Consider the following 144179-nt stretch of genomic DNA (forward strand, 5'->3'; position numbering starts at 1 on the left):
TTTCTAACTACTACTCTTTTATGTACTATCATATATATTGTGTCAAATATCAAAGTTTCATGTAAATGGGAGCCAATTTTGTGGCTCATTTTGTTATAATGGTCAATTTTTTTATTCCTGAAATAACAAATACTTTGTACCGTAATTACTAAAACTTGATGCAAAGTCTTGGTATCTATAAAGCAATTTCTTTGCCCTTATTTTCCTGTAATATTGGAATATCTTCAGTATTCTTGGATCTTTGCCTTCCATACACATCATTTCAATAGTCCGTGAATAATTTTTAGAATCGCATTGACACTGTAGGTCATTTGGTAGAACTGATATGTTTGCAATATTGTATTTATATGCATGAACATGGGATATTTCACAATTATTTAGTGTTTATTTACTGTCTTTCAATGTTATGTAGTTTTTTCCATATACACATTTAAAAGGTAAATTCCTAGGTATTGCATGATATAGTTGCAATTGTAAATAGCGTCTTTTAGAAAAATTATGTTGTCTGTTGATCCTCTCATTTCTTGCCCTTTCCCTTAATGTTCCTCATTGTTTATTCTTTTGCATGAAATTTAACATCATCTGCCATTTAAAAAAGTTAGGGAGGTTTTAATTGAAAGTGAGTTTAATCTATTTGTGTGGAACTAGCGTGTTTATAATGTTGAACAAAACACTGTATGGAAACTGAACTTTCAGTGGAGACTACTAGATACAGTGTATGAACCACTCCAAGAGCAAATCAACAAATCTAGATGTTACAAAGGTGTATCCAAAAACCAGTTCCATGATTATGAAATGACCCAGCCACCTCAAGGCTGTAAAATGTAGAGGGATGATTTTTGTGTGTGTGTGTGTGCATGCTCACCTGTGTGTAAGCATGTGCTTGTATGTGAGAACAATGTTATTTGTGGACTGGGGTTTTCTTCAGGGGAGGGGTGAAGCATGCTGAAGAGCATTATTCATAATATCCCCAAACTGGAAACAATCTATTTGTCCATCAATTGTAGAGTGGATAACTAAGTTAATGTTAATGTTAAAAAGCACAAACTGCCACTGCACATAACAATGTGGATGACTTTCCCAGACAATATTTAGTGAAGGGAGCCAGATGTCAAAGAGTACATAGTGTATGGAGTCTCTTCACATAAAATTCAAAACCTGGTAGAACTGATTTATGGTGCTAGAATTCAGAATGGTAGTTACCCTTGGGGAGTTAGTGACTGAGAGATGACACAAGGGAACCTGCTGGCATTCTGGATTGTACTATATGTTGATCTAGATGGTGGTTACATGTATCTGCAACACATTCAACACACATACATGCACACATGTATATGTGTGTGTGTGTATTTGTATAACCAAGGGAGAAGAGAATTTCAGGAAGAGAGCCTTCTTCCTCCCTCCCTCCCTCTTTCTTCTCCTTCCTTCCTTCTTTCTCACCCCCCCTTCCTTCCTTCCTTCCTTCCTCCCCCTCCTTTCCCCCCTTCCTTCTTTTCCTTCCTTCCTTCCTTCTTCCCTTGTAGGAGTTCAATCAACCAATACATCATCATTACTATAGTTTTCTTATGTTTTCAACAGAAATACAGCAATACCAAGTGCATGAGCTAAAAGCATGGCCATTATTCTGTCTTACTCAACAATACTTTATCCTTTTTTCTGAATCCATATTTACTGGGGCTTTAATCCTAAGGTCTACATCTTCAAAATAATGAAATATTTAAAAAGCTAACAGAAAACTCATGGATGACTATTCGATTTAAAATGATAGCAGAGGTTGGTGGTTTTGAAATCAGTTTACTTGTTGATTCACTTACTGTTTTTTTCACCTTAATTGGTGATAAAAATGTTCAGTTACTCTCTATCCCATCCATTGACTGTTTTACTATCTTTATTTTGACCTGAATCTAAAATTTTCCTGTTGATTTATGAAACTTCAGTGTTTCTCTTTAGATTAGTTTCCTGTGGCCAAATTACTGTGACAAATTACTGTAAATTTGGTGGCTTAAAACAACATTTATTCTCTCATAGCTTTGCAGTCTACAAATGTTAAATCAGTGTTTGCTGGGCTGAAGTCAGTGTGTTGACAGAGCTGCACTCTCTCCATTGGCTTGAGAGGGAGAATTCCTTCCTTGCCTGTTTCAGTTTCTGGTGCTGCCGACATTCCTGGGCTGGTGGCTGTGTCACTTGTTTCTGTCTCTGTGGCCTCAATGCCTTCTCTTTTTCTGTCTGAGTCAAATTTCCTTCTGTCTTTCTTTTATAAGGGTACTTGTGATTGCATTTAAGGCCCACCCTGACAATCCAGGATAATCTCTTCTATATCAACATCCTTAATTTAATCACCTTGGAAATAAGGTAATATTTATAGGTTCCAGAGATTGGGACCTGTTATCTGTGGGGCAGTCACTATTCTGTCTGCAATACCTCACCACCAAATTCCAAGTTCCATAGAAACAGAGCCCTTGTATGTCTTGTGTGTTCTCACTGCTTAAAACAACTGTGAATCAGAATGGCTGGCACATGGTAGGCATTTATGTAATATTTGTGAAATAAATCATTAATTGTAATGAATACATTTGAAGGCCTTCTTTTAGAATGCGGGAGTTCTGTTTTACTCCAAAAGACATACCTGATACCATTAGTCGGAATTTATAGTGAAGGGTTTCTGTTCAACTCAGAACAAATATTCTAATAAACAGGCTTACGTCCATAGTTCAGATTCCTTCACAGGGAATGAACTCCTTGTATTTGGATGTACTCCAACAGAGTTTGAATTATCATCTGTTAAAGATGCTAGAGAAGATATTTTAAAATTAGGTGGGAAGGTGGTAGCAGATAGCAGTCAGGTTTATCTTATGTAAGTACTTTTACTTCTTCATAGCTAAAGAACCCTAATCTCCTGAAATTTCTAGAATTCATCTTTAGACATTTTGTTAATTTATTGTTCTTATGACCACTGAAAAAGATTTCCCTAGTTTATGACCCTGTTGCGGGTTCTTATATTAGCTCCATATTTTCCTTTTCTGTGGATCAGCTCTATTGCTCTTTAGAATGGTAAGGCACCACATTGGAAGCTTTCAGTGCTAGGTAGCATGTTCTCTACACAAGAGAAATATATATTTTTAAAGATTTTTATTTATTTATTAGAGAGAGAGAGAGAGAGCATGAGCTGGGGGAGGGGGAGGGGCCGAGGAAGAGGGAGATAGATAAGCAGACTCCCCATTGAGCAGGGAACCTGATGTGCAGTTTGATCCCAGGACTCTGAGATCATGACCTGAGCTGAAGTTAGACTTGGGCTTAACTGACTGAACCACCTAGGCACACCTCCTTTTTTTTTCTTTTTAATTTACAAATATGGTTCCAAGTCTTCATATCTAATTTTCAACCTGGAATCTTGTCATAGATGGATAAAATATGGTCACTAAAATAATGCAATTGGCTTGTTTCGTGATGTCTCTCCATCAAAGCAGTTGTCTAGGAAATTAATGATAGGAAAATGCAAGGTTGTCTTCTAAATTTCCCTTCATATGAAACCACAGTGAAATTTAGAAGAATCGGTCTTAACAACCTCAGCTGAATCTAGTTTTGGGCCAAAGCATTTGTGCCAGTTAGGATGTTTCTATCTGCGAGTAATGGGATACACAGCCAAAGTGCCCTATAACAAGAAGCCTGGAAGGCTGTGGTAATTCCAAATATGTCCTCACCCAAATAATGACAGCAAGGGAAGGGAGGGGGAGATATTTCTTTCTGAATCTCTCCTTTTTCTCCTTCCTTCCTTCCTTCTTTCTCTATCCCTCTCTCTTTCTTTCTTTTTAAAAAAAGATTTTATTTATTTATTTGGCAGAGAGAGGGAACACAAGCGGGGGAGTGGAAGAGGGAGAAGCAGGCTTCCCGCTGAGCAGGGAGCCTGATGTGGAGCTTGATCCCAGGACTCGGGAATCATGATCTGAGCAGAAGGCAGATGCTTATCGACTGAGCCACCCAGGTGCCCATCCATTTTCTTTTTTAAAGAGAAAGGGAGAGAGAACATATTTGTGTGTGTGTGTGGGGGGGGATTATAGAGAGGGAAAGACAGAATCTTAAACAGGCTTTGTGCCCCGCTTGGAGCCTGATGACCTGGGGCTTGATCTCATGACCCCAAGATCATGATCTGAGCTGGAACTGAGAGTCTGAAGCCTAACTGACTGAGCTACCCAGGTGCCCTTCCTTCCTTTTTAATCAGGGAGGAAAATCTTTTCCAGATGTCTCCCAAAGGACATCCTCTTCTGTCTAATTGGTCAGAACTGGGTTACATAACCATTTCCATTAAGGACGAATAGAAAAACAAATTTCTGCAACATTAACTCCCTTTATGGACAAGAAGGGGTTAAATCTGTCTTCATTAGAAACAGAGTCCTCAAATCAATATTTATAAAGAACTTTGCAAAAACCCTTTCAGGTACTTTTCCTACTGATACTCGTTAAAAACTTGGTAATGTAGGAAATTGTTAGTGGTGGTGTTTGGGAGTAGGGAAAGTACTGGGAACTAATACTAACTGGGTAGCTACTGTTGGGGACTAATCCTACCTACAGATGAAGAAACCAGGCTCTACATGTTGAGACCTTTATGGCTGAGTGATACTGCTTCCTCCTCTAAAAATGAAAAGATACTAAATGCATGACACCACAATTTTGTGTGATCATGGGCTGATTAGTTATCAGTCCATCTAGATGTTCCATTTGAAAGGATTGTAGGTAGGAGTAAAGAGTTACAAGGCCCTAAAGTAAGAATCTGATGCCAAGTATAGTTTTAATATAGGACACCCCCCCCACAACGTGTTATGGGCCCAGAGTGAGAAGAAGTACACATTTGTGTAAGGATTGCTGATTTCTTGAGGTTTGCTGATCAAGGTCTTTTTTGGATAAGTGAAGTGCATTCCAATTTAAGTATTACTGGATATAGGTTAACTTAATGTCTTATGCAAGATTAATAATTGTATGTACATGCTTATATGCAGGGGCTATATCAATGCACAATAATACATAGGGGCCCTGCTGGCAAACATAATATATACATGCTTATATGAAAGGGGCATATCATTAATGTATAATATTATGATAGAGAATATTATGATAGAGAATATTATGGTAGAGAATATTATGATAGAGAAGACTGAACGACTAATTACAATTAAATGTAATCTACATAAGAAACCTGTCTAAGGTAACATCGCAAGGAAGAAGTGATGCTCCAATATGGACCATATCTACTGATAATGAAGAGGATAATTACACCTGTTAATTTTGAGTGTTACTAGTATATGCCAGGCATTGTGCTGTTATTTTACATTGAGTTCTTCATTTAATTTTCAACTTTATGAAGGAGGTGGTACCTCTATTTTATGGATGTAATTGTGGTTCAAGGTCACACATCTAGTAAGCATAGGTCTGTGATTAGAACTCCAGTGCTCCCTCTTGGACTGGGCATTTCTGAAAACTGTACTGCTTTTCCATTCTAATTCCTGCATTCTTTCCAGGACCACTGACTCTGAGCTAAGCTTTCTGTGCCTTAAGCTTATGCATCTGTAAAATGAGATAATTCTACCTACTTTATAGGGTTCTCATGAGGAATGAACCATGATCATCCCTGTAAAGTAATTAACAATGAGACAAGCATAGTAGGTTGGCATTATTATTATAGAATTTATGTTTATTGAAATTTTCTGTGACATCTTTTACCTACTCTACTGTACTAAGACAGTACAGCAATTCTTTTTTTTTTCTTTTAAAGATTTTATTTATTTATTTGACAGAGATCACAAGTAGGCAGAGAGGCAGGCAGAGAGAGAGGAAGGGAAGCAGGCTCCCTGCTGAGCAGAGAGCCCGATGCTGGCTCGATGCGGGCTCGATCCCAGGATCCCGGGATCATGACTTGAGCCGAAGGCAGAGGCTTAACCCACTGAGCCACCCAGGCTCCCACAGTACAGCAATTCTGAATACTTTTTGGGCTCAGGGCCTCTCTACACTCTTTTAAGAAATTACTGTAGACCTCGAAGAGTTTTTGTTCATAAACATTGTTCATTATTATCATTACTGCTTTGAAATTAATACTAAAATGTTTGGCACTCTATAACAAGCACATGATTCCGTAACTGCCAGAGTAATGCCATCATATACATCATGCATCCCCTGGAACACTTAAACTCGTAAGAGAATGAACACGAAAAAGGCAAAAAAAAAAAAAAAAGGTGTTTGTATTATTATGAAAATAATTTTGACTTTATTGGCGTCCCCCAGGGTTCCCCGGACCACACTTTGAGAACTGCTGCTCTAGGTTCCTTGCTTGATGAATGAACCATCAGATTCTGTTGTTCTGTCCAGGGAACCCCATGGTTTCAGAGGTCAAAACAAGAGGCAGCGCCAGAACCCTGTTCAACTGAAGGCCCCTACGGGCGCTTCCCCGCAGGCAGAACGGTCCTCGGCAGCCTCCGCGGCGCCCACGCTCCTCCCCGGGCGCGACCCCCGGCGCCCCTACCAACTCCGGGTGGAGGGCCAGCCTCAATGGGCTGCGCAGTCCACCGGCTTCCCGGGCGCCAGGAAACAGGCGCCGCCCCACCGCCTCTCCAACTCCGGGCTTCCATGGCAACCGGGGCGCGTGGCCCAGGCGACAACGCCCCCGCCTCGGGTTAAACCATTCGCTTCAGGGACATTCACAGGGGGTGATGGACACACGGGAATATGATAGAATGCCTGAATGCTACTGGGTTCCCATTTTTCTACCGGGTTTGAACGATATATTTTGTTTTTCTTCTTCACAGCTGCCTGTGCGAGAGTAGCGCCTGTCTCGCCAGATCAGTCCAAAGGCCTCCCCCGTCCCAGGCCCGGAAATGGGCCGGTTTGCTAGGGAGGCTCGCGTCCGCGCGAGTAGGCGCAGAGGAGGGGGCGCGCGACAGACGTAACGCGTGGGGGGCGGTGCGGCGCCCAGGGGAGGGGAGGTGGGCAAGATGGCGCCCGGCGAGTGATTCAGCCTACTTATGTCCAGCGGCCGCTGAGACTTCGGGGCGGGGGATTCTGCCCCCACTGCCTACCTTCCTCCTCTCCCCCGCCCCCGGAGACCCCCTGTTACCCTTCCTTCCTCTACCTCGGGGTGGGGGTGGGGGAGCGGGCCTGGTTCCCGGGACACCATGTCGGACTCTGAGGAGGAGACCCAGGACCGCCAACTGAAAATCGTCGTGCTGGGGGACGGCACCTCCGGGAAGGTCAGTCCTCCAGCGGGCCCGCCGTCTCCGGCCTGCAGGAACCCCGGCGCGGTCCCTGCAAACCCCAGCCTCCTCCCCGCCGCTCGGCGTCGCCTCGGTATCCCAAGGGCCGGGGCCCGTCCGATCGTAGCCTGGGGCCAGACACGAAGTAGGCGCTGGGTGAAGGCTGACTAGAGCCGTCTAGCTCTCCTTAAATTAAAAAAAAAAAAAAAAGAAAGAAAGAAAAAGAAAAAAAAAGTCACTTCCCAGCTCCTTGCCTGCGCGAACTCCTACTTCTTCAAGAGTCGAGCCAGCATCGCCCTCGTGGGAAGCTTTCCAGCTTCTTGCCTCTGAGGACTGGCAAAAATCTGCTCTTTTCACTTTAGTCCATGTCACACTTTGCCCCCCCCCCCCCCCCCCCTCCCCCTCCGCCCCCCTCCCATCCCCCCATCCCATCCCCGCACCGCCGGCCGCCTTACGTACCTACACTGCACTCCTAAGAACGTGGCTCTGGAATCAGATTCCCTGGGTGAGCACTGCCCCATCACTTACTACTGGTCGGGACACTGGAGGGCAAAATTGCTTCCCTAGTTGTGCTTCATCGGTAAGGTGGCTATTGATAGGGGTCGCCTCAGAGGGTGAAGTGTGCAAATACACATTCAGTGTGAAAATCCACATAAAGCTTTCAGAATATGGTGTGCACTCAGTAAACGCTGGCCGCTGGATCATAGCATCATACCTGTTCATCACTGCTCCCTCCAAGCACCGCACCTGTGAACACAGGCACTCATTCAGCAAATATCTATTGAGCGCTTAATTTAGGCTGATGCTGAGAGTACAGTTGCTATCGTGGCCGAGGGGATCCTTGCTTAGAGTCTAGTCTCCGGTGACGGTTGATCGAATAAATGAGACTGAGTGCTTGAGAATATCCGACAACCAGTCCCCTTACCTCTTCAGGCTGACGTTTTTAACTCTGGGTTGTGGAGCTCCCGAAGAATCATCTCTTGGTGCTTGCTCTTTAGGGAGGGTCCATGGGATCTCAAAACGGTGTGTAACCACCCCCCAAATAAAGTGAGGAGCCTCTGCCCGGGGTGTCTTCACACCTGTCGCTTCTGTCCAAGGCGCCAACACTGTTTCTGGGAATATTGCTAAAGTCTGTCTCCTTTCTTCTTCCCTCCCTTTTCCCAGCCAGGGTCTTCAGAAACGCAGGTTGTTATTGTTACCAGTTTCCGGCTCATGATTCCCCTTTACTGGTGTAGCTTGGACCCTGGTTTCTCTGGTGACGACTGCTCTTTGCATCTTCCCTGGCAGTTGGCCCTGCAGAGCTGCTCCAGTCTTTGGTTCTGAGATTTGAGTTCCTAGGGCACCTGGGAGAGTTGTCATTTATGTGCAAAATTTGGAGCATTCTGTTAATTTCTTTTCTTGCCTTTCCGGATGATATTTTGGTACTGATTTTTATTGCTGAGGAAAAACAAGCTAATATGCTCTGATTACCTTTAAAAGATTTTTGGGAAGAAACTTTTTGAATGTTTCAGTTGTTTTAAATAGATCAGTATTGTTTCTAACAGTCTTATTCAATAAAAATTTTGAGGTATATTTGTATGGTTTTCTTAATATTCAGTGTTCTTTTGAATACCTTCTAATTTTTCATTTCCTAAATCCTTTTATGGTCAACTCATAACTGAATTCATTTCCTGTTTAAAATTATAATGACAATCTGTAGCACTAAAACACTTGTTAAAAGAGACAAAAGTTGCCAGTTACAGTGGTCTATCATAATTCTTTAAATTTTTTACTTTTTCTTCCAGTATTTATCAGTTTCATACATGTGTTAGTTGAATTTTGTTCATAGTTTTTTATCTGAGTTTTTTGTTTAGCCTACCATGTTTTCTTCTTGTTGCTAATTTAGTGTGAATAATTACAGTTTTTCATCTCTGTCTAAAATTCTTTCTAGTGTAGGACAAGACATGATTTTTTCCCTTCCATATTATTGAGTTAGGACTATCATTCTGCTTAAAAGGGTAAGAGTGCTAACTGTTTATGGTGTTTGACTTAGTCTTTATCATCTTGACTAAACTTTTAAAACTGTAAAGGCATTTTCTGCCAGAGATTTTCAGACACAAACATCAGAAACCTAACCTTTATTTCAATATTTGTATATCAGGCTTTTTTCTTCTTCATGCCCTATTCTGCTCTCAAGTTACTGGCAGCTACCAACATTCCCATTCTGTTTCCTTTACTATCCTTTTATGAAGTCAGCTTCACTTTCATACTTATTTGTATCCTGATTGAACTCCTGGCTGTTTTTTCTAGCATTAGTGTCTCTTGTCAGTTTTAACTCATGGCATTTAAATACACATTGATGGAAGCAATAGAGTATTGATATAATCACTAATAATTTCTCCAAGAGAAGTTTAGCTCCTCCTTCTAGTAACATGTGTTTCTAGTTCTTTCTGTTTTGATTCATACTTTTGATTTTATTACATATTTCTTAAGATTTTTTTGAGGCAAAATATATATTTTTTTTCCTTTGGTATTACTAAATGTAGTATGGTAAAAATTGTTAGCAGAAGCTCACCAGACAAAACGATATAAAGAATCAGATAAAGATGTTTCACATATGGTAGATGATTGTTCACTTCATAATTGTTTAAGAAAGGTATTTATATAATGACTTGAGAGAAATTATTAAGTGTGAAAGAAGGCAGAAAGTCTAGAGAATTGAAGAGGAAGTGCCTACCACTGATTCAGTTGATTTTCTGTTAAATTTTTAGAGAATGTCCAGAGACGGTATAAGAATACACTTTAATATTCTCATGTTCTCACAGACCTGTATTTTTGACAGATTATACTTTATTCCAGTCAAAAAATCCTAGCTTTATGTGTGCCTCAAAAATGTGAGGGTAAGGCTTTCAGAATCTCGAAGTCCTGTTTCCAAGAAAAGAACCTTTGAATTTTTAAAACAATTCATTAACATAAAAATACTGAACTTTGAGAAGCTTACACGAAAGTGCAAAATTACCTTAAATGGCACTATGCTAATGTTACATGTGCCTTGAGTTTCTCTTTGTCTTATAAAAGTATAGCAACCATCCCTATATTAAACATTTTGAAATATCTGTAATAGTTAAATAGTGGCAGTTATTTTTCTCTGGAACTCTGAACCTCTTAACAGAAGATTTTGTACTCTGAGTTAAACACGCTCAATGGCATAAATAAAGATAAATGAAAAACAAAGAGTTTTAAAAAGGAATGCTTACCTTTTTTATTCCTGGCTCTCAGTTTTTATATTATTGTTACATGCTTTAGGAAGCCAAACAAATTTTCATTTGAGTGTAGTGAGTTTATTTCTCAGTGCCTAGCAGAACATCTTTCTTAGGGTGTTCAATAAATATTTGACCACATATCTTAGAAATTTATTACAAATGCTGAGTATTTAAATAATAAATGAATTAGACTTAGGGTGTGCAGATTGTCATTTGTGTGAAAAATATGGTTCTTGTGTCAAAAAGAATTTTAGGTCTTTTTGTTTGAAGAAATTGAAATTTGGCCAAGTTTCCTTTTGCATTGCTGCACTTATAATTAATTCTACTAAGGTGTCTTGGGAATTTTATTTTAGTTGATATCTAATTTTAACATTTAAAATAAAAAAGGGCAGTTTTCACTTAACTTTGGTAGTCTTTCTTAAAGAGCGTAAAGCTCTTTAAAAGCTTTCTGAAGCCGCCTTTCTTTTTGGTGAAGTTTACAAATAAATAGGGCATTTAAAATGTTTGAGAAACTTTTAAGTTATTGAGTTATTTCAGTTGTTTCCAGAATGGTTTTTATTCTGCTTTGATAGGAAATGGTACTCCAGAGTTTTGAATACAACTTTGAGTTGTTATTTAAAAATATGTAGAAATATGTGTATCTATTCTGGTTGCAATATTCTTGTGACTTAATCTTTATGGTTGTTGGATGGAAAATATTTTTGCCCACTTACTATTAGTCTTAAAAATACCAACTTCTTAATTTTAAAGATAAATATTACCTCAGTCATTCTGTAGTATAATTTTCATTAACTTCTTTAATATAGAGAAAAATTAGACATTTAAAGATACTTTTTTGTAAAGGAAAATTATATGAACAGACTTTCCTCCTTTTAATTAGTACTTATTGTTTCTGAGAGCACAAATATTCAGAGTATTTAGCCTCAGAAATGAAACTTAGAATTGTATTGAACTGATATATATGGATATTAAGGATTCAGATCTTTAGTCATGTTGTTTTAATTTTCTTGTTGATAAATCTCAAATTCTGATTTCCAGCAAGGAGAAGGAGCTTGACTATCAGGGGATTTCAAGAGATCTAACCTATTAGTCTATTGTCCCCACTGATAGCTGTTGGCAAGTGAAATTTACCTGGTGGAGTGTTAAGTCCCTCCTTGCTTTGTAACTGATTAGAACTGCTTAAAGTTGTTGGTTGGATTAATGGTAGTATAAATACTAAGATTACTTAATAAGGTTTAGTAATGACTTTATGTTTACATTTCTAAAACAAAGACATTAATTTTGATATTCTATGCATCAATTTTTTTAGACCTCCTTAGCTACGTGTTTTGCTCAAGAAACTTTTGGGAAACAGTACAAACAAACCATAGGACTGGATTTCTTTTTGAGAAGGATAACATTGCCAGGTAAGAGACTAAAAAATCTTAACATAGAAAATTGTACATATCTTACAATAATAGCAGAGATATATAAAATAAATTTGGGGGCTCTTTCTGCATGAAAATATATATAATTAGCAAATCTATCATAAGGAGGTTAACTTTGATCAGGATCTCCCATGAAGACATATTGTCCATGGGTGTGAGAAAAAAGTTTATATATTCCCCCATTCTCCCGCTGTTTTTGACCACTCCACACATTTTTCGAGAATAAACAATAGTTGCTTATAAAATTCTAAAAAGTTGAAAAAAGTCAAATGTTACACAATTATAAACAGATATTGTATAAACTAAATGTGAAAAGACTGGAAAGGATTATTTTTTTAAAATATTATTTTGATTAGCCTCTGCTTCAGTTTTTTGTTCAAGAGAAAGTTGGAACAGAAGTATAATGTAGCTATGGAACTTCTGTGCTCTAATATGTGAATGCTGTTTTATGCAAGGCAGCATGAAATTGCTGGCATTTAATAGACCACTAAAATTTAGGGTCCCTAGGCACTCATAAAAATACAGTTTGAGCATTCAAGATGTTTCAGTTCACCATGCAAAGAAACTATTTAGATGCCAGTTGCAGCACATTTTGTGGGAAATACAGGGAAATAATAACAAAAAGAGAGTGGTTTCTGTTTTAAGTTAGTTTCTGAACAATTGGGGCTTTAAAATGCTCTGTCCATTCATTTGTGATGGTTAAATTATATGTTTAAAGTATTTTATAAAAGCAGTTTATCTTGATTGACTTTCTAAACCAGTCCGTCTCTCTCCTCTCTGAGGAAACACATTTGAATAAAAACAGTTGCAAAGGTAGTGTTCAGATTCATATACTGGAGCGTGAGTGATATAGTGGGAAGGGGTTTAATAAATTCCAATATTATTGAAATATGTTAACCTCTCAAATACCCCATCTGTCAGACAACTCTCCATCAAAGTTTTAGAGCAGCTAATGAAAACTCTTGGTAATTGAAGGTATTCTGCTTATCTCACTAGTGGTATGCTCTATTATATTTTGTGATTGTCTGTATTCAGCTACCAATGAAAAATAAATTGAAAGAGTATGAGAAAAGAATTCCAACTTTGTTAACTAAGTTATTGTTCAGCAAGAGGCTTATGAGAAACATACGCATATTTTGTTTCATTTGTATTTCCTTTTAATGTATTCAGAACTGAAAAATCTCATTTTTATTATTCTCATTTGTGTGGATAGGTTAATGCTGCATTCAGAGTATTTATAGCAATTACTAGAAGAATATATACACAAGTCGTATAATATACATGCTGAAAGCTTATTTTTTACAACAGTTTTTTCAGAGATGCCAGTTGTACATAGAGAACCATCATATATCTAGTTATTGATTATTATTTTTGATGCTAACTAGCAAGAGCATCAGCTTTCTATACCATTAATGTTACTTAGTTTTTCTGACTTTTTTTTAGTTCAAAGCCTTAAATACAGGAACAAGCAACATTCAATCATTAAAAATATCTTAGGACTGGTTTTGGTTTTATAATAGGTGATATATACAAATGATGATTTCTGATCTGTTGCACAGTACTACCCATTTTAAAGTTTTATTAATTTGTAAAAAATATTTGGTATTTTTGAAATCAAAATTTATAGTATAATATTTTAGAGTTAGAAAGTACTTATATTAAAAATGACATTAGGAAATTTATACTCTTAATGAATATATATTTTAATGAATTCCTGATTAAATTTTTATTTGGAGGGGTAGAATTCCAGAAAAAAATTCTTTTTTTTTAAAGGCAGTTGGTTTTATGTTACTTCATGAACTCAAAATTGTGTTAGAAATTTCAGTAGGAAAAAATTGTTTTAATGTAACTTGATATTATATAATTAATACATACATTAAGAAATGAAGTAAATAAATTATAAGGTTCACAGTATATCCTTTACATATTTTAACATTAATTTTAATTCATTGTAGTGTCAAATGTAGGATGACTAATATTTGTATCATTTGCTAAAACATTACAGGCAGCATTATTGAATTTATAGTAAAGAACATACTAGGTGAATCTAATATTTGTGAAATATTCTAGTAAGTCTTCTGTCCATTCAGATTGTTAAACGTGAATACCTCCTGTCCATCTATTGACATTCTCTTCATGCAAGTTTTCAAGGTCATTACTTTGTAAATATTCATCCATTTTAGTATATTTCATGTTCCGGTATGCTGTATAGTCTGGATGCAACCACTGTGCAGAGTTTACTGCTTAAAATAGTGTATCTGTTAGTCAGAGATTCTGCTGATAGAGCTTCTTAAGAGCCTTAGTCAAAATACTTTCAGGAAGCTTGTGGGTACAGTCCAGTAAACAGCGTTCTACTGTGAGAAGGATTTCTAAGTCTTTAGTGCAAGAAGTGGGCAGACTTGTGTTTTTAGTTCCATCTTGACTATGCAGCACTTTAAGTAAGGTTAACCAAGGCACCAAGTGTACTTTTACAAGGTCACTGTTGAATCCTCTTGGTGGCTTTGATTCATACCAAAAGCAGCTTACCTGTATTTTGTCACCTCATTTACTTTATTTTTTTCCACTGGTTACATGTCATTTCTTACTGGGTAGCGGGAATTTTGTAGCATTTTGCACTTGAGATTAGATTGCTGACAATCTCCTTAATGTTCTTTATTAGTAGGAAATTTATATCAGATGTATTCTTGATTTTTTAAAAAAATTTTACAGTATTGATTATTTGAATACTATTTTAATAGGTTATTAGGTATGTCATTTTGAAAATATACATGGCAGCTTTATGTATTTATATTTAGGGAAGTTAAAATGAATATTGATTAGAATTCCATCTTTATGTGATTTTGTTTCCCAAATAGGGAAATTTATTTTTATTTTTATGTGTTAATAATCCTAAAATCCACATGTAGAAGTTAAAAATATATTTCTAGACATATGAAACAAATAAGAAGCAAGTATCATTTGTGGAAGCTATAATGATGGCAGAAGTGGGTTTTTTTGGCGGGGGCTAGCATTGTCGATTATCAGTAACGCATAACTATTTTTATTTCTGAGGCACCAGAATATGTATATTAAAAAAAACAAGCCAACAACAACAGTGTTTATATAGAAAGGTATGAATTTAAAAAATATCTGCAAAACATGAATATAAATATAAACTCAGATGGGAGGCAACTGAATATATGATTTAGTCTTAAAATGATGTAGTGAGGATTTGGAAACATGAATATCATGCTTGTAAAGTTTGTAGCTAAGGTGTTCACAATAACTAATTCAAATTGGATCTGACTATCAGAATTTAAAGGCAGAAAAGCTTTATATTTCTTGATGCAAAGCCAAGTGATAGGATTTATTGGCCTTGAAGAAAATGGTATTAAACACCTTATATGAAGTATTGCCTACAATCTTACCAGAAGAAAGTTAATATTGTTAAGCACTGTTTTGTTTTTTTTTTTAAAGTAAACAAATGACTGTAAAGAGTCTGCAAGTAAAATGAATAGAGTACTGCCTCTTTATCTAGGTGCTTCTTGAAGCGATTTAAAATACTACTAGTGACCGCTAGTCCTTTCTCACCTGCTTAGTGTGAGACAGTGTCATAGAATGAGTTCAGCTTTGAAACTTGAAAAATTTAGATTTTTAAGTAAATGAGTTTATTCCAGTTGTTGGATAAGTCTTATTTAGGTCGTGCATTTTGGTTTTCATCTTCACAGAACTCTAAGAACATTTTCGTCATTACTCTGTGAGTGTTGAAAGTGTGTGTATGTGAGAATGATGACTGGTGATAAACTTCAGGAGCTCTCATTAATGCTAATGGAAGTTCCTCATGTAAATCCTTTGCATGTTGGCAGATGCAACAGACCTACCTCAAAATAATGGAAAGATTGTAATACAAAACCAACAAAACTTAGAGTTAAGGGTAAAGCTTGGCTGGTTAATCCATTGTTATACTTGCTTTTTAGTTGAATGATGTGACTAACATTCTCTGATTTTAGTGTTTGGCATTGGCATAAAAATTCATGTCTTTATAATCTTTTTCATTATTGTTTTTGAAGTGAGAAGATTTTTTTTCGGTTGTCTTATGTTTTTATTTTGACTTTTTCTGATTTGCAAATCATTCAGGAAGGTGCATTTTTTAGTGTGAGAGCTCATTTTGAAGATACTAATTGAGACTTTGTCTTCTTTGGAGAAAACTGCATCATTAGGAGAAATACTTTGAAATGTTAAACTAGAAAGTATATTGGACATGGTCTTTAACTTTTGGGATTATGGATTCATAAGGGAGAATAGTTTATCTCATAAATTTTTGTATCAGGCAAATACTTTGCAAAATAGATGAATTTTAAAGATTGCTTTTTAGTGCCTTTTTTTTTTTTTTAAAGATTTTATTTATTTATTGGTTAGAGAGAGAGAGAGAGCACAGGCAGACAGAGTGGCAGGCAGAGGCAGAGGGAGAAGCAGGCTCCCAGCCCAGCAAGGAGCCTGATGTGGGACTTGATCCCAGGACATTGGGATCATGACCTAAGCTGAAGGTAGCCACTTATTGGACTGAGCCACCCAGGCATCCTGCTTGCTTTTTAATATTTTTAAATGCTTTTATAATGTTTGTATGGGGAGGATTTGTTCTACCATTTTATGAAGGATTTGAAGCACATATTATGATTTGTTTCAATGGAAATGCTTTGAACAGTAAATGCATCATAATGTTTAGTGAAATACTGGGTATGTATCCTACATCTGTTCTGAAGAGGGCTGTCATATGTGTTTATATTTTATAGAACAAATTTGAAAATATGTGGTTTTAAAAATTATGTTTCCTATTGCACATAAATGGGTGACATTTAAATTTTAAAAGTGCATTAATTTGAGATGAAACTCTGGGTCCATTTTTGTAGTCTATTGTTAATCTGTGAGTATTAGAACCTGTAGAGTTTAGAGTTTACAGTAAAATTCATTATGTGCTATAGGGTAGGTTAATATATAAAGTTCTATTTTTATTTTTAATTTATATGTTTTTACCCCCCGTACAAGTGTTCTATCATCCTATTTTCTGTTTAAGAAAATATTTTTTAAAGTTTTGAGCAGTTTATGAATTAAAGCTTTTTTTATTTTGGTAGTAATCGTAAATATGGTTCTGTAGAAGTGGGGTAAAAGTATAAACCTACATTCTCTATTATAATTTCTTTTGACAATATTATTTTATAGTTCCAAATATCTGACCATATGAACATGCAGAATAAAAGGCAGATTAGGGTCAAATAAATAAATAAAAATCTTAAAAATAAATAGCAGATTAGTTCCACAGTTTATCATTGTGACTTTGAATTCTTTGGAACTGTATTCAGTTGTTATTTTGTTACTTACCTTTTCTGCATTCTTGTTTTTATATTCAAGGGAACTTGAATGTTACTCTCCAAGTTTGGGATATAGGAGGACAGACAATAGGAGGCAAGATGTTGGATAAATATATCTATGGAGCACAGGTATGACATAAATTCTATGATTATTCCAGTTCTAAAAATACTCTTCTCAAGCACATACAAGTGGGTACACGCATACATAAACACACACACACACACACACACACACACACTCTGTATCTCTCTGTAACTTGATTTTTATCTGATATGTGGAGAGACTGATTTTATATTTTATGCATATTCATTTTTCTCTTAAAAGATACATTTCAGATTTTTGTGTCTGGCTTTTTTGTTGTTTAATTTTTTCTGCTTTAAACTGAGTACATTCAAAGTGATATTAGATAAAAAAGAATTGCTGGACAGAGATTTGTGGGAAGCCACAGTTCTTTGTTTTGTTCACCTATTTGGTAAAATGAGTTTTGAAGGGGCACCTGGGTGGCTCAGTGGGTTAAAGCTCTGCCTTCAGTTCAGGTCATGATCCCAGGGTCCTGGGATGGAGACCCACATCGGGCTCTCTGCTCAGCAGGGAGCCTGCCTGCCTGCCTCTCTGCCTACTTGTGATCTCTGTCAAATAAATAAATAAAATCTTAAAAAAAAAATGAGTTTTGAGAATAATAATCTCTTTCCTCTTTGTCCTTTAAAGTCTACCTTCAGGGGTACATATTGGATTTTTTAAAAAGATAAACATTACATTAGTCAAGCTTCTCATAATATTTGACTCTGAATGTCAAATAAAGTAACTTTTTATTGTTTATAGATTTATCTAGTTAGTGGAGAGTAGGAAGATTTTGTGAATCTCAGGGCAAATAATACAAAATTAACAAATTTTTCTTCACTAAAAATTGAGGGTATGTAATTCTCTCATTTTTACCTTTCCATCATTTAAAAACTTATTATTTGATTTATGTAAATTTGTTTATAAATAGAAAATTATATATAAAATTAATGTTGACTTGAAGTTGACATGATATAAATATCCAAGTATATTTATAAATATACTGTTATAATGAGGGACTGTTAAAGTATATAATCAGTGACATTTAGTGCATTCACAATGTTATGTGACTGTTCTTCTAAATAATTTTTTTGTAGTGTTTTATGCTATTATGTAATTGCTTAAAAATCAGACATTATTGGTCAAATCTGTAGAAATTAAAAAAAATTTCATCTTTTTTAGGGATCCTGAGTTTAGTAAAATATCTGTATTCTCTTCTGATGTCCCTCATATCTTATGAGAAAGAGCATGTTATATTCCATCTTATAAGTTGTCAAATAAGATTTCTGTTTTGAAGGTACATATGACATTTTTTTCTTGCCTTTTATTGTTTATACTTTATAATTTGTGTGAATGTTATAAGACTGTATCTTGTTTAATTGAACAGCAATGTAAGTACAGTATTTCTGAGAAGTTCATGAACATTTTCATCAAATTGTGCCAGGAAACTATGAATTCTAAAATAATCAAAATGAATTATCATAAACTAATGAAAATATTCTTAATTTTCTCTGCTTTCCAGAGATTCTAAATTAGGTTATACAAACAAAATACATGAAGTACATTTTTCTAAGTATATGTAAATTTTTTATCTAGGCCAGAGAAGCTCTGAGGACAATTCACTACCAAAAACTGAGGGGAATGTTACTTTTCAGAAACATTGCTTTCAAAAACGTTCCAATAGCATTTTAAGATTTTTAATAATTTTATATAGTCATATAATTATTCTTCAAAGTATATCTATACTGTTTCTAGAGTTCTTATAGATGCTTATATCGCTCATCTCATGAATACTTTGCATTTTGGTATAAATGTTACAGGATAGAAATTGCTCAGAAATGATGTTTTGTCAGGCTGTTTTGAGGACATCAGTTTAATGTATTATTTAGGATTGTGGTTTAGGTTCTCTAACTTATGTATTGTATATAGAAAGAATTATCTTATACATATCTGGGCTATTAAGCTAGTGAATCTATTTTTCTTAAAGCATTTCTGAACATCAAGAAGCTTATTGGTAGGCTGGGAATGAACTTAGATTCAAGTAGAACTGTTTTACCTTGTTTACATTTTACCCCCAGTAGCATTAAACTTGAGCAATCATCTATTGAATAGTGTTAGTTGAATCAAAATTGGATTGACACTCAAGAAAGAATTAGTGAGGTATTTTGACAAGAACTAGTTCTAAGAATCGAAGTATTTCCCAGTTAAATTCCCAGATTTTAAATTAACTTAAAATTTTCTAGGAGTCCTCAGAAAGATGTTATAGGCTATTTTTCATACTGGTTACAAGCAAACACAGAGTACATAGTGTTTAGTGCCCTGTAACCTGTGGCTAACAGAGGCTAATAACAAACCTCAGAGAAGGACTGGGTGTTTCATTTTTGTAGCTCTTTCCGTCCTGGAATCTAAGTGGTTTGCAAACACTGCCTTACTGAGCATAAACTCAATGAAGTGTAGTCATTTGTGAGGCAGAACATAACTACTATTATGTGCCAGTGCCCCACACAGATGAGCCAGCCTGTTAACCACCAACAAAAGGATTTGGTTGCCCACATGATGCCCACATGATGGGGAGAGAGCGCATCGCAAAGCTGGACTCTCTGACACCAGCTGTCTTTTACTGTGCATTTCTTACTTGGACATTTGCCATCTTATAACTGATTATACAGACCTCTCTTGCATTAGTGTTTCTTCTTATAGGTTATACTTACGGAGCAAAGCCTATCTTGTAAGTACTGTGGTACAATCTATATGTTTTAACACATTTCCACATATAATTAAAAGCTAAAGTAGATTATTTGTTGTACAAATCAGGGAGGAAAAAAACACCTGTATTACGGAAACTGGGAAGCTTTCATTTTGTGGAAGGTTAAATTGTGTGTGTATTGTGCCTGTTAAATTTCTGAACTAAATCTGTGGAATAACTTACAGTATTTAGATAAGTTATTGTCTTTGAAAGTTCAGTATTCCTTTGAAAATGCTATCTATATGGTTAATGGTTCATCATGTTCATTAGATATGGTGATAAGTGAAAATAGATGAAAACAAAATGCTGTATGAAGAAACTTTATGTAATATTTACTCAAAGTCTTATGATTTATGTCTTATAAGTCTTATGGTTTACTCAAAGTCTTATGTGGTTTATAAAGAGAAGGGGTGATAGTGTCTTCTAGTAATTGCAGGCAGAAAAAGTGAAGTTAAGGCATAGAAAATATAGGGAATTTTTGTTGAAGAATTTGAAGATATAGAAGGATTTCCAAAAGTCACATAGCAAAAAGATTTGGGATGAAGAGGAGCAGTTTGAGGGTAAATCAGGGAATGCAAGCACAGAACAGTGTAGGGAAGAGATACAGGAGAAAGATGAATGGAAGGTAGGTAGGTGATAAAAGTGCATCAGGAACGTGAGACATGGAGATGGGTTTCAATGGCCTTAGGGTTGCCAAGAAAAATACTTGTAGCAGTTTCTGGTAGATTGCTTCAGTTGTTGCCAAGTTGTGTTGCATTTCTGAGAGATTTATACTTTCTTGTGGCTGAGAAGATTCTGATAGTTTTCTGGAAGCAGTCAGAAGAGGTCCGGATTGATGGATGTGGTGAGAGAATCAGGGCTTTGATGGTGCTTGTGTTATAGGCTCCTGAAAAGGTGAGTACTTAGACATATGACTTTGGTGTGTGCTGAAGCTGGTGGGTAGAGGCGTTGGCGTTAGTCAGTGGCTGCTTGTATGAGTTTTGGTCAGTTGTGTCTTTCAAAGAAGTGCCTTTCATCTCTGTGATCAACCTTTTGGCCATAGAGTTGTTTATATTACTCCCTTACTATTCTTATAATGTCTGTGGGAGTAATAGTGATATCCCCTCATTAATTTGAATTTTCTCTTCCCTTCTCTCTCTTTTTTGGTTAATCTGGCTGGAGGTTTACCAGCTTTTGGTTTTGTTGATCTTCTCTATTATTGTCTTCTTTTAAATTTCACTGATCTCTGCTCTAGATTTTTTTTTTTTAATTTGTTTATTTGACAGAGATCACAAGTAGGCAGAAAGGCAGACAGAGAGGGAGAGGGGGAAGCAGGCTCCCCGCTGAGCTGAGAACCCGATGTGGGGCTCGATCCTAGGACACTGAGACCATGACCTGAGCCGAAGGCAGAGGCTTTAATCCACTGAGCCACCCAGGTGCCCCTCTCCTCTAGTTTTTATGATTTTTTTTTTTATTCTGCTTTCATTAAGCCTAAATTGCTCTTCTTCCTCAGTTTCCTCAAGTAGAAGCTTAGATCATTGATGTTTCTTCTTTTCTAATATATGCATTCAATGCTATATATTTTCCTCTGAGCACTGTTTTTGCTATATCCCACAAGTTTTGATAGGCTGTGTTTTTATTAATTTATTTTAAAACTTCTCTTGAGACTTCTTTTTTGACCCATGTGTTATTTAAAAGCATCTTGTTTAATCACCAAATATTTTGAGTTTTTCCAGCTGTCTTTCTATTATTGATTTCTGGTTTAATTCCTGTGTAGTCTAAGAACATAGTTGGTATGATTTCTATTCTTATAAATTGGTTAAAGTATATTTTAAGGCCCATAATGTAGTCTGTCTTGGTGAATGTTTCATGTGAGTTACTGCTTGTCAGCTGCTTAATGTATCAGTCAGTGAAAAAGGGGCGTTCAGGTCTCCTGCAGTACTAGTGGGTCTGTGGATTTACAGTTCTGTCAGTTTTGGCATTACATATTTTGATACTCTGTTGTTAGGTGTATACACATTAAGGATTGTTATGTCTTCTTTGAGAATTGATCCCTTTATCATTTTATACCTAATGCCTTTCCTTATTCCAAAGTCTGCTTTGTCTGAAATGAATATGAATACTCCAGTTTTGTTTTCATTAGTGTTAGCATGGTATTTCTCTATCCCTTTACTTTAATTTGTATTTTTATATTTAAAGTGAATTTTCTGTAGGCAATGTATAGTTGAATCTTGGTTTTTCCATCCCCTCTGATAATCTGTCCTTTAATTGGTATATTTAGACTATTCACATTTAAAGTGATTATTGATACAGTTTGGTTAATTTCTGTCATATTTGTTTTCTATTTCTTGTGCTAGTCTTTTGTTTTCTTTTAAACCTTTCTTGCTTTTATTGTTTTATTTGAGCATTTTAACTCTTCTCTTAATCTTTCAGTTATATGTAAATACATTTTTTTAAGCAGTTGCCCTGGAGTTTTCAATATATATTTTTAACTAGTTTAAGTCCACCTTCACATAGCACTGTATTGCTTTGCATGTATAGTTCAGATACTTCATAAAAGCATTATTCTTAATCCATCCCCTCATCCCCTATGACATGGCTCTCATTCATTTCACTTTACCCATATGCTATAATCATTATACATTGTTACTATTATTAAACATTTTGTATTTTAGATCATGTAAGAATAAGAAAAATAAATGCTTTTATTTTACTTTTACTTACTCCTTTTCTAATACTCTTTCTTTCTTCCTCATATCAGAGAGATCATATGATAATTGTCTTTCTCTGATTGACTTATTTCGCTTAGTTCTTGTATGTTGTTTACCTTTTCCATTGGAACCTTTTTAAAAATATTTATCATTATTTGTTTTAAAGTCCTGATCTGATCATTCCAAAATCCATATCATATTTGAGTCTGGTTCTAAGGTTTACTTTTTCCTTCAAACTGCCTTCTCATTTATTTTTATTTATTTTTAATTTTTAAAATATTTTATTTATTTATTTGACACAGAGAACACAAGCAGGCAGAGTGGCAGGCAGAGGCAGAGGGAGAAGTAGACTCCCCACTGAGCAAGGAGCCTGATGTGCAGGACTCGATCCCGGGACCCTGGGATCATGACCTGAGCCGAAGGTAGACCCGTAACCGACTGAGCCACCCAGTCATCCCATTTTTTTTTTTTTTTTTTTAAGGCAAGCTATGATGTATAGAGTAATAAGAACTCAGGTAAATAGGGCTTTAGTGTGAGGTTTTATGCTAATTAGCTAGGAGTTGGTCTGTGTTTAATGTTTGCTGAGGCTCTAGGTACTGGAGACATCCAATTCCTCTAGTGTTCTTGTTTTTTTCTCCCTTTTTGGGCACCTCAAAAAACTCTTCCTCAGTTGAGGTTTGTGTTTTGCAGCTCTTTCAAATGTAATATACTGCTATTAGGCTGGAACCCTGTTGGTGTTGTGGTAAAGTATGGAGGCAGGGAAGCATTCTATACGCTTTGATTAAGTCACAGTCTTATATTGGCCTTGTGTCCCCGGGCTGTGACCTTCACATGTGTTTATTAGCTCTTCCTACTCAGGTGAGAGAGGATGGCTAGAGGGGGCTGGAGATGGGAACTGTCTTTCCTCTAGGTGATGTAAGACACTGGTTAAGCATTTTTTCCTAGACAGTATGCCCCCCCCCCCCTTTTTTGTGGATAATACTCTGGGGGTATGTTACAATGGTTAATTTGTCTCTTATCATGTCAGGACCATGTGGGGGATATTCCTTGATGCTTTACCATAAGGATCTGATAGGATTTCTGGAGGTAAAATCTGTGAAAGTGTAAGAGTACTCCCATACTGTGTCACCTGGAGTTTTTCATTCTCAAAGTGGATCATATGCAGCCTCCAGCAGTTTATTGAAATTATCATTTAAGTGTTCCCACCCTTTACTGGCTATAGTGGCTTCTGTTCAGGTAAACATATTTTGGCTGTGACTCTTTCAATTCACCTGTCTCCCAGATTTCAGGGTGCAAACTCAGTTCTCTGTTTTGTCAAAGAGAAGTCATTGATTTTTAGTTTGTTTAGATTTTTTTCTTACTATAAGGACAGACATGATGACTTTCAGGCTTTTTTACAGGTCAGAGTTGAAACTGAAAATTCTAGAACACTTCTGTGTTTTAGTGTCTTTTCTGTTTTCTCATTTTCCCTTTTCAGATTTTGACCACATTGGTGTAGGTCAGAACTGGTGAAGGATTGTCATGTTAGGAGCAAAGATGGAATCACAGTTTTTTACATTAAGTGTTATTGAGAATGGGATTTATGAACAGATGTTTTGGTTGATGGATAGCTAGATTAATGAAAGGCATTTATCCTTCTGCCTTTCTTATGAGTTCTGGAAGATTCATAGGTATTGCTCTCTTAAAAATATTGGACACACTGATCTAGATCAGGAATTGGCAAACTTCTCCTTAGAGAACCAGATAGAAAATATTTTAGGTTTCACAGGCCATTTTGTCTCTGTTGTAGCTACCCAGTTCTGCAGTTATAGTACAAAAGCTGCCATTGATAATACTTAAATAAGTATGACTGTATTTCAGTGAAAATTTATTTACAAATATGGGCTTTGAGCTGAATTGACCTGGGGACCATAGTTTACCAATTCCTATAGTATCTAATTTAAATTTTTAGAAAAGATCGTATTTATTTATTAGAGAGCGCATAACCATGAGTGGGGGGAGGGGCTGAGGGAGAGGGAGAAGGAGAAGCAGACTCTCAGGGGGCCTGATGTGGGCCTCAATCCGAGGACCCTGGGACAGTGACCTAAGCCGAAGGCCAACAGTTAACTGAGTGAGGCACCCAGGTGCCCCCATTTTTTTTTTTTTAAGATTTTATTTATTCATTTGACTGACAGAGATCACAAGTAGGCAGAGAGGCAGGCAGAGAGAGAGGAAGGGAAGCAGGCTCCCTGCAGAGCAGACAGCCGGATGCGGGGCTCGATCCCAGCACCCTGGGATCACGACCTGAGCTGAAGGCAGAGGCTTTAACCCACTGAGCCACCCAGGCGCCCCCCATTTTTTTTTTTTTTTAATTTTTATTGTGTTATGTTAGTCACCATAAAATACATTATTAGTTTTTGATGCAGTGGGCTCCATGCCCAGCGTGGAACCCAGTGTGGGACTCAAACTCATGACCCTGATATGGAGACCTGAGCTGAAATCAAGAGTTGGAGGCTTGGGATGCCTGGGTGGCTCAGTCGGTTAAACGTCTGCCTTCAGCTCAGGTTCTGATCCTGGTGTCCTGGAATGGAGTCCCACATCAGGCTCCCTGCTCAGTGGAGAGCCTGCTTCTCTCTCTGCCTGCTGCTCCCTGTGCTTGTGCGCTCTCTCTGTCTCACTCTCGCTCTATCTCAAATATATAAATAAATAAAAGAGTTGGAGACTAAATTGATTGAGCCACCCAGACGCCTCAGTAGTACTTAATTTTTATTCTATAGCTTTGGTCTTTGGTATTGATCACAAAGAGAAGATGGCCATGTTTTATTCGTATATTCTGTCACATTCACATATTGATCCATGTTAAGATGAAGATTTTCGTTTATTGATTTGAAGAGTTCCAAAAATCTAAAGGTTTAAGAGACATCACAGGTTGGTGGCTCAATCTATGAGTATAAAAACTACCTCAAAGTTGCCTTGAAAATGTGATTCTTATTCGCTCAGAATAATAAAAAATTCCCAGGCATTATGTAATTTAAAAAAATTTTTTAAGTTAGTTTTTAGCTTTATTTATCTATCTATTTATTTATTTTTATTAAAGATTCTATTTATTTATTTGACAGACAGAGATCACAAGCAGGCAGAGAGGCAGGCAGAGAGAGAAGGAGGGGAAGCAGGCTCTCTGAGAGCCTGATGTGGGGCTTGATCCCAGGACCCTGGGATCATGACCTGAGCTGAAGGCAGAGGCTTTAACCCACTGAGCCACCCAGGTACCCCGTTAGTTTTTAACTTTAAAGTTAGTTTTTAAGTAAGTCTATTTTTATTACTTTACATAATCATGTAGACATGTTAAGTATTTTAGAGGTGGATGACTAAAGCATTGCCCAAGATCAGTAGATGGTAGGGCCAAGACTGTAGTCCAACAGCAATATGACTTTCAGGACAGAGCTCTTTTAACACAATATATTGTATCATTCAAGTCAACTGGAGGTGGAGACAGTAGATTGAAGATTAGTTTTCTTCAAAGGCCAGTTCTGGGGCATTTTTCTTTTCTTTTTTAAAGATTTTATTTATTTATTTATTTATTTATTTACTTACTTACTTACTTACTTACTTTTACTTACTTATTAATTTATTTGAGAGGAGAGGCAGAGAGGGAGGGAATCCCAAGCAGATTCCACTGAACGTGTAGCCCAACCCTGGGGCATGATCTCATGATCTGGAGATCATGACCTGAACCAAAACCAAAAGCCAGATGCCCAATTGATGGAGCTACCCAGGAGCCCCTGGGATGTTATTAATAAGAAAATTGCAGGGCAGGGGGTCCTGGGTGAAGGGAGGGAAAAAATGAAACAAGATGGGCCTGGGGAGGGAGACAAACCATAAGAGACTCTGAATCTTAGGAACCAGACAGGGTTTGTGGGGGAAGGGATAGGGTGGCTGGTTATAGACATTGGGGAGGGTATGTGCTATGGTGAGTGCTGTGAAATGTGAAAGCCTGATGATTCACAGACCTGTAATCCTGGGGCAAATAATACATTATATGTTTAAAAAAAAAAAAAAGAAAAGTGGACTTATGCTGATTATTTCAAATAATTCTGTGTTGGACGTTATTTGAAAGCATTGGGAAGACAGAAATAGGTGTCTAAGTTATCAAAATGAATCAGACAAATGATTTTGCATAAAAATTATAGAATATTTACACTGGAAGGGATCTTAGAGACCATTTAACTTTCAATGATCTAATTTTATTTATTTATTTATTTATTTATTTATTTTTAAAAGATTTTATTATTTACTTGACAGAGATCACAAGTAGGCAGAGAGGCAGGCAGAGAGAGAGGAAGGGAAGCAAGCTCCCTGCTGAGCAGAGAGCCCGATGCGGGGCTCGATCCCAGGACTCTGGGATCATGACCTGAGCTGAAGGCAGAGGCTTAAAACCACTGAGCCACCCAGGCGCCCCTCAATGATCTAATTTTAGAGGCAAACAAACCCGAGACCCAGAGAAGCTAAGTGACTTTGGAGCCACTGTAATTTAATAAAAGAGCATGGTGCTAGAAAGTTATGAGAGTAGTGTGCTGAAACTGGCTTGGGAAAGTCAGTTGTTAAATTTTTGGGAATTTTTGTGAGCCAGTTGTTGAATACATTCATGATTAAAAATTATACAGAAAGATATAAATTATACTGAAAACAAAGATATATGCTCAGATGCATGTTATTTTAACATATATTTTTGTTATTATCTTTGTTCTTGAAATTATTTATGTCTAGTGTAACTATGGTGCAGATGCAGTATGGTGGTGTCCTACCCAGCTCTCTTCAGTGAAGTGACATCAGTAGCTTGAAAATGGCCCTAGGGGAGTATTTATACCACAGAAATAGGCAAATGCTACAAATCACACTCTGTAGTTCCCTACCCCCTTCCATGACCATAGCCAGTTGATTAACCTTTACCAGCATATCACTGGCCATCCCTGGCCATCACTGGCCATCACTTTCATGTTCTGTTCTTGTCTGTTTATGTGCCTGGCCTTGCTGAGTCTCTCGAGGTTTGGAATTTATACCCCTAGGACCCAGCACAATGCTTGGCATATAGTTGGTAGACAAGTGCTTATAGAATGAATGAGTGAACTTCATATTCTTTCAGCTCTTGATTCATATCTGGCTTCATGACTTACCTAGCTGTATGACCTTGGTTATTGTAACCTCTGTTTATTAGTAAAATGAGAATAAGAATACCAGCATTGCACAATTGTTGAAAGGACTAATGAAAAGATCTAAATATATGTCTAGATATATAGTAGGTACAAAAATGTAGTAAAAATTTATGATTACAACCTAAGAAGAAGGAGACATAAATGCTGTTAGGGTCCAGACTTATACTGTATGCAGAGCTTTGTATTAAGTGTTTGACCACAAACTGGATGAGAATCAAGAATGTGGCACTGTTATTTTTGTGTGTGTACATACTTCTTCTCCTTCCCACACAAAATAATGGGATATATTAAAAGGAATATGATATATAAGAGGCAGGAAGCAATCCCTCTGTTATATTTGGCTTTGTTCAGGCTCTTATTACAGTATCATGTCCAGTTTTACATTGCTCATTTTAAAGAGGATGTCAAAAAACTGTACGTAGTGTGTCCTGGGAAGAACCCAACAACTATGATTAAAGGGATAGAAAATAGGTCCTTTGAGGCAAGTTTAAGGAATTGAATTTGTTTGTTCTGGAAAGGAGACGGTAAAGGAGTTACTTAACTATCTTCAAGTACATGAAGGGTTATTATGAGGAGGATACTCTCATGTTGTTCTCCAAATGCACAGAGGACCAAAAGAGGAAATCGACTTATTTCATTTAAAGAAAATTGTGTTAAACACTAAAATTGACTATCAAGGGATGTCATGGACTCTCCATTTTTGAAAATATTTAAAAAGAGCAGCAGCAGATGGCTATTTATTGAAAGGCTTACATGTTCGACCTCATGAAAGTTACAGGCAGGATTTGGACCTTGCAGCTTTTTCACCTCTATGATATGGTTTTCTTATATTCATTGTAACTTGCCATGCATGTGCCAGGTATCTTACAAAGATTCTGTAACTCTTTTGTGACAGGGAATCCTCTTGGTATATGATATTACAAATTATCAAAGCTTTGAGAATTTAGAAGATTGGTATTCTGTGGTGAAGAAAGTGAGCGAGGAGTCAGAAACTCAGCCACTGGTTGCCTTGGTGGGCAATAAAAGTAAGTTATTAATGCTTATTTATGTATAGTAGTTTATTTGCCTATCCCATAGTCTTTTTTCCTACCAAAATGTTAATGTTTAGAAACATCAAAGATGCAGCTTTCCTGGAGTAAGCACATTAGTTGAGAACATTTTTAAAGATGTATATAGTCTTTTCAGTAAGAGTTTTGATGCTTGCTTGATTTGTCATAACTGCTCTGCTGCTTTGGCCAGTGCCTGTTCAGGTAAGTTCTGTTCTGACCATGTGTGTTTTGGCTTCCTGTGGACTGAGGAAGCAGCATGGACTATTAAGAACAGTAACACAGCTGCAGATTTTATGATACTGCACTGCAGCTTCAGCTCTGCCCCAGAGATTTTGAGAGATAGATTTCATTAAATGGTCCCCTTTTCTAGGAAAGAAAGCAGTGTTTGGGTAGAATTTTGTATGCATTATTTCTTGTTCCCATCTCTCATAAACTTCCCTTTTTAAATTTTTGGGGTTTGTTCTAAAATACAGATTTTTTTTTTTTTTATTAAGGAAAGATTGTATTGAGAGATGAGTAGTGCTTGCTAAAAATGGTGGATAAGTAATTTTTGAGATCTGTCTCTTGGGCTATGATATATAGCATATAAAATTATAAGACTGAATTTAGTATAGGACTGTTAGTTGGTTCATAGTCCTACAGTGTAGTTACCTGGAAAAATAGACATTAATAAGGGTTTTTAAATATAAAATATTATGATACAACCTAATCTTCTATAACTATTTGAGGTCAGAAAAAGAGAAAATGAATTTAAATTATACCATGGAGGATTTAGGTCAGGAACAGTTTCCTGACTACAAGCATTGTTAAACCAATACCCAAGTATACTACCAGGAGAATTGTCTTCTCCAAAGGTCTTTAAAAGTGTAGTGCATTTTTGTGTGTGTAATTATTTAGGAAATAGTACTTCCTGAAGGACTAAACCAAGATTTCTTCATTATGTGCTTTTGCACACTTAGATGAACATTTAATAAATCCAAGCCTTACTTTAAAATCATTATAAAACAGGTGTGGATACCATTTCTCTGAAGAGTTAAAAATACAAATTTTATAATACTTTTTTAGAAAATAGTATTATATATCATGAAATGGGTGTCTTGAGTAAAAGATAGAGTTTTTTAAAGCTTTAGTTGAATTTTCCTCTTCTGTTCCATAAATAGTTCTAATTGAATGAATCAGATGCTTTTAAAGTCATTGAAATTCTTCCTTAGAAAGTTTTGATGACCTTAGATTCTATTTCTGAGTGCAGCTATTCGTTTTAGGAGACCATTTCTTTGTTGTCATGTTACTGAAGCACTAGCATGTATTATGGTTAAATTTGTGCTTTAGTAGCAGTTTCTCATCACCTTTTAGGAAAGTATAGAGTAGGAAAGGGTTGGGGGTTGAGGCTTGTTTTCATTTCTTTCAAGACAAAATGGTGTAGTGGTACATAATTATATATGTTATGTGTTTATGCGGTCCTGTGAGGCATCAGCCATTAGTCACTGTCAAAGAGAGGCTATCAGACTAGGTGGACTGTTGGACTGTTCTGGTGATGCCATTCCTAAATTTTAAAAATAAACATTTATATAAGTTATATGAATTTATGAAAAAAATATTAGTGTTATGTTTGAGATTTAATAGCATAAAAAGTTGAGTTTTTTTAGCTTTTGGCTTAGCTCAAACCCCTTCCTTGTATTTATAATACTCTTTTTCAGAATGAGATCATAGAATAAAGTATGCAGTCACACAGAATGTTACAAGAAGATGTAACATTCATGTAACATTCAATGTATGTAACATTGAATGTAACATTGAATGTAACATTCAATGAAGAGATTATAAGATGAACATTTTCCTGGATATTATTTACTGCATACTGTCACTGGGCTGATTTCATATTGGTCATGTAATAAAAGATCTTGAAATCTGTGTTTCCAAGTTGATGTTACATTAGTATAGTAGTATGTTCTCACCTTCTGTTTGGGGGCCAAAATTATATTAAAAAGCAAAGATTTTACATATGGATTAAAGGCAAAACAAAAGAAACATGATGGGAAGATATCTGAAACTGGATTATTATGTTCCTTATCTATAGAGAGTCATCTAACTAAACGTGCTTTTTAAAACTCATCATTGTGTCCTTTTCTTTGCAACTTAGAAAGTTGCAGAATAGAAAGCATATGTTGAAAAGAAGTATGTATGAAAATATTGGTAGCAGTAGCCAACTTTTATTTCATTTTTAAAAAGATTTATTTATTTATTTTAAAGAGAGAGCATGTGTGCATGTGAGCGAGTGAGTGAGCTGGGGGGCGGGGGGTAGGGGTAGAGGGAGAGGGAAAGAGAGAGAATCCTAAGCAGACTCCATGCTGAGTGAGAAGCCTCATGTGGAGCTTGATCCCACAACCCATGAGACCATGACTTGAGCGGAAATGAGTCCAGTGCTTAACTGACTGAGCCACCTAGGTGTTCTAGCAATAGCCAGCTTTTAGCCAAAGTTTAGCAGAAAGATAGGATAGACAGAAAATTTCTATACAGGGAGAGAGAGGGAGAGAGAGAAGGAAGGAGGGAGGGAGAGGAGAGGGATTGCGTACATATGTGTGTGTATGTGTGAATTTGTATTATAGGAAGAGTTTATAATGTTATAAAATCATTTGCTTTTATTAAAATATAGTAAACTCACAAAAATTTGGGCTAAGGATTGAGGATAGTCTTAGGTAAGGATGAGTTATGGGTTTACTTTTATTAAAAGTTGTGTTTTATTATGTTTAAATATAAAAAGTAACTGGAATAATTAAGTAGCCAGTAGAGGAAGGGATTTGCTTTTATGAAATAGAATTGGTAACAACTAAATTATTTCAGTGTATAATGCTTAAAACAAATTTATTTTATTCTATATTCTGTTCTTAAAGGCTGTAAGACATTAGTGTTTTTTCTTTGTACTATTTAAGATTTTATTTTTTTTTATTTTTTTAAGATTTTATTTAGTTACCAGAGAGAGAGAGAGAGAGCACAAGCACACAACGGGGAGGAAGAAGGAGACCCCCCCCCCCCCAAGAGTGGGGAGCCTGTTGCGGGGCTCGATCCCAGCACAATGGGATCATGACCTGAGTTGAAAGCAGACGCTTAACTGACTGGACCCCTGTACTATTTAAATTTGTGTTGAGTTATGGTTAAGATCATAGGGCTTTAAATTTCAGGGTACTTTGCTTTTACAAGCCCGGTTTCTTCATTTAATAGCAGTGTTATAGCAGAGTTTACTTTGTATCTGCATACCTCAACTTCCTCATCTGCAGGTAAGGATAATAGCTTTTGTCTGATAAAGTTGGTTTAAAGTTTAAATGAGATATTACATGGAAAGCACTTAGTCTGTAATCTGTATACTGTAAATCCTCAATAACTGTTATCATCACCATTATCATTCATAATAGCCTTTTAAAAAAAACTGATTATAGCTTCAATGTAAATGATCACATTACAAATTAGTAGAGCTGAAACAGATATCTTACAGAAGTGGCTTGTATGTAAAGTTCCTAGAGAATCCCTTTGTCATCATCTTATGCCTTGGGTTTTTATTTTGTTTTGTTTTGTGTTTTAGATCAATACTTCTCATACCATGCGATGGGTGGAGCAATTCAATTCAGCAAACATTCTGGAGTGCCAGCTATGTGTATTCAGTTAGACGCTTATTTGCACAAAGGTTTAGACAAAGAGAGTGCTTAAGGGGTGATAGGGACCTGTTAACCTTAATTTTAACCAAATTAATTAAGTCTTAGTTTTATTCTTTTGCTTAGCTGCCTTCAAGTTTTCTAAAAAATTGACTGCCTTTCTTTTGCTCTATTTGGTTGTTGGGATTAATAAATATAATTATGTCTAAATCTTCATGAAAGGCCCTGCTTTTCCTTAGCGAGGTAAGCATAAATTCTTGATAGGTAACTTCCAAAATAGGAAAGAGGGTAAGTCACGTACTTATTCTATGCACTTTACTGAAGTGCTGTTGAAGTTTGATGGAGTCTGCAGCCCAGTGTGGAATGAAACAATTGATAGACACCTGGAAACCATTCTGTTGCTATTTAAGACGATTTCTGCAATTCAGGAAGTCAGATTTACCAGGTCTGGTACCTGATTTCCTGGCCTTGAGAGCGTTGCTCTCTCACTTGATCAGAGCCTGCACCTCGGAGTCTCAAGGTTTTCTATTTATGTCTGCTTCCAGGTTTATTACAGGTGGACTTGGCAATGGCTTAACACACCATCATCACCTCTCATGTGAACTACTGCAGTAGCTTCCTAACTGTCCCTCCTGCTTCTGGCTTTGCCTTCCTGTAGTCCACTTCCCAAATGGCAAATCATGTTATTCTGACTCTTCTAATGCTTTCTCATCACACTTAGAAAACATATTCCAAACTCCTCATCCAGATTTACCAAGCACTAGGTGATCTGGCTCCTCCCTGCCTCTTGCCACTATATGCTAAGGCACACGTCTTTTTTTCTGTACTTAAAACATTCTAAGTTAATTTGTACTATAGGATTTCTTCTGCTTGAAATACTTCTGGTCTTTGCTTGACTAGCTCCATTTTATCATTTGGATCTCATCTTAAATGTTATCTCCTCAGAGTTGCCTTTCGTGGCCACTCAGTGTAAACAGGCCATGCAGTCCCTTTCTCAAGACACTCGGTTTCAATTATCTGTGGAGCATCAGTGACATCTGATGTTCTTGTTTGTTCCTTATCTTCTTTCCCCACTAAAATGTAAGCTCAAGGAAACCTAGGGACCTCATCACGGAGAACAGTGCCTGAATGAATGAATGTTGAATGAATGAATAAAAGCCTTTTCATGAAGCCTTCATTGAAGTATTTATGGCCTGGGATGTGTTATTAAGGGAAAATGATTTTTTTTAATGAGGAAAAATACATGCGTAGATACAGGGAAATCTGTTAAATGACCTTCAGCCCAACTGGCCTACTGAGTTCCACCTTGGTGAACAACTTCAGAGTTTCTTAGGAAATATATTGAAGTTATATTATGCTGGATCATGTTTGAGATAAAGTGTCATAGGTTTTATATTATGATTTTAGGTTAAATAAATATAAAAGTATTAAGAATTTTGCTTTTTCCTGATGTAACTTTTATGTAGTGGTAGAAACCTACACTTTTGACTTTTTTTTTTCTTAATTTTTGCGTTTAATTCCAAAAACCATATGCATTGAAGTTGCATCTTTAATTTTTCTTTCAGTCCTATTGAAATGAAATGAACATTCAGGAATATTAATTTTTTAAAGATTAATTTTAAATTCAATCCATGTTTTATAAGCACACAGCATTTTAGTTTGTCATTTTGTTATTTTCTATGTTTAAGCTGTTATGTTTTCCTACTATCTGATCCATCAACTAGTTTCTGCCCTGACTAGCTAACATTCTCAGTTGGATAGATTGTAAACAAAAATTAACAGGGGTTGCATAGAAGCTGCCCTCTCCCTGATTTATAGCTTCTTAGTTAGTGGAGGGGTGGTGGTTATCAGTAACTTGTATTGGGGATAGGAATTATCACGCTCTGGGATAGAGTGGGTGGATGAATGATTTCTGCTCTTAAAGATATTAACCAGATCCTTTCCCAAATAAAGACTAATAACTCAGATTTTTAAACAATCTTCATGACAGATGAGGGCATAGAGGAGAGTGCATCAACACTAATTAACAATGTTGAGTGTATATTCTTCTTAACAGTGATTGATTGTTCTTGGAGTGCTATCTCTGCCCAGGAAGTGATGTTTTACACTGCCAGGTTCAAAGGTTACATTTTAATGTACTCTGTAGTTGTGTTCTCTGAACTCAATGGAAATGTATTAGAAAAACAAGTAAATTTCAGGTTGGAAAATTTAACTGATGCCCTCAATAAAATTATCACAAAGTTTTTAAAAGATTGTTCTGTATTCTTAGTGACAGAGGAGTGTAAGAAATGGTTATACATTCAGCTTGAAAAACTTCAATGGAATTTACAGAAATATGCTTGCTTATCCTGTGACTCTTTTGAGTGTTCAAAAATTCTTATTTTATCTGCAGAGTAGAAAATGTGAAGTAGGTAACATTTACTTTGATTCCTATTTTGAAGGACTCACATTAACTTCTATGAAAGTTATTATCTACAATATTATAACAAAGTGAATGAGTGAGTCATTATTATCAGTTTGCTTAAGAGAGTTTATAATTTATATAAAGCGTGAACAGAAACTCTTTTGAGAATTTGAAAACTTCATTCTGTTTATACATTGTGAATTAAAACATTCTGCCTCCTTGCCCATTTATTTTAATACTTTGGTTCTATTTTGTTCTGGGATTAGTAATCCTAAAGTATCAGATACAAGTGTCTTTTTCAGATGGACTTTATATTTTTGTTTCTGTTGCTTCATTTTTTTTTTCTTTTTCCTCTGTTTGCATGTAAATTTGTTAACTAAAGCTATGATCATTTATGTCCTGGAAAATGCTGAGAGCATCTGATTCTGATACTGACAGCATCAGTAGTCTGTGTACCGAGAGAGTATTTTAACACACACTCTTAAAGCTGTTTCTTTACATGATACTTCACAGTCCTGCTGTACTTTCAGAACATTTTGATAGTATTTCCAGTTCAGTTGGTGGAGTAGTTTCCTCAAATTAAATGCATAAGATTGCATTCAGACTGGTGTTAGGGCTGATACTAACTGGGGAAGAAAATGTCAAATGAGTGCTTTTTCATAATACTCATCAAAATCAGTTGTTGCAGTGATGTTATGTCATTTCATACTTAAATTTTTTTTAGATAGCCTATTTCACACCATTTCACAGTATTATAATGTCCTTAGCCTGGCACACCTGGGTGGCTCAGTGGGTTAAAGCCTCTGCCTTCGGCTCAGGTCATGATCTCAGGGTCCTGGGATTGAGCCCTGCATCGGGCTCTCTGCTCAGCAGGGATTCTGCTTCCCTCTCTCTCTGCCTACTTGTGATTTCTCTCTCTGTCAAATAAATAAATAAAATCTTAAAAAAAAAAAAATAACGTCCTTAGCCTAAGAAGCATTAAGGTTTCTGTGATTTTGTTTTGTTTTCTTGGGGGAATTGTGTAAGCATTTCTGTCATAACAATCTGCTTATGAAATTTTTTAATAGAATTTTTTTAAGATTGTATTTATTTGACAGAGAGAGACAGTGAGAGAGGGAATACAAGCAGGGGGCAGTGGGAGAGAGAGAAGCAGGCTTCCTGCCGAGCAGGGAGCCCAATGTGGGGCTCGATCCCAGGACCCTGAAATCATGACCTCAGACGAAGGCAGTCATTTAACCAACTGAGCCACCCTACCCCTGTTTATGAAATTTCTGTTTGTCTTCTCATGATAGAGAAACTTTATTAAATGTTAAAGAAATGTCATCCACTTTACTTTTTTTTTCTTTTATAGGAAATCTTTGATTTTAAAAATGAGAAGAAATTATTAAATATTTTAATTTATTAAATTACAATTATAAAAATATATAGCTTTATAAAATTTAAATTAAAATTATCTATAGCTATAAAAACATTTCTTTGTGGAAAGGAGATTTAAAATTTTCATTAATGTAATTTAAACCTCTTTAATAATTAATTTATTTTAATTTTATCTGCAGTAATTGTGGATTTGCTCCACAATTTAAAGGAAGAGTTAGAGTGGGGATCAGAAAACTTTAGCTTTTGTCCTGGGGCTGTCATTTTATCTGATTTCATCACCTTGGCCAATTTACTTAATCACTTAGGATCATCCTCCTGCATAAAATGAGGGATTATACTTGGTAATCATAAGCACCTTCTATTCCTAAAATATGATGACCCAAACATGTTTAGTAATAAGTCTGCTTAATTGAACATATTTACTGCCATATAATTTTAAGAGAGTTTATTTTTATGTATTTATTTTTTAAAAGGTTTTATTTATTTATTTGTCAGAGAGAGAGCACAAGCTAGCAGAGTGGCAGGCAGAGGCAGAGCGAGAAGCAGGCTCCCCACTGAGCAAGGAGTCCAATGTGGGACTTGATCCCAGGACCCTCGGATTCTGACCCAAGTGGAAGGCAGTCGCTTATGAGCTGCCCAGGCATCCCATAATTTTAAGAGAGTTTAATTTTAACTTTACATGTCCTGTAAACCCTGTCTTCTTATCTTTACAGATGGTTTCTTTGGCTCATTTTATTCAATTGTTAGATTATTAAGAATTTTCTTTATACATGGATAGGTCCATATACCTAATAACAGTAATAATAACTAGCTAAGATTTATTGATTTTTTTATTCCTTGCTAGGCATACCTTGGAAATACTGTTAACTTTGGAGTATTTGGGGGGCTCTAAAAATAGCGTTTCCTTTTAATTTAAAAATTTTTCTTAAGCTGAGAATTTACTTTTTATTTTCTGTGATATTATTTCCTAAAATCTCATATAAGTGTCTAGTTTTTACAGTATAAAGAAAGCAGTTCAGCAGGTATTTCATTTTGTTTTTTTCTGTGTCTTCTCTCATTTATTCATTTCATTTAACAAATAGTTATTTTGCACATACATGTCTAGGTGTTGAAATACAGCAATGAACAGGCAAAAATTCTTGCCCTCATCTATCCTGGTTTTAATAGAGGAAGACAGTAAATAAATGAATAATAAAATATATAATATGTTAAATGATGTTGTTTTGTATAGATAAAGCAGGGAGGGGAGAAAAAAGACTTGGAAGAAGGTGTTAATATTTTAAAGATGGTAGCAGGAAAAGTTTGAGAAGATGACATCTCAGCAAAGAGATAAAAGAAGAAGGAGTGCCTCAGAGATATCTGGATGAAGAGTTACCCAAGTAGAAGGGAAGAGTAGTAGTAAAGCCTTTGAGATAGTATTTTGTCCCCTGTAGCCCCGGAACTCCCAAGAAGGCATGTGAGTGTGTGTGTATAGCTGTGTGCGTAGCTATATATAGGGAATAGTCAGTGCAAGAATAGTGTAGGATATGAAGTTAGATACAAAGAGGAAAGGATCTAGGAAGAGGACAGTTCAGGAAAACCTTTGTAAGGGCTTCAACTTTTACTCTGGGTTAGAATGAAGGCCACTGAGGGTTTTTAGCAGACAGCAACTTCTTTCAAGATACTTCTCCAAAGGCAAAGAAAACAAAAGCGAAAATGAACTTTTGGGACTTCATCAAGATCAAAAGCTTCTGCTCAGCAAAGGAAACAGTCAACAAAACAAAGAGGCAACCCACGGAATGGGAAAAGATATTTGCAAATGACACTACAGACAAAAGGTTGATATCCAGGATCTATAAAGAACTCCTCAAACTCAACACACACAAAACAGATAATCATATCAAAAAATGGGCAGAAGATATGAACAGACACTTCCCCAATGAAGACATACAAATGGCTATCAGACACATGAAAAAATGTTCATCATCACTAGTCATCAGGGAGATTCAAATTAAAACCACATTGAGATACCACCAGTTAGAGTGGCCAAAATTAGCAAGACAGGGAACAACATGTGTTGGAGAGGATGTAGAGAAAGGGGAACTCTCTTACACTGTTGGTGGGAATGCATGTTGGTGCAGCCACTTTGGAGAACAGTGTGGAGATTCCTCAAGAAATTGAAAATAGAGCTTCCCTATGACCCTGCAATTGCACTACTGGGTATTTACCCCAAAGATACAGATGTAGTGAAAGGAAGGGCCATCTGTACCCTAATGTTTATAGCAGCAATGGCCACCATCGCCAAACTGTGGAAAGAACCAAGATGCCCTTCAACGGACGAATGGATAAGGAAGATGTGGTCCATATACACTATGGAGTATTATGCCTCTATTAGAAAGGATGAATACCCAACTTTTGTGGCAACATGGATGGGACTGGAAGAGATTATGCTGAATGAAATAAGTCAAGCAGAGAGAGTCAGTTATCTTATGGTTTCACTTATTTGTGGAGCATAACAAATAACATGGAGGACATGGGGAGATGGAGAGGAGAAGGGAGTTGAGGGAAATTGGAAGGGGAGGTGAACCATGAGAGACTATGGACTCTGAAAAACAACCTGAGGGTTTTGAAGAGGCGGGGGTTGGGAGATTGGTGGAACCAGGTGGTGGGTATTAGGAAGGGCATGTATTGCATGGAGCACTGGGTGTGGTGCAAAAAACAATGAATACTGTTACGCTGAAAAGAAATAAAAAAAAATAATGAAAAACAAGAATGAAGTGATTTAACTTGAAAGAATCACTACAGTTCTTGTTGAGAGAATTTACTCTAGTGGGTATGTATGGAAGCAAAGTAAAAAAAATAAGAGGCTTTTGACATAATCCAGGTGAGAAATAATGGTGGTAGAAGTAGTGAGAAGGAGTTGGCTTCTGGATACATTTCGAAGGTGGTGTTGGATTTTCTCATAGATTGGTTGTGGAATTAGAGGAGAGAAGAGGCAAGATAATGCCAAGATTTTTGGCCTAGGCATCTGGAAGGCTAAAGTTCGATTTACTGACTTGAGAAAGAGTGCAGGAAGAAAAGTTTTGGGTGAGAATCACAAGTTTGCTTTTGGATATGTTAAATTTGAAATGCTTAAATTAATCGTCTTTGTGGAGATATTTAATAGGTAGTTGGAAATGAGTCTGGAGTTTAGGGGCAAGAGGAGGTGTAGAGATAAAAGTCAGGGAGTCAACAACATATTGATTATATTTAAATCCTGAGACTGTATGAACTTTACATAGGAATGAGTATAAAAAGAGAAGTCCAAAGGTTGATCCTTGGGCTATAGCCATGTTTTAAAGTTTGGGGAAATAAAGAGAGATGAGCAAAGGAATTGAAATGTGGCCAGTGGAGATTGTAGGAAAGTCCTAAGAGTGAAGTATCTTGGCAGCTACATGTAAAGGTGTTTTAAGAAGGGGTTGATCAGTAGATGAGGACCAAGAATGATTATTAGTGTAAGTATGTAGAGGCGATGGGTATTGACCTTGGCAAACAGGTTCATGGGAGTGGTGTGGGTGAAAGCTGAGTAGCGTGAGTTTGAAGAAAGAAGGGAAGTTGACGAATGGTAGACAATGAATAGAAGCGGTGTGTATGCGTAGTGCCACTCTATAAAGGAGTTGGTAAATGGGGCAGCTGCTGAAGAGAATGTGGGTCAGAATTCTGTGGTGGTGTGTTTGTAAAGGATGGGGGATATTACAGCATGTTTTATGTTTATGCGACGAGAAAGACAGACATGGGGTATGTGTGCAAATATCCAGAGATATAAAATGCATGTCTTTTTATTGTTTTTGAACTTGTTCTATTTTTAGATATAATTTTGAATGAGTCATTTCCATTCCTTAATCTTCAATCTATTGCATTGATTCTGATTTAGTGAAAAAGTAGAACATGAGGAGTCTGTGAAGACTTTCCCAAATCTTAAGCTCTTTAGTGTGTTGAGAGAAATGAATAAATAGAAGAGGACTAGGACAGAATACTAGTTTCTCACTTGATTTTCTTTCCCTCAGTTGTCTAAATGCTGCATTTTTACCTTCTCTTTATTTTTATTTATTTTTAAAATAATTAATAGCTATTTATCTATTTTTAAACTGTGTGATTCTTCTGAAAAAGTCACCATTTTTAGAGTAAAACTACCCCCCCCATCCTGTAGTTATTCAGGTGTTTTGTAGTTGAAGCTCCATGAAGGCAGAGACTGCTCATGGTTGTCATTCTAGTATCTAGCTTTATCTTATCTGCACTATCTTATCTACTTATCTGCACACAGTAAGGGTTCAATAGGTACTTGTTATGAATGACTAGAAAAGTATTAATTCTCTGTCTCAGTGAAAAATGGAACTATAGACCTTTTGAGATAATAAAGTGAAAATAATACTGTTTTGGCTTCTGTACAGCTCTGACCCCAGATTTTTCAATCAGAAGAGGAGTTTAATAATGACAGACTCACTTTGTGCTTATGAGTCATTACAACATCAGACCATGCAAGACACCTGCTATATTACAAATATAGTTCTTTTGAAAACAGACTCCTAACTCTAATTAATCTCTTAATTTTCATATAAAATTTTAGTTTAGAAAAGATGAAAAATTGTTTTTTCTCTTATGGATATTTATGGTAGAGTGTGTTCTGGCACATTAATCATCAATACAGAGAGACAGTGTAGAGAAGTGGTTAAGGACAGACTTCTAAGTAAGGCCACTTAAGTTCAGATATGGGCTCATTTATTAATTTTTGGCTGTGGTAAGATACCCTCTTTGTAGCTTAATTTTCCCATCTATAAAGTGGGCATAATAATAGCAGCTACTTTATAGGGAGGTTGTTGAGTTTTTTATATATATATGTATATATATATATACATATATATATGTATATATATACACATATATACATATATATATATAAAACCCCTAGAACCAAAGCCTGTATGTAACAGGTGCTAAATGTGTTAGTTCTTAATTATTGTGTCTCTCACTGTTTCCTCAAATTCTGTCTTCTAGTTATGTATAATGGGAGGAGGTATTGCTTAGTGTATATGTATATATATTTAAGGTTTTAAAAGCCAAAATCTTTAAAAAATTGTGTAAAATGTCCTTGAAATATGTAAGTAATGATTTAAGTTTCAGTTATTATTAATGTTTGGAAGCTAGCCTTCATTTAAGTTATATTTTAGGAATATATTTTTCTGAAAAATCATTTAAACTTGGAGGTGATATCGTTTTGATATCTAATCTCAATGGTGAAAGCTGGTGTATAGTTGCCATGAATTTTTATCTCAAGTTTATTTTGCTATGTAGACATGTGTCTAATAAAAAAAAAGATGCTGCATAAACTATGGTTTGAGTTTCAATGTGCTTCTGTTTTTGGTTGAGGTATAAATGTTATTTCTGGCTGTGTCCTTCATACTTAGCTCTTCTTACAACAAATGGAAAGGTCTTAATTGTACCTAAGGGAATAGTTAATCCACAGTGACATATGGTGGACAAAAGCTGAGTCTAGTGAATGAAATAAAATTATAAATGGTAAACACGTGAATGCTTACAAAGTCTTGCAACTATGAAAGATAAGAGGATTGAGATTAGCAAATTTTGTGCAGCATAATTGTTTTGTCAGCATGTTTCTATTGAACAGGTATATAGAAATTCAGTTACGTTCTTAACATACGTAAAGCATATTTGTCTTTTTTATTGTTCATTAAGCTTTTTGATAAGACTTTGATGTCAGCAATAGAGGTTGATGATCTCACGTTTTGGGGAAGTTACTGCTCTTTTGATTGGGGGCAGTTAATTAGCATTAACCCAGAACAGCTCTTGGGCTTTATGGATTTGAGCGTTATATGTGGTTGCACTGCTCCAGCAAAAGGTTAAGTATTAATGGAAAATGGTCACAGCCCTTTTACTTAAAGAAAACATGTTACTTGTAAGTTTTCTTTTGATTTTACTTTTACAGTTACATTGAATGTCTTCATTCATGTAGCCATCCATAAAGCAAATATTGTTGCACATGCAGTGGATAATAAGTCTTTTTAGGACTACTTGTGTGGTATGTCACAGATCATTAACTGCAAGTAACCACCTGACTTGAGGGAAGCCTGGAAGCATCATTATAGTGAAATAAGCTTTTATTTAGGTATCACTGCAGCACATTGATTTATTGAAATGTCACCAGTTGCTACCGTGAAAATATATTCTCATTATCATTCAGGGACTGGTAGAGATTAACTGCTGTAGAGTATAAAAGAGATATATTGCTAACAATGGAAAAATAAGAAAAAATGAAGAAATGTTATTGTGGTCTGTATTTTATCTAATAATTACCTTTAAAGAATTAATTTAGGTAATTAGGCTAAATTAGATGATCCTTTAAGATGTTTTCAGATCTCTTTGTGGTTCTATATATGTTCTGATTTTTCCCTAATTTGAAATACCTTTAAATTAAGTAACGTAGAAAAGCAGTAGCCCACTTTGTTATAACTACTTAATGCAGTCAGTCCATAAAGTAGTAAATTCTTTCTGTGAACACATGGCTGCTTCCTAGGCACATATATTAGGAATCCTACTGTCAGGAAACTTCAAGTCTTGTTGTGGAAGCAAGATTTACATAAAAAGTACAAAGGAAAGACAACATATAATTTAGCAATGTTGTATGAATGGGAGGGAAAAATTGTCACCTAAGGATTAAGAGGAATGTGGAACTTAAACTGAGTCTTTGCAAAACTAGTAGGGTTTGGATACATAAATGGATGGCTGGAGTTTCAGGCAGAATGTAACATTTTAAGATAGTGTATTTAGGGAGAATTTGACAGAAATCTGAATCCTTAAGTATTTGAGTCAGAGCAAGTATATATTATTTTTCAAAGCAATATAAGCTCTTGTGTCAATTTGATTTTATTTGTGCTTTATTACTTAAGTTAGAGTAAAAATTAGATAATAGCACTTGGCACATTGGTGCCACACACAAGCACACACATAAGTGGTGCTTAGGTAGATAGCTTACTGTTCCTTTTGGCTAATGCTGAGTTATTTAAATACAATGATGAAATGATGTCCCCTTTTATAGAGCATTGGTTATATGCCAGGTATCATGCAAAGTGATCTCCCTTTGTGACTGAGGAAACTGAATCTCAGAGTAGATTGTTATTAAATAGCTAGGAGGAGGTGGAGCCAAAATTTGAACCTAGCTGTTTTCCTCCAAAATACTTCACTTCTCTCCATCTTGTTACAGCTAAGTTTTGAGCCAATTCAAGGATATCTATCCATATGGAATTTAATGTTGGCTCTTTTGTAATTAAAAAAAAAAAAAAAACTCCAACTACACAAACATATTTATACATATACTGGAACACAAAAAGCTATTAGGAAGTCAACTTTTGCTTTAGGATGAGGAATTTACTATTTCTAAAGTCCTGCTGTAACCGGAATAGTTCAGCTTTTATGTCTCCAAAGAACTCATTTTAGAGTTTTCTGAAATATTAGTTCCACTTCTTTATTTTGGTGTTTGTTTCCATGCTAAGGAGATTTTTTTTTTTTTTTTTTTTCATGTTAAGGAGATTTGCCAGGACTGCCATAACGAAGTACCTCAGACTGGATGGTTTAAACAACAGACATTTATTTGCTGCCAGTTCTGGAGGCTAGAAGTCCAGGATCAAGGTTTTCTTTTTGAGACCTCTTTCCTTGGCTTGTAGTTGGCAGTTATCTCCCTTTGTCTTCACATGTTCTTTCCTCTCTGCCTGTCTGGGTCTTAATCTCCTGTAAAGACACCAGTCATTTCAGATTAGAGTCCATCCACATGACCTTGACTTTACCTTATTACTTCTTTTAAAGACCCTATCTCCAGAGTCACATTCTGAGGAATAAGGGGTTAGAACCTCAACATATGAATTTGGGGGGATGAGGGTAATGCAGTTAAGCCAAAATAGAAACATTATGTTTAGTATGTTAGACATAAATCTCAAATAATCATAGAAGTATAATAAAGGCAGTCATGACACACTTGATGTGATTAGTTGTGCTCTGTATTTCAAATGATCTAGTAATAAAGTAGATACATATTTAATGTGTGATAATATATGTAATATAACATATATATATATATAAAATATTACCTTATATTCTGATATGCTTGCTAAAGAGAGAGAAATGGGTAGAGATACAGTCTGCTTTGGTAACTGTATATACATAATTGTATTTGATGGCATTATTCATTGTGTTTGGTATTGAAGAAAAATTTGAGGATTAAGAGAGGATCTGGGAGTTTTGCATGCATGATTTAAAGTTTCATTGTCTATGTGTTCATTCAGATTTGTAAAATAGGAGTCAAATACTTTTTATCACCCCAAGAGACTGTTGACCATTTTATACTTTTATAATTTTAAAATGCTATAATTATGAGGTTTTTTTTTTTTTTTTTAAAGATTTTATTTAGGTAAAGAGTATAGGTGGGGGAGTGGTGGGCAGAGTGAGAAGAAGCAGCAGGAAGCACTATGTGGGGCTCGATCCCAGGACCCTGAAATCATTCCCTGAGCTGAAGGCAGACACTTAACTGACTGAGCCACCAGGAGCCCCTAGGTGATCTTTTTCTTGTATGAGATATAATTCATATACCTTAAGAGTCACCATTTTAAAGTATATAGTTTTTGGTATGTTCTCTTGGTTATGTAACCAGTGCCACTGTCTAATTACAGAGTATTTTTATCCCTCCAAAAAGAAACTCTTTTCCCATTAGCGGTCATGGCTCTTTTACCTTCTCCCCATTCTTCCCCATTCCTAGCCCCTGGCAAGTACTAATTTACTTTCTGTCTCTATGGGTTTGCTTATTCTGGGCATTGTAAATGGAATCATGAAATATGTGGCCTTTTGTGTCTGGGTTTTTCCACTTATAATGATGTGTTCAAGGTATTTTGCTTATAATATGTATTATTACTTCATTTCTTTTTATGGTTGTACAATATTCCATTGTATGGATAGATTTTGCCACATTTTGTTTATCTTTTCATCAGGTGATGGACACTGGGTTGTTTCTAATTTTTGGCTATTGTGAATAATGCTGTTATGAATATTTTGCCCAAGTTTTTGTATGGACATAAGTTTTCATTTCTTTTGGGAAGATATCCAGGAGTGAAATTTCTGGGTCATATTTGAGAAACTGTTTGAGGAACTGCCAAGCTGCTTTCCTGCTTTCTACAGTAGTTGCCCCATTTTACATTTCTATTGGCATTATATGAGGGCTGTAATTTCTCTGTATCTTTACTAGTACGTGTTATTATACTTTTTTAAAAAATAGACATTCTAATGTGTGTGAAGCGATATTTCATTGTGGTTTTGATTTGCATTTTCTTTTTTTTTTTAATTTTCTTTTTTAAAGATTTTATTTATTTATTTGACACACAGATCACAAGTAGGCAGAGAGGCAGGCAGAGAGAGAGGAGGAAGCAGGCTCCCCGCCGAGCAGAGAGCCTGATGGGGGTTCGATCCCAGGACCCTGGGACCATGACCTGAGCCAAAGGCAGAGGCTTTAACCCACTGAGCCACTCAGGCGCCCCTTTGATTTGCATTTTCTTAATGATTATTGATGTTAGGTATCCTTTCATGTACTTAATGCATATTTGCATATCTTCTTTTTAAAAATTTTTATTTTTTTCTCACCATAGCACGTACCCTCCCCAATGTCCATCACCCAGCCACCCCATCCCTCTCACCCTCCTCCCCTCCAACAACCCTCAGTTTGTTTCCTGAGATTAAGAGTCTCGTATGGTTTGTCTCCCTCTCTGGTTTCATCTTGTTTCATTTTTCCCTCCCTTCCCCTATGATCCTCTGTCTTATTTCTCAAATTTCTCATATCAGTGAGATCATATGATAATTGTTTTTCTCTGATTGACTTATTTTGCTTAGCATAATACCCTCTAATTCCATCCACATCATTGCAAATGGCAAGATTTTGGTTTTTTGATGGCTGCATAGTATTCCATTGTGTGTGTGTGTGTGTGTGTGTGTGTGTGTGTGTGTGTGTATTTATATCTTCTTTATCCATTCTCGTGTTGATGGACATCTAGGCTCTTTCTATAATTTGGCTATTGTGGACATTGCTGCATATCTCCTTTGGAGAAATGTATATTCAAATCATTTGCCCATTTTTAAAATTGGGCTGACTTTTTATTGTTGAGTTGTTAGTGTTCTTTATAGTATATAAATCCCTTATCAGATATATGATTTGTAACTCTTTGATTCTGCCATTTGATACACAGAAATTTTAAACTTTGAAATCTATTTTATCTATTTTGTTCTTTGGTTGCTTAGACTTTAGGTGTTATATCTAAGAAACTCTTGCCCTATCCAGGGTCATGAATATTTATACCTGTATTTTGTTTTAAGAGTTTTATGGTTTTAGCTCTGTAGGCCTTTAACATTTTGAGTAAGTTTTCTCTATTATGTAAGAGTCCAGATTCATCTTTTTTGCATGTGTGTATGTCCCAGCACAATTTGTTGAAAATATTCTTTTCCCACTGAATGGTCTTGACGCTTGTCACAGTCAATTGACCATAGATGGGTTTATTTCTGGACTATTGCTTGTATTTCTCTGATCTTTGCTAAAGTCTGTCCTTATGCCAGTACCACTTGAGTTATTACTATAGCTTTGTAGTATGAAATTAGGAAGTGTGATTCCTCCTGCTTTCTTCTTTTTCAAGAGTGGGCTATTTTGAGTTCCTTGCCTATCCCTATGAATCTTAGCATCTACTTGTCATTTGCTGTAAAGGAGTCAGATGGAAATTGGGTATATACTGTATTGAATCTGTAGATCAGTTTGGGGAGTAATGCCATTTTAACCATGTTAAGTCTTCCAGTCCAAGAGCATGGCAAGTTTTCCCATTTATTTAGTTTTTCTTCAATTTCTTTCAACAATGTTTTATAGTTTTCAGAGAGTAAAATATATACTTCTTTTGTTAAATTTATTCCTAAATATTTTAATGTGTATAGACATGCAGATGATTTTTGTATATTGATCTTTTTTTTTTTTTTAAAGATTTTATTTATTTGTGAGAGAGAGAGAGGGAGAGAGAGCAAGCACAGGCAGACAGAATGGCAGGCAGAGGCAGAGGGAGAAGCAGGCTCCCTGCCAAGCAAGGAGCCCGATGCGGGACTCGATCCCAGGACGCTGGGATCATGACCTGAGCCGAAGGCAGCCGCTTAACCAACTGAGCCACCCAGGCGTCCCTGTATATTGATCTTATATTCTACAACTTTGCTGAACTAGTTTATTCATTCTTTTTTTTTTTTTTAAATTTCTTTTCAGCGTAACAGTATTCATTGTTTTTGCATCACACCCAGTGCTCCATGCAATATGTGCCCTCCCTAATACCCACCACCTGGTTCCCCCAACCTCCCACCCCCCACCCTTCAAAACCCTCAGGTTGTTTTTCAGAGTCCATAGTCTCTCATGGTTCACCTCCCCTTCCAATTGTCTTACGTGTGTGTGGATTCTTTTAGATTTTCAACATATAAAATCATGTCATCTCTAAGTAGAGATAAACTTACTTCTTTCTTCCCAATGTGGATACCTTTTAATTAATTAATTTTCTTGCTTAATTGCCCTAGCTAGAACATCCATTGAACAGAAATGATGAGAACAGATATCCCTGTCATGTTGTTATCATAGAAGAGTGTTAGATTTTGTGAAATGCTTTTTCTGTATCTGTGGAGACAATCATTTTTTTTTCTCTATTTCAGTTTGATTATGACCTGGCCTATCTTCAACTGGCCTATCTTCAAGTTTACTGATTATTTTTTCTGCCTGCTTGAATCTGCTATTGAACTACTCTAGTGAATTTTTCATTAGTGCTCGTTAATTAACCCATGATTTTTATTCTTTCTGGATCTGTTTCTCTGTTTTTTCCCCTGACATTGCTCAGATTTTATTGTTTCTTTATGTAATATTTCTCTTACTGGCCTTTGGACTTTTTTTTTTTTTTTTAAGATTTTATTTATTTGAGAGAGAGCACAGGAGCATGAGCAGGAAGGGGAGGTGGCAGAGGGAGAAGCAGACTCTCCCTTGAGCAGGGAGCCTGACGTGGAGCCTGATCCTAGGACCCCAGGATCATGATTCCAGCTGAAGGCAGACATTTAACTAACTGAGCCACCCAGCTGCCCCTGGGCACTTTAGACATTCTTGAGTGCTATATGTTGTTACTGTATTTTGTTATCTTTTGTACTTTGGTAGGCACTTAAATTATTTGTAGCTTGATAGTCTTTGAGCTTTGTTAGCATGCCTATACTCTAGGGCTAGTTTAATTCCATTCCAAAGAGTTTAGCCTTTTGTGTTCTCCACTGGATGCCCTGGTAATTCCATGAGTTCCTTCCTCTGTAGTTGGTTAGAAATTGAATATCTCCTAGGAATTTTTCTGGGAATTTTTGTAGTTCTTCTTTGCCCAGCCTCATGGAATTTTGCCCTGTATATGTGTAGCTTAGTATTCCAGAATAGGCTCAAAAAAGACCCTTTTTATAAATATTTCTGGACCTTTTTCTCTTTGTAGAGTTTTCCTTTCCAGTATTCTGCTTCACAGAGTTTCAAGTGCTTCTACTTGTTTGAATTGTGTTTTCAGTTTTCCCTAGTCACTGAGCCACTGCTGCTTGCCTTTAGTTCTTCATTCCCTTTGTGTTGTCCAGAGAGTACTTCCAGATAGAAAGTCAGAATGCCTATAAAGCTCACCTTATTTGTATCTTGTCTCTCAAAGATTATCCAGCCTGATGTTCAGTGTCTGCTTTATATATTTTATCCAATTTTCTGGTGATTTGTGGCAGGAGGAAAATCTTGTCCCAGTTATTCTGTCATAGCTGGAAGTACTTTAAGAAGGGTTTGAGTCTTTAATATTTTATATCTTCAAAATGTTTTATATTTTCAAATTCAACAAATCAGATAAAACATTGATTATATTTACCAACGTTTTGTGTTAGGTGTTTTTATGAAGAGAGTTTCAAAACTAGAAATAATTAGAGAAACTCAAAAATAGATCAGTTTATTTCAGAATATCAGACCTATAGGGAATTCCATTCATTTGGACCATGAGGCTGAGCCATTTTCTTACACCATGCTTACCTGGATTTCATGGAAAGCAAGGAGAAGGACAATGTTAATGGTGATTAAAAAACATATAAACTTGGGGTGCCTGGATGGCTCAGTGGGTTAAAACCTCTGCTTTCGGCTCAGGTCATGATCTCAGGGTCCTGGGATTGAGCCCCACGTGGGTCTCTCTGCTCAGCAGGGAGCCTGCTTCCTCCTTTCTGCCTGCCTCTCTGCCTACTTGTGATCTCTGTCTGTCAAATAAATAAATAAATAAATACATAAATAAAATCTTTAAAAAAACATAGAAACTGAATTTTTTTTTAAAGGAAGTGGCTTCGAAAATCCGAACTTCTAAAGTACATGTTGTTACCATAGGTAACAAAATATTGTCATTATTCATAATCTTGAGAGTTAAGGTTACTAAAACCAATACTAATAATTAACCATTTTAAAGGTTAGCCAAATATTTTGACCAACACTGTTGAATAACATGGGTATCATCTCATCAGTGCAATATGTTATGCTTTTATTTAGCAAACATTTGTTAAGGACCTGTTTGCCTAAGAATCATACTAAATACTGGTAATAGAAGAAGAGTAAGATAATGATCCCTACCCTTAACTACCCTTAAAGATCTGATAGTTTTTCAAGATTTGGCCATAAAATTATGAGGAAGATTGGATTTTTGAGGTTGGATGTCTGGACAGACAGGGGAAGGTGGATATTGAATGGGGATTGAGGTAAAGGATCAGAATCATGTGAAGACTGTGGAATAACAAAGTAATAGATATTGATGAAGTATTGTTTGGGGTTTTATGAGTTCATTTAGTTTTTTTCCTCATGGCCCTCTATTGAAATCTCATGCCAGGTTCCTTTCCTCAGACATTCTTCTCCAAGATTGCTTCCTGAATTATACAGGATTTCTGTCAGATTGGATGAGACCAGATGATAACCTGAGGCTAAGAAGAGGATGCATTCTGCTCTGCCCTCTCTTCCTGAATAAAGGTTTTTACACCAAATCTTTATGGAGTCTCAACAGGAATTTTTTCAAAAGATGGGTTTGTCAAAGAGAGGGTCTCCAGGTTGAAGCAGCAAGCAGACAAATTTTTGTCCTCTTCAGTTTGAACATTATGTCATGTTTAAATCTCTAGAGAAAATAGATTGATACTAATATGATAGTCATTAAACTTAAAATTATTAGTGTAAAATTTGAAATCAAATCTCACTTTTAACCTAAGCTTTAATTTCTTTTTCTTTTATATTCCACTACTAGAATACAAGTAGGTGTTAAGTGGGAGTAGAAGGGGAAAATAGTGCCTCAAAGTGATAGCTTATGAGGATAGTCATTTATGTATTGTTTAGAATTGATTCAGCTTCAAAGTGTATCATACTGTCACATTTTTCTTGCCACAGAATTCTGTATACATGTGGTAAATTAAAAAATCAAAACCCAAAAAACTGCTAGGATCTATTAAAGCCAAGAACTTTGCTGGAGGTTAGAAGCTTCTATTGATCCTCCTATAATGCCAGATTCATTGAGATCTTGAAAAGATGTATGTGGATCCAAATTTGGCTTTCTCTAAGAATTCTTCCTCAACTGAATGTGTATATACACACATACACACACACAGCTTTAGTATAGGATCTTGAGTGCTTTTCATGATGCTAGAGATTGAATTTACTAATGTTTGCTTCTGAAGTGGGAAGATCTATGTTACATTACTAAAAAGTATTTAAGGAAAACAGCATTTATTGACATAGTTTTACATGGGATTCAGTCTTTAATTTTAATAATATCCAAGCAAGTTTAGTTAATTCCAGAATCAGTTGACTGCTTGATGATATATTTGTTTTTAAAAAATATAGTACTATTAAGACAGATATTTCGGAGCACCTGAATGGCTCAGTCATAAGTGTCTTCGGTTCAGGTCATGATGTCAGGATCCTGGGATTGAGCTCTGTTTCAGGCTCCCTGCTCAGTGGGGAGCCTGGTTCTCCCTCTCCCTCTGCCAGCCACTTCCCCTGCTTGTGTTCTGTCAAATAAAAAAAAAATAAAGTCATTAAAAAAGTCTTTTTTTTTTTTTTTTTTTTTAAGAGCAGTTTAAGGTTCACAACAAATTGAAAGGAAGGACAAAACAAAATTGAAAGGAAGGTACAGAGATTTCCCATATACCCCCTGCTCTCACACATGGTGTTGCTTCTTCCACTATTTTTATTTATTTATTTTTTGCCTTTCAGGTTTTTTTTTTTTTTTATTGTTCCATTAGTTAATATAGTACATCATTAGTTTTTGATGTAGTGTTCCATGATTCATTGTTTGCATATAATATCCAGAGCTCCCTGCAATATGTACCCTTCTTAAAAACAATCACCTGGCTAACCCATTCTCCCACCCCCACCCAGAACCCTCAGTTTGTTTCCTGGAGTCCATAGTCTCTCATGATTCATCTCCCCCTCCGATTTTCCCCCCTTCATTTTTCCCTTCCTTCTCCTAATGTCTTTCATGTTATTCCTTATGTTCCGCAAGTAAGTGAAACCGTATGATTGGCTTTCTCTGCTTATTTCACTTAGCATAATCTTCTCCAGTCCCATCCATGTTGATGTAAAAGTTGGGTATTTATCCATTTTGGTGGCTGAGTATTCCATTGTATATATGGACCACATCTTTATCCATTCATTGGTTGAAGGGCATCTTGGTTCTTTCCACAGTTTGTCTATTATAGACATTACTGCTATGAACATTGGGGTGCATACAGCCCCTCTTTCACTACATCTGTATCTTTGGGGTAAATACCCAGTAGTGCAATTGCTAGATAATGGGATAGCTCTATTTTTAATTTTTTGAGGAAACTCCACACTGTTTTCCAAAGTGTCTGTACCAACTTGCATTCCCACCAACAGTGTAAGAGTTCCCCTTTCTCCACAGCCTCTCCAACATAATGTAGTTTCTTGCCTTGTCAATTTTTGCCATTCTAACTGGTGTAAGGTGGTATCTCAATGTGGTTTTGATTTGAAACTCCCTGATGGCTAGTGATGCTGAACATTTTTTCATGGGTCTATTAGCCATTTGTATGTCTTCTTTGGAGAAGTGTCTGTTCATGTCTTCTGCCCATTTTTTGATGTGATTATTTTTTTGGGTGTTGAGTTTGAGAAGTTCTTTATAGATCTTGGATATCAGCCCTTTGTCTGTAGTGTCATTTGCGAATATCTTCTCCCATTCGGTGGGTTGCCTCTTTGTTTTATTGACTGCTTTGCTGTGCAGAAGCTTTTTATCTTGATGAAATCCCAAAAGTTCATTTTCGCTTTTGTTTCCCTTGCCTTTGGAGATGTGTCTTGAAAGAAGCTCTTGTGGCTGATGTTGAAGAGGTTGCTGCCTATGTTCTTCTCTAGGATTTTGATGGATTCCTGTCCCACATAGAGGTCTTTCATCCACTTTGAGTCTATCTTTGTGTATGGTGTAGGAGAGTGGTTGAGTTTCATTCTTCTGTATAGAGCTGTCCAATTTTTCCCAGCATCATTTGTTGAAGAGACTGTCATTTTTCCGCTGGATATTTTTTCTTCCTTTGTCAAAAATTATTTGTCTATAGAGTTTTGAGGGTCCATATCTGGGCTCTCTATCCTGTTCTATTGGTCTGTGTGTGTGTTTTTTGTCAGTACTTTGCTGTCTTGGTGATCACAGCTTTGTGGTATAGCTTGAAGTCAGGCAATGTGATGCTCTCACTTTTTCTTTTTCAACATTTCCTTGGCAATTCGGGGTCTTTTCTGGTTCCGTGCAAATTTTAGAATTGTTTGTTCCAGTACTTTGAAAAATGTCGTTGGTATTTTGATTGAGATGGCATTGAAAGTGTAAATTGCTCTGGGCAGCACAGACATTTTAACAATATTTATTCTTCCAATCCATGAGCATGAAATGTTTTTCCATCTTTTTGTGTCTTCTTTGATTTCTTTCATGAGTGTTCTGCAGTTCCTAGAGTATAGATCCTTTACCTCTTTGGTTAGGTTTATTCCAAGGTATTTTATGTTTTTTGGTGCTATTGTAAATGGAATTGATTTTCTGATTTCTCTTCAGTTAAAATTTTAGAGTATAAGAAGGAAATTGATTTCTGTGCATTGATTTTGTATCCTGCCACATTACTGAATATCATTTCAGTATGTATGATGTATGAGTTCTAGTAATTTGGGGGTGGAGTCTTTTAGGTTTTCACATAAAGTGTCATGTCATCTGTGAAGAGAGAGGGTTTGACTCCTTCTTTGCCAATTTGAATACCTTTTATTTCTTTTTGTTGTCTGATTGCAGAGGCTAGGATTTCTAGCACTATATTGAACAATAATGTTGGGAGTGGGCATTCTTGTTGTATACCTGATCTTAAGGGGAAAGCTTCCAACTTTTCCCTGTTGAGAATGATATTTGTTCTGGATTTTCATAGATGGATTTTTTGAATTTGAAGAATGTTCCTTCTATCCCTCTACTCTGTAGAGATTTAATCAGGAAAGGATGCTGTATTTTGTCAAATGCTTTTTCTGCATCAATTGAGAGGACCACGTGGTTCTTCTCTCTCTTCTCCTCTCTCGTTTCTTAAGGAGAACACATAAGGTATATAAGATAAGAACACATAACACATTAGGTAAGATAAGAACACATAACACATAAGAACACTAATATGTACTGTCACATTGATTGACCTGCAAATGTTGAACCACCTTGGATCCCAGGGATAAATCCCTCCTGGTCGTGGTGGATAATCCTTTTAACGTACTGTCGGATCCTGTTAGCTAGGATCTTGTTGAGAATTTTAGCATCTATATTTATCCTGGTGAGTATTCATTTATCAAATTTATTGGTCTGAAATTCTCCTTTTTGATGGGGTCTTTGCCTGGTTTTGGGATCAAGGTAATGCTGGCCTCATAGAAAGAGTCTGGGAGCTTTCCTTCTGTTTCCTTTTTTTGAAACAACCTCAGGAGAGTAGGTATTATTTCTTCTTTGAATATTTGGTAGAATTCCCCAGGAAATCCATCAGGTCCTGACTCTTGTTTTTGGGGAGGTTTTTGATCACTGCTTCAATCTCGTTACTGGTTATTAGTCCAGTCATGTTGTCAATTTCTTCCTGTTTTGGGCTTGGTAGTTTCTAAGTTTCCAGGAATGCATCCATTTCTTCTAGGTTGCTTAACTTATTGGCATATAGCTGTTGATAATTTCTGATTATTTTTCTATTTCCTTGGTGTTAGTCATGATCTCTCCCCTTTCATTCACAGTTTTGTTAATTTGGGTCCTTTCTCTTTTCTTTTGGGTAAGTCTGGCCAGTGGTTTATTGATCTTACTAATTCTTTAAAAGAACCAGCTTCTAGGGGGTGCCTGGGTGGCTCAGTGGGTTGAGGCCTCTGCCTTCAGCTCAGGTCGTGATCCCAGGGTCCTGGGATCGAGCCCTGCATAGGGCTCTCTGCTTAGCAGAGAGCCTGCCTCCCCCTCTCTCTCTGCCTGCCTCTCTGCCTACTTGTGATATCTGTATGTCAAATAAATAAAATCTTAAAAAAAAAAAAAAGAGAGAACCAGCTTCTAGTTTCTTTGATGTGTTCTACTGTATTTCTGGTTTCTAATTCATTGATTTCTGTTCTAATCTTAATTATTTCCTTTCCTCTGCATAAGTTAGGGTTAATTTGTTGTTGATTCTCCAGTTCTTTAAGGTGCGAAGACAGTTTGTGTATTTGGGATTTTTCTATTTTTTTTGATTGAGGCTTGGATGGCCATGTATTTCCCGCTTAGGACTGCCTTTGCCATATCCCATAGGTTTTGGATTAATGTGTTTTTGTTATCGTTGGTTTCCATGAATTAAGTTCTTCTTTGATTTCCTGGTTGACCCAGACATTCTTGAGCAGGATGGTCTGTAGTTTCCAGGTGTCTGCATTTCTTCCAGACTCTTTCTTGTGTTTGAGTTCCAGTTTCAAAGCACTGTGGTCTGACAATATGCAGGGAATAATCTCAGTCTTATGGTATTGGTTAAGACCTAATTTGTGACCCAGCACATGGTCTGTTCTGGAAAAAGTTCTATGTGTGCTAGGGAAGAATGAGTATTCTGTTGTTATAGGGTTGTTTTTGCATGTATCTATGAGGTCCATCTGGCCCAGTGTGTCATTCAAAGTATCTTGTTTCTTTTTTGATTTTCTGTTTAGATAATCTGTCTACTGCTGAGAGTTGAGTGTTGAAATCTCCTATTATTAATTTATTATTATCAATATGTCTCTTTATTTTGGTTAACAGTTGGCTTAGATAGTTGGCTGCTCCCATATTGGGGGCATAGATATTTACAATTGTTAGATCTTCTTGTTGGATTGACTCTTTAAGAATGGTATAGTGTCCTTCTGTATCTCTAACTTAACTACAGTCTTTAACTTAAAATCTAATTTGTCTGATAAGAGAATTTCTACCTCAGGTTTCTTTTGAGGTTGGTTGGCATGAAAGATGGTTCTCCATGCTTTCACTTTCAGTCTGGATGTAGCTTTAGGTTCAAAATCAGCCTCTTATAGACAGCATATGGATGGGTCCTATCTTTTTATCCAATCTGCATTTAGGCCGTTTTATGGGAACATTTGGGCCATTCACATTGAGAGTGATTATTGAAAAATATGATTTTATTGTCATCATGTTGAGTCTGTAAAGTCCCTTCTCTGTAGATTGTCTCTGTAAATTTCTGTTCCATATCACTCTTGGGGGCTTTCTTCTTTTATAGAGCCCCCTTAATATTTCTTGCAGGGCCAGCTTAGTGGTCACATATTCTTTGTTTTTGCCGGTCTTAGAAGCTCTTTATCTCTCCATCCATTCTAAATGACAGCCTTGTCATATAAAGTATTCTTGGCTGCATGTTCTTCTCATTTAGTACCCTGAATATGTCTTGGCGGCCCTTTCTGGCTTGCCAGGTCTCTGTGGACAGGTCTGACGTTATTCTGATGCTCCTGTCTCTGTATGTAAGGAATCTCTTGCCCCTAACTACCCTTAAGATGGTTTCCTTTGTTCTAAGATTTTCGAGTTTTACTATTACATGCCTGGCTTGGTCTATTCTTCTTGATCTTGGGAGGGGTCCTCTCTGCTTCTAGGACATGAATGCTTGTTTTATTCCCCTGATTAGGGAAGTTTTCAGCTACGATTTGCTCAATATATCTTCCAGTCCTCTCTCTATCTCCAACCCCTCAGGGATCCTAATAATTCTGACATTGGGTACACTGAGAAGTTGTCATTTGTTTCTCTAATTCTGTTTTCATGGATTTTAAGCTGTTTGTTCCAGGCCTCCTCATGTTCCTTCTTTTCTCTCAGTTTGTCTTCTAGATCACTAATTTGTTCTTCTGCCTCATTTACCCTAGCTGTTAGAGTATCTAGATTAGATTGATCTCATTGATAGCATTTGTAAGTTCTGCCAGATGAGCTCTCATTTCTGCCCTTAGAGAATCTATTGCCATTAATGGTTTTCTCCATCCTAGCTGTTGTCTGCATAACTGTTATCCTGAAGTCTGTTTTTGACATCTTGCTTATATCCATATCCATTGATTCTGTGGCAGAGGTCACAGTCGCTGAATTTTTCTTGTGTTGGGTGTTCTCTTAGTCATTTTGTTGAGGGGTGGTGGAGGATGTACAGAGTACAAATTATTGACCACAACCAAGTGAGATGCACTTGTTTTATAGGGACCTTAGAGTTGTTGGCCTCTTTTTCTTCCAGCCTGTCTTCTGGGGGAGGGGGCTGTAGTGCTGTTATTCAGTCAACTGTGTTGGGGCAGAGTTGCCCTGTACGCTATGAAGGGGAATGGGCTCTGTGAAAACTGGTGTTTTGAGGCTTTTGTTCTCTGGTGGCTTTTTCTGATGGCTTTCTGGGTCCTCCCTAAGAGTCAGAGCAGAAGTGACTATATTCAAACCTCTTTCTCAGAACAGAGAGATTGCAATCTGCTCCTCAGTGTACTCTCCAAGCCACACTGTCTCCATTTCTGTGTGTGCTGCTAAGAACCACAGCATCCTGGGTTGTGTGCCCCACAGCAACACTCCCAGCCTGTGCTTCCAGGTCCAGACCCATCTCTGCCCTTTGTACTTCTAAAACCACCAGCCACCTCTAGTTTCCCCTTTTCCCCCCCAGCTCCAGGTTTCAGTCTGGGGGGCTGTCCTGAAGTCCTTTTCCTGCTGCTACCAGTCTGTGAGTCTGTGCCCAGTCCCTAGCGTGGGAGGGTTTTATGCTCCATGGGCTCAGGATCCCAGAGACTCCCTCCCCCTTCCATTATCTTCCAGTATCTGCCTGCAGAATCATGGCTCCCTGCTTCATACCTCTAAACCAACCCCCAGAGATAATCTGTTTGTAGAGATCCAGATATATCTTCCTACATCTCAGGCTGATTTCGTGGGTGTTCAAAGTGGTCTGGTAGATATCCAGCTCAATTCAGGGGACCAGTTGAAATAGGGTCCCCTACTCCTCCGCCATCTTTCCCCAAACCTCGCTGCTTCTCCCGTTATTAACACCACATCAGAGTTACAATTGACAAACCTATACTGACATACTATATATCACTCAAAGTCCATAGTTCCCTGCTTCATTTTTGGTATTATGTACTCTCTGGGTTTGGACAAATATGTAATGGCATTTGTCTATCATTGTGGTATTATACAGATTATTTTCACTGCCCTAAAAATCTTCTGTGCTTCACCTTTTCTCCAGCCCCCCTACCTTCCCTGCCCAGCTCCTTGCAACCACTGATGTTTTTACTGTCTCCATAGTTTTTTCTTTTCAAGAATGTCATGTAGTTTGAGTCATACAGTGTGTGGCCTTTTCAGACTTGCTTCTTTAACTTAGTGATATGCATTAATTCTCCTCCATGACTTTTCATGCCTTGATAATTCATTTATTTTTGATGCAGTCTATCTCCATTCAACTACTGAAGGACATCTTGGTTGTTTTTAAGTTTTAGTAATTATAATTGAAGCTGCTATGAGCTTTGGTGTGCAGTTTTTTTGTTTTGTTTTGTTTCGTTTTGTTTTTATGGACATGTGTTTTCAGCTCATTTAGGTAAATACCAAGGAAAATGATTGCTGGATCATATAGTAAGCATATTTTTAGTTTTGTAAGAAAATGTCAAACTCTCTTCTAAAGGGACTGTTTTATTTTGCATTCTAAATAGTGGTGATTGAGCAATGATTGAGAGCTCCTCTTGCTCCACATCCTTGCTATAATTTAGTGTTGTCAAAATCCATTTCTAGATTTTGGCCATTCTAGTAGGTTACAGTGCTATGTCATTGTTTTAATATGTGCTTTCCTACTGATACATGATGTGGAACATCTTTTCTTAGGCCATTTCCCATCTGTATATCTTCTTTGGTGATGTGTCTGTTAAGATCTTTGTTCCATTTTTCAGTTTGTTTTCTTATTACTGAATTTTAAGAGTTTTTTTGAAATTTTGGATAACATTGCTTTATCAGATGTATCCTTTGCAAGTATTTTCTGCTAGTGTGGGACTTATCTACTCATTCTCTTGACATTGTATTTCCCAGAGTAGAAGTTTTTAATTTTAATGAAGAAACAGCTCATTTTTTTTTTTCATGGATTGTGCCTTTGGTGTTGTATCTGGAAAGGTATCACCATATCCAAGATCATCTAGGTTTTCTCCTATGTTACCTAATAAGAGTTTTATAGTTTTGTGCTTAACATTTAGGTCTGTGATCTATTTTGAGTTAATTTTTGTAAAGGATGTAAAGTCTGTATCTAGATCCATTTATTTTTGGATATGGCTATCCAGTTGTTCTAGCACCATTTATTGAAAGGATTGTCTTTGCTCTATTGTACTATCTTTGTTTTTTGTTAAAGATCAGTTGACTATATTTATATGGACCTATTTCTAGACTTTCTCTCCTGTTCCATTTATCTTTTCTTTTTTTTTTTTTTTTTTGCCATACCAGAATATCTTGATTCCTTGAGCTTTATAAGTCTTGAATTTGAGTAGTGTCAGTCCTCTAACTTTGCTCTTCTCCATTATTGTTTTGGCTATTCTGGGTCCTTTGCCTCTTTATATAAACTTCAGAATCAGTTTTGTCAATATACACAAAATAACTTTCTGGGATTTTGAATGGGATTGCATTGAATTTATAGATCAAGTTGGATAGAACTGGCATCTTTATAATATTGAGTCTTCCTGTCCATAAACATGGGATATCTCTCAATTTATTTAGCTCTTATTTGGTTTTGTTCATGAGACATTTTTAAAAAAAATCCGTTTTGGGGGGGGATTTTTTTTTTTTTTAAAGATTTTATTTATTTATTTGACAGACAGAGATCACAAGTAGGCTGAGAGGCAGGCAGAGAGAGAGGAGGAAGCAGGCTCCCTGCTGAGCAGAGAGCCCGATGCGGGGCTTAATCCCAGGACCCTGGGATCACAACTTGAGCCGAAGGCAGAGGCTTAACCCACTGAGCCACCCAGGTGCCCCTGTTCATGAGACTTTTGTAGTTTTCCTCTATATATATATTTTCTCTACAGGGTATAGATCTTGCACATATTTTATTCGATTTATACCTAAAGACTTAATTTGGGGGGGTAGTTACTAATGTAAATAGTATTATGATTCAAAAAAATTTTTTTAAAGATTTAAAAAATGTATTTATCTGAGATGAGAGAGAGAGAGAGAACAAGCAAGGGGAGGGACAGAGGGAGTGGGAGAAGCAGACTCCTTGCTGAGCAGAGAGCTCAGCGTGGGGCTTGGTCTGAGGACCCTGAGATCATGACCTGAGCTGAGCTTAATTGACTGAACCACCTGGGTGCCCCAATGGTATTATGTTTTTAATTTCACATTTCAATTATTCATCACTGGAATATATAAAAGCAGTTGACTTTTTTATATTAACCTTGCATCCTGCAACCTTGCTGATATTCTTAATTAATGTTATTTCAAAGAATGCCTTAAAGTACTTACTACATCTCAGTGTACCTCTTAAACATTTCAAAGAAATGTTACTTATCTAGTTTTGGTATTGAGTAGGATATTCTGGATGCTAGTTGAAGAAGATATTCTAAGGAAGGAGGAATCAGCTATGTCAAGTGTTGCTGATAGGTAAGTAAGAAGATCAATAACTGACTATTAGAATTAGCAGCAATTCATTATTTATCTGTAAGATCAATTTTGGTGAAGTGAGGACAGAAGACAAATTGGAATCAATAAATATAGATTATTCTTATGAGGAGTTTTCTTTTTTCTTTTTCTCTTCTTTTTCTTTGTTTGTTTGTTTTTTAAGAGAGAGAAGAGAGAGAGTGTGCATGCATGAATGTGAGTGGGGGTGGGGGCAAAGGGAGAGGGAGAGAATCTGAAGAAACCTTCATGCCCAATTGCAGAGCCCGATGTGGAGCTCGATCTCATGACCCTGAGATCATGACCTGAGCTGATATCAAGAGACAGATGCTTAACCAAATGAGCCACCTAGGCACACCTCTTACACTATATTTGATGTATAGGTTTGGTGACACATGTGGTGAATAGTCTCTTGACTGTTTCCAGTTTCTCAGTGAAATAGGAGGAATAGTCTTTGTTGTGGGTTAAATTGTTTTTCCCCAAAAATATACATTGAAATCCTGACCTCTAGTACCTGTAAGTGTGACCTTACATAAATGTGGGGCCTTGCAGATATAATCAAGTTAAGATGAGTCATACTTGAGTGGGCTTAACTTTAAATCCAATGACATATCTTTTAAGGAAGAGAAAATTGGACAGAAACACAGGCAATTAAGGAAGAAATCCATGTGAAGATGGAGGCAGAGTTTGTGGTGATACAGCTACAAGCCAAGGAATGTCCAGGTTTGCTGGAAACCTCAAGAAGCCAGGAAGAGGCAAGGCACAATTCTTCCTTATAGCTTTCAGAGGGAGCACAGCCCTGCCAGTACTTTGATTTTTGACCTGTAGCCTCTGGAGTTGTGAGAGAATAAATTTCTGTTTTTTTAAGCCACCTAGTTTGTGATACTTTCTTAACATAGCCCTGGGAAATTACCAGTCTTCAACTGAGAGTGGGAATGGAGGAAGGCTTGATGTCTTGATTTCTTATGGATGTGTCTTTTCTTTCTTTGACCTGTGATTTCATACAATGTTATACCGCCTTGACACTTTCATTGGCTGTTGGGTAGAATGTTTCTATCCAGTTTTAGTGGATAAAGCATCTCTTTAGGATTCTTAGCTTTATGAGAGTCTTGATAGTAGTTTTCTCTCTGTTTGCAACTATAAGCACATGATTTTTTTCTGGGTAGGTTTTAGAAAAGCTGATTGCAGTGCTTAAATCAGATAGAATTTCTCTTAACCTCCCAGTGAGCCAATGTAGAATCAGTTAAAATACGGATTTTTTTTTTTAGCATTCTGTTATAAATATTTTCAAGCACACAGAAAAGCTGAAAGAATTTTACAGTAAACTTGTATACTCATTATCTAGAGCAGGAGTCAGCAAACTTATTTTTTGAAAAGATCTGGATAGTAGATATTTTAGGCTTTGCAAGTCATAAGCTAACTGTTACAACTATCCTACCTGTTTCACTGTATTGTGAAGCCAGCCATAAAAAGTATATAAATGAATGAATGTGGCTGTATTCCAAACTTTATTGTCACTGAAATTTGTATTTCATATTTCACATTCATGTCATGGGTTATTCATTTGTTTTAAATCTTTAAGAATTGTAAAACCCAATATTAGCTCTTGGGCCATAACAAAAACGAATGGCAGACCGGATGTGGCCCACATGCTATGGTTTGCTGTCTCCTGATCTAGAGTTCACAATGGATATTTTGCTATGTTTGCTTTATCACAAATTTGCCCATCTAGCCATCCCTCTTATCAGTCAAGCAGTTCGTCTACTTTTCATGCATTTCAAAATAACTTGCAGATGGTGCTTTTCACAGTTAACATTTCATTGTGCATATCATTACTTAGAATTCAATTTTTTTTTTTTTTGGTGGTGATACAGTGAAATGAAAAGATCTCAAGAGTACTATTTGTTGATTTTGACAGTTTGTACCCCTGTATAACCTAAATCTATATAAAATATAGAATATTACCATCCTAGATGAGCCCAGCCTTCCTCGTTGCCCTCCATATCCCGCTGCAGCAATTGTCTACCATGTTGCTGAAATGAAAGAATTAACTGCAGCAGCAGCCCCAGCTGCCCAACAGGAAGAGACTGGAGATGAGGAGGACAGGATGCTTGCTTTTCTTTCTTCCTTCCTTCCTTCCTTTCTTTCTTTCTTTTCTTTCTTTCTTTTGTATTATTTTTCATTTTCTTTATTGACTGTTTTCTTGAGAGTCAACAGTTCTGTGGCCTCACATTGATTCCAATAGTTCTGTGGCCTCACACTGATTCCTTATGATCTGTGGATACTTGCTTATTCCTATTAAAATATGAAGATAGAATTGAATAGTATTAGTAGCTGATCTGGGTTTTTAAATTTATGATGATAGTCAATATTGGATTTTCTCAGTAGTTGCTACCTTGAAAGTGAGGATGGACCTCAGGGCTTGCAGTCTTTTTTCACCCTGACTGTAGAGTGTTGGTGGCAAATGGACAAGTCGGGCTTCTAATATGGGTACATAGGCAGGTGATAACTGAGTCCGCTGCCCATTGTAGAAGTTAAGAAGGACTTTCCCTAGACTAGTGTACCACCAGTGTACCAGTCTGTACAGTTGTCCTTCTTCACTCATTATACCTTTATAATAGTTTGCGGTTACATGAAGGTACTGACCTATTTTCTCTCTCTGGTGGCATTGTACTAGGTCAACTTGGCTAACCTGAAAATGCTTCCCCAGATTTTGCTTAGTAGTGGCCACAAGAGAGATTTTGCACAGGAAGTGGCAGGCATGCTTTTTGTCTCTCTGAGGGTCAGTGCTGAGTACCAGGCACTGTGTCAGCTCTCTTACAGTGTCACTGATTTGTTAGGTCACTTGTAGGTGTGGGATTGCATGTGGATCAGCAGTTCTTTCAGCTCCTGCCAGATTTCCCTTTTCAGCATCTCTGAGTACTTGCCCTTCATGTACAGACCTTTAGGGAAGGGTGTAGGCTTCTCCCCTAGCTCACCTTTGGCATCACAGTTGGAGTTGGTGAGAGACAGATGCGAGTTCCAGTTTGTCATTGCCACTTTCTTTTGTCTTTGAGGGTTCCAGTTCTTGTAGATTTCAGTTGTCTTTATCCATCCTAGCTCATCCTTGGGGGTTCCAATTTGTCTTTGTTCCTTTTTTGTTTGTTTGTTTTTCCTCTTTTTATTCTGTTCCCTTTCTGATTGCTGGTTTGGCTGACCTATAGTGACTTCAGGCACAAGATTAGATGCAGAGGCAAAAGCTTACACCTACTGCTCCAACAGCTTCCACAGTTACACAAGGTCTAACCCCTATAATAAATTTTTCTTTAACACCCAGTCTTTGGTACAACCCTAGTTGATACACTTTACTCTTCTGGGATTCATACTAGAAACCTTTTGTATTATATATTGAGAGTTATTTCTACCAGCTCATTTTATCTTTCAGAATTTTTTTTCTCTCTTCTACCTGCACCTTCATTTTTTAAAAAATACTGCTTATACTCTCATTTTTAATATTTCATCTGGCATATCAGTGGTACTTTGAACCCTAAGTAATAGTAATAAATAATAAATCCTTATTGTGCTTAAGTACTGATTTTAAAAAACAATTCACAGAGATAACAGTCTTGTAAAGACAGCTGAAGTTTTTTTTACCATAAAGACTCGTTTAACAAAACACTGAGCTGGAGAGAGTATAAAAAACCCAAAGAAGTTTTTACATTTAAATGGTCTAGGGTAGGGGCACCTGGGTGGCTCAGTGGGTTAAGCCTCTGCCTCCGGCTCAGGTCATGATCTCAGGGTCCTGGGATCGAGCCCCAAGAGCCCCACGTTGGGAATCTCTGCTCAGTGGGGGGCCTGCTTCCCCCCGCCCCCCGCCGCCTGCCTCTCTGCCTATTTGTGATCTCTGTTTGTCAAATAAATAAATAAAATCTTTTAAAAAAATGGCCTAGAGTAAAATAAAAGTGTTATTTTAAATTAGCACCATGAGAGAGATATAGTGAGAGATGTTAGACAACCAATATTCAGACATATTTTTGTATTATGCTATAGAAGGGTAATGTCATGTGATGTGATCAATAAAAAGAGATCTAAAACTTTTCTTTTTGGAAACTTTAAAGTTTGAATGCTTGTTTCAGTGACATGTAGTTCTTCATTGGAATTGGCTTACATATCTTTTGTTTTCATCATGATTGAGTAGTATCAGAGATGTATATTTTGATTTTTGAAGTTGACTTTTTATTGGTAATTGATGGAATTGTTTATATCCATTCAGTTTAATTGATGCCACTTTTTGCCCCAGATGAGATTTTATTCTGGTGCATTGTTTTTTTCTGAGACATTTATATTTAAAAGATAATATAATAAATAATTGTTGAATGGATTAATACCAAATGGGGAGATCTGAAAATATTATTACATTTTAATAAAATATATTATTAAATATTAGTGGAGTTAACTTCGTAACTTCTCAGAGTGCTGTTGATGCCAAAGATGTCATTAATATACTTGTTTTTTTATTTTTATTTTTAATTTTTTAAAGATTTTATTTATTTGACAGAGAAAAAGAGGAAAACAGGCAGCAGGAGTGGGAGAGGGAGAAGTAGGCCTCCTTCTGAGCAGGGAGCCCAATGCAGGGCTCCATCCCAGGACCCTGGGATCATGACCTGAGCTGAAGGCAGACGCTTAATGACTGAGCCTCCTAGGTGCTCCGATATACTTGTTTAAAAAATCACTTTACTGTACATTTATGTCTCATATTGAAGTTTTAGCATAATGAATTATTTAAAACATACCACTTTTGTAATGTATTCTAAGATGTTGTTACAGTGTTATTTTAAAGTTATTCTACAATTATTCTGTAATAGATACTTCGCAGGACTTTAGAGTAAAGAGTAATCATTACATATTTGATTTAGAAAATTGGAAAATTCAGACACCTATGAAAAAAAAATCACTACTAATTCTACCGTATAGAACCAACCGGTTGTTAATATGTGCATGTATTCTTTTAAGCTCTTTCTGTATATATTTTCTTTTCACTTAAAGTTTTAAGCCTATATATCTTTCTTGTATGCAGACTTTTTTTTTTTAAAGCTATATTTTGAAGAGCTACCTAAAATTTCTACTGATTGGATACCCCATAGTTTACTCATCTTTCCATTTATGATTGTTTCTTTATGATTATTTCTAAGAAGCATGACTTTTATAATGTTGACTATTGTAAGGGGGCAGTGAACCAAAAGTCAAACTTAGATGAACAATAGATCCCAGTCAACTGTGAATGTTATAGTTTGGGCTGCTAAACAGAAGAATTAAAAATTCTTGTTAGTGTTTTCACCTGAAAGCTATAATGCTTGTTCATTTTAAATTCTCATGGTATAGTCTTCATTTATTTTTCAAATAGTGAATTGAGTATTCTAAAAAATGGAAATCGGAGTTCAGTATTTTCCCATTCATTTCTCCCCCATGATTACAATATTCATAAAGAAATCTCAGAATTTTATACATAAATACTGATTGTATTACTGACATAGAATTGTAAGGAATGCTGCCAGCTTTTCTTATTAAAAGTTTTTCTTGGGGCACCTGGGTGGCTCAATCAGTTAAACGTCTACCTTCAGCTCACGTCATAATTCCAGGGTCCTGGGATCAAGCCCTGCAACGGGCTCCCTGATAACAGGGAGTCTGCTTCTCCCTATTCCTCTACCTGCCACTCCCTCTGCTTGTGGTCTCTCTCTCTTCAGCTGTCTCTGTCAAATAAATAAGTAAAATCTTAAGAAAAAAAGCTTTTTGGAGTAAATAAAAGAAATCTATTTTTTAACAGTCTCAGAATCAGGTAATTCATTAACATGAGAACAGTAGTTTTCAGAAGGATTTTCTGTAGTCTTTCTCTCTTTTTAAAATTTAAATTCAATCTAGTAAATATATAGTGTATTAATAGTTCTGTAGTCTCTTTAATTTGTATTTCATAAAGGCTGACAGCTTTCTTTTGCCTCTTTTGAGTGTAGACTGATGTTTATTGTTTTAGCTTCATAGAACACATTGTACCCATGAGATATATTTCTGAGGTTGAAATTTTTTAAAAGATTTATTTATTAATTTAATTTAATTTTTAAGTAATTCTACACCCTACATTATGATATGTAGGGGGACTTTACAGCAGAAGTAACAACTTAAACAGAATCCCTACACCCATGGTGAAGCTCAGATTTACAATGCTGAGATGAAGGGTCACATGCTCAATGGACTGAGCCAGCCCCATGCCCCTGTGGGATTTAATTTTAAATAAGAAGTATTTTGAAGTTAGAATGTATCATATAGTAACATATCCCAATAAAAGAAAGACTGCTGGTTTTGAGTCAGATATTCTTCGATTTGATATTTTGACTATGCATTTGTTTTCTCCTAAGCTGGAAAATTTTTACTCAGTCTTCCAACACAAGCCATTTACTTCTCAAATACAGGTTTACATTTTCTCTTTTTCTTTTCTTTTTTGTTTTCCCTGCAAAAACTTTATTGTTTCCATTTGATATACAGCTTGAGAGAGGCTCCCATGTGGTTAAAAAGCTGCCCAGTGGCCACAGGAAGAAGCTCAGACAGAAACCCTGATACCAGGCAGGTGTAGAGAGGCCCTTCAAAGGCTAATGGGCTCTGGAAGCTCCTGGTTGCCGCTGAGCATGAGCTTTTGGAATAGCTACTGGCCAATCCAGCCATGGGGTGGGCAGCGTGCCGAGGTTAATCAGGTGGTCGCCATATTTGTGACCTTTCACCTCCTCAAGTAGGAAGTGGCTCTTCAGGCAGTCACAGAGAACCCCGCACATGCAGATCCAGAAGGGCCTGGTTAGGGTTCTTCTCTAGATCTATGTGGTTTCCATGGTGTGAAGGTTTTACTCCAATCATAGTGGAACAGCTGCTGCATATCCTCGGGTTTACATTTTCATTAGGAGACAGAGATATTCTACACAAAAATGGTAAATCTTCTGGAAAATGAATACTTGAATGTAGAGTTTTAAAAATATTCAGGAGTGATTATTAAATCCTACTTCAGAATTTTTCTGTAATTTGTGACTAGTCAAAAAGTACAGAGCAGTCAGTTAAGTCTTAACAACAACAACAACAAAAAACCAACAAAAACAAAATGGCAGGATTCTGAAAATAAAAAAAAAACAAAACAAGTGACTGTTGTTAAAGCTTATCGACTGAATTTGTCCATTTCAGTTTCAGTAAAAAGTATTTTTTGGTTTAAAACTGAGCACCAAACATGATTGTATAATTTTCATTCTTTATTCCCTTTTTCCCCACGATTGCTACTTACATCCACAGAGTTAAAACCTGATATACTGATACATTGAGTCTGTGAACTGGATTCTTTGTCAGTGGAGATGAATGTTTTCTAGGTTTGCAATTAAGCTCTTTCTTCCTTCAGGATCTCTTGTTTTAAGTATTCTAGATTACTGATCACTCTTCTATACTTACATAAGAATTGACAAAAATTGATTACATTTTACATTTAATCTTAGATTCAGTAGTCAAGTTTTCCTCTTTCAAAGGAAGGTTTCTGTTAGGAATTATCTATATTTGTGCCTTTTCCTTAAGAATAGATTTTTTTTCGAGGAAGTGTTTTCTTTGCTATTTGTCTTATTATTTATTTCTTGCTTATTAACATATCACACTAGCACCATCTTCTGAGTTTGTTATATAATAGTTTAATATCAAGCTCTAAGGGGCATTTTATAATTAAGAAAATGCTTTCAGTTGTTATGAGAATTGGATTTTTTTCCCCTAAAATCAGTTTGGTTAAAATGCATGCTAATAACCATTAAAAACTACTGTGTGTTAGAATTTGTTATTATTGTAGATATTTGCACACGTTCAGTTTCCTCTTATATTTAAAAGTACCCACTCATTCATTAATTCATTCATAAGTACCAAGCACAAGTGTGGGGGAGACAATATGATAGTGTTGTCCTATAGTGATGTGCTGAGTACACAGGGGGACTTTATAGCAGAAGTAAATACTTAAAGAGTCTTATGGGTTATGTAGGAACATACTAAATAGAAAAGTGCAAGAAAGAGCAGTCCAGGTTGAAATAAAACCTTAGAAGCTAGGAAACAGTGTGAAATATGATGGAAATTTATATTTGTCCCAGCTAGAGGTTAGGGTGTAAGGAAGGAAAGTTGAGAAAAAGAGATAATGTTTTAAGGAGTTTAGATTTTCTCCTAAGAACTATGGAAAGTCTCCAAAGGCTTTTAAACAGATAGTGATTTGACCAGTAGTGTAGAGTAAGTGTCCTCTTTTTGTATGGTCCACTAAGAATGGTTTTTACATTTTTAAATGGTTGGAAAAACATCAAAAGAAGGATATTCTGAAAATTATATGAAAATCGTCCATAAGTATTTTTATTGGAAGAGAGCCACACTCACCTTTTACATTGTGTCTAGGGCTGTTTTTTCAGTACAATGGCAGAGTTGAGTAGTTGCTATGAAGAACATATAACCCACAAACTCTTAATTGACTTACTTTCTAGCCCGTTACAGAGAAAAGTTTCCCAAAACCTTGTCTAAATACACCAATTAAAATATAATGATAGAATGGATAAAAAAGCAAGACACACTTATAAGCTGTCTATAAGAAACCCACTTTAAATATGAAGCTTCAGATAGGTTAAAAGTAAAAAGAAGGAAAAAGATATATTCTGCAAACACTAATCAAAAGAAAGTTGGAGTCGCAATATTAATAAGATAAGGAATTTAGTCTTGGGATTAAAAAAAGAAAATGAATAGGACAGAAAACATAATATTCAGAGGGTTAATTCACAAAAAAGTCTTTTTTCATATCTGTAGGACATATAGTAAATTCCCTCTTTACATTCCTGATATTGTAATTGTCTTTTTTTTTTTTTTTTTCATATTCAGTTTGGCTAGAGGTTTATCGATTTCATCGCTTTCTCAAAGGACCAGTTTTTGGTTTCATTGATTTCTCTGTTTTTTTGTTTTTGTTTTTGTTTTTGTTTTTGCTCTCTTTTTGGGGAAGAAGAGCGTAGGGACAGAGGGAGAGCATATACAATATGCTCAACAAAATACAGTATAAAAAAGATAATACATCAGGGAGTTTGTCCTGGAAATGTAGGCTAATTCAGTATTCAAAATCAATTAATATAATTTACTCTATCAATAACTAAAGAACAAAACCCATTTGATGATCTCAATAGATGTATAAAAAGCATTTGACTAAATTCAACATCAATTCATGATTTAAAAAAAACTCTCAGCAAACTAGAACAAGAGGGGACTTCTTCAACCTGATAAATGACATCTATGAAAAACCCATAGTTAATATCATACTGAGTAGTCACAGAGCGAATGTTTTCATCCTAAGATCAGGTACATACAAGCATGTCTACTTTCACGATTCTTATATTCAACACATCATTCTTGAGATCCCAGCTATTGTAAGATGGTAAGAAAAAGATGATAAGATACATAGATGAAAAATGAAGAAACAAAATTACCAAATTCTTAGATATGATTAATTATGTTGAAAATCCCTCTTGAGAAAATTATACAAGCATAAGATCCAAATAAAATAAGACAAATACCATATTAAAGGATACAAAGACTGAATACTGTAAAAATGTAAGTTCTTCTTGATTGATTTATGGATTCAGCATAATTTCAATTAAAGCCTGATGGTATTTTTGTGTGTAGTGTTTAAACAGACCGTATCTAAAATGTATATGGAAGGGTAAAGGTCCAAGAATAGTCACTATGCTCCTGAATTACAAGGTGAGGAGCATATACCTTGCCAGTGATCAAGACTTTTTATAAGTAGCTTATAATAGAGATAGTGTGGAATGCACTCAAGGAAACAGAAGAGAGATGCTGGAAACAAAGCTCATGTAAATGGCATTGGGATGTTATTGTGAAAGTGTTATGGAAAATCTTTGAGAAAGAGAATATTTAATGAGTAGTCCTTAGACAGTTTATTTGAAAAAGAAAGTGGGTCCCTATATTATTCCCATACACAAAAAATCAGTTCGCCTGGAATGAAATGTTAATGGCACATCTTTTTAGAAGAAACATAAGGGAATTTGTTTCCTATCTTGGTATGTGGAAGGAGTTCTTAAACAAGATTTAATGCTAAATTTAAATAATGGATATATCAACCACATAAGGTAAACACCACAGAAGATAAACATATTTGTTTTTATCAAGTGACACGTTAAAGAATTAAAAAAGATAAGCCATAAATTGGGAGAAGGTATTTATAATAAAAGTAAATGACAAAAGATTACTATACTTTTACAAATATACAAGGAAAAGGCAACTCATTAGAAAAATGGGCATAAAGCAGAAATAGGAATTTCATAGAATAAGAAAGACAAATGGCCCAAAGACATGAAAGGAAGTGCAGTCTCATCTCTGAGAAAGAAATGCAAGATATGACCACCAGTTAAGTAGTAAGGTACAAATCAAGAGGCCCAAGAATAACAGTGATAGACATAATATGAATCTACAGGAGTTCATATTCACTGGTAGGTGGATTGCAAATTGGTATAACCACTTTGAGAATAATTTGGCATTATTCTATAAAGAACATTCATAGACTATGCTTGCTGTCAGCCAATAGGCCGAGAAGCGATGAACATTCATAGACTATGATTCAACATTTTTTTTTTTTAACTCTGCTGTATAGCTCAGAATGCTTCTCATACATAATAGGTGACATGTACTGTAAATAGTCACAGTGCGTCATTGTTGGTAATAGCTCATACTTGGGAAAAAAAACTTGAGTGTCCACTGTTGGAGAAAAGAGATATAAATTGTGATATGTTCATCAGAGATACCCTCTATGGCAGTGAAAGTGAGTGAACTATTCTACTTGGGATAACATGCATGAAACAACATGGTATAAAAATAGTCAGTTCCAGAAGACTACATGTATGAAGAGAAAGTTATGTGAGACTCTGGTACTGGATTGATGTGAGGTTGAGTTCTGGCTCCCCTGCTTACTAGATGTGTGTCTGTACTTAAGTCATTTACCCTCTCTGTGCCTCAGGTTTTTCATCTGTCAAATGATGGCTGTTTTGAGGATGAAATGATTTGATGGTGTAAAGTACCTGTAAAAACGGCGCTCTAGAATGTTAGCTCTTCTTATTACTCTGAGATCTTTTGGTATCAGGCACTTTTCTCTTTACTATTTACTTTTTATTGTTTTTTTTAAATGATCTTTTTTCATTCTCTCTCTCCCAGTAGATGTAATATATGGTGGGGAATTGGAAAATATAAAGAATTAAATAACTGTAATATGATTGCCAATAAAGGCAATTCTTACTGTTGATTCTGTCCTTCTAAGATCCCAGGGTGTGCTGGTATCTAGGCAGGACAACCCCATGCAAGTCTGTGTATGAAAGGCATAAGTGAATTTAGACCCTATTGTATCTATAAATCACACAGAATTTTGCAAACTTGTACAGTTCTGTTCAGGTATGAAATCCTCTAGTAAGAATTCATATGGAAAAATGTTCAAAACTTGAATTAATTTTTCAGTTCCTTTAGGCTTTTGGCATGTGAGCAAATGTTAATCTTGATGATTTATGCATACGTGTTACAGAAAGCAATAGAAAGTTGTAGATAGCCACAAACGCAGAAAGATTTACTTATTCTCTGTTCTCAGTTAGACCTATTATTTCATTTTAGTGTGAAGTGAGAGGAGAAGTAGTTATCCATTATCTGTTCCCGGAAAGAAGTTGGGTAATCTAATTAATGATACTAAATAAGTTGAGGAAATAATATGGATTCTTACATATTCCCTCCTTTCCTCTTGATTCTGGCTGCTGTTGGTGTTGCTCTGGTTATTCTACAGAGTTCATATTCATTATCACTTCGGAGTTCTTATACATTGGTTTGTGATAATATATGTGACTACAATAGAAATGCAATGCGAAGTGATTAGGCAAATTTTATAATAATATGGAGAATCTATAAAAGTGTTGGAGAATTATTAGAAGAAAAGTGATTAACAAATGAGGATCTGGCAGAGTCAGGTGATAACTAGATCCCCAAGGCTCATGGCACGGCATGAGGTCAAAAGAATATGATCTGATAAAGGATTAATAGAAGTCCTTGGGAAGATCTGTAAACACTATGAATATTTTTGCAACAGTGACCCTTCTTTATGATCATATGAAAAATTAGGTTTGAAATGAAGATTGTCATCATTACAATTTTAATAGGAAGTTTTAATATAGTGAGACAGACATACAAGATAGGTAAGATATAGAATAGATCTTCCCTGGGTTAGGACATAGAGCATTGCCAGGCACCCCAGAGGCCTATGAAGTGCCTTTCTTAATCCTCTTGCTAACTTCTTAGGGTTAACTACTACCCTTTGTCCTGATCTTTTTCTTGCTATGTTTTGGGTTTTGTTGTTGTTGTTGTTGTTGTTTTTTGTTTGTTTTTAGTTTTATCATCTGTATATACCTCACTAAATAATATTTATTTTGGTCATTTAGAAAATTTCATATGAATGCTGTCATTTATGTGTATTCCTTTGTGTCTTGTTTCTCTTGCTCACACATGTTTGTGATATTCATTCTTACTGTGAAGGGAGACTCTTAATTTTTCAGTCCTGTATAGTATTCCTGAAAAAATAAGGAAGTGTATACAGTTGATTCTTGAACAACGTGGGGCTAGGGGTATGACTCCCATGCGGTTCAAAATGTACATATAACTTTTGACCAAAAACTTAGCTACTAGTAGCCTACTGTTGACTGGAAGTCTTACAGATAACATAAGCTGTTGGTTAACACATATTCTATAGGTTATATGTATTATATGCTGTATTCTTATAATAAAGTAAGCTAGAGAAAAGACAATGTTAAGAAAATCATAAGGAAAATAAAATACATTTACAGTACTGTACTGTATTTATTTGGCACACAGGAGGGAGCTCCAAGAGCTACTGTGGCTGCCACTGCTCTGGCAAGGGTGTGAACAGTAGGGGGCAGCCCGGGCTGCAGTAGCAAACAGGGTTTAAAGCGAGCTTCATGTTCCAGCTCTGTGTCCCAGCACCGACCCAGCCTGCAGTGTGCCACGCTTGTCGTCTACAACTCTTTGAGCCCTGGGAGCCGACACTAGCCTAAGGGCCTTCTGCTTCTTCTTGTTGCCTCCACCCTTGGCTTCCTCCTTGCGGTCCTCCAGAAAGCTCACATGGTCAGACTTATGACTCCTATAGCACCCAGGCTTCCCCTGCAGTAGTCATGGCCTCACTGCTAAACAGGCAGAAGCAGGTTAGCTGGAAGACAGAGGAGTTGGACCAGAGAAAGTGAGGGCTGCAGCATGCTACTTTAGGGAACACAGCTACTCAACAGAACAGTTGGGCCCTTTTTTTGCCCAGCTCAGCCTTACTTTGTCCAAGACATCTCCATGGAGATCCTCCAGGAATTTCTGAAGACTGTATCCACTGTGTACTGCCTCTGCGTGTGCAGCACTCTGGCTCTTCTCCTGAATGTCCTTACCTGCCCAGCTTTGCATAGAGACCAGCAGTGGCTCAGGCTTGGGCTATCTGTCCTCCTCTGGGTCCTGCTTTTCACTCCCTGCTCGTTTGTGTGCTGGTATTGCCATATGTGTAAGGCTTCCTGGAGCAACAGTTCATTCAGTTTCTTTGTTTTCTTCATTTTCTTCATTCAGGATGTTTTTTGTCCTCCGGGCGATAGGCATTCCAGGTTGGGGGTTCAGTGGCTGGATCTCCGTTCTAATGGTGCTGAAGGCCAACACGGCTGTAGCTGTGTTCATTCTGCTGCTTTCCCTGTTCTTCACTAGCATCACTCTTCTGGGAATTGGGTTGCTTAGGCAGAGCCACTCTTTGCACTGCCACATAGATGCCAGCTTTCAGAAGGCCCGGCAAGAATTTGCTTCCTGTGTCTTCAATTTGGTGGTGCAAACTGTAGCTTCCAGTGCAGCTCCGAGGGCTCAAAAATGCCTTCCAGGTCTCGTGACCCCTGACTGGGATGCCCTGGCTCTGTTATTGGAGGGAGCTGACTTAGCCCCCATCCCTGAGGTCTCTGGGACTTGGCGAGACATCACCACTTGATGTCTCCTCTCTAGTGCCCCCAGTCCCGCAGCCATGACTGCTGAACCTGACTTAGGGTCTGGAGAGCCCACTGTGACCAGTCACTACTTCCCCACTAGCCCCCCAGTTAGGCCACACTACTGCCACCTCTTATGCACTCCAGTTCAGCTTCCCTCAGCTGTGCCACATCAATTGCTTTGGTTATTTAAATAAAAAGGAAGTAGAACTGGAACTCAAAATAAATAAATAAATAAAGGCCAACATGTAGGTGGACCTGTAGTTTCAAACCCAGTGTTGTTTAAGGATCAACTGTATATTATTTTAGACACCATTGATGCTTTGTATTTCTTTTTTATTTTCTTTTCTCTTCTCCTTCCTTCTTCCTTCCTTCCTTTTCTTTCTTCTCTTTCTTTCAGATTTTTAATTATTTGACAGAGAGACAGCGAGAAAGGGAACACGAGCAGGGGGAATGGGAGAGGGAGAAGGAGGCTTCTTGCCAAGCAGGGAGCCCGATGCAAGGCTTGATCCCAGGACCCTGGAACATTGACCTGAGCTGAAGGCAGACACTTAACGACTGACCCACCCAGGGGCCCCTATGCTTTGTATTTCTTTCAAGAGCTTAAAAAATATTTTTGTTTTTATTCAACACACTTTGTGTCTATTATTTGCTTTTTTGCGCTTACCTGCTTTTGTTTTTAGCTGCATGTAACAACCAAATAAGCGTGACTTAAATATTGAGCTTATTACATCAGTGTACTTGATTTCATAAAATCCCAATTTCTGTGTCTCTAAAGCGTCATGAAACATTTAAAAAGAAAATCCTAATCTGAGGGGAATATTTAGAACAAATTTGGCAAATGTCCTTATTAGAGAAAGTGCTTATACACATTGATAAGGTGAAATACATAAAACACAGTAGAAAATAGGAAAGGAAGGAAGGGACATTTGATAAATATAAAAACTAATATACAGGAAAAATGTTAAACTTCACTGAGGTTTTAAACTTTAAACTAGAAAGTAGTTTCTTTGATGATACCTTTTTATCTGTGGGACACTGATTTTCAGGCAGTTCTCTTTTTTTAAGAAGGTTCATTTAAGAATCTACAGAGTCAAAGTCAAGTTCTGGTCGTTTTTTATTTTGTGGCATTAGCAATTCTTCTAATACAGTATGATTTACTATGTCATCAGAGAAAGACAGCATTAGAGAGTGTGCATGGCAAGGTAAAATTAAACACATGCTCACAATCAAATTAATGTATTTCATCTGTCTTCAACTAATAACAATCTGTCATGTTATCTATCTGAGTAGGGGCATAAACAGTTTATTTTGTGTTTGGAGTAACTTCCTGGAGGTAGTTAATGTGACAAGTAGTTTGTTTGAATTGAGTATAACCAGATCAACACTCTAGATGTTTCCTTGATACCCTAAAAAGTACTGCGAAAATCTGTACAAGCGCTGTATTTGTATTTTGCTTTTACTTCTTCAAGTTAGCGACATATTTTACAGTCATTTCACAGAGAATATTTTGTTTCTGCCATGAACTGAGGAGCAAAATATCCTTTTAATGCTTTCTTTCCGTTGATAGGGAATAAACATTTATAATGATTAGCATCATACAGCACTTTCCCTTTTTGTAAAAATGTACAATAATACATTCTGATTTTGATGAAAAAGTCATATTAATTACAGAACGTGTTTTTATAGCATGTAAAAAATGAATATTTCGGAAAGTAGAAATATCGTAAAGTCTCAGGCCAAAAAAAAAAAAAATGATACTATTGCAATGTTTTTCAGATTTTAAAAATCTTAAGATTTTTCATCAGTCTGATCAGTAGGTCAGATTATTACACATTTGACATACCTAGTTTTTAAGCTATTTATTACATTTGTACTATAACTTTGAAGACTGTTCTGTTGATTATATCAGTAATCCTATAGGTAGATGCAGTGGGGCTCCTTAATAAGGATACCTGAATGCCAGTAAACAAATAAGACTTAAGGAAGTTGTCATATACGTGGCTAATTAGTATTAGTGTATGTTTTAGATGTCAAAATATATACATATTTTAAGCACACGTAGATCAAATTTAGTGCATTATTAAGGGTATTTTACTTGTCATATTTGGGCTAATCCTGATGGATCATTTTTAAACATTATGTAATTTCACAATTTGTACAGCTGCAAGTACTTTGTAAAGAACTTGAAGTGTTAAGGCAAAGAGTATCTTAGTAATGCTGATGGGCTCAGTTTTATGATTTATTATTATTAATGAATACTTTTAAGGTACTAATAAGTTATAACCAGGTATAAATAGTTCACTTTTTTATAATGATGAGCATTTAAAATTTTTATGTCTGTATTCTTTTAGCTAAGACTCTCAGTAAAAGTTAGAGTGTTAAGTGATCATCCCCAAAGAGGGTGTTCATTCTTCTTGGTAAGACACTAGGTGGATTTGGAATTAGGTGGCTCTGTTCTTTTTTTTTGTTTGTTTCTTTTTTTTTTTTTTTTTTTAGGTGGCTCTGTTCTAATTCTGATGCTATTGATAACTAACATTGGGACTTCAGGTAATTCACTCCAAGCCTTGTTTTTTTCAGATGCAAATTAGATGAATGCTTTACCTATTTTCCAGGAGTGTTACGAGGTCCCAAAGTATTTGCAAATTTTGAAAGAGTTTAGATTGCTTCCCAAGTGTCCTGGAATGGTTTCTGTTTTTGCCCTTTCCCATCTTTCTTCTTCATAGTAGCCAAAGTAGTTTTATTGAAATGCAAGATCACATTGTGCCATTGGTTACAACTCTGTAAGGGCTTCGCATTGGTGAATTTGGGTTATATCCTCATGTTATACCTGCTGCATGCCCCTACTTTTACTCATTATGCTTCTTGGTTTTTCTCAGTTGTACTCGGTCATTTTCCTCTGTTAGGTTTGTCCCCAGCTGTTCCAGCAACTGAAACATTTTTCTCCTTCAGTCTCCTCTTAGCCTGGTTGGCTTGTCCTTATCTTTTAGATCTCAGATCAAAGAGGTCTTCCATAGCTACTGTATAAAATTGGCATAATTACTATCTTGGTTCCTATCACTCCCCATCTGCCCTCCCCCCCAAAGTCAGTTATGAAAATTGTTTCATTGCCTTGTATATTTATGTGTTTACTTGTTTATCAGTCTTTCTCCCTTGTTACTGTGAGATTAAGGCTAGTGTATTTTGTTCTTTATTGCTTTAACTTAGCACAGTACTTGACACATAATAGGTGTTTATATTTATTAAATAAATGAATCTTAAGGTATTGTTTTACCTCTTCCAAGGAAGTACATGATTTTTTTTTTTTTTTTTTTTTGTAACCTGTGATTTTTGTGAGTACACAGTTAATCTGAGTCCTCTTTAGGTTGATTAATGTGTAGGACTGTAACAACTTTTGGGAGGAAAAAGAATCAGCTGCATGTGTGTAAAACTTGCCGTCTTTTATTTTTAAAGTTATATAGATAATGGGGATATGAATAAAACTAGTTATACAAGATGGCTGAACAGAAAAAATGCCATATCCATGAAATCTGTAGGAGTATACCCCCCCTTTTTTTTTTAATCATTTGTAATATTCTTTTGAATGGTCTGAGTTTAGAAACAAGGAGTTGTTATTGTATAGTGAATGGAAGGACTTTGAATTCAATAAGGGAAGGTTGAAGGATTTTTAATATATGTTACTCACAAGGATTTCTTTTTCATGCCGATGTTTTTGCTCAGGTGAGCTGGAATAGCTAAGGTAAGATGGGTGAAAAGTGCAGCTGTGGTGCAGTTGGTTGAGTGTCCAACTCTTGGTTTTGGCTCAGGTCATGATCTTACAGCTGTGAGTTTGGGGTCTCTATTGCTTTGTGCTCAGCATAGAGTTGGCTTCATATTCTCCTTTCCCTCCTATATACTCTCTCTCTCAAATAAATAAAATGTTTAAAAAAAAAAAAGTGGAGCTGTGCAGATGTTACCTGTATGCATATGAATTCCTTAGCACCCAATATAAGACCCTGATGCCTCAGCCCTGCTGATTTCACCAGCTCTTTGAAGCCAGGTTCTTCCAGATGCTTTTGCACATTTTCCTTTGTTAAAGAGTATACATCCTCTCTACCCCAAGGTTGTCTGACTGGTTTTTTCCTCATCTTTCAGTAGTTAGCTGAAGCATCATCTCTGTGAGATCTTTCCTGGCCCTTTAAGCAGTTCTAGAAATTTCCTTTCTCTGTTCTCCTGTTGTACCTTATCTTATATAGAACACTGTTGCTCTCTTGGTCTTAGAATTCCACTGTATACCTTTCTACATGTGTTTCTCTTAGCCTTCCTAGCACTAAGCACTTAGGTGATGCTGGTAAATAACTCATGAATAAACGAATGGATAGACAAACCACACTAACAGTAGCTAATACTTACTGAGTATGTGGTTTTTACATATTTATTTTATCTATCATAGTAACATTATGAGGTAGGAACTGTTGTTGCCCCCCCCTTTTATAAATGAGAAAACTAAGATAAAGAGAGAATGATTTGTTCAAAATTTCACAAGTGGTAATAAAACAGGAAACCAAACCCAGGCAGTCTGGCTCTGAAGATTGCATTTTTACTTACCATGTCTTACTTCCTCTTCACATAAATAGGTATTCACATAAATTGGTGAATTATTGAAGAACCATAGTTTTTTTTTCTTTATTTGCCTTATTATAAATGATTGAGAAGTACAGAAAAGTTATTTCTTATATGAGATTAATTCTTATATGTAATCTGTCATCACTTTATATCAATAAAATAGTAACAATGTTAATCTATTGGGTTATGAATAAATTTTTTGCAATAACTATGATGATATTTGATATGATGTGAATTTTATTAGAATCCTTCTTATTAAACATCATTTACTGTTACTCATAAAATCTGCCTCTGGGCCTTTATATAGGCCACTTTATCCTGGAAGTTATCCAGTGAATAAATTTTGAACCATCACATCAATTTATAGAGTTAGTGTTCCATTAGAATTAGCACGGCCAAATGAAGGATGAAATATACGGCCAAATGAAGGATGAAAGTGACAACTTTAGATTCAGAATTCTGATTTGTTGCTTCTAAATCAAAGCTATGAACCTCAATAAAATCAAAACAAAATAAGGTACATGATACTAAAATATTTATGGATGAAGTTATGTATAATATGTTTGAGTTTCTTAAAATAATCTGAGAGTGGGGATATGAATAAAACAAGATTGGTCATGATTTGATAATTGTTGAAGAATCTTTCCTTGTATCTTCCAACAAAATGTAGTGACAAAGAATGCGTTTTTGTTTTCATACAATTTTCCATGTATTACTTAAGCCTTTGAATGGCAGAAGAAAGGACATTTCTCCAATATTTCATATTTTATTTTTTTTCCCTAGTAAGTAAAAAATGCAAAAGAGTCTTCTCAATCTGTGATTATTCAATGTAATTTTGTAACTATTTGAATATAGACATAACCACAATCAAAGAGAAAATTCTAATGCTTAGATTTTTGTTGTCTGGCTGATTATAACTTTCAGTTATCATTAGTTAATAACTCAAGACCCAGTGTATACTCAGGAAGAGGTTCATTGTTAACAAGAATGATGCAGACCAGGGTCCTTGGCTGGCCCAGTCAGTAGAACCTCTGACTCTTGATCTCAGGGTCGTGGGTTCAGTCCCCATGCTGGGGGTAGAGGTTGCATTAAAAAAGATAAAATCCTCAGAATGAGGGTCAAGATGGCGGAGAAGTAGCAGGTTGAGACTACTTCAGGTTGCGAGAGATCAGCTAGATAGCTTATCTAAAGATTGAAAACACCTACAAATCCAACGGGAGATCGAAGAGAAGAAGAACAGCAATTCTAGAAACAGAAAATCAACCACTTTCTGAAAAGTAGGACTGGCGGAGAAGTGAATCCAAAGCGACGGGAAGATAGACCGTGGGGGGAGGGGCTGGCTCCCGGCAAGCGGCGGAGCAACGGAGCACAAAATCAGGACTTTTAAAAGTCTGTTCCGCTGAGGGTCATCGCTCCAGAGGCTTAACCAAGGTGAAACCCACGCAGGGTCAGTGTGGCCTCAGGTCCCGCAGGGTCACAGAAGGATCGGGGGTGTCTGAGTGTCGCAGAGCTTGCAGGTATTAGAACGGGGATGCCGGCTAGAGAGAGCCGAGGAGTGAGCTCTAAGCTCGGGGTTACCTTGAACCGGTTGCAGGCTCGGTCAGCTCGGAGCGTGGCCGGAGGCCAGGGTGACAGGAGTAATTGGGTGCTGTTCTCTGAGGGTGCACTAAGGAGAGGGGCCCCGGGCTCTCGGCTCCTCCGGGCCGGAGACTGGGAGGCCACCATCTTCATTCTCGTCCTCCGGAACTCTACGGAAAGCGCTCAGGGAACAAAAGCTCCCGAAAGCAAACCCGAGTGCATTACTCAGCCCGGCCCCTGGTAAGGGCGGTGCAACTCCGCCTGGGGCAAAGACACTTGAGAATCACTACAACAGGCCCCTCCCCCAGAAGATCAACAAGAAACCCAGCCAGGACCAAGTTCACTTATGAGGAGTGCAGTTTCAATACCAAGGAGAGCAGCGGAATTCCAGAGGAGGAGAAAGCAAAGCACGGAACTCATGGCTTTCTCCCCATGATTCTTTAGCCTTGCAGTTAATTTAAGTTTTTTTTTCTTTTTCAATTTTTTTTCTCTTCTGCTAAATTTTTTTAGCTTTTACTCTTTCCTTTGTAACGTTTTTTAACTAGTTTATCTAATATGTATATATATATTTTCCTTTTTATATTTTTTCATTATTGGTTTTCTTTTTTCATTTGTTTCTTTTTTCTTTTTTCTTTTTTTTTTTCTTTCTGAAACTCTTTTTATCCCCTCCCCCCCGCCCCCCCACGATTTGGGATCTCTTCTGATTTGGCTAAAGCATATTTTCCTGGGGTTGTTGCCACCCTTTTAGTATTTTACTTGTTCCTTCATATACTCTTATCTGGACAAAATGACAAGGCGGAAAAATTCACCACAAAAAAAGAACAAGAGGCAGTACCAAAGGCTAGGGACCTAATCAATACAGACATTGGTAATATGTCAGATCTAGAGTTCAGAATGACGATTCTCAAGGTTCTAGCTGGGCTCGAAAAAGGCATGGAAGATATTAGAGATACCCTCTCGGGAGATATAAAAGCCCTTTCTGGAGAAATAAAAGAACTAAAATCTAATCAAGTTGAAATCAAAAAAAGCTATTAATGAGGTGCAATCAAAAATGGAGGCTCTCACTGCTAGGATAAATGAGGCAGAAGTAAGAATTAGCGATATAGAAGACCAAATGACAGAGAATAAAGAAGCTGAGCAAAAGAGGGACAAACAGCTACTGGACCACGAGGGCAGAATTCGAGAGATAAGTGACAGCATAAGACGAAACAACATTAGAATAATTGGGATTCCAGAAGAAGAAGAAAGAGAGAGGGGAGCAGAAGGTATATTGGAGAGAATTTCCCCAATATGGCAAAGGGAACAAGCATCAAAATCCAGGAGTTCAGAGAACCTCCCTCAAAATCAATAAGAATAGGTCCACACCCCGTCACCTAATAGTAAAATTTACAAGTCTTAGTGACAAAGAGAAAATCCTGAAAAGAAGTCTGTAACATACAATGGTAAAAATATTAGATTGGCAGCAGACTTATCCACAGAGACCTGGCAGGCCAGAAAGAGCTGGCATGATATATTCAGAGTACTAAACGAGAAAAACATGCAGCCAAGAATACTATATCCAGCTAGGCTATCACTGAAAATAGAAGGAGAGATTAAAAGCTTCCAGGACAAACAAAAACTGAAAGAATTTGCAAACACCAGACCAGCTCTACAGGAAATATTGAAAGGGGTCCTCTAAGCAAAGAGAGAGCCTAAAAGTAGTAGATCAGAAAGGAACAGAAACAATATACAATAACAGTCACCTTACAGGCAATACAATGGCACTAAATTCATATCTCTCAATAGTTACCCTGAATGTTAACGGGCTAAATGCCCCAATCAAAAGACACAGGGTATCAGAATGGATAAAAAAAAAAAAACAAAAACCCATCTATATGTTGCCTACAAGAAACTCATTTTAAACCCGAAGACACCTTCAGATTTAAAGTGAGGGGGTGGAAAAGAATTTACCATGCTAATGGACATCAGAAGAAAGCAGGAGTGGCAATCCTTATATCAGATCAATTAGATTTTAAGCCAAAGACTATAATAAGAGATGAGGAAGGACACTATATCATACTCAAAGGATCTGTCCAACAAGAAGATCTAACAATTAAATATCTATGCCCCTAATGTGGGAGCAGCCAACTATATAAACCAATTAATAACAAAATCAAAGAAACACATCAACAATAATACAATAATAGTAGGGGACTTTAACACTCCCCTCACTGAAATGGACAGATCATCCAAGCAAAAGATCAACAAGGAAATAAAGGCCTTAAATGACACACCGGACCAGATGGATATCACAGATATATTCAGAACATTTCATCCCAAAGCAACAGAATACACATTCTTCTCTAGTGCACATGGAATATTCTCCAGAATAGATCACATCCTTGGTCCTAAATCAGGTCTCAACTGGTATCAAAAGATTGGGATCATTCCCTGCATATTTTCAGACCACAATGCTCTGAAGCTAGAACTCAATCACAAGAGGAAATTTGGAAAGAACCCAAATACATGAAGACTAAATAGCATCCTTCTAAAGAATGAATGGGTCAACCAGGAAATTAAAGAAGAATTGAAAAAACTCATGGAAACAAATGATAATGAAAATACAACGGTTCAAAATCTGTGGGACATAACAAAGGCAGTCCTGAGAAGAAAATATATAGCGGTACAAGCCTTTCTCAAGAAACAAGAAAGGTCTCAGGTACACGACCTAACCCTACACCTAAAGGAGCTAGAGAAAGAACAAGAAAGAAACCCTAAACCCAGCAGGAGAAGAGAAATCATAAAGATCAGAGCAGAAATCAATGAAATAGAAACCAAAAAAACAATAGAACAAATAAACGAAACTAGAAGCTGGTTCTTTGAAAGAATTAATAAGATTGATAACCCCCTGGCCAGACTTATCAAAAAGAAAAGAGAAAGGACCCAAATAAATAAAATCATGAATGAAAGAGGAGAGATCACAACTAACACCAAAGAAATACAGACAATTATAAGAACATATTATGAGCAACTCTATGCCAACAAATTTGACAATCTGGAAGAAATGGATGCATTCCTAGAGACATATAAACTACGACAACTGAACCAGGAAGAAATAGAAATCCAGAACAGACCCATAACCAGTAAGGAGATTGAAACAGTCATCAGAAATCTCCAAACAAACAAAAGCCCAGGGCCAGACGGCTTCCCGGGGGAATTCTACCAAACATTTAAAGAAGAACTAATTCCTGTTCTCCTCAAACTGTTCCAAAAAATAGAAATGGAAAGAAAACTTCCAAACTCATTTTATGAGGCCAGCATCACCTTGATCCCCAAACCAGACAAGGATCCCATCAAAAAGAGAACTACAAACCAATATCCTTGATGAACACAGATGCAAAAATTCTCACCAAAATACTAGCCAATAGGATTCAACAGTACATTAAAAGGATTATACACCACGACCAAGTGGGATTTATTCCAGGGCTGCAAGGTTGGTTCAACATCCGCAAATCAATCAATGTGATACAACACATTAATAAAAGAAAGAACGAGAACCATATGATACTCTCAGTAGATGCTGAAAAAGCATTTGACAAAGTACAGCATCCCTTCCTGATCAAAACTCTTCAAAGTGTAGGGATAGAGGGCACATACCTCAATATTATCAAAGCCATCTATGAAAAACCCATCGCAAATATCATTCTCAATGGAGAAAAACTGAAAGCTTTTCCTCTAAGGTCAGGAACACGGCAGGGATGTCCGTTATCACCACTGCTATTCAACATAGTACTAGAAGTCCTAGCCTCAGCAATCAGACAACAAAAAGAAATTAAAGGCATCCAAATCGGCAAAGAAAAAGTCAAACTATCACTCTTCGCAGATGATACGATACTATATGTGGAAAACCCAAAAGACTCCACTCCAAAACTGCTAGAACTTGTACAGGAATTCAGTAAAGTGTCAGGATATAAAATCAATGCACAGAAATCAGTCGCATTTCTCTACACCAACAACAAGACAGAAGAAAGAGAAATTAAGGAGTCAATCCCATTTACAATTGCACCCAAAACTATAAGATACCTAGGAATAAACCTAACTAAAGAAACTAAGAATCTATACACAGAAAACTATAAAGTACTCATGAAAGAAATTGAGGAAGACACAAATAAATGGAAAAATGTTCCATGCTCCTGGATTGGAAGAATAAATATTGTGAAAATGTCTATGCTACCCAAAGCAATCTACACATTTAACGCAATACCTATCAAAGTACCATCCATTTTTTTTCAAAGAAATGGAACAAATAATCCTAAAATTTATATGGAACCAGAGAAGACCGCGAATAGCCAAAGGAATATTGAAAAAGAAAGCCAAAGTTGGTGGCATCACAATTCCGGACTTCAAGCTCTATTACAAAGCTGTCATCATCAAGACAGCATGGTACTGGCACAAAAACAGACACATAGATCAATGGAACAGAATAGAGAGCCCAGAAACAGACCCTCAACTCTATGGTCAACTAATCTTCGACAAAGCAGGAAAGAATGTCCAATGGAAAAAAGACAGCCTCTTCAATAAATGGTGTTGAGAAAATTGGACAGCCACATGCAGAAAAATGAAATTGGACCATTTCCTTACACCACACACGAAAATAGACTCAAAATGGATGAAGGACCTCAATGTGAGAAAGGAATCCATCAAAATCCTTGAGGAGAACACAGGTAGCAACCTCTTCGACCTCAGCCGCAGCAACATCTTCCTAGGAACATCGCCAAAGGCAAGGGAAGCAAGGGCAAAAATGAACTATTGGGATTTTATCAAGATCAAAAGCTTTTGCACAGCAAAGGAAACAGTTAACAAAACCAAAAGACAACTGACAGTATGGGAGAAGATATTTGCAAACGACATATCAGATAAAGGGCTAGTGTCCAGAATCTATAAAGAACTTAGCAAACTCAACACCCAAAGAACAAATAATCCAATCAAGAAATGGGCAGAGGACATGAACAGACATTTCTGCAAAGAAGACATCCAGATGGCCAACAGACACATGAAAAAGTGCTCCATATCACTCGGCATCAGGGAAATACAAATCAAAACCACAAGGAGATACCACCTCACACCAGTCAGAATGGCTAAAATTAACAAGTCCGGAAATGACAGATGCTGGCGAGGATGCGGAGAAAGGGGAACCCTCCTACACTATTGGTGGGAATGCAAGCTGGTGCAACCACTCTGGAAAACAGCATGGAGGTTCCTCAAAATGTTGAAAATAGAACTACCCTATGACCCAGCAATTGCACTGCTGGGTATTTACCCTAAAGATACAAACGTAGTGATCCGAAGGGGCACTTGCACCTGAATGTTTATAGCAGCAATGTCTACAATAGCCAAACTATGGAAAGAACCTAGATGTCCATCAACAGACGAATGGATCAAGAAGATGTGGTATATATACACAATGGAATACTATGCAGCCATCAAAAGAGATGAAATCTTGCCATTTGCGATGACGTGGATGGAACGAGAGGGTATCATGCTTTGCGAAATAAGTCAATCGGAGAAAGACAACTATCATATGATCTCCCTGATATGAGGGAGAGGAGATGCAACAAGGGGGGTTAAGGGTGTAGGAGAAGAGTAAAGGAAGCAAGATGGGATTGGGAGGAAGATAAACCATAAGTGACTCTTAATCTCACAAAACAAACTGAGGGTTGCTGGGGGGAGTGGGTTTGGAAGAGGGGGGGTAGGGTTATGGACATTGGGGAGGGTATGTGCTATGGTGAGTGCTGTGAAGTGTGTAAACCTGGCGATTCACAGACCTGTACCCCTGGGGGAAAAATATATATGTTTATAAAAAATAAAATTAAAAAAAAAAAAAGATAAAATCCTCAAAAAAAAAGAAGTAAAAGAAAATCTTTGGGTGCCTGGGTGGCTCAGTGGGTTAGGCCTCTGCCTTCAGCCCAGGCTGTGATCTTAGGGTCCTGGGATCGAATTCCGCATCAGAGTCTCTGCTCATCAGGGAGCCTGCTTCTCCCCCATCTCTCTCTGCCTACTTGTGCTCTCTCTATGTCAAATAAATAAATAAATAATCTAAATAAATAAAAAATTCTAAAAAAAAAAAAAAGATTAAAAAAATGATGTAGACCTATATTTTATGTTAGTTAGGTAATCTGTATTAAGGTAATGCTAGATGCTATACAGAGACAATTCCTAAAGTTTCACCATCTTAGTACAATAGAAATTTATTTCTTGTTTATGTAAAGACCAAAACCAGGTAATGCTTATCACTAGTGGCTCATCCCCCTTTCAGATACAAACTCCTTAGATCTTTATGGAACTGCCATTTTCAACAGATGCTTCATGGGTTACCATGAAGCAGGAGAATAAGGACTACCACACCTAGAAGGTTTATTTATTCATTTTTAATTTTCAAAATTTTTATTTCTTATTTTTTAAAGATTTTATTTATTTATTTGACAGAGATCACAACTAGGCAGAGAGGCAGGCAGAGAGAGAGAAGGGGAAGCAGTCTCCCTGCTGAGCAGAGAGCCCAATGTGGGGCTCAATCCCAGGATCCTGAGATCATGACCTGAGCCGAAGGCAGAGGCTTAACCCACTGAACCACCCGGGTGCCCCTATTTATTCATTTTTAAAATGAACTTTAATTAATTAATTAATTTAGATTTTATTTATTTTCTTTTATTTATTTGAATAAATTTTATTTGTTTGTTCGTTTGAAAGAACAGAGGGAGTGTGAGGGAGAAGTAGACTCCCTGTTGAGCAGGGAGTTCATGCGGGGCTCAATCCGAGAATTGATCCTTTATCAGAGGACCCTGAGATCATGACCTGAGCCAAAGGCAGATGCTTAATCAACGAAGCTACCCAGGCACCCACACCTGGAAGGTCTATATGGGTCAGGCCTAGTAGTGATGCGTGTCACTTCATTACATTGATCAGAAGTTAGTGTTATGGCCATACCAAACCGCAAGCCAAGCTGAGAAAAGCACTGCAGGTTGATGAACAGCTATCAGCTCTCACTGTCTTATCAATTGTTTATCTATTTTACTCTTCTTTATGTTAAGAACAGGGAAGGATCTTAGATTTTACCTTACTTGCAAGTTAACAAGTTATCCTAGTGCCACTGTGGCCACTGGCAAAAGGCCTGAGATCCTGGGTCAGAGATAAAGGACTTTGTTACTCATACCACAGTAAGCAGGCAAGGTCAGCCCTGTTTGCACTGGTTCTCCTTGTTCCTAAGTTCCACTAGGGCAGTGTGAGAGGGCCTACATAGATGATATGCATGCAGTGATTTTTATCACCGCCAAGGAACCCTGAACTTAGGAAACCTGAATCCTTTATGACGGGTTACAAGTAAACCTCAGAACTTTGCTCTGGAGGAGGGTACCATCTTTATTATACCAGACAGTGGACAGACTTAAGCTTTATCCATGAGGAAGGCACTATATCTAGGCTGCTTGATGTAAAAACATCTTTGAAGGGATAGTCTAAAATAAAAGCTGTCATTTAAAAATTTTACTTTTCCAGGGGGCGCCTGGGTGGCTCAGTGGGTTAAAGCCTCTGCCTTCGTCTCAGGTCATGATCCCAGGGTCCTGGGATCAAGCCCCGCATCGGGCTCTCTGCTCAGCAGGGAGCCTGCTTTCTCCTCTCTCTCTGCCTGCCTCTCTGCCTACTTGTGATCTCTGTCTGTCAAATAAATAAATAAAATCTAAAAAAAAAAAAATTTACTTTTCCCAATTTTAATTTTTAAAAATTGGTGTAACAAGGGCACCCAGGTGGCTTAGTTGGTTGAGCATTTGACTCTTGATTTTGGCTCAGGTTATGATCTCAGGGTCGTGGAATTGAGGGTATTGGGCTGCACTACGGAGTCTGCTTGAGATTCTCTTTCTCTCCCTCTGCCTCTGCCTCTCCCCTTGCTTGTCCACCTGCTTATGAAATAAATAAATATAACTCTTTCAAAAAATTATGTACCAAATTTTAGTGTATTTTTGTCATTTATGTACCAATATCTATAATGTTTATAAAATAGGACTTTTATTAAATACACAATTTTGTACTCTACTTTTAAATTTAACATCCTATACTCTTGTTTATTTCACTTAAAGAGTCTTTTTTCTTCACCTTTATTAGGATATAAGTAATGTATAACATGGTATAAACTTAAGGTATACAACATGTTTATTTGATACACTTACATACTGCATAAATGATTATCACCATGGCATTAGCTGACACCTCCATCACCTCACATAATTACCATTTTATTTTTAGTGGTGGTAACATTTGAGATTTGCTTTCTTAACAGCATAATGCTGTATATTAGAATCCTAGAACTTATTCATCTTTTAACTGGAAATTTGTACCCTTTGACCAACATCTTCCCATTTCCCCAAGCCCTTAGCTGCTGGTAACCACAATTTTGCTATTTTTCTGAGGTCAGCTTTTTTAGATTCCACATATAAGTTATATCATATAGTATTTGTCTTTCTCTGTCTTATTTCACTTAGCATAATGCCCATAGGTTTCATCCATGCTTTTGCAGATGGTAAGATTCTCTTCTTTCTCATGGCTGAATAATATTCCATTGTGTATGTGTATGTATGTGTGTGTATATATATATATATATTTATACCACATCCTTTTTTTTTTTTTTTTTTTTTAGTTGGCAGGGGGTGGGTGCGGAAGACAGAGGTTGAAGGAGAGAAAGAATCTTAAGCAGGCTCCACATCCAGCCTGGAGCCCGACATGGGACTTGATACCACAACTGTGAGATCATGATTTGAGCTGAAATCAAGAGCTGGATGCTTAACTAACTCAGCCATCCTGGCGAGTGAACATGGGAATGCAGATATCCTTCAAGATCCTATTTTCATTCCCTTTGGTTATATACCCAGAAGTGGGATATTTTTGGGGAACCTCCATACTCTTTTCCATACTCCATGCTACTTTACATTTCTAAAACAGTGCATAAGGGTTCCCTTTTCTACATTCTCGCCAGCACTTGTCTCTTGTCTCTTTGATGATAGCTATTCTGGCAGATGTGGTGTATCTCATTGTGATTTTAATTTTTATTTCCCAGATGTTTAGTGATGTTGAGTATCTTTTTGGGTACCTGTTAGCCATTTGTGTGTCTTCTTTGGAAAAATATCTATCCAGTTTCTCTGCCCGTTTTATAATTGGAATGTTTGTTTTTTCACTATTGAGTTGTATGAATTCTTCATATATTTTGGATATTAATTCCTTACCAGATATATGACTTGCAAATATTTTCTCCCATTCTGTAGGTTGCCTTTTCATTTTGTTTGATGGTTTCCTTTGCTGTGGAGAAGTTTAATTTGATGTAGTCCCATTTGTTTATATTTTATTTTGTTGTCTTTACTTTTTGTGTCAAACCCAAAGAATCATTACCAAAACTTCAGTTAATAGTCTTTATAAAGACTGTGATTTTTAATGGCCAAGAGAGTATATTGCATTATGTGGTTGTGTCATAATTTAACTCTGTGTCTCTTTTGGGACATTAATCTTTCTTCTGATATTTTTTGTGCTACAAATAACTGTGTGGTGAAGATCTTAATTTATAATTGTTACTTTTCTACACCCCTGATTTTTTCTTCAAGATAAACTCTTCCAAGTTGTGTTATGGAGTTACGGAGTATAAATGTTTTAAAGTTCAGCACAGATTTCCAAGTTGCTTTTCAAAAAACTAGTAGTACCATCCTTCATCAACTCTGGGTGTTCTCATGTTATTTTGGGGTTTTGTTTTTGTTTTTTGTTTTGTTTTGTTTTGTTTTTACCTTTGCCATTTGAAAGGTAGACTTCAGTTCTCTGTTTTTTCTTTCACTTGCTTTTCTTTGCATAAGGATTGAACAATGTTTTCACAGTTTTATGTAAAACATTCTTAAAAAGGCCTTTTAGGTAGCCTAACATTCTGTCAAACATTATTATTAGTTACCTTACTGAGAAAATACCACTTCTCACTGGATTGTTAGTATTCCATGAAACCCTGACATATGCTTTTGTTGGTGTCTCTTTCTTGCTGTAAGTCTAAATTATAAAATATGAAATATTGTAAATTGTAGGAGGGTATGTGCTATGGTGAGTGCTGTGAAGTGTGTAAACCTGGCGATTCACAGACCTGTATCCCTGGGGAAAAAAATATATGTTCATAAAAAATAAAATTTAAAAAAATTGTACAGCTTGTTCTTTCTAATAGCTTTCTAAGTTTTGTCAAAATTAAGGTTGCTAACCAAAATTAGGCTTCTCATACGACTTCTATTTCATGTGAATTTAGGAACACAACAGATAGCCTTAATATCTTAACAATGTTTTTTCCCCTTTTCCATTTTAATATACAGGTCAGGATGAATGAGCCAAGTAATTTTTTTTTTTTTTTTGCATAGTTGATTTTGACAATAAAAAATTTGGATTTTCTTGTCTGTCTAATGTAGACTTAGAATTTTTTCATCTTTGTGCTTTTTGTCCTCGCTTATGTTCACTACACAAGAAAGCCTAGGACATTGATATCATTGGTTTATCTTTTGCATTCTTATCCTATACAGCTCTGACCTCCTATTTGTAGACCCTAGTTTCTATACTTTTTTAGTTTCTGAGATGCTTCCATATCAATAAAATTCCTTTATTTTTAATATCTTCCTTGAACAAAAGTTTTAAACTTCTACCATATAATGTACGTACATACTTGTCTTTTCTGTTGGAATAGTCTATCTCCTGTGAGGATGATGCTGTCTGAAGCTCTTTTTTTTTTCTCTTAGATATTATTATATTTATGTATGTATGTATGTATGTATGTATTTATTTATTTTGAGTAAACTCTACCCCAACTTGGGGCTTGAACTCAGGGCCCTGCAATCAAGAGTCACATGGTCTCAGGGTCTACCAGCTAAGCCAGCCAAGCACCCCTCCTGAAGCTCTTTCAAATGTTAATTTTCCCCTGTTGTTATCTACCTTATCAGTCAGGCCTGAAGGTGGGATAGGTGACCTTGTTCCATGTTTCTCTTTCCAGACCATTCTCCTTGTTTTCCCTAAAAACCCTTAGATTTGAATAATCATTTGAGCCAAATGATTATACCTCCGTCCATCTAGCTACTTTTATTTGTTGGCTTATCAGCCAACCCCTGCCTGAACTCTGTGAATTTCTCAGAGATTTCTCCTGGGTCACAGTCACTCCATTACTGTTGCTGTCACCATTCCTGGTAACTCCAGTGCCCACACACAGTGTCCTTGCTCTCTCACGTTTCTTGAGTCCTTTACCTCTAGTCATCTTGTTCCTGACCTACACTAACATACTTAAGACCTAGTTCGTATCAGTTTCTGCACCCTCTCTGTAATATCGATATTAATTTCATGTATCCCAGACTATCCATTATCTCCTGTCTTTACAGCTCAGCTGCTTTTGTAACTCAACTCCAGCAATTTTTAGACTCACACAAAACTTTAACATCAGTTACCAGTTATATCTTAACAATTTTCAATTTCCTGAACCCTTTCTTACTCAACTTAGATTTCATGCTCCATCAGTATAATCACTTCCTTGTGTTTACTATCTTCAAGTTACCTGCCCTTTTTCTCAGTGTTGTACATGGTACAGTTTCTCTGCTTAATTACTTAAGTAATTTCTCCGCTTGAATGCAAGCATTGATCTACTCAACACCTCTACTGATGCAGCTGAGTGTAGTTAGAACAAAACCTGTAACATACTGTGTCTCCTTTTAAATCCAGGTTAACTGTCTTTAAGTGATTTCTCTCAATTCCTCTCATCCCATGTCAAATCCGTTAGCATTTCGTATTTACTTTTTATTCCAAAAATCTATTGAGGATCTGCCCTACTTTTTAGATCTCTACTGCTACTAAGTAAAATATTGTCCAAACTATCATCATCTTTTTCATAGATTTTAGATTTTTTTTCTTAAAAATGGAGGGAATTTTATAGCCTCACATAACTGAAAAACTCAATAACTATTTTATCTTCAGCTGTGGTGTGATCCAGGGACTCAAAAAATGCCATTAACTAGAGACAACTACTGCTAACACTTTTGTGCATATCCTGCCAATATCAAAGCAACTGAAGGACAGAGACATTCTGTTGCACATACATGCAATTTCTTACCTCAAGCATACTACAACTCTGCTTAAACATGTGCTTAATAATTTCAAAAGATAACTACTTTATAGATCATTCATTCGTTTGGCTAACAAATACTTAACGGCCTATTTTTTATATATTTTTTATATTTTACACGGGTAAAATCCTTCCTTTCTTCCACTTTTAAGATCATCCTGGAAATTATTATCCAGCGACAATACATACATATGGTAACACTCTCATATATGTGATAACATTCTATCATATATGTGAAAACACTCACTGCTTTGATTTAATTTCCTTTATGTCCTTCAGTGAACCGCACCATCTGCAACCCAGTTTCTTTTGGCTCTGCTTTCTTCCCTGATTTTTTTTCCTTAAGATTTTTACAGTAGCTTCCTCAGTGGCTTCTCTGCTTTACATTTGACTCTCTGTAGTTTATTCTCAGCAAAGCAACCCAAATTAACCTTTTAAAATGCCAGATTACATTTTTTTGTTTGTTTGTTTTGTTTTGTTTTCTTCACAATCCCCCAGTAACTTCCCATCTCTTTTACAGTGGCCCATGCACCCTGTGTGATCTGGTTCCTGGCTTTTTAAACCTCGTTTCCACGGTTTCCCTTTTTTTGCTAACTCATTTCAGCCACCCTGCTGGCCTCCTGTTTTTCTCTTACTACTAAGTGTAATCTTCCTTTAGGGTCTTTGCACTTACAGTTTTCTCTGATTATGTATTTTTCCTGTGAGTCTGTTGCCTTTATCAAACTGTAAGCTACTTGTATCTGTAGCACCCGGGACAGGGCCTGGCCAAATAGGCCCTCAAGTATTTGCTAACCAAGTGAATGAATGGTCTATAAAGTAGTTATCCTTTGAAATTATTAAGCACATGTTTAAGCAGAGTTGTAGTATGCTTGAGGTAGAAGAAATTGCATGTATGTGCACCATTAATGCCTCTGTCCTTCAGTTGCTTTGATATTGGCAGGATATGCACAAAAGTGTTATCAGTAGTTGTCTCTAGTTAATGGCATTTTACATTTAATTTTCATAGTTTTTCTGAATATTTGGGTAATGAATATGTATTACAATTATTAGGAAATTTTTATTACATTTTCAAAAACAAAATATGAGAACTAGAAAGATGCTGTGGTTCACTGAAGGACATAAAGGCAATTAAAGCAGTGAGTGTTATCACATATATGATAGAATGTTATCACATATATAAGAGTGTTACCACATGTATGTATTGTCACTGGATACTAATTTTAAGGATGATCTTAAAAGTGAAGAAAGGAAAGATTTTCCAGTGTCTCACTATAACTTTATCTTCAGAATATACACTTCTGGATCATTTAGAATTAAGAATTCTAGTAACTGAGTCCTCTTAAACATTGCCCACTAAATTTTAACAGAGCAGAGGAAAACTTTGTGGTGAAGTTCTGGGAGGGCCTATTCTCTATCTGCTGTCTCCTTTGTCAGACTCTCAATTATAACTGTTCCAATTGCTGATGATCTTTTATGCTCCTAAAGTATAGATGGTGGCTTTTTTAGGACCAGGATTGTATCTTTTCCATCTTTGGGTTCTTACTGCCTAACCTAGTTGTTGGTATATAATAGGTACTTAATAAGTGTTTGATGGATAAATGTTGTTGTTGTTTTCAATTGATCAGTGATAGTACTAGTTTCTCATGGGTATCTTTTTTTTTTTAAATTTTAAGATTTATTTATTTATTTTAGAGAGATAGAGTGTGAACTGGCAGAGGGAGAGGGAGAATATCTCAAGCAGACTCCCTGCTGAGCTCGGAGCATGCCTTGGGGCTTGATCTCATGATCCTAAGATTATGACCTGAGCTGAAACCAAGAGTTGGACGCTCAGCTGACTGAGCCACCCAGGTGCCCCATCATGGTTATCTTTATTAGAGAAAACCTTTTGCTTGGGTAATAAATTCCCCAGTGCTATAGATAAGTGAATGTGGTAGTTAGGTTGTTGGTGGGCAGGAGGAAAGAGGAAAAACAAGAAAGAAAAAATGGAACAATGATAGACTATTCCATTCAAAAAGATGAATACACACATATATCAAATGACAAACTATATGTTTGTTTTTATTTTTAATTGGACAGTGATTTCATTGGTTAATTTTCTTAGTGACATGACTTGTTCTTACTCATGTTGAATTAGGAAAGCATTTTAGCCTCAATATTATGATAAACTAGATGTATAAATGTCAGTGCTAATAGCTTAGTATTTTATTTTAGTCTTCTACAAATTGATGCCTATGGTATCTGGATATTTTTTGGCTTGTTCTTGTAAATAAGGTCTCAGTGATGTTTAAGGAACAGCAGCTTGTGGCCAGAAAAGAAAAAAGCTCCATATTATCCAAGCTAAGCAATATAAATGAGACTCAGAAATCCCCTACTAGATCACAAATCTCCAAGAGAAAGATCTCTTGAGCCTGCAAACTAAAGACCTTCAATATAATTTTAAATTAAGCCTTTTATGTAGTATGAGAACATTTTTTAGTTGATAATCAATTGCCACTATTATGTAGGTTTAGTAGATTTACAAATTTGCAAGTTTTTACAAGTCAGTTGGGTCCCTTCCTCAGGAAATCAGTTCAAGTTTTTTTTTCCTATATTGCCTCAAAGAGCCTAGTTGTCCTTAAATCCTGCAAATATATTTGCCTTATAATTTGACGGCATTGAGTCAACACCCTTATAGGGTCTGTAGTGTTGTAAAAGAGAAACTGTCCAATAAAGGATCATATTTGAAAAAATAGACTGTGCTGGATAGAACCGGTATTGGCCATGAGTACCGTGCTTTGCTTTAAAGCACTTATACCTATTCAAGGAAATATTCCCTTACTGAGTGCTTTCAAAATGTATACTTTAGGTTTGGAAAGCAACTGAGATGTATCTTTGTGAAATTAAGCCATGGTTTCAAATAAAGTAAGCATGCAACAAAATATTGCTACCTTTTGGCATAAAATTAATTCTGTATTTGTGTTAACATTAAAGTTTATAGAGATTGCAGAACTATTGTAATTATTAAAGCAATTAAATTGTTTCAAACTAAATATGCTTGGGTAAGTGCATCTTTCAGTTACAGTTGACCCTTGAACAACATGGGGGTTTGGGGTGCCAATTCCCTGCATAGTTAAATCCATGTGTAACTTTGGCTCCCTGAAACATAACCACAAACAGCCTACTATTGCCTGGAAGATTTACTGATAGCATAAACAGTCAATTAACACATGTTTTGTTTGCTATGTGTATTATATACTATATTCTTACAATAAAATAAGGCAGAGAAAAGAATGCTATTAAGAAAATCACAAGGAAGAGAAAATACTTTTACAGTACTGTACCGTAAAAATCCACATCTAAGTTCAAACCCACGATGTTCAAGTGTCAACCATAATCATTATGTTTAAACATGTTATGCTAAGTAGATCTTTTTTGGGGTCTCATCAATGTGCCTGAAGCTGTAGGTAATAAGAATGATAGCTTTCATTTTTCAAGCACTTTTCATGTGCTGGTCATTGTGCATCATCTATGCCTTCACTCTCAAATAACTCTACATATGGTAGGGGTGTGTGTGTCTGTGTATATACACACACACACACAATATATATATATATTATATATATACACACACACACGTAATATATATTACATGTGTATATATACATGGTTAGTCTCAGTTTTTAGCTTTATAGACTCAAGCGTAAAACGGTTAAAGAAATTGCTCACAGTGACACAGCTAGTGTCTAAGCTGGGAAATAATTTTGGAAAGTAAGTCAAGTTTAAACATGTTAATGTATTATTTGACTCTGATACTGAGTTTTATTCTCTGTTTTTGTTCACTTTTCTAGTTGATTTGGAACATATGCGAACCGTAAAACCTGAAAAACACTTACGGTTTTGCCAGGAAAATGGTTTTAGTAGCCACTTTGTCTCAGCAAAGACAGGAGACTCTGTAAGTAAAATAATGAATATTGAATATTATGAGCGATCTTTTGTTTAGTAATAGTATTCACAGGAAGTACACTTCCTAGGCTTAACTTTTGGAATAAATTAATTCCTATTGAAGACATAAAATAGATAAAATGTTTATTCTGTTTATATTACATTTATAATTCATTTAACCTAAGTTTATGATTATTTTATGGAATTTAAAAGTATGAGAGAAAAAGAACATGTATCAAAAAAAAAAAAAAACAAAGAAAGAAAGAAGGTAGAAGTCACCCACTATCTCAGCATCTGGAGATTACCATTCACAACCTCATATGGTTCCTTACAGTTTTCTGATGCTCACAAATGCTCGTGCTGTTGCTGTCACTGCTAGTGAGTCGCATTCACTGAATGCTGCTTTGTGACTTGCGCTGTGCTTCTCCTATTATGTCTGTGCTATAGAGGAGTCCTAGACAGTTTATGTCGGGGGGTCCAGCGTACACAGCTGAGTGGTGGGGATAGGATTTGTAAACCTGAGTAGTGATGGTCCAGGGTTATTAACTGCACTAAAAACTTATTTAAAAAATTAAGATCATAAATATAGAAATAACTTGGTGTTTTAATTTTTTATTTAATATATTTGTGAGCAGAAAATTTGACCATGTCATTTGATACAATTAAAGAGATTTAATAATCCATTAGATTTAAGTACATTTAATAATCCATCCTACTGCCAACATTGTATTAGTGCCATTTCACTGTGGTGTTTTTTAAACATCCAGGATTTTTTTGTTTACTCTTAAATCTATGTTATTTTGGTAGGCCAAAAAAAAAAAGAAAAAGAAAAAAAGAAAAAAAGAAAGGTACCTTGGTGCTTGAATTTCTTTGATTGCTATCAAGGTTGAACTTTTAAAAATTTCATTACCTATTTATTTTCTGATTATTTTCAGAACTTTCCTCCAAGATAATAAAAACATGGGCACATACCCACACATGCCATTCAAAAATGTATAAAATCAGTATTCCTTGATAAATACATGGATTGGGCTTCTACCCTCACTTATCTTCCTAGGGATCTTCTGTCATTTTTGAATTATTTTATTTTATTTAATATTTATTATTATTTTTAAGAGGGAGAGAGTGAGTGAACATGTGAGTGGGCAGGAAGGGGTAGAGGGAGAGGGAGAATCTTAAGCAGGCTCCATGCCCAGTGTGGAGCCTAATGCGGGGCTCTGTCTCACAATCCTGAGATCATGACCTGAGCTGAAATCAAGGGTCGGAAGCTTAACCCACTGAGCTACCTAAGTGCCCCTAGAATTATTTCAGCTTCCAATAATTTCGCTTGTGTTTAACCACTCCATATTTTTTGTGTACTTATGTTGAGCCATTCTTAAAAATTCTTGTTATTTTCCTTTGAAATGCAACTTTGAAATGGTTTATTCTTGTGGAATCACTGAGACTTTAGTCATCTCCATCTTCAGCTTATTTTCCTCATCACCTGGGGGGTTGAGCTCCTGATTGTACTTTCTCTGATACTACCTTTATTGTAATTCTTAAAGTGATTCCAGTATCTTTGTTTGTCCTCCACCCCTCCTCAGCCACTCACTCCCAGGCTTTGACATTACAGATCACAACATCTCAATGTCAGACATCCTAATCACTGACCACCCTCCTGTCTTTCCAGCTCATACCCCTGAATGCCCTAGTCCAGACAATCTGCAGTCCTGGCAGGACCTGCTAGATGCAGATCTTAACATCTTTTTAATGTCCCCAGCCTCCTTTCATGTCCTCATTTTCCTGTTTTCCTAACTTAAATCTCTTGGCCAATCAAAATCATTGCCATATGTAGGGGCACCTTGGTGGCTTAGTGGGTTAAGCCTCTGCCTTCAGCTCAGGTCATGATCTCAGGATCCAGGGATCGAGCCCTGCATCGGGCTCTCTGCTCAGCAGGGAGCCTGCTTCCCCCTCTCTCTCTGCCTGCCTCTCTGCCTACTTGTAATCTCTCTCTCTCTGTCAAGTAAATAAATAAAATCTTAAAAAAAAAAATCATTGCCATATGTATACCCTCAATTCCCTTTCCTCACTTTGACTTTCTCAGATTCACTTGTCTAAACCTTAACTCTGGTTTAAACCAAGCTCCTGCTGTTTTGTGGCAGCACCCAGGTATTTGAACATGATCAGAGAGAAACAGAGGTATGCTGGAGGTTTCACTTAAAATTCACAATCACTAGCCTGAAGGGGGGTCTTAATGCTGCTCAGTGATTATACCCCATGTCCATAGGCCATCATCACTCCCTCTCACCTTGATGACTGTTTTCATAACTTCTCTTCTCTCTTCAGATCTTCAACATTTCCTCATCCATTCTCTGAGCTGATGACCTTGTTTTCCATTCTATAGAAGTCTGAAGTCAACAGAAGAAAACTGCATAGTCTTGCCACCACATTTACTCCCATTCTCCTTGCTCCCTGTCTCTGTTCCCATATCTTCTGTCTTCTGTCTGGTTACTGAAGGACAAACCGTCCATGCTCCTGGTTAGGGCCCACTCCTCCATTGTGCATTAGTCCCATTTCTCTTGGCCTAGGAATGGACATTGATTGCTCAGCAATTCTCTCTCCATCCTGTATCATCACTTTTTTTTTTTTCTGTCTACTGGATTATTCTATCATCACAGAAAATGCTATGACTTACCTAATTTTAAAAACAAGAAATCCCACAATTTTCTCTAGTTGTTGCCTTCTTTCTTTCCCCTAGTTCCAGTGGAATGTGTTTTGAAAGAGTTGTCTCCAGTTTTCTCTTTCTAGTTTCTCTTGAATAGTTTCACCTGGACTTTTTCACCCAGTATTTCACCCATACTACTGTTATTATAATCACCAACGACCTCATTTTTGCTAAATGCAGTGGTCAGTTCTTAGTCCTCATCTTACTTAGTTGAAGCATATAAAATAGTCAGTCACTCTTTCTTCTTTGAAATACTGTCCTCACTTACCTTCCAGGATACTACACCCCCTGGTTTACTCTTACCTCACTAGCTACTCTCTCATTTCCTTTTGCTGATTCCCTCTCACTCCATCTTCTGAATATTGGAGTGCCTTAGGGCTCAGTCCTTGGTACCTTTCTCTAAACTTACTCCCCAGTGACCTCATTTAGCCTCAGGGCTTTGACCAGACCTCTTCCCTGAACTCCAGCCTGCCCAGCACCTCCACTTACATGCTAATAAGCAGCCCTAGTCTTATCCAGGTTCAGAACTGAACTCTTGATAGTCTCTCCTGAAATCTCCCATAGTCTTCCCCAGTTCAATAAATGGCAGATCTTCTGCTAATTGCTAAGGTGGAGAAAATTTTAGAATCCTTCTTGACTTCTCTCTTTCTTTCATACCCCACATTTGTCTATTGCTAAGTCCTGTTGGTTCTTCTTTCATGATATATCCAGAATCTGGTGACTCTTTCTAATCCTCTCTACTGCTACCACTTTGGTTCAAGCCTCCATCTCTTACATTAGCGTCCTTGCTGGCTTCTCTTTTTGTACCCTTTATCTTCTGTAGTGAGAATATTCAATATCAGAATCAGATTGACCCTATTAAAATAGAAGTCACATCAAGCCACCTTCCCAGGGCTTCCATTTAACTCAGAGTAAAAGTCAAAGTACTTCCATAGCCTACCAGATCTTATGTGATATGTGTACTCCGTTAATCTCTTTGCTTATTTTCCTTCATAATCCCCCACTTTCTCTCCATTCCAACGTGCTAGCTTTCTCATTTTTCTTGAATGTTGACCATGAGTGAACTATCATATAAAATCCCTTTTAGGATGTAAATGGCATAAGCCTTTTGGAGGTATGTATCTTTTATTTTAGAAATCAAAATTAGTTGCAATAAATATTCAATAAGCATGAGATAAGTAGGGGTAAGAATATGAAAAGACACTTATGAAACAAAGACAAGTATAACATTACAGTCAGTGTCTGGGTTGGAGTCCTGGGAATTCTAGTGAGCTCAGCATAAGCAAAGTATTTATGAAAGGCTGTTTATAGAAAAGTACTTTTGATTTCTGTTTAAGGATAACACAGTATACTATTCCTTTACTCTGAACCAATAAAATAAAGATTACTAAGTTGTTTTGCTCAAGAGATATGGATCATTCATTGAAATTGATGAAAGCCACAAAGATTATTAAAGGGTTAGAAGTTAAGAACTTTTAAGATAGGCTAAAGCCAGAGCAAAAGACCAATATAGAATTGGCCGTGAAAAACCTTGGTACTAAAGTACAGACTAATTTATTTTCCCCTGGACTTTTAGGAGTTTGCTATGCTAGTAGTCTTTTTTTTTTTTTAATGTGGTATCTGTAATTAATTCTTATGTTAAAATTTTTTAAATGTAGGGGTGCCTGAGGTGGCACCTGAGTTGGTTAAGCAGCTGTCTTTGGCTCAGGTCATGATCCCTGGGTCCCGGGATCCAGCCCTGTGTTGTCGGGCTTAGTGGGGAATTTGCTTCTCCCTCTAACCCTCTTCCTGCTCGTGATCTCTCTCTCAAATAAATAAAATCTAAAATAAAATAAAATTTTTTAAATGTAAATTTTTAGGGATAAATATCTTTATGTTTAGACCAATCTAGTGAATTGCATGATTTTCAAATTGTGATTTAATCATTTTAAAATTATTATACTTAAAATGTTATTGTATTTGACAGAGCTATTTTTTGAATAACCTGGTACATCATATTTTCACAATTCTTGATGTTTATCATTTTTTGGAAAGTTCAGTTTATTTGACATTAACTTAAGCATGCCTGTTTTAAATCATTTAAACCTATTTTTGTTATGTAGGTCTTCCTGTGTTTTCAGAAAGTTGCTGCTGAAATCCTTGGAATCAAATTAAACAAAGCAGAAATAGAACAGTCACAGGTGATTTTATTGAACTTTTATTTTTAAAAAACAATTTATTTCCTAAAAGACATTAATTTCACCACTGACTCCTTTAACATTTATGCACTCTCTGTACATATCCCTAAAAGCCCTAGGAATAAATTGTGTGTGTGAATGAATCAGTGTTTAGTGTAGAAGATGGAAGATGTTAACTTTTTGTTCAATTATGATACCCTTGAAACTTCATTTTGTCCTAAAATTGAGATTAATATAATGCACATTTCATCAGTAGTTAAATAATGGGTTAAGATGCTGACCATATTGTTTTGTACTTCTTTATTTAAGTTCTTCCAGGATTACTATACTACAATATTCTTTTTATATTTCATACAAAGTCCCAACAGTTTATTTAAGTTTAGTCTTAGAGTTTACTCTGTTGGGCATCCTCCATGTTCACTTTGGTAAAATATTATTTTTTCTTTGAGTCTGTGTTCTCTGTTCCTCTCTAAAACATCCCCTCTTGTAATAAGACTAATTCTTGATGTTATTTTATTGTTAATTTAATACATAATTTAATAATGGTATTAATTATAAAGGCAGTCCTTACACTAATAAATAAATATGAATATTAATAAGCATTTAAAAATACCACCATAATAGTACACAAATTCATATGTTTGATAGAATGAAAAATCAGAGTAAGAACCTAAAGTTTAAAGGTAAGTTTTTGGTTTGCTGAGAAGCAACAGATAAATTACATTTTCCCTCAATCCCGTCTACTCTGTGCCCATCCCATTTAGCTAAAAAGGTATAATTGTCTTTTCCCATCCTTATATTTTAATTTTCTCAGTGTTCTGTGTCTTATTTTCATGGTTAACTCTGTGTGTGTGTGTGTGTGTGTGTGTGTGTGTGTCTGTTTTAAAACAGAGCAAATACCAATTGAAAATTTTTATGCTGATGTGACTGTTTCTAGGACTTGATAACAATATTTGAAACTCTGGAAATCTCTTTTTATCATTTTTCAAAAGACATTTATTTCAGCACTTATTCAGATGTGTTAATTGCATAGCTCTCTACCCTTCCTGTATATCTTACCTTTTTAGTGCACCTCATCTTGTTTATTAGGCAATGACGCTATTTCAGTCTTCGGTTTGTCAGTGTGGTTTAGTTTGAATCCATTCATCTGAAGATGAGTTCACCTTACTAGAACCCTCTTTTGTTATGTTTGCCAGAATCCTTTGTGTAGAGAAGCCTCGTTCTTCTTTTCTGAATCTGATTAATTTGGTGCTTTTGCCAGTTAAATTATTGATTTTACAATTGACAGCATTTCCCTGTGGAAACATTTTCGAAAGTTCAGATTTTAAAAAGAGGTTTCTAAGGACCTACGTCTAACCCAGCAAGTCATGTTGAGCACAGTTATTTCTTTTTTTAATTGAAATCTATTTGGCATATCACATTGGATAAACTTAAGGTATACGGCATGTTAATTTGATACATTTATATATTGTAATATGATTGTCATTGTAGTGATAATTAACACCTCTATCACATTACATAGTTATCTTTTCTCTTTAGCAGTTTGAATAAGTTCTAGTTTCTTAACACATTTGATGATTATAATACAATATTGTTGTTTATTTTCACTCTACTGTGTATTGTATCTCTAGGGTTTATTTACTATTTGTTTTAGATTTGTACCCTTAAACAACATTTCGTCATCCTCCCCAGCCCTCATCTCTGGCAACTACCATTTTATTCTGTTTTATAAGTTTGGCCTTTTAAAATTCCACATATAAGTGATATCACACAGTGCTTGTCTTTATCTGACATCTGTCACTTAGTATAACATGCTCAAGGTCCACCTATGTTGTCACAAATGACAGAATGTCTTCCTCTCTCATGGCTGAGTAACACTCCATTATATATATATATATATATATATATATGTACTATATTTTTAAGAAGATTTATGTATTCATTCTAGAGAGAGAGTACATGTATGCTCATGTGGGGAGAAGGTTGGAAGGAGAGGGAGAGGGAGTCTTATGCAGGCTTCATGCTGAGTGCAGACCCTGGCATGGGGTTCGATCCCATGATGCATTAGATCACGACCTATGAGATCACAGCTTGAGCTGAAAGTAGGACTCGGACGCTCAACAGACTGAGCCACCCAGGTACTCACTCCATATATGTACTAGACCTTTTTTTATTCTTCCATCTATTGTTGGACGCTTAGGTTGTTTGTATATCTTGGGCTGTTGTAAATAGTGTTGCAGTGAACATGGGAGTGCATATATCTTCAAGTTAGTGTTTTTATTTTCTTTGGCTAAATACCTGGAAGTAGAATTGCAAGATCATATGGTAGTTTTGTTATTAATTTGTGGGGGAACCGCCACAGTTTTCCATAGTGGCTGCACCAGTGTACGTTCCCACCAGTGGTGCAAAAGTGTTTGCTTTTCTTCACATTCTCCCCAACATTTATCTCTTTATTCTTGATGTTGGCCGTTCTAACTGGTAAGTGAAAGAGGGGTTGAGAAAAAGAAGTGGGGCAGAGAGGCAAGACAAAGAGGGAAGGAGAATGCACACTTGTTTTCTGTGTTTTTTGAATGATTCCTGAAGGAATTTGGTGTAACATTTGAAGTGTTTTGTTTTGAAGTGTTTTATTTTCTGGAGAAGGAGCTAGTTGGTAGACTCACCAGACACATGGAAACTGATGCTATAGTAATTCAGTTTGTGACATAGGTATTTATAATCAGGTTATAGGGGCGCCTGGGTGGCTCAGTGGGTTAAACCACTGCCTTCAGCTTGGGTTGTGATCTCAGGGTTCTGGGATTGAGCCCCATATTGGGCTCTCTGCTTAGCGGGGAGCCTGCTTCTCTCTCTCTCTCTCTGCCTGCCTCTCTGCCTATTTGTGATCTCTGTCTATCAAATAAATAAATAAAATCTTTTAAAAAAAAAGTATGAGTGATCTAAAAAAAAAAAACCAAAAAACTTTTATAATCAGGTTATGGTCTTGGTTCCATTTAGTGATTTTTTTAAAAGATTCCGCTATTTTAGTTCTTCTAACATAGTTTGTCCCTCTTAGGGAGTTCTATAACATGAGTTACCAGCATATTTTGCAAGCTTTGTAAGGAAGAGGAAGGGGAAAAGGGAGGAAGGAAAGGGAACACAGTTCATTAATACAGCAGACGTTCTTTGCTTGTCTACTTCGTACCAGGGGCCGCAGTAGAATCTGTGGATCCAGAGAGGAATATATGGAAGTCCTTGTCCTCATGGAGCTCCCAGAACAAGTTGGGGCAGACAGCTATTTAAACACTTATGTACACTAGATGCCTTGTCCCCAGTTCCCGATTTAAGCAATAGTTGCATTTGTATCATTTATCTGTACTCTTTTTTTCCCAAGTATTCTCTTCTAAGATAGTGTAAAAGCCAGGACTAGTTGTTAACAAATGTCCTTATTTCCTATATTGTTCATGTTTTTTTGTTTGTTTATTTACAAAGTAGTCAAACCTTTAGGGAAAAAGTGAATTTCCAGTTGGTATTCTCTCAAAGGTGTAGCGTTCAACTTTTCAGGGAGAATGGCAGGCAGAGGGAGAAGCAGGCTCCCTGCTGAACAAGGAGCTTGATGTGGGACTCAATCCTAGGACCCTGGGATCATGACCTGAGCCAAAGGCAGGCTGGTGCTTAACCGACTGAGCCACCCAGGCATCCCAAGAGTCCTTAATACATTTTTAAGCCTGGACATTTTCACTTTCCAGTTAATAAACTATGAATTTCTGTTTGGTTTGAACTTGGTAAGCATTAGTTTCTCAAAAAAAAAAAATTTTTTTTCCTCTTATGTCTGAGATAGTAAACTTGCTAAAAAAATGCGCATATATATATATGTATACACGTATGTATATATATAAACGTACTACATATGAACGCATCTAGCATGGTAGTGCATCCACATAACTGTACAACTGAAGTGCCCATTTAACCCCTTATCCTAGCGTCCCTCTCTTTAGCTTTATCTGAATATTGATCTTCCTTAAGGAGATACAAGGAACTTAGATTCTTCTTGCCTAGATGTTAATCTTTATCATTTTTTCCAATCTGTTTACAAAAACTGCAGTGAGATTCTTTTCTTATCTTAAACATCACTTGTCTTCCTTGCAGAACATATTTACTCGTTTTGTACATACTATTCTGATCCTTAATACTGAACATTGCTTAATGGATTTCCTTATCATCCCATATTTTTCTTTTCCTCCTCACCTTCAAAGTGATTTTTTCATGTAGTTTCAAGATGTATAGGTGGGACTTTAGAGACCACGTAAATAAACCTTGTGTTTTTAGGTCAGGAGGTTGTGAACACCAAAATGGTAAAGTAACTTATACCCTAAGTGATGAAAGTTCCTGGAAGCATCTAAGAGCACATTATATGGAAGAAAAAGAAAAGTAGTTTCCTTTAAGTTCCTACTGTGTACAAAGTTCCATGCTTTAAAAAATGCTATAACCAGGATGCCTGGGTGGCTCAGTTGGTTGAATGTCTGCCTTCAGGTCAGGTCATGATCTCAGAATCCTGGGATCGAGTCCTGCATTGGGCTCCTTGCCCAGTGGGGAACCTGCTTCTCCCTCTGCCTGCCACTCACCCTGCTTGTGCAGTCTCTCTCTCTCTCTCTCTGATAAATAAATAAAATATTTTTTTAAAAATGCTATAACCATATTTAAGTGGTAATCTATAATTTTGTTGCACTTTGAATATGTATCAATCATAATACTCTTTAATAGTTTACATCTCTGTATTCCATGCTAGACTCTTACACATCTCGGAAAGAGAGATTATGTATTATTTATCTGAACGTCTTCAATATCTAGAATAGTGATTAACTTTGAATGAGCAGTAGTGACAAGTGTTTTAAGCCTTCAAGGTATGTTTACTCCATATCCTGAACATGACAAACTACAACTTTTGCGATGGCAAATGTGTTACTACTATCTGGATTAAGACACCATTGCAGAATTGGCAAATTGATCTTTAGTGTCCTTGCAAGAGTCCATCTCTACTCTTTACACCTTCCTGCCCAGCGCCTGGGTTGCTTTCTTGCTTACCCTCTCCATAGCTGCTGTTTCCATTTCTAATATCCACTCACAAGTAAATACTCTGACAAAGTAAGGGTTAAGCCGGTGTTCAGCCACACAGCTTCTTTCCTCTTAGGGCCATTTCTTTATTTTTACTCCATTAACTAATATCAGAGAATAATAGCAGAGTGTACTTTGTGGCTCCACAAGTAAAAGTTGGTGTTTTGTAGGTAACATTTTCTCTGAAAACATCAATGAATGGCTTGTAAACAAGCTGACGACCATGAAACCACCAACTCTGAAGTTTATGGCATGGAAATTATGTTTTTCTCCTCATAGAAAGCAAAGTTTTGAATCAGTAGAGCCTTAGTCTAACTTCCAGTTCAGAAACTTTGTACAAAGCTTTATGTCAGACAGCCAAGGCCTCCAAGAAAGATGTTGCCTTGTTAGTTCTTCATTAATTTGATGAAAATTAATGGTGAAAATCCAAGTCATTTATGTTAGTCAGTACTTCAACCAAAATGTCTTGACCACAGGTCAGTAACCTGGTTGTGTTTATAGGATAGGGTTTAAACCGACATTGTGGAGGATTAATGAGTGCTTACTGATTATGAAAATCCCTTTTCTTTATTGTAACCCATAGTTTGTCATGAAACAGTTAGGTTTGGGGAGGTCAGATAATGGTGTTCAACGTTAATATCTCATGTGGCAGTTGGTAATGCTTCTGTTGATAGCATCAGGCTGAATGCCTAGTAAATCATGAGTCTTATCCAGAAGTTAATGCTGCTTGGTAGAGAATTGGAGCCGAGCCCATCCAATGCTAATATACCATAGAATCCTCTCATTTATTATCAGTTGTTTATCTAATTTGTTATAAATATTATTACAAACAGCTACCCACATTAACATGTGTTTCTATATGTGTTAATTAATATATACTAATATGAAGAAAGATTTTCTGAAATAAGATATTTGAAATCATAAAAAATAGGATAATTTCAAGTGTAAGAAATTTGAGGGGAGCACGTTATCTCTATCATATTTGTCATACATGCTCTTTTCATCCTAAGGTTTAGAGCCATCCAAAACCTATCAAAGTAATTTTGATTTTTTATTTAGCAAAACTCCTTTAGGTATTTGAAACAGTAGTTATTATGCTTAAATACTGTATGTCAGGACTTCCTCTGGAATGATAGAAAAGTGTGTTTCGAAATTGTTTATTTCTATATGGAATTTGGAAGTGTGGAGGTGAGGGTTGTGTGGGACGAGGCAATGAACATCAAAAAGAAGTCTTTGACAAGCAATAGATATTAATAAGTGTAAATATTATAAGTGGCACATGGCTTCCCCAGATTTATGTGTTTGCTCCCCACCTTCAAAGAGAATTGATTACTCCTCCCGCCTGTATTCCCACAACATATTATAAGTCCACTAGTAAAGCTCTTACCTTGTATGGCAACTAGCTTTGCACATGTTTCTCTTCTCATTTAGTGCAGAGCACCTAGTGAACAGAGCCTGTGTAATTCACCTGTGCATTCCCAGTAGAGAGTGACTGGCACATAGAGAGATCTGCAGTAATATTTGTTGAAGAAGATGGAATTAAATACCGTTACTGTACTTTAGTATAGAAAAGCCTTGTAATTCTTTTTTGTCCTCTGAAATTCTGGGTGTTATAGGTACAATGTGTCATTGTGATACCAAAAATAGAACTCCCATTTTGTTTGGGGGGCTCAGTAGACCTGCTTCAGTAATTAAATAGAGTTGCAAAGAGGAGTGTTTCATGGATCTTCATTCATTTTCTTTCCTTTTATATGCATAAATTGTTTTTTTTTTTTTTCTGTGACATGTTTAAATTTATGTGTTTGTTTCTTTTTCTGCTTTGGTATTCCCTTCTATTTTCGGCCATTGAACATACTTTCCATTTTTTCTTTCTTTTCTTTTCCCTGCCCCTGCTTTCTTCTTCATCTTGTTTATGTTGTACGGAATTGGCAGCATATTGTCAGGGCAGAAATAGTGAAGTACCCGGAAGAAGATAATCAACATACCAACTCTGCTCAGAGTAGAATCTGTTCAGTACAGTAGTGCAGGTATTAAGGGGTAAATTGATTGCATTTGGGGGGAGGTGGGAGGGGGAACTGGTAGATGCTTTCTTGCTCTTTATTCCTTATGAGTAGAGAAGTTCAAATGATTATTGTACATGATTGGAAGTTAGTATTGTTAATTGTAAGACCTGTTTTAGAACTTTGAAAAATTGGTTCTTTGCCAGGAGACTGACAAACAAGAAATTGGAACAAATTAAAATAACATTTCAGTTACTTTCAAACATATTTGTCCTTATGGTTGTGTTTATCACATGTGCAGTGAAGTGAAGAGTGCAATGGTTATTTCATTATTCAGTCCTTCCCATTTTTCTTGAAACAGCGTGGTAATTGAAAGTATTTTTAAAATTTGCCTTGAATTACCTTTCTTTGTCTGTTTCTGTGTACAGATTTAGTAATAGAGTTGGGAATAGTGAAGGAGCTGTTTTAATTTAAATTATTACTTGGGGCATATTACTAAATTCATCATCGAAGATATTCCTTAAAGTGTGGGTTAGAGGGATGGAAAGAAGAGTTAAAAGTGTCTTTTGGTTTAAATAATTAAAAAAAACCCATGAATATGAGGTAATTTTCTAAATTTTTCATTCTATATTTTGTTAGAGTCCTTATTTATAACCCAGTAGTGAGCTCTTTGGTAGTAAATTAGGGATTTGGGAGGAAGTTATAAAAACTGGAAACGTTTTAAAAATTGGGTTACTCAAAACATTTCTCCTTTGTATGTGACTCCTATTTAACATTTACACATTTCTTACCGACTCACTGATTGCTGCAGATACTCTAAAAAAGTTATGGGTGGGTATAATGGTTTATTTAAATATTGATAAATGATGACATATTTTACTTTGAAATTATGATGTCTTGCCTATGAATTAAAATATGTGAATGATTAATTCTCATTCCTTTGCTTTAAATTATAACCAGGGTTTAATTTTTCATATTGATTTGTCAGTTATGTTTTAGACTTGTTGTAACCTCATGTTAATGTCATAAAACCAGGGAAGACTCAGTAAAGGAATTGGTCTTCCATCCTTAAAAAACAAAACCAAAAAACAAACCCAAGTCCCTCACTCCCCAACATCTCAGCTCTCCAACAGTTTGTCCTGATTGATTCTTTTAATATCAGTTCTGGCTTCATTTATGATGTCTGTCATCAGGAGTTCACTAAAGTTCAGAAAATAAAAATATACTTCAACGAGCTCTTTCTAAATGTTCTGATGTTCTGATAATAACTCTGTTTTCTTTTATGACAGAGGGTGGTGAAGGCAGATATTGTAAACTACAACCAGGAACCTCTGTCAAGAACTGTTAACCCTCCTAGGAGCTCTATGTGTGCAGTTCAGTGAGCGCACTGTACCTTTGTACCAGTGGTCCTGGCGGCCCTTCCCCACTGTGTGGCCTGGGGCCTCTAGAAGCTCTGTTATCAGTGGCCATCTCTGTAGCATTCGGTTAACACTTTCCTTCCAGCTCCCTTGGCTCCTCAGCCTGGACAGGATTCAACTTTGGGATGACAAGCTTGGAATCTAAAATGGAAAGCCCTTTCTCTGGAATTAGACTGCTTCACTGAAAAAGAATAATGTTGGTTGTCTTTACGTTCTCCCTTCTTTTTTCTCCAATGTAAACTTTTTTAGACAAATATGAAAACTATACAAGTCTTGATCAACTGCCAGGATTTTGGCACAAAATCATTCTCTCATCTGAACTCCTACCTGGCAAATGCGCTTCCGAGTGCAAACATTTAAATAAGTAATATATTTTATCTATAGATACTTCAGAAGGCATTCTTTTGCTGTCTGTTGTGAGTAAAAATATATAAAGTTGTATCCAACTGAAAATGCTTGAAATAAAGCTGTAATAGATCTATTTTTTTCATTTTTTAAAAAAGAGCCTAAATTGTTTATATTGTAATTGTAGCTCACAAAGTAGTGAGTATTTGCTGTTGTATTTTTATTACTGTGTCATGGTCATTATGTATTGTGTAACACTCAGGTTAGATGGCTTTCTGAGGTTTGATAAGTGTTCAGCTGATGTCTCCTCCAAACTGCAGAAGAGCATTCTCAGACGAGTCACTGCTAGTGTTGGATCATTGTGGGTCAGACTGTACCTGATGTTCAGATGTTCTTCTCCTGCAAATAAACTTATTTCAGTTACTTTTTTGGGGGAATTTTCTTTGGTGTCTTTCTTTTAGTTACAATAAACATAGTGTATTTGGATACAAAGTGAGGGATCATGTCATGTTTAGTAAGCTTTCAGTCTCTTAGACTTGTAGGTTATTTTGTTGGACCAATTCAAGTCCGTAGCCTCACATGTCAGGACTCCACATGAGGTGCCCCCTACCTCTCTACCTTTTTTCATCCTGATCTCCTGTGCACTTCCTACGTCTGCACAGATAGAGCCCTGGACTCAGTCCTGTGTGCTTTATGATGCTCTGCCTTCCTGTCTTAATGCACAGCTCCCTCTGCCTGGAATCTGCCCCCTCCGAATTCTGTCTTCTGCCAGACAGCCTTTAGGCACTATGAGGATCTTGTGAAGATCTTCATAGTGAAGATACACTTATGTGTATCTTGGTCACAGTTGTGCTTGGCCTAGTGGGTGCTTCATACTTGCCCCATCAAAACAGGAATGAATGCTGTCCCTCCCCAAAGCCAGTCCTCATCTATGCGGCACAGTACCTCTTGGATGGTCATTATTCCTTCCTGCCTCTAATCACAGTTATTTGTGTCCTTGTGTTTTATTACTTAGTAAGCCATGAGCCGACTGAGAACAGTCTGGGTCTGTCCTGTTTCACGCCTCTCTGGAGCGCCTAGCAGGGTGCCTTTCTCACAGAAGACTTGCCACAAGTATGTGCACAAATTTTGGACGCCTCATTTTACAGCTGTAAGGGATCTTAGGAACCTTGTTATTTCATATCCTGTGTGGCCAAGGAAACTGAAGTTTGGAGAGAAAAAGGAACTTGCCAGAGGACATGGAATCAAAGCTAGAGCTGATAAGAAATCTTCTGTATCAAGGCCAGGCGTCACCACTTCTCAAGAGTGATTTGAAGTCCGAGAAATTTTAAAGATTGTGACTTTTGAAGTCATCAGGTAGCAAGTCCAATCATTCTTAACTGTGATTTCTGTGTTTTTTATTTTATAGCAATTAAGCAGCCTTGTATGCCTTTCAAGGCATACAAGGTGATAAGCATACAAGGTGATAAGTATTTCATTTTATCTTTCCTTTTATCATCTCCTAACATGCTGGCTAGTCTCCTAGGGAGAGGATATTCTCCCTCTGTTCCTCAGGAGAATATAAATTTGAATGAAAGAGAGCTCAACTCTCAAGGACCTTACAGTCTAAGAGAAATATTTGTTGTTGCTATTTTATTTATTATTTTTAAAGATTTTATTTATTTGAAAAAGAGAGAGCACAAGCAGTGGGAGGGGGCTTGAGATCCTAGGACCTCAGGATCATGGCAGGTGTTTAACCGACTGAGCCACCCAGGTGTCCCTGTTGTTGCTATTTTAAAAGCTCTGATTAAGTCTACTGTTAAACTAAACTTGCCCTAGATTGTATGTTCAGTAACAGATGAGGCCATGCTCTTGTGGTCATTTTGTCTTGTTTTTACATCTATGTGAGAACTGGAAGATTTTCAGATCTTTTTCTTGATCCAATTACCACAGGTATGACTTATCACATATATGATTGTACAAAAGTGCTACAAGGCATTCTAGGGGAGGCAGAGAGAAATTTTGAGAGATCTGTGATCACACCAAAGCACTTCAGCTGTGTACTGATGCAGTTGGAGCACTGAAGGGGACTGAACAGGGAGCAGGAGGGAGAATGCCCTTTGTAGGCTTGCTTTTCCTGGGCATTTTCGGGCACTTGTCACATGAGCTGGTTTTCTTTTTTTGTTGTTTTTTTGTTTGTTTGTTTGTTTGTTTTTTCTTTTCTCACATCAATCTACAACAGGTGTATCATTGTCCTCATTTTACACATGAGGACACCAAAGCTGGGAGTGAGTGAGTGATTGTACCAACTCCTTCCTTGAGTAAGCAGGTAGAGCCAGGATCCTCACACACCATTTCTGAGAAAGGATGGACAAGTCTGGGTACCGATTTAGGCTGCCTTCCATTTGTAAAGATTATACAACTGACCTTCCTGGGAGCTGACCATACCTGAGTGTTTCAAGCAGGAGTGTTGGCCAGTGTCAGTCCCTGCACCTTCTCACATGGCCACCTAGACCAGGAGCATAGTCCAGAGAGGCCGGTGATGATAATTTTCCCCTCTGATCACTGAGGTGAGGATAGATAATGTGCCCCTCTCCCCAACCTGTGCCTCTGGTGCCATCAGTTTTATGTCTTTCCCAGCTGAGCTTGACCCATCATTGAGAGCCTTTTGGCCAAGGAGAGCAGGCACAGCGAACATGCAATAGAGCATATGGCCAAAGCGGATTTCTGAATTCCATATTACAATTTTTCCCATACCTCGGGTTTTATTTTTGAAATAAAAACGTAGGATTCATGCTTATTTTACTTTGACTGTTACCTCTCCTGTCTACAGTTTTTAATTTAAAAAATTACAAGTTTTTCCATCTAGTTTTAGGCACTTTGTCTCCTGAAGACACATGTTATAAAGTTTCAAACACATTGTGGTCACTTCTGGTGCTTATTGAACTTTCAAAAAACACAAAAGTTTTCAGCCAGAACTGGTCATTGGATGCTGCTTTTCAAGTGCACCCTCTATTATGTGTGGCAAACCGCTCTGGAGTGGTTTTTGGAGTGGCCCAAAGAATTCCTGTGACTGCTTTATTATTCCAGGAGGAGGTAAGCCAGGGCCCTTTAAAGTCAATCACTGAAACAATGAGATGGAGCATAATAATTTGTGTGTCATTTAAAAATAGAAAAGTTTTCTGGCCATAGCCCATGTTAGTGATTGCTGTACTGTTGGACCTCCTGGAGAATAGCTGCAAGATTCAAAGGCAATGGACATGCAAACCTACTGAGCACCATGAGACATCTGTTCGCTGTCTCCCCAGCATCCATGCCACCACCCCTCCCAGCAGCTTTTCCTCATTGCCTGGTGGAGCACCCCTCCCTCCTCCCCAACTGTTTCCAGCCACTCAGTGCTCTAGGAGTGGATCCTCACTGGCTTGAACCCATGAGGATAGTCATTTCTCCTGGCTTCAGGGACCGGCTCAGAAATAAGGGGGTAACTCCATGAAAGCTAATGAAATTGGAGGGGACATTTGCTAAGTTTCTAAAAAAGAAAAGAGAAAAGAAAAAAAAAACACAAACCTTCCAGCCTCTAAAGTTTCCAGATACTCTTTGCCCACTGGTCTTGAATGAGAAAGGCTATGGCTCTGAGCAACGTTGACCGCCATTTTGAGGACACTCAAGGGAGGGGCTGCCTAAGGTACAGAGCTGATGCCAAGGGGACAGAGGTGAGAAGTGAGAGAATCCCAGTCCCTGAAACTGAGGCCTAGAGCAATCCGTGTCACAGATTGTTTTTAACAGCGTGACTCAATTTCTTTTATCATCTTAGCTACTGTTTATTTTTTTCTTACACAAGCAACTATTATGTATTGGAGCCTTGGCTTGGCACCAGATGGGTAAAACACCAGATGTGTTTTGCCCCTAAGATCTTAGTCTAGGCACATGTATAACTCATCGAAGTGTAATCAGACTGTTAAATGCTTCAATAAAACCGTTAATAGGACACAGGAAGATGTGGCTTAGCCATAAGTGTGGTCAAATACGGATTTCAGACAACAGGAATCAGAGTCGCCCATGTGACCTAATTACCTTCAAAAACGAATGTACTCTTAGGCTACACTAATGTAAAGAGGGTCCATTCTTTCAGGTGATTTGTACGTGCAGATCACCTGGAGAACCTTGATTCGGTAGATCCCAGGTGGGGTTTGAGGTTCTGTATTTATGACAAGCTCTGAAGTGATATTTAATGCTGTTGGCTTTTGGATGACACTTTGAATTGCAAGGGATTAGACCATGCTTGAAATATTTTTCCCCTTAAACAGGTACTCCTCTTTAAGAGGATGACAGGGCATGTTCTGATAACAGTGAGGGGATCCAATGTCCAATGAAACAGTTGAAGGAAGTGTGCTTAATATGGAAAAGCAGGCCTCAGAGATACTCTGATGGTAGTCTTTAAATAGGTGAAAGACCATGCTTTAGAAAAAGCCTAACCTATAGGACCCCAGAAATGTAGAGAGAAGCTGTAGAGAGAAGATTGCAAACATCTGCTTCCTGAGGAGGGAAGAGATTGCTTTATGCGGTGTTGTGTCACATCTCAGGTCTGCAAACTCATGTGGCATCAGGGACTGGGTATGCAAATAAATGAATAAAAATCAATTAAGAGTATAAGGAAGTAGGGAATGGGTGTTAAGCTAGAGTGCTCCGCCTCAAGCCATTCCAATCCAGTTTTTAAGTTCTATGGGCCCATTAAAACCTCTGTGTATATAGATCCTTTCCTAGCCCATATAGAATCGTTCTGCCAACGGGAAAAACAAAATGTTCCTTTCTCAAGTACTTTGCTTCCCTCTTTCAGAAAATTGCCACACTATTTTGTTAGAAAAAAAGCATTCGCCATCCTGGAAAATGGGTGATGAATCTACCCTCCCTGGGAGGGTACCCTGGGAGGGTAGATTGGCGTTGGCTTTGTGACTGGAAATCTTAGTGTCTGGATATAAAACTGATGAAATTAGAAGAGAAAATTATTTGTTCAACTTGTACTTGGAAAGCAAAATCCTAGTGTTCATCCTGGGCTCTAGGGCCATACAGTGCCCGGGGCTCCAGTCTCTGCCCTCACGTTATCAGGGCATTGTGGCATCCTAAGTGTCAGAAGAGAAGCCAAGCTGGTAGACCAGGCGAGGGGCGCTGAGAGTAGGTAAGCCCTGCCTGGAGCAGCGTGAGAGAGTGGTTAGGAGGGATTTGGTCAGGGAGACAGGGATTGACAGCCTGGCCTGAGACACCCTCCCTCCCAGCACCTTCAGCCCGGAGGAAGTGAACCTTTATGTGGAGGAGGGCCTTTGGGCTGAGCTCAGAACCACATACATTCCATTCTGTCTGGTCCTTCATCGCTTCACTTTTCCACACTGGAGAGCTGGGAACGAGAGGAAAGGCAGACTATTTGTTTTAAAGTCCTGCTTCCAAGTTGTATTGAATGTCCCTGGGCCTCCCACGCTGTAGATTGAAGTGAGACTTGGGGCTGGAGGCTGGGCTGGAGGCACAGATCTCCCTGGCACTGTACAGAGGCCAGCTCTCTGGGCCACTCCCACCTAAGCCTCGGGCCCAGGCCTCTTCAGTCCTTAATAAACCCGAATCCACAGGGGGCACATGGACAGGATTCCAAGCCCACCATGTCAGCCAAGTCGCTTCTCCTTTCCCACTATTGCTGCCCTCATCCCTGATGCCTGAAGTGCTCCAGTGGTCTGCTTCCTTCTGAGACCTCCACAATCTGCTGCACACACAGCTGTGAGAATGAACTGATCCCGAGTTTGAATTAAGTTACCCTTGTTCAAACTCCTCAGTGGCTCCCTGTGGCCTTTTGCATGAAAGGAAAATTACTTCCTCAGCCTGACATTCAGAATCCTCGAAGAGCTTTCCCATTCTTTCTTCTGAGACATCTGTTCATCTTCAACTCTGGTGACTGCTTCGTTCTAGCCAGTGGTTCCTCACCTCTTGTCTCTACTGGGATTTTCTTTATGGAAAGAGGGACCCTGAAGAGGCAAGTTAGAAAACCTGTTCCTGCTGGCTCAAAACCAGTTGGCTGTATGACGAGTCAAATCACTTAATGTCTCCGGGCTCAGTGTCCTGAGACCCATTTGTTATGGGTGCAGTGCAAGGACATCCTGAGCTCTTTGTAAACATCTTCTCAGCTGGTGCACGTGGTAATCAGCCTTCAAGATGGCCCTATGACCCTCACCTCCTGCTCTCCACATCCTGTGTCGTCCCTTCTCACACTGACTCACCCTGGGTCGTGGATGGAGTGTGGAGTATGATCTCCAGGGTGAGCTCAGAAGAGGCATTATGACTTCCACCTTGGTCCCTTAAGTTGCTCCTTCTGAGGGAAGCCAGACACCAGGCCATGAGGACACTCAAGCAGCAATGAAATGTGGAGAGGGCCATGGAAAGAACACATCCGACCAGCAGTCCCCATCCACTTGCTAGCTTATTGATGCAGCCAGCTTGGAAGTGAATCCTCCGGCTTTTCATCTGACTGCAATTTCACTAGAGGCCCTGTGCTAGATGCGCCCAACAGAGGTGCCCCAAAGTCCACAGAAACGATGAGAGCCAATAAATCATTAATGTTTGACGTCAAGAAATCTTGGGACAATTTGTTTCACAGCACTAGGTGGCTAAGGTGGTAGGTATTAGTGTTCTCTCTGACAGATGGGTAAATTGAGGCTTAGGGCAGTTTAATAACTTGTTAGAGGTTGTACAGTTGGGGATTGATAGAACAGGGGTCCAAACCCAGGTCTGCTGGGCTCAGAAACCTGACTTCTTCTTCTCCTCCCCACCTCCTCCCCCGCCCCCTCCTCCTTCACTTCTTCCCTTTCTTCTCCCCCATCCAACGTGGGGGTCAAGACCCCAAGATCAAGGGTCACATGCTCCTCCAGCTGAGACAGGCACCCAGAAGCCTGACGTCTTAGCTACTGTGTGATGCTCCCTCCTTATCAGCAACCCTGTGGCGGGTGCGCAATAGGTGCTTATTAAGCAGTTTCAAATGAGCGAACAAACCACTTTGATGACTGAATATAAAAATGAATTACATGTATATACATACTAAAAATAATGAATATTTGCAATCTCCATTAAATCGGAGTTTCTTCAAAAATGTTAATCTCCAAATGAACAGACCCCTGTCATTTTTCTGTTTATAGAGATATTCTAAAATACTGTGCTGTTGGAATGTAAATTGGTGTAGCCACTGTGCAAAACAGTACAGAGGTCCCTCAAAAAATTAAAAATAGAACTACCATGCAATCCAGTAATTCCACTTCTGGGTATTTTTCTGAAGAAAACAGAAGCACTAATTTGAAAAGATACATGTGCCCTTATGTTCACTGCATTGTAATTTACAACAGCCAAGATATGGAAACAACCTGTGTTCCTTGATAGATAAACGCATAAAGATGTGGTATATATGTCCAGTGGAACATTAGCTGTAAAAAAGAATGGAGATCTTACCACTTGTGACAGACCTAGAGGGTACTCTGCTAAATGAAACAAGTCACAGAAAGACAAATGACAGACGGCTTCACTTCTGCATGGAATCTTTTTTTCCTTTTTTAAAAGATTTTATTTATTTGTTTGACACAGAGAGAGAGCACAAGCAGGGGGAGTGGGAGAGGGAGAAGCAGGCTCCAAGCTGACCAGGGAGCCCAACGTGGGGCTCAATCCCAGGACCCCAGGATCATGACCTGAGCTGAAGGCAGATGCTCAACCGACTGAAGCAACCAGACACCCCCAAAACAGACTCTTAGATACAAAGCTAATGGTCGCCAGAGGGGATGGGAAAAACAGGGGAAGGGAATTAGTAAGTACAAACTTCCTGTTATAAAATAAAGAAGTCACGAGGATGGAATGTACCGCATAGGAAACATAGTCAATAATATTGTAATAACTTTGTGTGGTGACAGGTGGTAACTAGACTTGTCATGGTGAGCACTTCATGATGTATAAAAATATCTAATCACTATCTTGTACATCTGAAACAACGATAATATTGTATGCCAATTATAGTTTTTTTTTTTAAAGCCTAATAACCCTCCTATTCTTCAGCAATAATCACTAGATGACTTTTCAAATCAGTGGGGAAAGGGTATATCATTCAACAAGTATTATTAAGATAAGCAGCCAACAATGAGGAATACGCATAAACCTGGATCCCTGCCTCCCACCTTGATCAAGTCCACTCAAGATGTAAATATGTAAGATAAAACTTTGTTATTTTAAAACACTGTAAAGTAATACAGAGGAAAGTAAATTAAAATCACCCCTGCCCTGCTCATTATTGTTGACATTTTGATGAAAAACCACCTTCCAGATCTCTCCGTGCATCAGTCCACAAGTCTGTACTAATAATGAGTTGTATTATATTAAATAACTCGTTTTGAAATTAGCGTTTATCACTAATGTTATAGCGATATTATAGGTATTTTTCTATATCCATGAGCATGAACACGCATCATCATTTTTAATGGCTTCCTGGTTTTTGAGTGTATAATGCAATAATTTATTTAATCATTCCTCCATCTACAGTCATGTCTTGTTTCCCCAAGTTTCCATTGTTACTGGAAACTATGATCTGTTGAACATCCTATGTATAACTTTCTATATTTGTCTGGATATATTTATCCATGGAATAAATTTCTAGAAGTAGAATTCTGGTTCAAAGTGTATCTTGACAATTATTTTATATTTTCATAAATTTTACCAAACTGTGGTTCAGAAATAATGTACAACTTAACCTGCTAATGGCAGGTGAAAGTGTCCTGTTCCCTGTGACTTTGGCGACATTAGAGAACAGTGAATTGCTCATGGAAATTCAGCAGGTTTGCTGACCTGCCACGTGCCCTACACATCACCAATGTGGACTGACTTCATCAACAACCCTGAGCAAAGGCAGATTTGGTCTCTGTGCGACAGTGAAGACTCGTGTCTATGGGAACATTTTCTTGCTGCCTCTCTTTTGGTCTTAACGTGTTTTTAGATGTCAGACTGTGCCTTCTATACCCAGTAAATATCCTTGGAAAGCTTCCATTCAAAATCATTTATTCTAACTTGAGCTGTATAAAATCCAAGGACACAAATGGCTTATTAAAACGAACGTAAGTAGCCTTCCATATAAGGAGACTTTGTTTTCCTTATTTTTCTCTGCCTTCCTCTGAAGTCTTAGTCCCTCCCACCTGCAACCCTGCTGCCATCGGGCAGAAGTTACTAAGCTCCCTTGTGGCCCTGGCTTGTACATGGAGTGAATCCTCTACCTTGTTATCTGACAGTAGCCTCATCAGACCCCTCAGGCAGGGAGCTAGAGCTCACGGAGCACCACCAAGGCTGTGAGTCTCCCAACCATACACTCTCTGTGGACTCGACTGTGGGCTGACAGGCGAACCTTGTCTGAGCCACTAGCCCAGCTGTATGACCTTGGGCACATTCCTCCACCTCCATCAGGCTCACGTCTTTCCCCACGGAGAGTTTGTTACGTGCTATCAGTGGTTCCTAAACCTGGCAGATCATCAAAATGACCCGAGAATCTTAACAAGACGCTGATTCTGGGGCTCGACCCTAGATTCAGGGCCCTGGGTGCTGTTTGGAAACCACTCAACAAGCTCACCTCTCAGCGTATCTCCCACTCCCTTAGGTGACCAGGAACAGATGGCCACTTTTGAAGCCTCACTTTGCAAGTCCATAAAATGGAAGGATCACCATGTTGACTATCCTAGGAACTTCTTGGGGTTGACGTGAGACTCTAATCGTGGGAGGAAGTACTTCGAAAACTTCTAACAATTCCAAACAAATGTGGACTATTGGTCTTTTCTGTTTGCTTTTCTTGTTGCGACTTGGAGTCCAGTTTCCGCTCCCTGAGGCTAGTGGAGCCCCCTCCCCGTCCCCAGTTATGGGTAGGCAGCCTCCTGCTGATGCCCCTCTCCTGCTTCTTCCACCAGCAACACTCCTCTTTTGTTTCTAATTTGGGGGTGAGGGATTGTCTCCTCCTGGATTCCCAAAGACCCTTGGCTTTTGCTTACCCATTTCTTCTCACCCCATCCCATTCCCCATTCTGTCCCTTATCCCAATCCTCTGACACTTTCTCAGAGTTGTCTTCCAAACGGGCAGGTGCCATATGAACAGACTGGCTAGCCACCCTGTGTTTGGGTCAGGGCAGAGGGAAGATGCCATAGAAGCTGACAGCTGAGTGAACCAAGAGGTGTGCTCCATCTCCCAACTCCCTCTCCAACCGTGGACAGAGGGGACCTAGTCTGGGTTGTCCTTGGAGGCCCAGCCCTGAAGACAGTGGAAGACAGGGGACAGGAGACGGAAGACAGAGGGAAGGCATCAGAGGTTTACTGAAGAGTTGGCTATTCTGCACCAGGTCCATGCCAGGCACTTTGTGCCTATTTTTCAGAATAGGCAAGCTTTCTAGAACCTACTTGCCATGCAGTATGTACCGAGGCCGTCTGGTTGAACCCTTGTCCCAGGCCTGCAGTGGCAGCTTTGAGTCTCATCTCACAGATCAGAAAGCAGAGACTCAGAGGAGTGTTGGGTTTCCGTCCCAAATCGCACGGTCAGCAAGAGGCAGAACTGGGATTTGAACCCTGCTCTTCGTGACTCCAGAGTCTGTCCTGCCCCATGGGAATGGCGGTTATTCACGCTCCATACTTAGCCTTTATATTTCCAGGGAAACGCTTGAGCCTAGAATGGGATTTCTTTTAAGTTTTTGGAGCCAAAATTATTTTAATTTTATGGCTAGGAAAAATGTAAACTTACATTTTCAGCAGACCAGAGATGATAAAGTATGCATTTGTCAAATAAAATTCTTTGCTGTGATAAAGTAAATCATTCCTTGGCCTTGTAAAAAATTAGGCCTCACTTGAACGGTTTTCCCTGCAGCTTTTGCTAATATTTCTGTTATCTCTATTAGGGATTACAGTGATGAATGCCTTTTATTCGCGTCGTTAAGCACGTCAGTGAATGTGTGAGCACACAGAGCATCATAAGTCATAGGGAAGTGAAACAACATGGCCTCCTGGAAGGAAGAAAAGCTATGAGAGTCTGGTGGACTGGGGTACGCGTTCCGTCTCTGCCATTCTCTAGCGATGCAAACTTGGTCAAATTCCTTAACTTCTCTGGGTCTCAGTTTCCTGATGTGTAAAACGTAGATAATACTTATCTCACCGTCTAACTTTAAGGATGGAATGAAGTGCCATTACTTCTAGCATTTTGCATGGTTTCTGGCATGAAGTAAGTGCATAATAAATGTCAGGGTTATTATTGAAATGACTCTCGAGGTAACTAGTTATTTAATGACATGCCTGGGGCTCGCTTTAGATATTTGTCTTCTGGGCAGCAAGACGGAGTCTCGCTAGGCCTTGCTGTCTGGTGGGCCCCAGCTGCTGTTGTCCTTCTGCCCCAGTTAGAAATGGCTCAGGCAGGGGCAGGTAAAGCTCATTAGTGGGCATATCTGTGAGATCTTTTTGGCTGCAGGTAACAGAACATTTAACTTAAAGTGTCATAGACAATTAAGAATATCAATCGCCTCGTACAGCAAGTATCCTCAGGGTAAGCGGATTCGAGGGTTCTGGAACTAGGTTGCTCAAAGATTGCACCAAGTTCCCAGATGCTTCCTTCCTTTTCTTCTTTGTCATTCTTAGCCTGTTGGCTGTTAGGCTGGCTGCGTCGTGGTCCCAAAATGGCTGCGATAACTCCAAGCTTTACATCTTTATACTGCAAAGTCCAAAGTCCAAGTAGGAAAGCGGGGGGCGGAATCCATTCCATTCTCATGTCTCCTCTAAAGAAAGAAGAACAGTTTCCCCCAAAGCTCCACCTCCCAGAGAACTTATCGTTCCTTTTGTTGGCCAGAATTTCATCAAATGCTCATCCCAGGCTGGCAGGAAGGGAAATGGTTAGGGCCAGTGACTCTCCACTCTGGGGGAGAATGAATCGGGAAGTCTATAAAATACACAAAAATGCCTACATTATAACCTTAGAGACTGGTTTAATTGGGCTCGGTTGGTGCCCTGGTGAGCACTTGGGAGCATGTGTGTGTGTACACACTACAAGATGAGGGTCTAGGGTTAAGGATCATTGGCGTGACTCTCCCATGTTTGGCCCCTGGTATGCGGGGTGTCTTAGCCTTCACTGAAGCACCATGGGATACTTAGCCAAACTGAAGTTCTGGAAAGGGATGTGTGGCTATTTAGACATCCAAAAGAATCTGCCCACACAGGTGTGGTTATAGAGAGCTAGGGAAGCTCCAGAGAGAAGGAACGGAATAGGAGCTGATAAGCCCGCTCACCTGGGATACTTGCACTCTGGGAGGGACAGGGGGCCCCTGTGGCTGTGATACACCCTCTGAGCAGCCCAGGCCAGAATGACCACAGCTATGTATGACTGAAAATGCAGCTTCCTGGATGAACGGAGATCCAGTGTCTCTGAATCTCTGCGAGGTTGCGCTTTTAACAAGCTTCCTAGTTGATTCTTATGCTCTTTGAAGAGTCAGGAAAACTGCCTAGTGGATTTCGCTGTCAACCCCACTACCACAAACGTTCTGAAAATGACAAGCACCTCTTTTTCCCAGAAAAGTTAGGATTACCTGGATTAGGGCACGTGGCATTATGAGAAGAACACATATTCAACTCTGACAGACTTGAGTGGGGACTCCCATTCTGCCACCTGTAAATTGCATCAGTTTGGTTAACTTGATCTCTCTGAGCCTCGGTTTTACCGAAATGAGGAGGAGGAGGATGATATTACCACTTGGAGTGGTTTTGAGGTTAAACAAGATGAGTGCTGTGAGAACTGTTGGCACAGATTAGGACTCCAGAGAGTGAGTTTTCCTATTCTAGATAAGAACATATGTTTGCACCTGCCCTGGGGTCCTTTCAGCCTGACCCAAGTGGTTGTGACCTGAATATTGGACGGAGGCATCAGCAGCTACATTCCTCTGTGTCATTTGGACAGGAGTCCTGGCACAAAGCTGGTCAGACAGGGGCCCTGGCAGTGGGAGGTAGAAGGTCTTCACAGGCCATGGAGGGAAGAGTGAAGTGCGAGTTCTGGCTGGATTCGAGGCTTACCAGAGCCTGCAGCATCCATGTTTCACTGCTTAATGGAAGCTCTGGGCATGGCAGCCTCCCCACTGTCAATCCGACAGCCTCTTGATCTGCCTACCATCCAGGAACGAGTCAAGTATAAAGAAGCAATTCATGGAAATGTGCTATCAGGTCACTGAACCAACATGTTATAATTAACCTGTTTAAAACAGCAATTCCCTTCCCTCTCCCCATTTGTAAACATTCCTTGATAGGCTCTTTTTGGCATATACAACCCAGGAAAATTAATGGCATTGCACCACCTGCCCTAGAATAACTGTCTCCTGTGCTTGTCCAAACGACCCCCATGATTCCACTCAGCCCATGCTAACCCTACACACATGGACTTACCTGAGCAGAGCTCTGTATGGCTCCTGGAAGCCAGGGATTTCCAAGGAGGAGCAGGGAGGGCCTTCCATCATTCAGAGGCTCAGAGAATGGAGGATAAAGTAACTCCAGGAGACAGTTTGTAGGGGTGTGATGGTGGACTGAGAAGTCAGACAACCCTGGGCTTGGATCCTGGTTCCCAAGTTCTTTCTTTTTTTAAAGATTTTATTTATTTATTTGACAGACAGAGATCACAAGTAGGCAGAGAGGCAGGCAGAGAGAGAGGAGGAAGCAGGCTCCCTGCTGAGCAGACAGCCTGATGTGGGGCTTGATCCCAGGACCCTGAGATCATGACCTGAGCCGAAGGCAGAGGCTTTAACCCACTGAGCCACCCACATACCCCACTGGTTCCCAAGTTCAATGTTGTGTGTGGCTTGGCAAGGTCATCAGTCCCATCCTAAATGTATTTAATTTCTGAAGCTTTAACTCCACACACTTGGTCAAACAGCATGAACAGAAGAGATCTATTTTAAAGGATGTGGGTGATTTTGCTTGCCAGTCCATTCAGTTGAGCACATATTCTGGAATGAAAGGTGGGAAGTGGGGGGGTCTGTGCTGAGTCAGTTTGGTTCTGCTTGTCTCCTGTCTTGAAAATCTTGTTGTATTGAGTGTGATTCAAGTATTTAGGGCAATCATATTTGAAAGCAGACCTTCCTTGCTTTTTACGCTGACTTCAGAATTCAAGCCCTGGGGAAGAAGGTATTTCATTCCATCTGTACCCCTCACCCCCCTGGTAGTGGCACTACATAGACTGTATCGTGTCATTTTCCCTTCCAAAGTGGAAGTCTCCTTGAGGGAGGAATCTGATTCCTCACCAACTGCTCTTCTCTTCTAGAGTCTAGTATAGAGTCCTACACTTTTTAAAAAAAATTTTATTTATTTTAAAATTTCTTTTCAGTGTACCAGAATTCATTGTTTATGCACCACACCCAGTGTTCCATGCAATATGTGCCCTCCATGATACTACCACCAGGCTCACCCAACCTCCCACCTGCTGCCCCTCTAAAACTCTCAGATTTTTTTTTTTTAAGATTTTATTTTCTTATTTGAGAGACAGAGAGATAGCAAGAGAGTGCATGAGCAGGGCAGAAAGGGAGCAGCAGGAAGCCTGACATGTGGTTTGATCCCAAGACCCTGAGATCATGACCTGAGCCAAAGGCAGAAGCATAACCAACTGAGCCATCCACATGTCCCACAGAGCCCTACACTTAATAAATACTAAAATGAACTCTGAGTGCCTGTCTGCTCCCAGCTCGTCCTTAAGTGAAAGCATAAACTGGAACATTTAATTGTGACTCAATCTCTCTAGCCAAGTTGGTCAGCTCAGAGTGAGTTCTTGATTCAAACAGACCAGTGAGTTACTTCTCTAGCATTACTGAATTTAGGAATGGAACATGGCTTAGAAATGAAAGAGGGAAACAGAGTTTTTTTTTTTTTTTATTTTATTTTTTATAAACATATATTTTTTTCCCCAGGGGTACAGGTCTGTGAATCGCCAGGTTTACACACTTCATAGCACTCACCATAGCACATACCCTCCCCAATGTCCATAACCCCACCCCCCCTCTCCCAACCCCCCTCCCCCCAGCAACCCTCAGTTTGTTTTGTGAGATTGAGTCACTTATGGTTTATCTCCCTCCCAATCCCATCTTGCTTCATTTACTGGGAAACAGAGTTTTTGATGGCATTCAGTTTTTGATGGCATTTTGATGGCATATGAAATCAATTCATATTTATTTCAATATATCATAGAGTCCAAAGACCTATCTGTCCTTGAGTGAGACCCACCATCCTCATCCTTACAAGAAGCTCACATGCTCACCTAAGCTAGCTCAAGGTAGGTTTCATTTACTTGTGGCCAAAGTCATCTTAAATAATGCAATAATTTAGATAGAAAATGACCTGATGTCATTCGGATGGAAGGTTTAAGAGAGCCTCATTGGCAGAGATCCTCACAGGCAATCCTGTCTTAAGAATGAATGCTGCGGAAGGACATGGGAGTGGCCGTAGAGCTGAAGCAATGAGGTGATAGTTGCAGGGCTGGACCGTCACTGTGTCAATAAACCCTGATATAAGTAGATAGACTCCGTAGATGGAAATCTCTCAGATGCACTGGTTATGTGTCCTCAAACATAACTAAGGAACCGTTGGCTTTTCCTTTCCCATCTTGACTCCTCCTCCAAGCAATTGCAGTTTGGGGAAATGTCACAGCCTCAGGGCTTTGGTTCATTCCACCCTACGGCATCATATTCCCATTCTATTGCTTTTGGTAAAATCATAACAAACTATTTTGGGAGGCAATGTGAGCCTGAGATTTAGAAGACCTAAATTCTAGTTTGCTATGTGATTAAGAACAATTTGCTTCATCTGTCTGGTCTTTCACTGACTTCTGCGTAAAATGAGAATATTAGATCAGGAATGGAATATGGCTTTTCTTGCTACCTTCTCCCACACTTGCAGCTAAGTCTATCTCTACCTTCCCACCCAAGTTACCATGCTGTGTTTAGTGCACAAACTCAGGGGAGCAGGAAATATACCTTTATTTTTCTACAACAAACTTAACTTTTGTCTCAAACCCCTTTTACATCTGAATGGTGTGTTCCATCTTTCCCAAGGGTCATGGATTTTTAGAAAGGCTGATCCATTTGGTCTTTACCACCATCTGTTTTCATCAGCATCCACAGAGATGTCCCTCCTTATCCTGTCTTGTCCTCAATCATTGCTAGTTAAGTAATGTGCTCATGGTCTCAATCAGTTTGTGAATGGCCACATGGAAATGCAAATCCCAGGTTGTGAAATTCTAAAGTCAATATAGATGTAAATATAGACATTTATACATAGATATTGTCGTATATAGATATTATAAATATATGCACATATGTGATGCTTCTTTTAAAAAAAATTGTTTATTTATTTGAGAGAGAGAGAGAGAATGTGAGCAGGGAGAGGGGCAGAGGGGAAGAAGAAAGTGCTGCATTGAGTGTGGAGCCTGATGTGGAGCTCCATCTCATGACCCATAAGATCATGACCTGAGCTGAAACCTAGAGTCAGATGCTCAACTGACTGAGCCACCCAGGTGCCCTGTGATGCCTTTTAAAAATTCTTCCAAGTCAGTTAGTTTTCATTATCCCCATGTCATAATTATAAAGACTGAAGCTCCATTTTTTGGTCTTATCCTAGTAAGAAGAGAGTACAGAGATTTTAACCCAGTTCTGTCTCACTCCAGTCCCTGGGTTCTCCCTGTAAAGTCCCTCTCTCAATTACATTTGCAGAATTAGGTGAGACCTTTGGCAAAGAATCCAATGGAACACATGCTAACTTCAGGGCTGGCTGGCACCTCAGCCGCCTGCCCCATGTTGAGGACAGAAGCTTTTCTGTGGTTTGTATGCAGCTGTTTGGACATAACAACTGAAAGCCTGTGTACGTGGCAGAGGCAGACTCCTGATACTCCAGCAGAAGGGTGGGGAAGAAAAAGGTGAGTAAATTAGGAGGCAGATGGGATGGTCCCATCACAAGTAACTTGAAGAATAGGAGAAAGATTTCTAATGGAGGGAAATGCCATCTGGAGCTCTGATTCTTGGATACATTGATGTAGAAGGAAGGGAATTATTGCCTAGGAAAAACTTAACTATCATGTAAGTCCCATTTTACTATTTTTTTAAGTTTTTAAAATAAAGTCAATAAATGTGTAGAAAATAAAAAACACAGTACTGAGAAGCATCTGCAAAATCTCCACACCTTAACATGATCACAATTGATATAAATAATTTAGAAATTTTTCTGAAGTTTCTTATGAAAAGAATTGTAACTCTTGAACTGGTAATCATTCATCTTTTTTGTTTAGCATCATTTCATAACTCCTTTTTTAACATGGTCATATAATCTCATAACTATTATTTTTTATGAGCATAAAATATTTCATCAGTTAGATATAATTATAAAACCATTTCCCTCTTTATGGACATAGAGGGTTTCCTCAACCTTTTAGCTATAATAAATGAAGTGGGTTCTGTTTTCTGTTCTTGCAAAGGAATCTCTGCTTCCCTGCATCTTCCACACTCTCAGATGTGTGGAAGCCACAGCACCCATTCTCTCCACTTCTGTTGCTAGTGTCCAGCCTGGGCACCTCCTGTGGCATCTTGGAGGGTGGATGACTCCTTCCCTCTCCCATATTTTGAATCCTTTAATACTTCTAGCCATGTTTATGTCTCTGCTATTCTAACACCTCCCCGCCCCCCAATCTTGAGTCCACTTATGATCCCACATAGTATCTCTCTCCTCGCCTCCATGTTGTGTCCCAGGGTATTCTGGCTTCTGTCTCCTCTCTTCTATTGGAATTGCTCTAGTAGCGGCCCCTGGATGGCTCCTGTGGACCTTTCTCTGTATGCATCTTTTGGGGTCTGCTTCCTTGGCCTCCATGATGTTGCTGTCTTAGTCCCTCTCCAACCTCTCTGTGCCTCGATCTCCATCCCCTTGTACTGCACTGTCTCACCCATTCCTGCGTGTTGGTGCTCCCAAGAATCTCATTGTTGGCCTTCTTATCTTCCCACTTTAGAGACTCTCTTTCTCTGCCCTTTCATTCATTTTCAGTCTCAACCACTCTCAGTAGTTGTTAACCTCTATTACCACCTTGAACCATTTTCCTAAATCTTATTCAGACTCCATCTTTTCAATTTACAAATACTTGTCAAGAGCTTTATGTGTGCCAGGATTTGCTCTAGATTGGCTCCAAAAATGAATAAAGGATGGTCTCTGAAACTCATATGTGCATTTGTTGTTGGGCATCTCCCCTTGGGTGATGCACACACATTCTATGACTTCTTTCTTGCCCAGACCAGCTCCCATGCCTGTACTTAGTGACTACTTATCATCCACAGCTAGGTGCCCAAGCCGGAGACTCAGGGCTTATCTCAGATTAGCTCTAAACTCAATCTCTATATACTGTGACTGTCAGTGAATGTTTCAGAATCTATGCACTGACCCCATTCCCCTCCCATTATAGCCCCATCCTTGGCTCTCATCTCCTATTTATTCTTTTGCAGTTACCTTTCTTTCATTCCTTTTTTTTTTTTTTGAAGAGAGAGAGCGTGTGTGTGCCTGGGGGATAGAGGGAAAGGGGCATAGGGAGAGGGAAAGAGGGAGTCTTAAGCAGGCTCTGCACTGATGCAGGGCTCGAACTCAGGACCCTGAGATCATGACCTGAGCTGAAATCAAGAGTCGGATATTTAACTGACTGAGCCACCCAGGTACTTCCAAGGTTACCCTTTAAAGGACTTGAGAGCCTTTAGGATGTTCCTAACCACAAATCTGGCTACATCATCCCCTGGCTGAAACTTCTGATGGCTTCCTATTGCATATAGGATACACTTCAAGTACTCTCCTGGGATATCCAAGTTTCCTACTCTGCTGGGGATATCCAAGGGCATCCTGGCCCTTGCTCACCCTTTTAGCTATTTTTCTGCCTCTCTGCATCTTACACTCTGTGCTATATAACATTGACCTCTTGTAGTTTAGCCATCTTAATTGCTTAATACAGGCATTACTCCCTCTACCTGAAATCCCTTATACTCAGGTCTCACTTCTGCAGTTCAATTTTTTCCTTAAATCTAACCTCAGGCTTCATCATTTCAGAAAGCCTTGCCTGGTCTCCTCCTCCCCATCTCACGGGCTGGGTCACTCCAGATTCTGTGCACTCTTAGCAGCCTGTACATGTCTTCTTCACTATATACATCTCACTGTTTATCTGTTCACATGTCTATCTTCCTTAGGAATCCAAACAAATGTTGAACAAATTAATTTTAAAAATCTCATGTATGTACCTAGAAATTCTTTGTTAGGGACTGATCACTCTAGTTCAGGATAATTTGTACAGTTCCCCATTATTAAACCAGGGGAGAAGTGTTTCTGCAGGTCATCCAAAATCCCCAGTTGGGACAAGAATTGGGATTTCACCTTTGACCTCCTGTCTTCTCATTTTAGGCACTAACTTTTCGACCACAGCAAAGCTCCCAGTACTTTAAGGCTCTGGACAAACTCTCTGCCCTAGAGATTAATTTTAGAGTCATTGAAATTCTGCCAGCTCTGGGGGCAATGATTGGGAGCCAGGCTGACAACCAGTAAAGGAGGAAATTGCTCTGTGTCTATTTCAAGATGAGAGAGTTGTAACCACGGTCCCTCCCCCAGTGATGCTGTTCGAAAAAAACATAAATTTAATACTTTCATGAAACTCAATCTTCTAACCATAAGAGTTTCAGGGCTCTCTTTGATGTTCAGGAAAAGTAGTTCCGTGCCAATGTCTATTGCACATATGGTGTGAAAGCCGCCTTGCACATGAGCTCAGCATCTTGAGTCCCTAACTATCTGGCATGAATACTTAATATTTGTTGCAGTAACTCAACAAGTATTTATTCAGTGCCTGATATGTTCATAACACATCGTGTTGCTGGGGAATGAGTACAGACCTTTCGGTGGGATGAAAGAGTATTCACATCCTATTCTGGCTGGACATCATGGCAACCCCCACTTCCCCCTGAGATTTGGTTTCCTCATGTGTGAAATGGGTTTGGAATATTTACCTTTCAGGGCTGGAGGAAGGATTTTGTGAGGTAGAATAAGAAAAGAGCCTGCCTTGCACACAGTACCTGCTACATATTCATTTAAGAGAGAAACTACAAGAACCCAGTTTCCTACAAATGTGATTTGAGTTGACAAGTTGAGGCTTTTATCTGACTACAAGTAGCATGGAAAACCGTTAGGGATGCATCAATTAGAAATGCGTTTGGCTTCAGAACACAGAAATCAGTGGTGAGCCAGTAAATGATTAACAAGTGACTCTCTGGGGACAAATAAAATGCTGATTTGTAGTTTTTACTGATTTTCATGGTGGAAATACTCCCACCATGGCTGACTTAAAGCTCCCATTGTGATGTCACCAAATGTGGAATTGGGAAGATATATAGTATCTGGTAAAGCGTGTAATATGGTGTGTAGTATGGAGTTGGGAGACTCATGCTATTCCCCCATTCACATACAATATGTGTCTATAGCCTCACGAGCATAGATATTAGCAAAATTTATAACATATTTGGGAATTGACGAGTTTTGAATATTTATTACTTTTTAACAATTTATTTGAATGTAACATTATATAACTTAATTTTTAATAATCTCTGAGTTTACCTGGCCCACTAAGTTTCTGAAAATTTAATAGCTTACTCTCAGGAGCTGGTTCAGTCAGCTCCAGCACACCACTGCACCAAATCTTAACTCCAGTTGTAAGGGCCTGGTTGGCCAGAGGGAGCCATTTTGTTGCGGTGAACTTGTATTGACCCTGCCCCTCCCAGAGGAATTTGCTTGCAAAGCCTAGATACAAGGGCGGGGCAGGCCGGATGAAGACATCCAATCAGTGGGGCGCACGAATATCCACTAGGGTGAATTAAAATTCAATTGGCCACCTGTGTATAGCCCGGCTAAACTACCTCTATAAAAGTTAGTCTGTGAGGCTGGGAGGGGTCGCCTCTTTGCAAGAGATGGCCCTGACCGGTCAGTTTGATTCTTGATGCTTGGTGCGAAATAAAGCTTTGCTTGACCTTCGCTTTGTATCAGTCTTGCTCCTTTGATTATGGACCCTAACACTAGTGACTTCAACACTCATGTTTTATTTCTCTCATGTGACAAGAAGTTCAGGGATGGGCAGCATGCTGGTGGCTCGGTGAAGTCATCAGGGACCTAGACTCTTTCTGCTCTGCCATCTTAAGGATGTGCTCTTCATCCTCATGGGTGTTGCTGCAAGACTGCAAGATAGCTGCTATCCATCCAGACTCCATATCCATCCAGACTCCACAGCAAGAGGGGCTAGGAGAAAAAGGGTGACATGTGTTTATTTGGGAAGAGACACTATAGTTTCCAATTGACTGCTGTAACAAATTATCACAGGTTTAACACAAAAACAACAGTGGCTAAAACCAACACAAATTTGTATAGTTCTGGAGGTCATATAGTTATATATTTCTGGAGGACAGAAGTCCTTAATGATTCTCACCTGGCTCAGGTTGAGGAGTCGGTAGGGCTGTGTTCTTTTGTGGAGGCTCTAGGGGAGAATCCTTTCCCAGTCTTGGGGGTCACTGTGTTACTTAGCTTGTGGTCCCATTCTGTGCTCAAAGCCAGCAATGGCCAGCTAGGTCTCTCTCTCTCTCCTCACATCACTCTGACCCTCTTGTTTTCACATCTCATTCTTCTTTGAATCTCCTGTCTCCCTTTTTCATCTATGAGGAACTTGTGGTAACATTGGGCCTACTGGATAATCCAGAATAATCTCTGCATATCAAGATCCTTACCTTCATCCTATCTGCAAAGTCCCTTTTGCCAGAGAGGGTAAAATTCACAAGTTCCAAAGACTAGGATATGAACAACTTTGGGGGCTGTCATCCTGCCCACCACAGATACCTTCCTCCGGGGATATTTTGTACCTTCCACTGATCAGAGCTGAACTGTCACAAGGCCATCCTGATTACAGGACAGGCCAGCAGGCCAAGTTTTAGCTTTCAGAACAACAGAGGAAATATGAATAAGGAGGTAGGACCTGGAAATAACGGTTGGGTCAACCAACCAATACTGGCTGCCACACTGGGAAATAATTAAAAACCAAGCAGGTCTATCCAGAAATCTATTCTTTGATTCAATGTAATTATTATTGTTATTTTTTAAATAGGCTGCTCTCCTAAATTAGTAATTGGCAGGTTTACTCTATGAACATTGTTCAAGCTTATTTCCTTGCTTGCCTTTCCTCTTCTCTCTTCTCGCCTTTCCTCTGTGGGCTTAACTCAGGTTTCTAGCCAGTCTCCTGGTACGTAGTAGACAATGGAGATGAGTTTACGGCTTACTCAAGGTGGGTGAGAGGTTGACCACTCTTCTCTTCAAGTCAGGGACGTGGTAATAGGATGTAGCATTATAACCAGTTGCCTTCACTGATCCACCATTAACCTTGTTAGGAAATTTATCCCACATGGCTTGTCTATCCATTTTTCAGTTGTTTAGACCCTGTAATGGGACTGGTTGGGGGGCAAGGGGTCAGATAACCCTAGGCCTCTGGTAGTCAGATATGGTGACATGGACAGTAGAGTTACCTCCAGGGAAGAAGGACTTCATGTTGTAAGGGGCACAATGGCTCCTCATTGGCTTTATCACAGTACCAGAATTTTTCCACATCACAGAAAATATGTCAGAAAAGTTCGTAACTGGGAGACCCATTCATCCCCAACTTGACCACTGCAAAGATGACAGGACCCAAGAGAAAACAGTCTAGTGTCACTCACATGAATCTTCAGGAGGTAAGTACTAGACGTTGGAACACAGCCGTGTCACTTAGTATCCCTGAAGTGTCAGAATTTTCCACCCTTGGAAAGTTTGTTTGGCTTGGAACTTTCTAAGCTTCTTCATTTGGATGAAGATAGCTGATGTGATAGTACATCTTTGAAGTTAAGCTACAGCAGCTGTGTTTTTTACAGTTTTTTTTGTCCTCACTTTCCCCTCTCAGTCCTGATTATGTCTATTTTGCTAACCTTTACGTGTCTATGTGCTTCACCAGCCTTGTGGACCAACAGGTGAGATAAAAATAAGTGTGAAAATGAAAAGAACGGGGGCAAGCAAGAGGAAAGCTAGCAAATCAGCTCTGGGCATCCGTGGGAAGCCAGAACAGTCAGGGGGCCAGCGGACTGAGAAGCCACAGAAAGCAAGAGGCGATTTGGATAAACACTTGATGTCTCTATACGGTGCTGAGGTCAGAGGAGGCCCGAAAGGAATTTCAGGGAAGAGATACTATAGATTAAGAACTTCCCTTTTGAGACTCTGTAAACAAGGGCTTCATATGCATATGGAGTGGTGTGGTTTTTTTTTTTTTTTTTTTTTTTGGCTGCTTCTTCTCCTTTTTGTAAACCGCATGTGCTGATTAAATGAGGCCAGCATCTCCCAGATGCAGCTGATCAGGCTGAGAAGCTGGCTGAGGATCCCCGGGTTCTCCTGCAGCAGGCTCCATGCCTCTGCTGGCTCCCTCAGCCATGGGCGGGACACGGCAGGGGCCCACCACATTGACACTGGTGTCCCATTTTTCTTTGTCCCTTCCTGTTCTCTGCTGCATGGTGGTAGCCTGGGTTGTACAGGATCTCATGAATCCACTTACTCATGGCTGCCAACGGGAGACTTTGGAGTGTAAACTTTATTCATCCGGGTGATTTAAGGCATGTCTTGGTGACAAGGACATTCATCTTCCCAAATGGTGTGGGGCCAGCAAAAGCCAAAGACGCTCAACCTCATTACATGATCATTGTTTAAAGACATGTGGGAAATATGGAAAGTACATGCTCTTTAAAAAAAAAAAAATTGTGGTAAAATCTATATAGCATAACACCATTTTAATCACTTTTAAGCATACAGTTCAGTGCCATTAAGTATGTTCATACTGCTGTTCAAGAATCACCACCTTTCATCTCCAGAACTTTCCCAGCTTCCCAAACTGAAACCGTGCTCCCATTAAGCAATCATTCTCTCCCCCACTCCCTCACCTCTGGCCACTGTTCTAAGAATGTGGTCACTCTAGGTATATTGTGCAGTGTTTGTCCCTTCGTCCCTGTTTCCTTTTACTTCAAGGTTCATCCATGTTACAGTGTGTGTCAGTGTGTCGTTCCCTTTTTTTTTTTTTTTAATGGCCACGTCACATTCCTCTGTATGTATACATCCTATTTTGTTTCTCCATTCATCCCCTTGTGAGGTGGTGTCTCATGGTTTTGATTTCTGCTTCCCTGAAGATGAGTGACTTTGAGTGTCTTTTCATATGGATATTGCCCATTTGCACCTCTTCTTTGGACAAATGTCTATTGATGTCTTTTGCCTCATTTTTAACTAGTTGCCTGTTTCTTGTTCTCAATTTGTATACGGTACAGATTCTTGAAAAACAGGCCAGGGAACAGTGATAACTGTGACATTTAGAGGATTCACTCACCAGATATCAGGCCTGCCCACCCTTCCCTTGTTTTAGGTCAAGATTTTTAAAGTTTTATTTCCAACATGTTGTGTCTGGAATATTCCAATCTCATTTTGTCACCTTGGTAATCGCTGGGTAATTTGGTTAAAAGCTATCCATGTAGATGGCATAACATTGTTTTAGAATGAAGGGAATCCAGAGAGAGGAGACGTAAAATCTGGAAGCTGCTCTCTTTGACTCTATAATGTTGACGTGTACAGAAGGCCCCAAATGGTAGAACCTGACCCAAGATTTCCATGTTCTAATTATCTTTTGACCAAATGTTGGGCAAAGCTCCATTTGGCCTACCTCATTGGCACTTCTGCTGCCCATGCTGTCTTGAGGGAAAATAGGGCGGCTCTCTAAATAAAATGCCATGAAATGTAAAAAAAAAAAAAAAAAAAAAAAAAAGTTTAAAAAAAAAAAATAAATAAAGCAACTCTGCCTTTCTGCCAGGGGCAGGGGTCGGTGAGAGTGGAAAGAGAAGAAACGCCAGTCTCCAATTACCCATCAGAGTCTTCCAGAGAACCCCAAGAAATGGTTACGTCTTATGTCCTCCAGGATTGCCCTTCTGGCATCGTGAGAGTTCAGCTTTGTTCCTCCGCCACTCTTGGTTTCTAGAACCGTATGTCTTCTGGGCACAGGGCTTGTTGAAGTTTGCACTAGGGCTGCTGAGATACCTCCCAACCCCCAACCCCTGCTTCTAGTGACTGCTCAAGACAGCTGAAACTGGCCTCAAACATGCCAAGGCCAGTTGGTATCCCCTGCTATTGGTGTCAGGGTCGCAGGTAACCTTGTCCTGAAGCTGTCCCATTCTTCTGGCTCAGATTCACGTTTCCCATGGCAACCCCCTTACCACAAATCTGACCTGAGCCCTGTGTACAGGACCTCTCCAGACTTCTCTCTAACTGACAGCATGAACTGCACCCAGACCCACCCCACTGATGCAAACATATTGCTCTTTGGTCAGACTTGCGTGCAGGAACTTATAGGGCGAGGTTTTCACCAAGATAGTCCTATCTCTCTCCCTTATTAAAATATATGAGCACTGGATGCTATACACAACTAATGAATCATTGAACACTACATCAAAGATTAATGATATTATTCCTGGAGGACATTAGGAGAAGGAAGGGAAAAATGAAGGGGGGCAAAACAGAGGGGGATACAAACCATGAGATACTATGGGCTCTGGAAATAAACTGAGGGTTTTAGGGGGAAGAGGGGTGCAGGGGTGGGTTAGCCCGGTGATGGGTATTAAGGAGGGCAGGTATTGCATGGAGCACTGGGTGTTATATGCAAACAATGAATCATGAAACACTACATAGAAACTAATGGTGTACTATATGGTGACTAACATAACATAATAAAAAAAAGATGTATTATATGTTGGCTAAATGAACGTTAAAAAAATAAACAGGAAAAAATTTAAAAAAGTAAAGTGTAAATATAAAGTAAAAAAATATATATTATAAAATGTATACATATCCTGTTGATGGGGCGCCTGGCTGGCTCTTTAGGTTAAGTGTTCAACTCTTGATCTCAGCTTGGATCTTGATCTTGGGGTCATGAGTTCAGGCCCCATGTTGGGCTCCACACTGAGCTAGGAGTCTACTTAAAACACACACACACACACACACACACTTTTAAATATATATTTATATAAAATATATTTATAAAGTATTTATATTAAAAAATATATATACATCTCCTGTTGGGGCCCTACTGTGCCTGCATCATTGCCAGCTGTGAATAAACCTCTGGGTGAACACAGAGGAGGCTCAGATTAGGATTCCAGTATATTATTTTGAAGAGAAAGACAACTGTATTTCAGCTACAGTTTTTCATCCACTCATTTTTCTCTGGATGTGATTCTAACACAAAGGCCCTTCCATGGTTCAGATTGCAAGGTCTACATTTTATTCCTCCAATGAGAATATTCCCATGTATTTGGGCACTGTATCTTAAAATGTTTGGCTCTGTTTTCAAGTATATAAATATATCCTGATGAATACATTCATTTCCCAATCCTCCCAGGGAGATCACTGAACCTAGAGAATTTAATTGAATTTTGAGTCTTCCTGGAATTACTCAAAGAACAGCCATTAAAGGTTCATGGGATGCACTGATTATTCTGTGTATGATTTTAAGAAACAATTCCAGTGGAGAAGAGCCCAAAACCAGGCAGTGTAACACTGGGACTCACAGATGGGGGAAGGCAAAATGCTAGGCTCATTGAGGAAATGTTTCCTTTTTTGACCTGGCTTTAAATGGCATTATAATCAAAGATGGAAGAAACACTTGTGGTTAATTTAACAGATCCGTTAGCAAAAGGACCTTTGGACACACATCCAAACTTTTCATTATATAAATAGGGAAACCACTTGAATGGGGAAAATGACTTGCTTGAACTCAAATCCTAAGAGCCAAATGTCACTTGTCCATCATCTGTGGCCAAATAAGTCTATGCGGGTAGTTCTGAATCATAGTTATTATCCTCAGACTGTTTGTAAATGGTTGTTACTGACTAGTAATGACTCGTGGTATTTACCTTTCCAGGGTCTAACATTTTAACATGTAGCAGAAACTTGATGCACAGGAAGAAGGTTTTAATGGTAAAATCAGCTCTACTCTAAGACCATCTAGAAAACGGGGTGGACAGGGCTCTTTACCTAGGATCCTTGGAAGGACTTCAAACTCTGATATTATATGAATTATTTTATGCATGGGTAGGTATGTGTGTTTTCTTTAGAGAGAGGATCTGTTTATCTTGGACTCTCTCGGTTGTATGAGACAGAAACCTTGAGCATAAAGGTAATTTATTGGCTTATTTTTCACAGGCTCATACCCAGGGCACTAATAGCTTCCAGAATGGCTGAATATGGTTATTCTGTTTCTCTTTTTCCATCTCTCAACTCAGCTTGCCTGTCACTCCATTCTGATTTGGGGTTCTTTCTACATGGTGGACAAAAAAGTCATCAAGCACGCCATGCTTACCCCCCCAGATTAGTACTCCCAGATGGTGAGAGAGTGACTCTCAGTCCCCACGTGAGTCACACAGTCATGCCTTTACCATTCCCTGGCACTAGGGTCTTGAGCCATTCTGGCTGATCAGCCTGGGTCACCCATTTTCACCCTATCTTGTACACATAGTCTTATAGAGCCACATGGGGGGAGGAGGCCCACACAGGCACCGGAAGGAGAGAACCGGAAAAGCACATGGAAGTTGGCTGTGTCATTCACCAGATTCTCAAAATGTCTGTGATGCAAAGTGGGCTTGGGAATATCACCTGTTGTACGTGCTGCTTCCAAAAGGCAGTTATTTGGGGACAGACTGTCTATGGGAAGTTCTGGGCAGTGACTGTTAGATTCAAAAAAGGCTGTTTGATATTATAACATACTTCTATATTTGGAATGCTAAAAAACAAAACAACGTATTGGGTATTGGTTTTTTTTTTAATTTTTTATTTCTTTTCAACGTAACAGTATTCATTGTTTTTACACCACACCCAGTGCTCCATGCAATCCGTGCCCTCTCTAATACCCACCACCTGGTTCCCCCAACCTCCCACCCCCCCGCCCCTTCAAAACCCTCAGGTTGTTTTTCAGAGTCCATAGTCTCTCATGGTTCACCTCCCCTTCCAATTTCCCTCAACTCCCTTCTCTCCATCTCCCCTTGTCCTCCATACTATTTGTTATGCTCCACAAAAATAAGTGAACCATATGATAATTGACTCTCTCTCCTTGACTTATTTCACTCAGCATAATCTCTTCCAGCCCTGTCCATGTTGCTACAAAAGCTGGATATTCATCCTTTCTGATAGAGGCATAATACTCCATAGTGTATATGGACCACATCTTCCTTATCCATTCATCCACTGAAGGGCATCTTGGTTCTTTCCACAGTTTGGCGACCGTGGTCATTGCTGCTATAAACATTAGGGTACAGATGGCCCTTCTTTTCACTACGTCTGTATCTTTGGGGTAAATACCCAGTAGTGCAATTGCAGGGTCATAGGGAAGCTCTATTTTTAATTTCTTGAGGAATCTCCACACTGTTCTCCAAAGTGGCTGCACCAACTTGCATTCCCACCAACAGTGTAAGAGGGTTCCCCTTTCTCCACATCCTCTCCAACACATGTTGTTTCCTGTCTTGCTAATTCTGGCCATTCTAACTGGTGTAAGGTGGTATCTCAATGTGATTTTAATTTGAATCTCCCTGATGGCTAGTGATGATGAACATTTTTTCATGTGTCTGATAGCCATTTGTATGTCTTCATTGGAGAAGTGTCTGTTCATATCTTCTGTCCATTTTTTATACATGATTGTCTGTTTTATGTGTGTTGAGTTTGAGGAGTTCTTTATAGATCCTGGATATCAACCTTTTGTCTGTACTGTCATTTGCAAATATCTTCTCCCATTCCGTGGGTTGCCTCTTTGTTTTGTTGGCTGTTTCCTTTGCTGTGCAGAAGCTTTTGATCTTGACGAAGTCCCAAAAGTTCATTTTCACTTTTGTTTCCTTTGCCTTTGGAGACATATCTTGAAAGAAGTTGCTGTGGCTGATATCAAAGAGGTTATTGCCTTTGTTCTCCTCTAGGATTCTGATGGATTCCTGTCTCACGTTGAGGTTTTTTAATCCATTTTGAGTTTATCTTTGTGTATGGTGTAAGAGAATGGACGAGTTTCATTCTTCTACATATAGCTGTCCAGTTTTCCCAGCACAATTTATTGAAGAGACTGTCTTTTTTCCACTATATATTTTTTCCTGTTTTGTCAAAGATTATTTGACCATAGAGTTGAAGGATATGATGAATATGGATGCTAAGATTCTCAACAATATCCTAGCAAACAGGATCCAACAGCACATTAAAAAGATTATCCACAATGACCAGGTGGGATTCATCCCTGGGTTACAAGGATGGTTCAACATTTGCAAATCAATCAATGTGATAGAACAAACTAATAAGAGAAGAGAAAAGAACCACATGGTTCTCTCAATTGATGCAGAAAAAGCATTTGACAAAATCCAGCATCCATTCCTGATTAAAACGCTTCAAAGTATAGGGATAGAGGGAACATTCCTGAACTTCATAAAATCTATCTATGAAAGACCCACAGCAAATATCATCCTCAATGGGAAAAAGCTTGCAGCCTTCATGTTGAGATCAGGAACACGACAAGGATGCCCACTCTCACCACTCTTCTATGTTCAACATAGTATTAGAAGTCCTAGCAACAGCAATCAGACAACAAAGAGAAATAAACGGTATCCAAATTGGCAATGAGGAAGTCAAACTCTCTCTCTTTGCAGATGACATGATTCTTTATATGGAAAACCCAAAAGACTCCACCCCCAAACTACTAGAACTCATACAGCAATTCAGCAACGTGGCAGGATACAAAGTCAATGTACAGAAATCAGTGGCTTTCTTATACACTAACAATGAAAATACAGAAAGGGAAATTAGAGCATCGATTCCATTTACTATAGCACCAAGAACCATAAGATACCTGGGAATAAACCTAACCAAAGAGGTAAAGGAACTGTACTTGAGGAACTACAGAACACTCATGAAAGAAATTGAAGAAGACACAAAAAGATGGAAGACCATTCCATGCTCTTGGATCGGAAGAATAAACATTGTTAAAATGTCTATGCTGCCTAGAACAATCTATACTTTTAATGCCATTACGAACGAAATTCCACCAGCATTTTTCAAAGAGCTGGAGCAAATAATCCTAGAATTTGTATGGAATCAGAAGAGACTCTGAATCACTAAGGAAATGTTGAAAAACAAAAATAAAACTGGCGGCATCACGTTACCTGATTTCAAGCTTTACTACAAAGCTGTGATCACCAAGACAGCATGGTACTGGCATAAAAACAGACACATAGACCAGTGGAACAGAGTAGAGAGCCCAGATATGGACCCTCAACTCTATGGTCAAATAATCTGGGTATTGTTTTGTTAATGTGATTCCTGAAAGTGGAGTTTAACAAAATCTTGGTTGGTGGTAGTATTTGGAAGACAAATGGGATTCTTAAGGATTTGAGGGAGAGAGGGCTGAGTCCCCAGAGGGAGGAGTTTCAAATTCTCCACTGGGCTTGGGCTACTCCCTTACCTTTTGGGGCCTGTGTTCAAATGCTGTCTGGTCAGTGGGATTCTGTATGAGTGAACACTGTGTTTCAAACTGCCCTTGCCTCCACCTTGTGAGACTTGCCCGTCCCCCATCTCTGCTTCACGTGTCATCATGGCGTTCACTCATCAGCATCTGATAGACTGTGTATCTTACTTGTTTTGCTTTTGCTGTTTGTCTCCCCCCACTGAATCCCATGAAGGTAGACTGGTTTGCCTAATGTGTTCAAGGCTGTATCCTTAGTGCCTGGACTCTACTTGGCACCTAGAAGACACTCAGTTGGTAGTTGTTGAACAAGGGAGTCTCATTACCCACACATAAGCCCAGGGAATATTTTCTTGTTTTCTTCTTACATATATATTTAACATAGCTCTCTATTGGAGCTTAGATTTTCTTTTTTTAATTTTAATTTTTTCCACTTAGCCTGAAAGAGTGCACCTCAATGGAAAATAAAATGAAAATGTACATTGTTTTCTGAGGACATTAGGTGTGGTGGGAGGGATGAGGAGAGCATGGTATCTAGCACTTGGTTCGTCTTCTGGATCTGCCTCCTGCTGCGGACTCTTGCTGGTGTCTGAAGGAAGTAAAATGTAACAATAAAATAATAGTCTTTTTTTTCTCTTTAAAGATTTTATTTGTTTGTCTGAGAGAGAGAGAGAGCGCGAGTGAGAGCTCAAACAGTGAAGGGACAGAGGGAGAGGGAGAAGTGGAAAGCCTGATGTGGGACTTGATCCCAAGACTCTGAGATCATGACCTGAGCGCAAGGCAGATGCTTGACTGACTAAGCGACTCAGAAGCTCAGAACAATAATCTTCACTGCACATCCCTGAAATGTTTGAAAGATGTCACTTAAAGAGAAAAAGCCAGGTCAGTGGTAGATTTTCTTCTACCTTAGACCTCCCCAGGCCAGGAGGGGGCCAGTGCAGGGGTCTCCTGCTTCTGGGGTGGGAAGTGGCAGAGATGTCACCTGGCCAGGCCCTATAGGAGAAGATGACATGAGAGACTGTCCTTCAGCCAAGAGGACCTTGTTGCCAACTAACAATCTTTGTGTTCTCAGGTACACAGGGGACACTGTGTGGAGATTTTCAGGATGGATTGGGAGGAACTGGGTACCACGGTAGCTATTTCTGTGTTTCATTTCATTTCATTCAACTTTGCATGAATAATATTTTCATCCTTGTTTTATTCATAAGTAAACCAAGCCGCTCTCTTCTGGTGACACAGCTAGAATGGGTCGTTTGGTCTTGAGCTCAGGACTCTGTTTTCCAAAACACAGTGGTCTTCCTCCATGCTACCCTGTCACCACAGCGGGGTTCAAAGCAGCCTGATGGAAAGCAGGAAATGTAGATTGATCCACTTGTGTTCAAGTGAAAGGGCTCTTCGTGAACAGCAAGACATGAACTTTCGGGAATTCTTGAAAAGCATACATCCCTTGGGGTTCAGGCTTCCACTTTACAGAGCATATATTTACAATGAAATCTCCTTCCAAGTCTTCTGTTTGAGCACTATGATTGTCTATGCAAGATTTGTCAAAAGATACTTGTTTCTCCTGGGATCTTGTCTACCAAGGAAGACTTTGCTGTTCACAGACTCTCCAGTCTCGGGCCTGGGGAGCCACAAAGTTACATTCTAGTAAGCACAGGAAAAGAGCGTTACTTCCAGGCTAAAGCATTTAGCCACCAGTGTGAGACCCTCCTGCGCTCATTTCCACAGCTGTGCCCATACTGGAAGCATCCAGTGAGATGGGCCTTCCTTAAGGTTGAGGCAGGATTCATGTCTGAGGCCATCCACCCTGGAGTCATCTGAATCCACAATGAACTTTATTGATGGGGGGAAGGTTAATGAGATGGAAGGGTGTTTGTTACCAAAGTATTATCTTGGCCATTTCAACAAATCCATGTTTTTCTTTCCTGTGCAACAAGAATACTGAGAAAGGACCAGAGGTTATGTTTTACCACACGCTACACTGGCACTGAACTCTGGATGAACATGGTTTCCTGTGGGTTCAACAGCACTTTGGAAGTAGTAAGTGATTTCATGTGGAGGGGCTATTTTGAGGATAAAATTAGATAAGAAAGAAGATATGATGGAGATTCTGTATCTGACATGCTCAACACCCCAGCTCCACATGGAGGGAGCAGCCACATCAAAATCTTGGAGCAGACACTTTAGTAGGAAAAAACAAACAAACAAACCAAACCACACTTTGAGAACACTGTTATAGTATTTCAAATTTGTATGCACCTCAGGGCCTTTGCATAGCCTTCTCTCTGTCTGCTGTGCTCCTATTCCAGGTATTTTCATGACTCACTCCCTCAGCACCTAATTTAAATCACAGTGAGTGCCCCCTACCACCACAGTCATTCAAATTGTTCCTCAATCTGCTCTGTTTTTTTTTTCCACACATGTATTACCTTCCAAGATTATATTATTTACTTATTTTCTAATATTAAAGAATTCACTTACTTACTGTCTGACTCTTCCATTAGAACATAAGTTTCATGAATTATTTTGTTCATAGATATATTCCTGGCACCTAGAATGACATCTGGCATGTAGTAGGTGATCAATAGATATTCTGGAAAGGAAGGAAGGAAAGAAGGGAGGAAGGAAGGAAGGAAGAAAGGAAGGAAGGAAGAAAGGGCGGGCTCCATGGGACCAGATACCTTCGTTTATTAATTGCTATTATTCCAGCCCCTAGAACAGTTCCATGAACAGATTTGTGAGTCGATTAATCTAGTGGATCTTTAGATTTTTTATGTTGTCAGCACTCCTACTCATAGCCTCTAGATCTTAGTGACAATTTGGGATATCCTTGTAGTCACATCTCATGCCTCCCTAGTGGCAGGACAGAGTAAGAGGGTTTCTGTGGGCTTTTGAGTGTCTTAGTTTATTTACCAATTGATTTATGATCAAGAGAGCATATGCTGAAGGGGTG

The 144179-nt window shown here is 38.1% G+C and overlaps 1 protein-coding gene and 1 long non-coding RNA gene across 4 annotated transcripts in view; both read left to right on the top strand.

The window, feature by feature from the left end:
• Positions 1 to 6964: 6964 nt before the first annotated feature.
• RAB28 (RAB28, member RAS oncogene family) lies at positions 6965 to 111048 on the top strand. Of its 3 annotated transcripts, XM_032854941.1 has the most exons (8): positions 6965 to 7235; positions 11790 to 11886; positions 17296 to 17384; positions 28840 to 28969; positions 96795 to 96898; positions 101695 to 101772; positions 108790 to 108884; positions 110147 to 110257. In XM_032854941.1, exons 1-7 carry the CDS (start codon positions 7161 to 7163, stop codon positions 108877 to 108879), a joined length of 663 nt encoding a protein of 220 aa, XP_032710832.1. In that variant the 5' UTR covers positions 6965 to 7160; the 3' UTR covers positions 108880 to 108884; positions 110147 to 110257. The 3 variants fall into 3 exon arrangements, with proteins under 3 accessions (XP_032710832.1, XP_032710823.1, XP_032710839.1); XM_032854932.1 differs by lacking the exon at positions 108790 to 108884 and having other exon boundaries at positions 110147 to 111048; XM_032854948.1 differs by lacking the exons at positions 108790 to 108884; positions 110147 to 110257 and adding an exon at positions 110361 to 111048.
• Positions 111049 to 143165: 32117 nt separating this feature from the next.
• LOC116874146 overlaps positions 143166 to 144179 on the top strand; it is a 9675-nt gene continuing 8661 nt past the window's right edge. Inside the window, exon 1 of the long non-coding RNA XR_004383943.1 lies at positions 143166 to 143266. This is a non-coding gene — a long non-coding RNA (uncharacterized LOC116874146). The remainder of the gene's footprint in view (positions 143267 to 144179) is intronic.

This window comes from Lontra canadensis, unplaced genomic scaffold, assembly GCF_010015895.1.
Source record: "Lontra canadensis isolate GAN:19392208 unplaced genomic scaffold, GSC_riverotter_1.0 scaffold1, whole genome shotgun sequence".
Lineage (NCBI taxonomy): Eukaryota > Metazoa > Chordata > Mammalia > Carnivora > Mustelidae > Lontra > Lontra canadensis.

Excerpts from the sequence above, each read along its gene's own strand:
- RAB28 (XM_032854932.1), top strand. The coding sequence starts at position 7,161 with ATGTCGGACTCTGAGGAGGAGACCCAGGACCGCCAACTGAAAATCGTC. Across the intron at positions 11,887-17,295 it reads GAGAAGGATAACATTGCCAG|GGAACTTGAATGTTACTCTC; the intron begins GTAAGAGACTAA and ends TTTATATTCAAG. Across the intron at positions 101,773-110,146 it reads CAGAAATAGAACAGTCACAG|AGGGTGGTGAAGGCAGATAT; the intron begins GTGATTTTATTG and ends CTTTTATGACAG.